Here is a 132,807-nt window from a genome sequence, read left to right as displayed (position 1 = left end):
TCGAAGCTGCTGCTTGATCCAATAGAACTCCTTCTGGCTCACTGGCGCAACTCCCATGCATTGGGTAAGATTTGATGAGAAATGCCGCCATTCTCTTATTTAAGTTCCCATGGCATTATTATTTTAACAACATTTTGCGGGTTTAAGAACAGCCAGGTCCACCAAAGAAGAAATGTGACCCCCACTGAGGATTATACTGAATGTTTCCAATACCATAGCAAGCTTGATTTGTGTTGATCAGTGTTGTCTGAAGCCTTGCATCATGGATAACGTGATTAGCATCCGAAACTCTTATGTTTCTATGGTATGCAGCAAATCCCTTCCCAGAACTTGGAAACTTTCCACTCCCCATTTGCAAGATGGCTTTACCATTCAATGTTGCAACCTCGCCTCCAGCTGCGACAAAGCTTGCACCTTGTTGGAGTGATTTTAGTAGCGATGAAGGCCAGTAACCAATGCGCTTGCCATCGACCAAGAGCCACCAATTCTGGGTTTTCTTGTCCTAGAAATTGAAAACTCCATTAAAAGCTAGAGATTTTTGTCCTTAATACCTGAGAGATGGCAAGTGATATTTCTCTCTGGGATATCACTCCTCCAAGAACAACTTTAGTGTCTACTTGCACAAAACCTTTACATTGGAGATTGAAACATCCGGTGCTTTGATATCGATCAGCCTGTTTCCAATAACATATTTATCAAAAAAATTAAAAAAGAGAATTGGATTACCGTCCAGTAGATAAACAGGCAATGTCCTGAGCTGACCATTGGATAAACCTGAAAACGTTTTTTAATATATTATAATTACTAAATGTAGAACATCACATACGTGCCAGCCAGCCTCAAGAATTCCTCTTTTGCTACTATCGCTAATCCATATTTGTGATATAGATTGTCCATCCCCTGTAACTTTGGGATTTTGTACACTAAGTGTAGAGGTCACTCCAGTAAAGTTTCCAACCAAACTTCCTAATGCATACTATGAATACATATTTAATAAACATGTGAAAGTTTTACTTTCTTATAGCTTTTACCTTGTGAATACCTTTTAATTGCTCTAAACCAAGTTTCTAGGCATAAATTATGCAATTTTTCAAGGATTTTATTTAAGCTACAAGACTTACCTCAATATTTGTTTTGGGGAGTTCATAATGTGATAGCTGTTTGTATCTTAGAGAAAGATTAACAGAAAGATCTAAATCTTACAGTGAAGTTATCCTTGAAAGAAGTTGTACCATTAGAAAACAACATCAATAGCATTAAGAGCAACATCTTAAGAAACCAGAACAAAAACAGTAAAATAAAAATAAGAAATAAATCATTTTAGGGTGAAGGTTCCAATGCTTTTTTGTCATACAATGAATTTGATGTGTTTTACAAAGTAAATAAACTTTAAGCTCGTTTAGGGTTTAGGGACAGCCATGATTTTGAATTTGATTTTCTTGCGGCTAAGAAGATTTTGGCACAGTGCAGCTGAGCTCAACTTGCTATTGGGCTATTCTATAAAAGACAGAAACACAACATGTGTCTGTGTCCAGGACCTAGGCGCTCCCCATTTGTGTGGATGATGATGACCAAGGGCAGCGTCTGCAACTAGGATGAATGGCCACCTTTATATGCTTCTGTAGAACTGTGGCTAGGTGCTATAACGCACTATAGGAGAGCACTTTTTACCCTAAATGACATGATATCTAGGGTAGAGGATCCTTGGGATTTGCGAGTGGTGGGATGAATGACTATGGCACTGGATCCCATCAGACCTCCAAAGTTGCTGTGCTGAAGCCCAATATATCCACTCTTCTGTTAACTTAGATGCAATTGAGTGGTCTTCCTTGGCTATGTCAACTTAGTCAAAACTTTTGATCAAGTGCCGTGACATTTGCTTATTCAAAGATTGCTTGAAATTCAAATGCCCACTCCACTTATTGCTGCTGTTATAGAATTGTGCAGCTACAAATCTTTGATAGGCCACCAGGTTGGATTCCAGCATGGCTGCCCCTTGTTGCCAAAGCTTTTCGCTATTTACATTGATGCAATGAATCCATGATCAAAGGAAGAACACTGATGCCATACCAACTTTTGGGAATGTGCCTATATTCACTAGATGACATACTTTGTTTGGCTCCCTCAGCCTACTAAATGCAAAACACACTTGGTGCATTAAGCAAGTTTTGTGATGCCACCGGCATGGAAGTTAATCTCACCAAGACACAGGTTATGGTGTTAGGACAAGTGCAAGATAGGATATGCTATTATTGTGGCACTACACTTTAGGAAGTGGAGAGTTACAAATATTTGGGGTATGTTTTTCACAAGAACAATCCTTGAAAGTCAGGGATTGCAAATTGTATTATAGCAGTATGAGGTGTTTACTTTTCACTTCATGCTCTTGTCACTAGCTAGAGTGTAAAGTGGAAATTCTTCATAGCCAAGGTCTCCATAGTTACTTTGTATGCAATGGAGGTCAGCTCTAAGAATGACTAACATTCTTTGAAATCAAATGGAGGAACTCCATACAAGTGTCACAAATGTGTCTGTGGGTATCGAAAGTTATCTATCAACTAGTCTTTTTGAATATTCTTTCCTTACTACCATGACAGCAAAAGGTTGGTATTGCTGGACCTTTTTCAATCTCCGCTTAAGCTAGTTGAGAAACTAGTCTTCGCATGTGCACTTGACCAAATGAGTATAAAAGTGGAATTTCTAAGTGCTATTAGTCAAGCATACTTGACGTGATTAGAGAAACTTATTTATTGACTTGCACTTGCTAGTGTTAGAAACCTTTACAATATTGAGTTTAGTCCCTTAATATTTGTCAGATGATAACTTATCATGTCTGCCAAACACCCTCACTATCATGGACTTTATGTTATTTCTATTCAGTCTCAAATGCTATTTATGGAAAGCATCTAGATTTGCTAATTTGGCATATTTATTGAATGTAGAGTTTGTTGTGAATATAATGGTGTTCATCCCATGTCCAAATTCACAATCTAACACCATTCCATATTTAATAAGTTTCGAGTTAATCCTATAAACTACCTTTTAGTACTAAGGGTGGCTAAACGTGAAAAACTAAAACATGTGTTCCTCAATTGGGGGTGTGGGGTTCCAAATATATAGTAAAGATAGCAGATAGGTTGGGTATAGCTAGCTAACCTAAGGTATAATTTAGTTCTTATTTGTGTGGCTGTCCTTATTTTACATTTGACTTGGGTTTAAACCCAAGTTCTATACCATGCTAGTTGGTAGAGTATTTCTAACATTGGGATGTTAAATGCTTTAGGACTATTCTAAGTCACTCTATCCTTCTGTCCCTTTGCTCTTTGGGCTGAAAACTCAGGAGTCACTCTGTGCTTCAGTTTCTTCGTTTCTTGGTTGCAAGCTTGGGAGTTTGGCTCTGTTCTTTCATTCAATGGCCCAAGCTTTGAAATTCGGGTTCCACTTCGTTGTCTTTGGGACACATGGCATTTGGCACATAACATCACATAAAGGGTTTAGGTTCCACTTTGTGGTTATTCTATACTAAATTAGCATAGGATAAAGGGTGAAAACTACGTGTGCTACAACAAAGGATGTGTTATACTTAATCATCTTGTTTGAGTCCAATCTATGGCCCTTGACAATTAACTATGTAAAAACCTAGTATTGGCTCAGCAATCTAAAAATGAAACTCTCTATACAACCTATCAGTCTTATGTTCAAACAGGATGGAGGTTGGTGGGTAGAACTCAAGAAATGGACTGCTAAACTTGGCCTTGTCCTTGAGTTGGTATTTCAAAAAATTGATGAATGTCAAAAGCTTTGGAGTATTGGCTAAGGTTGCAGCTTACAAATGCAGTAATCACCATCTCCATATTCAAATGGGGCTGGTGAGTTAGACCTCACATCCCTCACCACCTTCGTCTTTGTTAGATTGTAGTTTTACATAGATTGAGGATGTTTTCCATGTCTTATATAATTATGGGGTGTATGACCACCTCCACCAACAACTTCTAGCCATCACCTAGTGAAATAAATATCTTCCAACTCTCCTCTCCAACATTGACATTGTCACCAAACTTGCAAGTGTTTACAATTTTCTACTAGAAATTGCCTAGCAAACATTGGGTGGTTCACAAAGGCTTCTCTTCCATGCTAGAAATCCTTTTTTACACTTGTTAACACCAAAGTCAGTATGTAATTTAAAAGTTCTATCATTCTTGAAAGTAAAGTTGTACTTGCTTACCTACCATTGCTCCATAGTACTCCTTGAACTGGCACTATTGTAGGTTCCAAGAGTAGCTCTCTAGTCTCTTCAGATACCTAGATTCTTAATTTTGTGGTTTGCTTAAGCAAACCTATTGGTAGTGGATATACCTAGAATAAGCTTGGATATTCTAGGATTTTTTACCATCTAACAGTTGTTATTCATTTAAGTTAATTTTGTATTTATAATTATAAACATGATTATAATTTATAAACTTCCTTAAACCCTTTCTAGTATATTCTTTTTTATTTTATCATCTAATGGTTGATATGCAATAAGAATCTTGTGTTTATAAATTATAAACATGCTTATAATTATAACCTTTATTGGATCAATTGGATTAATAAGTAATTTAGGGAAAATCCAACCATAGAAAGCATGGGGTGGTAGATGCTGCAAGAAATAAACTACAAATGCAAAGGGGTGTCAACCAGCAAAGGGTGTGTAAAACACTGCATAAGGATCTGCAGGGGGAATATCTTTTGAGGTGGGAAAGTTGGTACTAAGAGTTGCAAGCACTACCATTAGAGATATGGGGACAACTTGTGTAGGCCATGTAGATTGGATTGGTGGGAGATAGCCTTCCCAACCTTTTTTAATTAAATTCTATGATGGAGCTTTTGTTGAAATGATGTCGACTTTCCCTATAACATTTGAAGCTTGGTCATTGTTTATTGGGAAGGCTGAAGCAAATGTAGCACCACAAGATCAATGCAGTAGTGGAGACATTGAAAGGCTACATTTTTTAACTGTGTTGAGAGACAGCCTCCAACCCTAGAGACCATTCATCTTCCTAAGTTTAAAGAGTGTAATATGCACACACAGTGTAAAGGGATTTGATTTATGCTTATAAAAAACTCTAATGTTTTCAATTTTTAATGATAGTCCTACTTTGCTAACACATTGCTATAGTCTTCTAAGTGATTATTAACTTGAACTTCAAGTTTGGAAGTATTGTATTATGCTTCAAAAATAAAATTGAGAATTTTAACTGTATCATAGTAGCTAATACCCTAAAAAACTCCATCGAAGTTTCAAAGCTTCAACAAGCGATAAATGTCATTAAAAATATATATATATTAATGCATCAAATCCAAAATAAAATGAACATTAACTTATTCTATTATTAGTAGGGATAAATTTGTAACTTCAAAATAAACTATAGATTTATAGATTTATAGATTTATAGATTTACATTTCACTATTTCCTTACCTTTCTAACAACGTTGTGATACAATAACAGAATGATTTGATGATGGTATCAATAAATGCAGGAATGCAAAAGATAGAGTAGCAATGAATCATAATAATAATTATCATAATTAGAAGCACCATTCTAGGGTTCACTTTCTAGGATATAGATGTGTTTATGGCGCCGATGGTAATGATTGTGCAAGCCAATGATGGCACAGAGGTGATCAAGGTGTGAATTCCTCTAGCAGGGCTGTTGGTAGAGAAGATTTACAAGCAGTTAGAGAGGTATGGGCTTCACAATGCCCTTGAAGTGGATAGGGTTTCTGTCATTGACAACAACACAGTGTTTGTTGAAGATCACCTCATCTACATTCCTCAACTGAGTGTAGCTCAAGCAGAAGGTATAAGCACATGGCATACCTTAGACACAATGAGTGTTGGTTTGCTTTCCCATAGTTCTCACCACTAGATGAATGGTTGATTTCATGTTTACCCTCTGTCTTTTGGTCTACTTATGTGGGTTCTATAATCTGGCTAGTGTGGTATATTCCTTTGACATGCTGTGGGTGTCTAGCATGGTCGTGCCTGGATCTGGCTCCCTATTTGAGGTGCTTGTTGTGGCTGTTGTCTTCTATTGGTACTGAACCAGTTGTCTTCCCATCCTTGGTAGCCTTGTGCCTTGGATCTCTATTTTGATTTGTGTTATGGGTATGGTGGTGCACAAGGTGACCTTGCAGCCATTGCTATCAGTGACCCTAAACGAGAGGCTTAAGGTTCAATGACAGATGAAGGGATTATCTATTGCCCATATTGCAAACCTCATTACAAGTGCTGCAAATGCGAAGAGGGGCATGCTGACACTCAGATGATTTCCATAGTCACAAGGTCCACTAGGAGAGGAATAAAATAGGAGCATAGTAAGAACATAGTTTTCTTTTATTACTAACTACTAATTCCTGAGGAGATCCAACTTGAGGGATTAGAAAGAAAAGGAATGGAATGAGTTGTGGGTTGGTTACCTTTATCCTCAAAATGCACAATGAGGGGATCTATTGTAGCACTAAAGAGTGACGTGGCTCATATTACATTACAAACTCTTTATAACATTCATTAAACCCCACCCTATATAGAAAAAAAGTTGATGCACTATCATGCAAGTGACTTATCTATTTTTATTTTTTCTTTTCAATGAACCTCTTCATGTGCAACAAGAGATCACAAAATGGTCACAAAACTACTATTAAGCAAACTAAGTATTGCTACATGCAATGCACAGCAATTTATCTAGAGTATTAATATAAATTAATATTACTAATCTTAGTTAAAAGAAATTTTAGCTAGATATCCTCTAAATCATGTGTTTAAAAGTTTTTATGAATTATAAACATATTTATAAATTATAATACAAGATTAATCTAAATAAATAATAATAGATGCAGAATATTCAAGAATATTCTAGGCATATTCACTGCCAACAGTTTGCTTTAGTTAAAATCAATTTAATTTTGTGATTAAAATAAGAACACATAAACTACTCATTTAATCCCTCTTATTATTTTTTTTCAATTAAACTTATGATTAGCAATGACAACTATGATGTTTTGGAGGATGAGTGATTTTAATTAATATATTAATTTTTCATCAAGATCATGTTTAAATATAAGTTCATGCTAATGTTGCCACAATATTAGTAAAATATATATGACTTTGTGTTATTTCTATTATCTTTATGAAATTTTATTAAATATTTAGGATAATTGACAACTCTTTTCCAAATAAGAATCTCAAATGGCTAGTCCTTGACTCAAGCAAAATGATATGGTAGAATACCCTAGAGTTCAATTCAATTTGAATGAAGTGAAATTGTAATCCTCATATGATGCTAAGAGCTGTGATCTCATAAGTAATAAAATATGACCATGATGACTTTTTGATGCTCCATGAAAACTATTTCATTTTTTTTAAAAAAAAGGAAGTGTTAATGACCTCATTAATATGGATAATAATAAAATCCTTCTACTTGAATGTCAAGTTTGATTACATAGGTTATTTTTTAAGTTGCAACTGAACATGTGAGACATAGAAATTAAATATTTTATTATATTATTAACATCTTTATCCGGTTTTCTTGTACATTCTGTTAAAAAAAAGTAAAAAAAGTATATGTTATAATATTCTTTAAAGTACACAAGCAAACCAAGCGTATGTAGCAAGTTCCTCTATTTATTCTCCTTGCTGAAAAATAGAGAAGTATATGCACTCAAAAGAAAATGATGCTTATCAGGAAATTAATGTTTTATTTATTACTTCTAGACTTCTAGTAAAGTATTGCCGTAGTGTTACAATTAAACAGTCCAAAAAAGATAAGTCCTACTATTGAGAATAATATTTGATTAACAATTTCTATTGAAATAGCAATAAAAGTTTGGAGCCAATGGAATTAATATCCTATAAGATGTGTTCCATATTCAGTTAAGTGAGCAGGAAGAACAAAAAAGTGAGACATCGCAATCTAAAGCATTCAAATCTGCCACTACTTCTAGAAGTTCGTGGGATGACAATTGTGCATGGGCATACATACATGCCCTGTGTCAAGAGGCGTGCCTACTTACAGAAGGCATTCCTGTCTTTAAAATGCACAATCACCAATTTGTGCGGAGTGACCACACTAGGCATATAAGATCTTTAAGAAACCATGACCAATTGTTAGCTGACAGCAAATGTGGAGAATACGATTCTAAACTTCACAGAGATTAAATCCCTCCAAGCTAATGGGGCAGTCCAAAATTTGTTCAGGTATGTGTAAAAGAGAAACTAGTGGATGTTGTAGTGTCCATCACCTTTGCAAATAAGCTTTTGCTAGAAGGACTATGCAAGAGTTTTGACTATAGAACTATGGTTTTGTATAGGTTTCAGCATGTAATATACAGATTGATTATTCAGCTTACCATACAAAATATTAACTACAAATGACAAAAATTCTCAAAATGATCTTTTGTACAATGACGCTAGAGAAACTGTTCCAGCTATTCCAAATGATTGTAATGTATATCATTCATCCATGACTAGCAGAGATATAAAGACACTTCAATCAGTTATAAATGAAGGGGGTCATTTAATTTCTTCAAATGGCCTTTACCAGCTAGTTCTGGAGTATAATTGCAATTTAGTGTTTGAGAAAGAAACACTCCAAAAAGATGGAAATTTAGTTCTATTGGGATGTGATGGATGGAGTAATTTTTCTGTAAATATATTGCTAACCACACCAATTTAATAGTAGAAAATAGTGGATTTCCACTCCTGGCTAATCCAATGCTTCTTTTATGGAGGAAGCCATAAGCCGGGCCATTGATTCTATAAATTCAAGCCAGGGATTCATTATAAACTTTTATTCTTTGCTCAAATCCTTTTTAGGTTTATAAACATTTTCTCGCTATTTCTTCCATTTATTTCTTGAGTGAAGATACCGTGTCAGCAGATGGTTGAGCTGTCAAAGACCGCTACAAAGCATGTTTTTGATGGTTTGCACCAACCAAAATGTCTTGCCCAATAATTAATTCCAATCTCTCATTGTCAGCTCTGAACCATCTAAACCATTGTTTATTCGTTAGTTCGTCACATGAAATCCCCCTACACACAGATACATGCTACGTAAGTTACCATCTTTCCACGATACATACCAATCTTCTAAAAAATCATCCGGTGTGTGTTCTTCGTCAAATCCTACATGACAATCTCGGGCTTGAGAATGCTGGTTTTGATCTCCTTGTGTGGCAACACCACCCCTCCATTGCTGTAGAGCTCGTCTTTCACCTGGACATCCTCGCCCAACACGGTCATGTTCTCAATCCTCGTCCACTGCCCGAGCTTCGAGTGCCACCCGATGATACTCCCGGACACGCACGAGTGCTTCCGGATCTGGGCGCCTCGCATCACCGTGCACCGAGACAATCTCACGCCCTCCTCGATCACGCAATCCGGTCCTACTGCTACGTCGGGCCCGATCAAGCACCCCGACCCAATCCGCGCCGAGGGGTCGATCATCACGTTTCCAACAACGTGAGCGCCGATAGAGAGCTTCTCGGGCGATTTGCGGCGGATAGACTCGAGGTACAAGCGCAACCCCGTGATGTAGTCCTTGGGCTGGCCAATGTCCATCCAGAATCCCGGGAGAACCATCGCGAAGAGCTGCTTCTCCGCGGCGATGGCAGGGAAGATCTCCTTCTCAATGGAAGTTGGCCGGAGCTCGATCCGGTCGACCGTTTGCGGGCTGAGGAGATAGATTCCAGCGTTGATCTTGTTGCCCACGAAGATTTGAGGCTTCTCCACGAATCTCTGTACGGCTCCCGTGGCATCGTCCATGACCACCACTCCATACTTGGATGGTTCTTCCACCTAAGAACACGAAAATCACGGAAGTTATAGGATAGGTTTTTCCAAGTTTCCTGGAGCAATCGAATCATACCTTTGTGACCATGATAGTGGCTTCCTTTCCGTGGCTCTTGTGGAAGGCAATCATCTGTTTGAGCGGATACTCGCTGATCACGTCGCTGTTGAGCACGAAGAATGGCTCGCCAGATCCATCCACCAATTTGTCTCGGGCCAGCGCCAGGGGGCCGGCGGTCCCCATGGGCTCTCGCTCTTGGGAGCAAGTGATCTTGATGCCCAGCTTGGCCTCGAAATCCTTGAGAAATCTCATCATCACCTGGAAGAAAGAGATTTGTGAGGTTTGTGGCTGTGAATCCAGAGCGAATGCTATACCTCTGGCTGGTAGTTGATGGCAAGAACAACTTCGTCCACTCCAGCCTCCTTGAGAGCTTCAATCTACGCATGCACGAATCCTTAGTTCTTGAGCCAAACTTTTGGGAGAGATTTGGTTGCTTACCTGGTGGAGGATCATTGGCTTGTTTGCGAAGTCCACGAGTGGCTTTGGGAGGCTGAGCGTGAGTGGACGGAGGCGAGTCCCAAATCCTCCCACAAGAATCAGTGCCTTCATCTTTGCGGGATTTCTAGCAAGAACCACACGAAGAGGACAAAGATATCCTTTGCTAGAATTGCAAAGGAAGAACAGAGATTTTGATCACTGGATGCTGCTCAAGTCGGTGGCATACACTCCATGGCTTTATAAATGGCCATGGCAGAAACAGGGAGAAGAAAAAGGTAATGATAAAAGGAAAAAAAAGGGGATTTTTAACTCTCCCCGTTTGAATGGTTTTCTTAGATTTGAGGTAAAAGTTTTCCTTTAGTTTCGGTTATGAGAATAGAGATTGGATCGAATCTCTGTGGAAAAAAATAAAAATTGTAAAAGATTTTGTAGCTTATTTTCTATAAAATGTTCTGGTGGAGGCCATATAATTTCTTCTTGCCAACCAAAAATGACAGCAACCCGGCACCCGAACTAAAAAACTCGCCCAACATCGAAAAGGCTCTTAGTCTGGAAACTGTGTTGGAAATGCTCATCAAATTCAATCGATGGGACCATGTTGACATGTTGCAAAGTTTGTTGCTCAGATCATGGTCTCCTCAGAAGAAGATTGAAAATCTGGCCCAGAAAATTTCTCAGTGAGTGTTCTGATTTTGTTTCTAGTTTATGATGGTACTGTAAATTATTTGACACTTTCATCTTCAACTAAAAGGTGGTGGGACAACCTTAACAGATCTGTGGGTCCTCTTTGTTTGTTTGGGGAGCAACCACCTACACACCTTCGACTTCTGGCCTGAATCCACCCTCCATGGAACTCCTCACACTGAAACCAACATTATATCTGAATGTTACCACTATTCTTGTTCAAACAAGTCACTGTTGTGTTGTGTGTCACCACCACCATTTTTACTCAAAAGAGCCAGAGCTGTTTGTGTGCATGCTCATAAATGTTTGGAGAAAGCCAAAAAAGAAACTGAAAAAAGAAAGAAAGCAAAAAAAAAAACTGTTAGTTACCGAGTGATGTTGATCTCGTAAGTTGCTGTTTTGTCTTGTCAAGTTAGCTGAAGTTTCAAACTCAACTCCTTAGATTTTCACTGCTGCTATTTCCGTACATAACGAAAATCTCTTCACACGCCCCGTGCCTACAAAACACAGCTCGCATACAGCGATGTCTAATCTGAAAATGGAGAAACCGCAAAGGAGCCACAATGTTTTACTAGTAAGAACCTTCCTTTGCTCTGTGCTTCACATCGCGTCACTCTGGTGGACAGTGATTCTAGATGTGGAGTACGCTGCCAGAGCCCCTCCAGAGCATTCAACCACACCGACACTGTTTGTTAAGATCCTGTTCGCCAAAGGAGAAGCAAAGATGATTTAAGAGAGATTGACTAAAACCGTACCTCGAGGGCCGAATGGACTGTTCTGTTTCTGCATTGCTGCAGCTCAAAGCACGTAGTGTAGTGCAGCATTGCTGACAAGAGGGAAGAATGCTCAGTGGCTGGATTTTAAAGATTTTCTAAAGTGCTTCCGTATGGACCGGGTAGGACCGGGCCAAAAGAACAAAGTTTTTGATCTTTGCCTTCGCTGAAAAATTCCGCTCTGTTCATGAACAGGCTGGTTAGCAAACACTTCACATGTTGAAAACGAAACACATTTACCTGTGTACAAGTCGCCGGAACAAACTGTGAGGAAGGCAATTACAATGTGTTATAGCGCCCCTGGGAAATATTGTGGTGAAAATCCTCGAGACCGTAGACCTCGCTAAAACCAGATGAGAAAATCAGGAAAAGCTTTCTAGTAACGTTTAAACTTACGCAAGGTGAAGCAAACTTTGACACTTGTGCACAGCTCTCCCTTCGGGAGACTCGAGGCTGGAATTGCGAATGATCATGTTGTTTACTGTGTACTTTGTGAACTTGATATCATTCTCCCACACGATGCACTGCCAGATAGAACCACTGTCAGAGTTGCCATCATACATTCATTTAGCCTGCCTGTCTCAAGTATTCCCTCTTCACTTCTTCCCAGTCCAGCTTCCCCTCGGGTCTGAAAATGGAGGCATTCCACAAAGCTCCTCGTGCCACCATAACAGATGAAGCACCTGTCGCAAAGCCAAAGGATGTAAACGTACAACACAGAAGAAAAAGAGTGTACCAGTGGCAGCTTTTATCCTTGGGATGTCCGGAGGCTCGAAAACATCCCCATTAGCTATGACAGGAATTGACAGCGCAGACACCACATCCGCGATTCCATCCCACTTGGCACGATCTTTTGGTCTATCGGGAATTCTCCTGGAAAAGAAAAACAAATTGTACGTGTTTGAGAAAACAAGTGAGAAGAAAACACATATTAGCGGTTAAAGGAAACATGCATTTCAATCCCGTAGCATCACCTTCCATGCACCGCAATGGCCGAAACTCCGGTTTTCTCGATCCTCCTGGCCAACTCGACAGTCTCCTGGGTGGATTTTAAGAGTCTAATCTTACAGGTTACTGGGATGTCCAAGTTTCGTCTCAGTGTTGTTAGAATCTGAACGGAGAGATTAACAAAAGACAACCACACTGGAAGAAGGTCATGTCATCATTCAAACAAGGAGTGTTTCGTGCGAACCTCACTGACAAGTTCCGGTTGAGAGAGCAATGCTGATCCCATTCCTCCAGTCACTGAGAAAGGTTTTGGACATCCCATGTTTATATCCACAGCTGCTATGTCCCTGCACCTAAAGAGATGAAGCTTGCTAAGTAGCTGAAAACACTATGGAGAGGAATTCTTACAAGAGTTGTGCGACAGTGAGAGCTCGATATGGATCCGAAGTTCCCATCTGGAACACGACATGATCTCTCTCCGCCTTGCAAGTTCTAAACACGACATCGTTCGTTCCATTCTCCACAAAATCGATAGAGCCAAGCACGTCTGGCACGAGCAAGGACGTGACACACGAAATCGATGGACGAAGTCTCACGTACCGTTCACGACGCGAGAGCATTTGAGCATCTTGTGATCCACTATCTCCTCGCCGTAAGTGAGATCGGCGCCATAGCCAGCGGCGAGCATCCGAAACGGCAGCGTTCCCTGCCTGGCCATCTCAATCCTCATCCGCTCCAGCTAAAACTAGATCGTCTTACCACGCGCACCATCGGAGCAAGGATGAGCTTATCGCGGTAGTCGATGCCGTGCGCCATCGCCATCGCGGCTCGAAATATTTGACCTAAGAACTAAGTTTCTGCTCTTCTAGGGTTCTTGGGTGAGTAAAAATGCGATTGGATTCACAAAAGAATGGAGGAAATCTCCTCAAAAGATGTTAAAGGGGAGAGGATGGGTGAGGTATGTGACCATCAAGGCGCCAAACAAGAGCAAATACGCCACCATTTGATCCAAAAGAGCCCCTGCCACAAGAGCACCCAAGATCAATCCATAGATTCTTCCTTTCTAGATCGCAGCACTCACCACTCGCAGCTTGGGTTGTCGCAATGCCCCTAGCCGCCGCCGCCGAGGGGAAAATCACGCAAATCACCAGCGCCCACAACGCGATTATGGCCTTGCCCGCGAATTCCATCGCCACTGACACTGCGCCGCCCAAAGCTTTGATGGATCGATCTCAAATTTGGGCGAGGGCAAGGAGGAGCGAGCGATTAAATAGCCTTGGGCGGTCCGAGAGGAAAGCTCGGTAGGATCGTTCGTGGCGCCGGCAGAGAACGCGCACACGCGTGGCGAAGAACCCGAGCGCCGTCCAACGGAGAAACGAGAAAACTACGTTGACGTGACAAGTCAGCCCTAACATCAAGTCCACGTCAGCCCTGCGATCAAGTCCACATCAGCCCTAGATATGGCGCACTGAGATCCTGGTATTGTGGAGTGAGGGATTTGCTCGCTGCCCAAGAAATGGGAGGGGAAGACAAACCCAGGGATTTCACGAGATCGCTAGTGGCAGCGCTGGGATTTGGGAATGGAGGAAATGGAGGAGGAGGAGGGAGTTGCGGAGTTCTATTCTTGCTGGCGACGATCGTTGTCACCAACATTCTCGCGCTCTACAGCCTCTCGATCTCGCGCGACGTCCAGCGGAGCTTGCAGCACGCCGCGGGGGACGAATCGATTCTCCGGGAGCTGGCGACGCTCAGGGATGAAATTCGCAGGCATGGCGCGCGAAACCCTCGCGAAGAACACGAAGAACACAAAGGGGATTTCGCGATGAGCAAGGAGCTCGTGGAGTTCACGGCAGAAAGGAAGCTCCCGCTGGGCAGGAATCCAAACTATGGCCTGGAGACGATGACCTCTCCAATTGGGCACCAGTGCTACGCGCAGAGGGAGCTCCTCGATCGATTCATGGGCTACACGCCAGGGGAGATCTGCCCAGACGACTGGTGGATCGGCCAATCGCTCATGCTCCGCGGCTGCGAGCCTCTTCCTCGCCGGCGATGCTTCGCCAGGACCCCAGCAGCGATCTCCCCGCCACACTCCCTCCCGGGATCGCTGTGGGAGATCCCCAGCGACAAATCTGTGCTGTGGAGCCACTACTCGTGCAAGAGCTTCGATTGCCTCAAGAACAGGGCCAAGAACAAGACCGTCTTCTATGATTGCGCTGATTGCTTCGATCTCTCCGGCCCGGAGCGATCGCGATGGGTGAGCTCCAAGGAGCTGGACGAGATCTTTTCGCTGGCCAAGGGTGGCATTCGAATTGGGCTGGATCTGGGCGGAGGGACTGGGAGCTTTGCGGCGAGAATGCTGGAGCGGGGAGTGACGATCATCACCACCACGCTCAATCTCAACGGGCCCTTCAACGAATTCATCGCGGCGCGTGGGCTAGTCCCGATCTTCGCCACGATCTCGCAGCGCCTGCCCTTCTTCGACAACACCCTAGATCTCGTCCACACCATGCATGTTCTTAGCAACTGGATCCCGCTGGAATCGCTGGAATTCGTGCTCTACGACATCGATCGCGTGCTGCGACCGGGTGGATTCTTCTGGCTGGATCACTTCTTTTGCACCGAGGATCAACTGGACACCCTCTATGTGCCGCTGATCGAGAGGCTGGGGTTCCGGAGGATCAAGTGGGCGGTCGGAAAGAAGCTCGATCGGGCCAATCGCGAGGTCTATCTCTCGGCGATTCTAGAGAAGCCCGTGAGACAAAGTTTTTAGGGTTCTTCCAAGATTAGGGTTTCCTAGGGCTTTGGTACCTTCGACGATGAGGGCGCTTGGGTGAAATCAGCGCGATCGATCGGGGAGCTAGAGAGAGCGAGAGGATTATGGGGCAGACGTTCCGGAAGCTGTTCGATAGCTTGTTTGGGAACAAGGAGATGAGGGTAATGGCTGTGGCTTTTGATTGCGCGCTTCTCGGTCTTCTATGGACTGATCCTTACGGGCAGGCTCTTGCAGGTAGTGATGCTGGGGTTGGATGCCGCCGGCAAGACAACGATCCTGTTCAAGTTACACATAGGGGAAATCCTCTCCACGGTTCCAACAATTGGTAATCCTTTTTTTCTGGTTTCTTGGCTTTCATCTTGGCCTTCTTGCTCGACTGATGTGAATCCTTGCTAGGATTTAACGTGGAGAAGGTCCAGTACAAGAATGTGGTGTTCACGGTGTGGGATGTGGGTGGCCAGGAGAAGCTAAGACCGCTCTGGAAGCACTACTTTAGCAGCACCGATGCTCTGGTACTGTTTTAGATTTCCTTCTTTGTTTTCGATTGTGATCTACAAGACGTGCTCCAGATCTATGTCGTGGACTCGTTCGACAAGGACCGAATCGACAAAGCCGCCTTGGAATTCCAAGTAAGTGGTTTCAAACAAGTTCTACTTAAGCTCTCCGGGAGCTCATCACATCCTTCGCGTCACTTCTTTCTCCAGGCGATTGTGAACGATCCACTGATGAGAAACAGCGCCATCCTGGTGTTCGCAAACAAGCAAGACATGGTAACTCTCTTCGATTTTCGTTTCTCTCCGGGAGAGTGAAGTTTTCGCTCGTCTCTTCGTTTTTGCAGAAGGGCGCCATGTCTCCCACGGAGATCTGCGCGGTGCTGGGGCTGGGAAAGATGCGAGACCGGCGGTGGCACGTCCAAGCAGCTTGCGCGATCAAAGGCGAGGGTCTGTACGAAGGATTGGACTGGCTGGCCGCGACGCTCAAACATATGCAAGCCGTGGGGGTTCCCACCTCGGTTGGAGGGCCAAGAACAGTGAGCTGACCCACACATCATACAACGCTAAAGTATTTTGAGTGATATTCCACCTCACAAAAGGTGGAATAGGCACAATGTAGCTATAGCTGAATAAGTCAAGGTTGATGATACCACTTTTTCTTTTCCTATGATCATAGCACCAGTGTGTATGGGAGATTCGTCGTTGGGAGCCACTCGTCCCCGTTGACCAGGCTCATTGCCGTGTACTTGCTCGCAAAGCTAGAGTCAAATATCTGAGTTGACCAGTCAACGCGCTTGACGGTCGAGCCGCCTGGCCCATAGCAGAAGTACTCGCCATAGAAGAGCGTCTGGAGCGCAAAATCGCCGCTCCACTCGAGCCATCCTGCCGGATCCACCACCGCGCTCTCGTAGCATTTGAGAAACACCGTGACCGCGTACTCCTTCCATGGCCTCCCCAGGAACGTCGGGAACTGGGTGATGTTTGCCTTGAGCTCCGGCGTTCCATCCACGGCGCAGTTCTGGAAGGAGAAGCCGGTGTTCTGATTTGGGTCTGTTCTTCCCTGCGCCGTGTAGGTGTTCTTCTGCTTGGGCATCGGGAGGCGAGCGTAGAGATTGCAGTTTTGGAAGATCGCGGCTGCGTTGCCAAAGATGTAGTCGACGGTGCCGTAGATCTCGCACTGGGTGTAGAACTGGCGGAGCGAGTGAGCGTAGAGGGTGTCCTGGAAGCCCTCGAACGAGCATCGGAAGAATGCCACCTTGTCTGCGGTCACTCGCACCGCCACCGCTTGATGGTTTATGGCTCCGGCCGTGTTTTGGAATGTGATGTCTTGAGCGATGAAATTGTTCGCTCTAATAGCTGAAAGATCGATCAATCGATTAGCGAGGTTTGTAAAGTTACGTTTGTGATCACTTACCCACTGTTGCGGACGTAAAAGTTGTGATGTTTGGATCCTGGACACTTTTGTTTCCAGTGATAATGGTCTTGCCAATCCCATCTCCCAAGAACATCAAGTTCAGGAGATTCCTCGGCACCTCGAAAGTCTCCAAGTATGTTCCCTGCTTTATGTAAATCACAAACCTGGAGCTGCTCTTCGTGGGAGCAGCGGCAAGAGCCGCAGTGATGTTCTCGAACTGGCCACTCCCGTCCTTGGCCACCGTGATGTTGGGAAGAATGGTGTAATTTCCCACCGACTTGGAGACCCAATGCGGGGTTTTGATGATCTGTGGCTCCTGTTCTTGATTTTTTCGCAAGGATGCTATGGCTGCCAGGCAAGTGCTGAGTGATTCTCGGGCTTTGTTTAGCAGTTTGTGTTCGTCAAAGCCAGCCTCGATCAATCCATCCAGGCAAGTGGTATGGTAAGTGAGAGCAGCACTCATCCAGGTGTGAGCATTCACCAGATCGCTCGCTTTCATTCTTCCAATGGCCACTTGTGAATCGGCAGCGAGGCGGGACGCGTCATGGAGGAGTTCCACGCAGTCGCGCATCACTGCCCTTTTCCTCATGGATCTGGATGGCTTGCTCGACGAGACGGCGCCATGATCGAGCTCTGCTGTGGATGCAAGCAGCGCCTCCAGGGAGTCACGAGCGGATCCTACCGCCGCTAGTGCAAAGCTTCCAGCGTTGCCGGGATCCAAATCCAGTGCTTCCATGCTGGCAATGCAAATCTCTGGATTTGCAGCTAGAGCACAGGCAGCATGATGATCATGATAAAAAGCTCTCGACAGTGGCAGTGGGATCATCACAAGGAGTGCCAGAATCAACGAACGAGAGAGCACGATCATGCTTGTACTTACAAACGATCCAACCGAGCGCAAGCTATGGTGTGTGTGCTTCTTCCCAGAGTGCGTGAAATGCGTGAGCTGGAGATAAAGGTATGGCGACCGCACTTTTAACAGGGCGTTTACTTTAAAGCGACTTTGAGCACTCAAAAGATCCTGGTTCTAGGATTAAAGAGCTGACGTGGAATTTTAGGGTTCTTCAATATCTATGTGGAAGTACGCGGCATCCCAGGTTCCTTTCTGGAGGGCGAGCACAAGCGATCAAGTGGTAAGAATCCACGCGTTTGTGGATAGATTCAAGCGCCTCCCGGACAAGCAGCAGCGCTGGGCGATGGAGATTCACGCAAAGGAAGCATTGGCGCAGTATCTTTTCCAGGTAAACAAGATCGAGCAAGAAGGATTCGACACCTACGCCGAGACCCGGGATGCCATCTTTTGCAATGGGGCGCTCGCGTTGGGAGACGCCGTTCAGTCGGATTCCAGGCTCGAGGCCGTGCGCTGCCTCCACAAGTCACTGCGAGCGATGTTTCCGCCGCTAGAAGGAGATGATGATCAAGCCCACCATGGGATCGTGATCCCAAAGCTGAGTGTTCCCAAGATCTTGGAGGCCCACGGCGAGCTCATGAGGAGCACCAAGCCCAAGATCGCAGCTCGCCTCCGCAAGGATCCCCACGAGATTGCCTACACAAGAATGGTGACTGGCGGCCTTCACGTCTTTACGTGGCCGACCCAAGTGGAGAGCTCGCTGGAGAAGCTGGTCGAGGACGCGAATCGCGAGCTCGAGGAGATGTTCCCGGCGAGCCAGGAAGAAAGCTTGATCAGTGTGGAGCAAACCGAGGATTTGCTCAAGTTTGGAGCCAGATTCTTCTTTGAGTTTGAGCGGATCCACCCGTTTCGCGATGGGAATGGGCGGATCGGGCGTGTTCTTCTCGCTGCGATCCTCCGGAGCGTGATGCCTTTCCCGAATGTTTTGTTCGTTACGGATAGGGAAGAGGAGCCTCCTTTCGTGGACAAGCGCGCGTACTACGAGTGCTTTGCTCGAGCGCAGGAGAAGCACGAATTCCCGCTCATGGAAGGATCGATTGACAAGTATTGCGTGACTGAAGAGGCCCTGGCCGAGTTTAAGGTCTATCCCCCCTCGGATTTGGCTGCATTGGTGATCGAGGGCGTGTATGTTGGCTGGAAGAGAATGTTTGCTTGGCTCCCCAAGATCACGCCAAGTTGAAAAACCCTAAACACAGGGCAGTACGAAACGTATATTCGTGGGTATAATCTTGGAATGGCTTAAATAGTACGAAACGTATATTCGTTACGAACGTTGTGACCCTCCCGCTCTTTTGTTCAAAGCACGGATCTTTCTCTTCTTTTGGCTCGAAATATTTTAATTCCAGAGCTATTCTAAAAACGGCCAGTAAGTGATGAAATATTTTAATATAATGTTTAGTTTACTCTGGATATATCAATTCGTGAGTGTTGTAGCCATGGATCTGAAGATGGCAATGCGAACAATGAATCTGCAAGGACCGGCACAAGATTTTGCATTTCACTCCTTTCTTTGTTCTTCATGATGGCTCGATCCACGACGATTTTTCAACGACATCCTTGCGCACAAACTATTTCAAGGTCAGCGAGCTGAATGCGCTGCTGCTACCGTTCGTCATGTCGCCATGAACCCGGAGGTATCGCTTGTAGTTGATCAGTCACTGGGAGCATGATGGATCATCAGGATCAGCTACAGAAAATCTGATCCCATGATAGCTGAGAATGAGATGCTCATGTATATAGAGAGAACAGGGTGGGGTGGCCACCGGACCTCTGGCTCCCGGAGGTTTCGGGAGCCCAGTGGGCATAGCCAGGACATTCATACAAATCATTCTGGCCAAAGTTATGATCGACAGAGCACAACAGGTCCATCCATCAGCAAAGGCTGAATTCCGGCAGCAACAAACACCGGTGTTTCTTAACTCTTTGGATTCTGCCATGTACGTCTCTATAGCTTCTCGTTTTGTGTCTTTGTGGACGTAACTCGTTGGCAGAACGAAAGAGATTTTGTCCGTGAAGCAGAGCAGCGAATCAGCCAAGCAGGCTCTCACTACTAGTTTTGTCTCCGGATTTTCTCCTCGTAGCAACAACTGCCATGTTACGCGGCGATACAGAAGGGTCGAACACCGGCAGCAGCATGGCGCTGAAAGACGGAACTTCACTTTCCTGTTCTTTGAGATAGAGCAGCCTGTCCATCAGTAGCAACGTCTCCAGCACCGGAGCTATGGCGCTTCTCAACGACCAGAAAGGAGCAACAAGTGCCTGCATTGAAACCGAGAGGTAAAGTACTACCACTGCCAAGAAAGCTCGCGTACCTGAAACGGCTCCACTTCTTTCCAGATCTCAGCCAAGTCCTCCCGCGAGACCTCGGGAAGGCCAAGTCGTTTGAGAGCCTCGGCGGAGTAGTGCTGGAACGCCACGAATTTTCCAGCGTCGTCGCCACCTTTCCCGTGGCATGCTTGGCACTCAGAGCTTGGCTTTCGCATTTGCTTGCGACGCTTTGCTTTGCCGATGCGACCGACCGAAGGACTGGTGACGGCAATGCCGGGGTAAAAGCGATGGAGGAGCTGCGCACGCCACCAGTTTGTAAACCAGGAGAAACGAGCGGATTAAGATCACTCACGATCTGAAAAGCAGCCCGGAATGCATGCACGTCGAAGTTTGCCACGGCCATCTCGCAACCAATATCTTTCCAGCGGTGAGCACTCTACAAGTATCCATTGTTAGCTTTTTACAGGGAAGTCAAGGGACTGATCACCTGGCATCCAAGATCACGTCCAGCTCCACCGAGACGCAAGTTCAATCTCTTCATGCCTCTGCTCAAAGGGAAGCCACACTTGTCGTCGTTCTCGGACAACAAATTGTAGCAACACCCAACAGAGATTACTGCCGTGACGTCCTGGCGATTCACAAAGGTCCTGCCAACACACCCAGAGTTTACAGAGTGACAAACTTACGGACGAGCACGAGCTCCTCACCTCAACATGTTCGCCGAGAGATCTCCACAGGCATGCAGTCCGGCCAAGACAATGGAGTGTTGTTCGTGGCTACGTTGCTCGTCTTCCTTGCGGATGCTGATGGACGACAGGAATGCATCCAGCGACACATTCTCGTTGCCCGATCCAAGGAGACAGGTTGCGGTCTTGGGGCCCGGGTTTGCAGCACGACCTGTGTGTAGCACGATGCTTTGAAACGGTTGACAAGAATGGCACCAACTCAAGCTTACCGGAGCGAGAAGCGTAGTATCTTTGGATGCGGTCGGCGCGTTTGTTTGTCACGGTTGTGTTGTGCGCCGAGCAATCTACTGCGACTACTGGAAGTTTGTGGTGGAACGCCAAGACTTGCGCAAGATACCCCTAGGAAGAAACAAAATGCCCGTGAATGATACACCGGAGAATGATGGATGTTTACCTGGCCAGCACCGACGTCCACGATTTCTGTAGCGTTGACAACGCGAGAGATGTTTACTATCAACGAAGAAAGTCTTTCAATCTGGAAAGAATCTAAACGCGGGTCTTCTCAAAGACGATCGATGGAGAGGAGTGACATACCTCGTGGAGTTTTTTGGCGTTCACGCCCTGCGTTATAACACTTGGAAGCGATTCGCCTGAGAGAAGCTAAGAAACGTTGTGAATGACAAGGTTTTGTGAAGGGAAATACCTTTGAGGTCTCCATCAGCTCTCGAGAAAGAGAGAGCGAGCGCGCGTCTGCAAGAAAATCCTGGAGCGTCTTGGGCCAGCAATCCTAAAGCCACAATTCCTTGCCATCCATTAATGCGCGAGAAACAAAGAATCGAGAGTTTCTCTCTCTCACCTTGGAAATATGCGATGGAAGGAGAAGAAGATCCTCCATCGACGCACTCCTCAGCGCCAGGAGCCATCGCGTGTCCAGAATCTCCCACAAACGCCCCTGCATTGGCATAAATTTCTAAGCTCGCAAATGGGAAAGTCGCGCAATGCGCCATACCTGGAAGAATTCCACGACGTGCGCTCTCCACAGGCGCTCGTGGCGACGCAGAAATGCGACGAGCACCTCCAGATGCGCCACTATCCTCTCTTCCTCCCACTCCATAAGCTCAAAAACCCTAAAATCAGGGCTTTAAAAAATTTGATATTGTTTTAGTATGTTTATTCTTCACTAGGTGTATCAGCATGTTTGTTTTGATGAATTGGCTGTCTCTTGAAGCAATGCCAAGATCAAACTTTACATGTTCTTTTACAGCAATTCGAATTCTCATATTTCTATGTGGACATTGTTGGGGCTCTATTTTCGTTGGTGTTTCACGCCGTATGTCAGGAGCTGAGTCTTCAATTAAATGAAAAAAATGTTTGTAGAAGAGCTATTTATGAGTCCGTGACTGACAGCTGAGGACCAGATCACATAAGACGGACACCGGAAAAAGGTGGCGGGCCGAAGACGTGGACGCCATTGAAGCAAGAAGGTCGACGGACATTATCCATGCAACTTTCCTAAACCGGTCGGATTCATGCTTCATTGGGGGGGCGGGCGCGCGTAGTACCTTGTAAACAGCATATGAATGAATGGATCAGGTCCACAATAATGCTGCGGAGCCAGCAAAGTCATCCAAGCTTGGGTATGAGTTGCAACGTCCACATTAGACACGAGAGCCATCGCAAGAGCGCCCCTTTAAAACCAAGTATCAACTCTTGTGTGTTGTATAGCTGCCTCCTTTGACAATGTATTCGCTACCGAGCACGCCTGGGATGGTGGTACTGTCGATCGATCGCCTCGAGCTCCAGCACCCGTCCCGCACGCGTCTGCTCAAGATCGCCGCCAACGCCAGGAAAGAAGCCAATGCATGTAACTCTAACTCCTCCCCTGTGACGCCCTCGATCGATCGCCGCGAGCTCCTGGCCGGGGCCATTGCCGGTGGCGCGTCTCTCGCCTCGTCAGTCGACAGCCCCGGCTGGCGGATCCGATAGGACTGCCCACATTCAAGCGCTGCCAGCCCGCCATCATCAGCGGCGACATCAGCGGGGCGTGCTGCCCGCCAAAGCCCAAGCGCGCCACCATCGATTTCAAGCCCGACTCGCGCCCGATGCGCGTCCGCCCCGCCGCCCACCTCGTCGACAAGGACTACATCGCCAAGTACAACGAGGCCTACGCCAAGATGCGCGCCCTCGGCCCGGACGACCCGCGCAGCTTCCGGCAGCAGGCCAACGTCCACTGCGTCTACTGCAACTATGGCTACCGCCAGGAGGGCGCCCCAAAAGTTGCCCATGTCCTCGAAATTCGGCTGGTCAGGGCTGCATTATGTGGCGCCCTCTCCACGCCCCCTGGGCCATTCTTGCTGCCGCTGCCTTTCCTGCAAGTATATATGGCTGCTAAAATGGAGCGCATGCATGGGAATGCACGTACCTGACGCCAAAGAATGCGTCCGGCTGCTTCACCTTTGCGACGTTGTTGTACATGACTGAGAGGTTGTCCTCGCGGATCTGCTTGTCGCTCTTGACATCAGAGCCGGGCGAGTAGATGAGGTCCACCCGTGTGGGCTCATAGTGACTCGTGTTGCGCTTTGCGTCGTAGAGGGCGGTCTCGCGGCGAAACATGTCTGGGATGTACCTCCCGCCCTCCTGGTCCCAGCTCCAGAATGGGAGCGCAAAACTAGGATCCCCGATCAGGCTCCCCAAGATCTTCTCGTGGAAGTAGAGATACCAGCGGTGACTCGGCCGGTAGAGACCCTCTCTTCTACAGCCACCACGGTAACGTCGATCGGATGTGGGACGTGTGGAGGTCCCTGAGAAACAAGGACTTCACAGACTCGGACTACCTCAACACCGAGTTCCTCTTCTTTGACGAGAACCAAGATCTCGTTCGCGTCAAGGTGAAAGATTCCCTCAACAACGAGAAGATGCTCAAGTACAAGTACCAGGCGATGCCTGACGACAAGAGCTGGACCGCCTACGAGCCCAAGCCACTGAAACAGACGCCCTGGAGTGGATCGTCATATGAGTACCGGCTGGTGAAAGCGTCAGCTGAGAACCCCGAGGCCTTGAAAGTTGAAGCGGAGCCGGTGACGATCACGGTGGATCAGCCCAAAGGCAGCGGTTCTGACGAGATCCTGGTGCTGGAGGACATGGAGATTGACATGCGATCCGCCATCAGCTTCAACGCGTTCATCAACCTGCCCGAGGCTAACAAGAACACGCGCGTCAGCTGTGCCGAGTACGTGGGCACTTATTCCAACGTTCCCCACTTCATGTCCGACATCGGTAAGGGGCACACCGAGATCGTGAACGCCACCTTCTCTATCAAGGCTAATGTGGAGATCCTGGGCCTAACAAGCTCGTTGTGACCGACTGGAGAGGGTGGCTTCACATTCAATGGGGCTTTCATTCAGTATGCTTCATTTCGACTTCTTTCTTGTGATTAATAAATAGCAAGTTGCTGCGTAGGTTCTTCTGAAAGTTCCTATAGTATTTTTAACGATTCCACAAAAACAAATCAAAACATGAATAAAAGGTTCTTTGAACCAAAATGTTTATATAGATTCTCTCGATAAAACTTGGATATTCAAACTTTGAGCTCTCGAGAAAAATGTGCATCTCCAAATCCTGGAGCGTCTTGGGCCAGCAATCCTAAAGCCTTCCATCCCAACCGTCAATGCACGAGAAACAAAGGATCTAAGGGACTCTCATATGCGATGGAAAGAGAAGAAGTCCTCCATTGACAAATTCCTCAGTGCCAGGAGCCATTATAAAATATCATTTTAAGTGACTAAGTGATGTTAATCAAGTTGGACACTTGTAGTGTCCCACTTGACTAACAATGATACTTAATAATTGGTTTATTAAATTCAATCGCTCGTGCATGCATGTGTCAAAAGCTCCAGTGTCAACTCCCCTAGCAGAAAAATCCGGAAGTGTTCACATTACACACGAGATCCATGCAAGAGCGCCCCTATAAAAGCAAGTATCAACTGCTATGTGTTGTATAGCTGCCTTCTTTGACAATGTATTCGCTACCGAGCATGTCTGGGATGGTGGCACTGTCGATCGATCGCCTCGAGCTCCAGCGCCCGTCCCGCACGCGTCCGCTCAAGATCGCCGCCAACGCCAGGAAAGAAGCCAATGCGTGTAACTCTAACTCCTCCCCTGTGACGCCCTCGATCGATCGCCGCGAGCTCCTGGCCGGGGCCATTGCCGGTGGTGCGTCTCTCGCCCCATCAGTCGACAGCCCCGCGCTGGCGGATCCGCTAGGACTGCCCTCGTTCAAGCACTGCCACCGCGCCACCATCAGCGACGACATCAACCGGCGGTGCTGCCCCCCACAGCCCAAGCGCGCCACCATCGACTTCAAGCCCGACTCAGGCCCGATGCGCGTCCGCCCCGCTGCCCACCTCGTCGACAAGGACTACATCGCCAAGTACAACGAGGCCTACGCCAAGATGCGCGCCCTCAGCCGGGGCGACCCGCGCAGCTTACGTCATCAGGCCAAAGTCCACTGCGCCTACTGCAACTATGGCTACCGCCAGGAGGGCGCCCCAAAGCAGACGCTCCAGATCCACTTCAACTGGCTCTTCCTGCCGTGGCACCGCTGGTATCTCTACTTCCACGAGAAGATCTTGGGGAGCCTGATCGGGGATCCTAGTTTTGCGCTCCCATTCTGGAGCTGGGACCAGGAGGGCGGGAGGTATATCCCAGACATGTTTCGCCGCGAGATCGCCCTCTACGACAAAAAGCGCGACACGAGTCACTATGACACACGGGTGGACCTCATCTACTCCGGCTCTGATGGGAAGAGCGACGAGCAGATCCGCGAGGACAACCTCTCAATCATGTACAACAACGTCGCAAAGGTGAAGCAGCCGGACGCGTTCTTTGGCTACCCCATCAGGTACGTGCATTCCCATGCGCTTCCATTTTAGCAGCCATATATACTTGCAGGAAAGGCAGCAGCAGCGTGAATGGCCCAGGGGGCGTGGAGAGGGCGCCACATAATGCTCTGCACATATTTTGCGGCAGCCCCAAGGAGCCGGGTTACGAGGACATGGGCAACTTCTACTCGGCCGGTAGAGACCCTCTCTTCTACTGCCACCACGGTAACGTCGATCGGATGTGGGACGTGTGGAGGTCTCTGGGAAACAAGGACTTCACAGACCCGGACTACCTCAACACCGAGTTCCTCTTCTTTGACGAGAACCAAGATCTCGTTCGCGTCAAGGTGAAAGATTCCCTCAACAACGAGAAGATGCTCAAGTACAAGTACCAGGCGATGCCTGACGACAAGAGCTGGATCGCCTACGAGCCCAAGCCACTGAAACAGACGCCCTGGAGTGGATCGTCGTATGAGTATCGGCTGGTGAAAGCATCAGCTGAGAACCCGGAGGCCTTGGAAGTTCGAACGGAGCCGGTGACAATCACGGTGGATCAGCCCAAAGGCAGCGCTTGTGACGAGATCCTGGTGCTGGAGGGCATGGAGATTGACATGCAATTACCCATGAGCTTCAACGCGTTCATCAACCTGCCCGAGGCCAACAAGAACACGCGCGTCAGCTGTGCCGAGTACGTGGGCTCTTATTCCAACGTCCCCCACTTCATTCTCAAGAGCGGTGAGCACACCGAGATCGTGAACATCACCTTCTCTATCAAGGCTAATGTCGAGATCCTGGGCCTAAAGTCAGCGGACAAGCTCGTTGTGACTCTGGTGCCGACCGGACAGACTGGCTTCACATTCAAGGGGGCTTCCATTCAGTATGCTTGATTTTGACTTCTTTCTTGTGATTAATAAATAGCAAGTCGCTGTGGCTCTATGTAGGTTCTTCTGAAAGTTCCTATAGTATTTTTAACGATTCCACAAAAACATGAATAAAAGGTCCTTTGAACCAAAATGTTTTGATTTATAGATCCTCTCGATTCAAACTGGGTTTGGAACACTAAATCCCGAGGGGTATTCTTGTTAATATAAAACTTCAGGAAGTAGAAGCTCCTTAATCTTCCCCAGATACACCATCGATTCCACGAGAAGTCACACAATTAGGAAGAGCAATAGGTTTTCTTCTTGACTTCGGAGCTGAAAAAGAATCAAAAGAAGCCAAGCATTTTTAAAAAATTCCACTTCCTCGGGGATCGGCACAAAGGAACGAAGGAACAAAATAACGGCATTGAGATTGTATCACAAGATCACGTCCAGCTCCACCGAGACGCAAGTTCAATCTCTTCATGCCTCTGCTCAAAGGGAAGCCACACTTGCTCGCACCGTCGTCGTTCTCGGATAACAAATTCTAGCAACACCAAACAGAGATCACCGCCGTGACGTCCTGGCGATTTACAGAGGTCCTGCCCCAGTGTTTCAAGAACTTACGCTCCTCACCTCAACATGTTCGCCAAGAGATCTCCACAGGCATGCAGTCATGGCTTACGTTGCTCGCGAATTCTAATGGACGACAAGAATGCATCCAGCTACACGTCCTCGTCGCCGAGAAAGGTTGCGGTTTTGTGTGGCACGATGCTTTGAAACGGTTGACAAGAATGGCTAGTATCGTTCGACGCGTTTACCACCAACGAAGAAAGTCCTTCAATCTGGAAAGAATCTAAACGCGAGTTTTCTCAAAAACGATCGATGGATTGAAGGAGATGCATACCTCATGGTTTCCTGGCGTTCACGCCATGCGTTAAAACACTTCCTGAGAGAAGCTAAGAAACATTGTCAATGACAAGGTTTTGCGAAAAGAATTACCTTTGAGGTCTCCTTCACCTCTCGAGAGAGCAAATCCTGGAGCGTCTTGGGCCAGCAATCCTAAGGCCTTCCATCCCCGCCGTCAATGCACGAGAAACAAAGGACCGAAGGGACTCTCATATGCGATGGAAGGAGAAGAAGATCCTCCATTGACAAATTCCTCAGTGCCAGGAGCCATTGCGTGTCCAAAATCTGCCACAAACGCCCCTGGATTGACATTTCCAAGCTCGCGAAAGAGAAAATCGCGCGATGCGCTGTACCCGGAAGAAGTCCAGCGCCTGTGAAGCATCGTCGCTCCATAGCTCAAGAACCCTAAAATCAGCGCTTTAAAAACTTTTCATCAAAAACTATATCTTACAATAAGAACGAAGAACCCACACCCCTGCAGCCGTCCAATCCCAGGCCCGGGGCAGCCTCGGAAGCCATGGTTCTCGGCAAGGGGAGGCCAGCCCAGGCTCGGGCCAGGGCCGGTGGCCATGGTTAGCGGGAATATCGGCTCAATGTTGTGGTGGCCAATGGGCGGGATGCACGTGTGGCCGGGAAGGGAAGAGGGCATGGTGACAAGTGTTATGCCATGCACTCCTAGGGCTCCATGGCTGCTCTGGTCAGACACGGTTGTGTGGGCATTTTTCGTGAGAGCCTGTGCCTGGTAAGTAGCAGGGGCGAGTAGAATGGTAGTCGGGCACACAATCCAGGCTCTTCTCAGGATCAACTCAGGACTGTGAGAGGCAAATTGGCTCATTTCCAAGTCAGCAAAGCTTTGATCCTTATTCGCCACTACCTCATGAGCTCTTTGGCCTACAGGAAAGCAATTATCAAGGACACTCCCTCTTCATCCCTGGATTCTCTCGAGGAATCCTTGCTGCTGGGCCTGTGAGGGATTTTTATTTCAGCACATGCTCGGGATCAACTCCGTTTGTAGGAACCAGGTGTTTCAAGTTGACGTAGGGCTGTTGAGTGGCTGCGCCAGCTAGCACTGCTCCTAAAGTTTTGGAAATCCTTTTCCTTGAAAGAGAAGGAGAAGTAGCAAGTGCCACCGCAAGCATCACCTGGTTTAGCTTCGTTTTTAGATCGAGGTAAGTTGTAAGTTTGAATATCTTTGTATTCTATGATGAGATTTTTTTTCTGTCCGATACTGCTTCTGTCGAATCTAAAATTTAGTTCCAGTTTCCAAGAGTTTGAGGGCCGGTCTCAACGATGCTGTGCTGGGATGCTGTGCCAGGTAACCTGATGCTGGCATAGGAGCAGCACTTGTGGCTGCAGCTCAAAATTGCAAAGCTGTGGGTTATGAGGTAGAGATTGGTAAACACAATATTGGAGTTATTTTGTTGTTCTTGAGTGTGCTTCGCAAAAGTCTAATATTTTCCTTTCAGATCATTACATAGTTGTGAAATTTATATATATCCAACTGTAGTCTGCATTTCTATTCTGCATAAACTTTTATACAAACTCAATTAAAAAAATATATATATAATCAAAAATATAATCAAAGTGACTGAAAATGCCTTGCCTCCACCATCTTTTGAGAACCATACGACATAGTAAACAATCTAATGGAGATTTAGATGCCTCTGAAACTATGATTGATTATGATACACATACTATAGTTGTTCAAAATAATCATGATAATGATTCTATACACCAAAATATTAATCATGATAATGATTATATATAGCAATCAGTTGGACACTCAGAAGCATCTGGAACCTATGTAATTATGACAATTACATATATCAAGCAATATTAAATCCACCACACCCACCTATGAATACCACACTAGCAAGCCATAGCATTTATAATGACTTTAACAATATTGGTAGTTTAACATTTGTTTGTACTTTTTTCTAATGCATTGTATTTTAAAGATGAAAACTCTTCAATGTGTTGCTAGAATAACCAAGTTATATTACCTCCAATTTCACCTTTACCATTTGATTTACTTTCACTTTACAAGCAAAATAAGAACTCTAATTTTAAAACAAATATTAAACACTACAATAGTGCTCTTGCTTTTGTATCTATGTCTTCTAATATTGATATTGTAAAAGGTCATGGTCCTTATTGCTTTAAAATCCATGGTCAAATATATCATAATATTGTTTCAGCACATCCTTCTGAAGGTCAATATCGAACTTATGGACAACTTTATATGCTTGATACTCTAGAAGCTACAAATATCAGAAAGCAAAACCCTTTTAATTCAAGCTGTGAGATAAACTTATTTAAACATTGTGATGCTCTCCTTCGTCATGTTAACCCATATGCTCAAGCTTTCAAAATGATGTATAAAATGGAACAAGAAAAAATTTGTTCTGCTACACTTTCAGGTTATCCTATACGTGGTATTTATATGTTATTAAAAACTAAAGAAACTGATCCACGACACTATAATGCTCCAGAGACAAATGATGTTGCTGTTGTGTTTGTTAGTGATGATGGAAAACTGCCACATAGTGTAGCGCATGTGGTTTTGACCCTTTATCCTATGGTGATTTACCATAGGATAACACCACGAAGCGGAACCTAAACCCTCTTTGTGCCACGTGACAGATGCCACGTGTCACATGCCACGTGTCCATAGGAACCCGAGGTTCAGGGCCTTGGGCCACTGAATGATAGAACGGTGCCAAACTCCCAAGCATGGAGCCAAGGAGTGTCGGAACCAAACCACGGAGCAACTCCCGAGCATAAAGCCCAAGGAGCGAAGGGACAGGAGCCCGGAGCGACTTGGAACAGTCTTGGAGCAACCAGCATCCCAATGCCAGGACCAGCACGCAAAACGGAGCCAAATGGAGTCTGGCGCTATTTCGGCATACCGGTGGCCTAACGTGAGGATATGGGTACTCCACCAACTAGCATGGAATGGAACTTGGGCTTAGACCCAAGCCGGACGCAGAACAAGGATAGGCACGCAAGCGGGAGCTAGACTATGCCTTAGGTTGGTCGGCCATACCCGACCTACCCACTATCCCTACTATACATTTGGAACCCCCCACATCCCCCCCCTCCCCTTGAGGAACACAAGTTTTGGGCTTTCACCCCAAGCCTCCCTTAGTATCAGGAGTTAGTCTTTGGGACAAATTTGAAACTTACTAAATATGGAATGTCCTTAGATTGCAAATTTGGACACGGGACGAACACCATTGTGTTCAGGACAATCTCTACATTCCGTAGATATGCCAAATGAGCAAATCTGGACACTTTCCATAAATAGCATTTGGGACTGAATTGAGATTAACACAAAGGGCATGATAGCGAGGGTGTTTGGCAAACATGGTAAGCTATCATCCGGCGATATTGAGGGACCAATCTCAATACGCGAGGGTTCTTGTCAAGCCAGTGCAAGACAGAGCAAAAGAGAACTAAGAGCTAGGCCGAGTATGCTCAGCTAGAAACACATAGGAGTTCCTACCTTATGTCCATCTGGCTAAGTACAGGTGCTAAGCCCAGTAAACTAACACTTGAACAAGAGGGGCTGATAAAAGGAACCAGCAATACCGACCTCCTGCCATCGTGGCAGTAAGGTAAAAGTGTCTGCAAGGACTGGTTGACAAGTAATTTTCGATACCCGAAGTCACATGCGTGACACTCTCCCCCCCTAGGGAAGATCGACGTCCTCGTCGATGCATACTCAACTCTAGAATACCGCCAAGGAAACAACTCAAGAAAAAGTTCACAGTACTCACACTATGTGAGAAATGCACCAACTTAAATGAGTTAGGGGTAACCTCTTTGTCTAACGCGGATGCGCTACCAACTCAGACACCTTCCGGCCGTCGCCGACAAAGAAATGACTAACGGAGTCAGCCACCCTTGGTGCTCTGGGAGTCACCCAGCTTACAAAAGTGTGATATGCCCTGCCCGCAGAGACATAGAGAGAGAAGCCAGAGGCCCCAACCCTCATGAGCAAAGAAACCAAACCCGTCGGTAAGGTTTAGATAGACTACTGTAAACAGGCAGTTAGAGTTGTTTACACGGTCACGCCCTTTTAACGGAATAAGGAACATCGACAGAGAGGCGGGTTATGTGACCAGTCGATAGTAGCTACCCCATGACTAGAGATTTCACCATGCACACGAAGTGCCGAAGCCAGTCTGCCTATATTGGCCCAAACTCAAAGATCAATAGATGGACAATATCAAAGTCATAAACAATGATATCTTAGAGACTTAACTATCAGTGAATATATCTTAGATTAGAACACAAAAGTATTCCAAGAAAGTTATCATTTGATAAATCAGTATAATAGTGCAGGAACCACCAAGATCATCATAATTTGGCAAACACAGGAATGACCATCCATAGCTAGTATATCATCAAGGAAACTCAATGATGAAACTTAACTACCGAAGATAGTAGACAGTAAGTTAACAACTTACTAGAGAGAACTCAAAGAACACAAAGTATCATTGACTAACAAGCACAATGCTCGCGAATGTATCACCCAAAGGAAATAACATCCAAATCTATCAAAACTAACTCGAGCAACAATCAACAGAAGAGAATAAATGTGGTAAGACCAACAACATTCATTCCTGCCAACTATCACAAAAGCCAATCTGAATAGATCCCAGCCAACAATACAAAGGAACTCAAGTTGCCTAAGCAAGTGTTAGTAATATCCTACTGATGTCTCAAACCCAAAAGACCAATCCAGAGCAAATCACAAAGAACATGTGATATTGCGAAAAGCCATAAGCCATCAAAGAGAACAAATAACCACCATGAAAGATCATCAATCATTTTATCAATAAGGAGATGCATTATCATTGTCGAAGAAACAATTTACCATCCCGAAGAACGGTAAATCATTCTATACCAATAATAATCAAGTAAAACCTTTGACAATGACAATGAACTATTCTAAATGATAGTCAATTATAACCAATGATTGCTAAATGCAAAAGCCAACTTCAACATCGAAGCTAATGAGACAAAAATGCTTTCCCCAACAACTTCTAACAAATGGACCACAAGCATAAAACCTCAAGGAACCAAAAGCTCGAAGAAACTTATAGCCAAGTCTTGCCTAATAATGATCACAAGTTTTGCATGAACTAACTTCAATGTTATTGAAGAAATCATAGTGCAATCCACAATATCTTCCTCAACACATCCATAAGCTAAACTTCATAATGCCAAAGCTAATGAAGAGCATATCTGCATCAATCCAAAAGCTAAGCACAACGAAGCTATGCTCAACAAGTGATCACCAAACGATCCTCCATGAATCCATCTATAGCAAGACGTAACTCACTTCATAACAAACACAAGAAGAATTATCAATGATCAATATATTTCAACTAAAATCCCATAAGGATTCAAATATTCCAATATCAATCACTAACTCTTCCACTTGTAGAGTTAGCATAGTCCTTGACTGAACCACTTTTCAAGGAAAAGCCAAAGCTTAACCCTTACTAAACAATCTCATCTAGAACACAACTAACTCAAACTTGCCACTCAGTTCATGTGAACATCATGACAGTTGCTAACTAGCAAATGCACGAATGCCAATAACACAAAGTCATAGCCAAATCATGAACACTATTTCCATCAAAACTAATGAAACTCGATATCAATCTTGTGGAGAGACATCCCATTTCACTAAAATCTCAACCTCAATAATGTCAACGATAAGGCATCACTTCAATGCCATCAACAACAGAACAAAGCTAGTAGAAAGCAAGAGTGAATCACCACTCAAAACTTTCTAGCAACCAAGCTAACCAAAGTCGGAGATACTTTACTTAGTATCCGAGACCAATCTCTCAACAATACTCAGGTACAGATAACACTTCCTCAAGGAATGAATCACCACGTCCAAGACTCCATGAAATCCAACACTATGAACTAAACGCAACCAAATGATATCAACAGAGGTAGAGTCGACATGCCAACATGGAATACCCATGGAAGTTTAACGACACGTTCCTCCGCAACACCATTCGGTAAAGCAAGCCTATCACTGCTAAATTATCATCGAGCGAAGAAAGTGTCAACAGTCCTTGACAAAGTCTACAAGCAATCATTAGTTGCAAAGCAACTAACCATCACTTTTTCAACTTGCTTTCACGAGACCCAAACACTAAACTCACGTCATCGAGTCATACACTTGTCCAACATAAACGTGTTACCTCCGGTATGAGATAAAAGTTCATAGACAAGCACAAACCAAATGACCACTCAAATCCAACTCAACCACAATAAGCTCACCAATACATTTAGCCAACGGCTCTGAGCATGCCTTGAAGAGGCTAACTATGCGTAATCAACACTTAGTCGAAACTAAAGTGAAGACTACGAGATGGACTCATATCGGTACACAACCTCCACTTAAACAAAGCTATAGTATAGGTACCAACATCTCAACTACAAACAACTAAGTTGGACATCACTATCCTCAGCCAAGTTGCAGAGCCACCAAGTTGTAAGAGACTAAATTTTCCATTCTACTTTAGTCACTTAACCACACCTCTGACCACTTGGAGGAGTCTCATTCACAACCTCCATAAGTCCAATCCAGGACTTGGGACTTGCTAGCCCCGAGAATAGCATCCATGCCACTCAACATTTGCACTTGGTCCAAGTGCTCCACGTGTCCGATCCCATGACCGACACTCAAAGGTACCACCGACATAGCAGCCCGTTACGCTAAGGCCATGCCCAATCACCTTTGCCACACTGGTAGTCCAATACCACTTGCATCACCGTCTTGGCTCTCCAAGACTAGGCAAACCATCCGTGAGTGGTCATCTCAGATCCACTCCTTAGCATCCTTAGGATGCCCACCGACAAGGGGAATAGCCTTCCCCAATATCCCTCTGTCAGTCCCCACTAAGTCCCTTTCTGCCCCTGGAAGTGTTTGCCAACACTGCCACTGGATCGAGACCCACAAGCCCGACCACTAAGTCCCACGGTCCTCTGGGACTTCCTCACCACATGACTGTGTCCTTGGTCACTACCCCAGAGGACTGCTCCTCTTCCTTTCCACAGTCTGGGCCTTTGGGACAACATTTCGGAACACCGTGGCCTTACGCGAGCCACCTGGGTACTCTCCTCGCCTTCTGCCCTTGGGTGCTCTAGCCATGGGCTTAGAGCGGGTTCCGTTGAGCCACACCAGGTATCCAAGTAGGTAGTGCCACCCACACTTGGACTGGGAGCATCGGCCAGTCGATCTCCCGGGGGAACTAGAGCCGGTTCTTGAACACTTCACCAAGCTACCCCGCTTGTCGGTCCGTGTTCACTCTAGTCTTGGACTTCCCAGTGGGCAGCTCATCACCCAACACTGGGTCCGGCCTTCCTGGGCCAAACTGGCCTTTCCTGGCCAAACTGGCTCCACTGCAGTCCTCCCCCTACTATACTTTTGGAGCTCACCAAACCCCCCAGGGTCTGGGAGACGAACGCTTTGGGCTTTCACCCTCTCAGGCTCTGGACTCGGACTCGGACTCGGACTCAGACTCGGACTCGGATTCGGACTCGGACTCGGGCTCGGGCTCGGTCTCGGCCTCGGCCTCGGTCCCGATCGCGGTCTCGGTCTCGGTCTCGGTCTCGGTCTCGGTCTCGGTCCCGGTCTCGGTCCCGGTCTCGGTCTCGACTTCAGACTCCATCTCGGACTCCATCTCGGACTCCATCTCGGACTCCATCTCAGACTCCATCTCGGACTCCATCTCGGGTCCATCTCGGACTCCATCTCGGACTCCATTTCGGGTCCATCTCGGGTCCACCTCGGACTCCATCTCGGGTCCATCTCGGACTCCACTTCGGACTCCAACTCGGGTCCATCTTAGACTCCACTTCGGACTCCAACTCGGGTCCATCTCGGACTCCACTTTGGACTCCAACTCGGGTCCATCTCGGACACTCCCACGTGTCATGTGTTGGTCCTTTTGGGTCCCTTTTTGGAGCCTCGCCTTTTGCTCGCTTCGTGCTTGTTCCTCGAGCACTTCGTTGGGAGTTCCACTCCCGCTCTTGACTTTTCAAGTCGGAGCTTTTGGTCCAAACGCGTTACACTCATTTGGCTCTCACTTCGGCCACTACCATGTGGCGCCCTTCTGGCTCCACTTTGGGGCCTAGGGATTTTGTGTCTCACACAAGTCCAAGTCAAGATCAATGAGAGCTCACTACTCTCATAGAGTCTAACAAACTGCAAGGTGCAACTTGCCACCAAGCATAACGCTACAAAAGAAAGGCACAAGGGTCACCCTTCTTAGAAAAGTGCAATGGCCACTTTTTTACACCAACTCCAGACTCTATTCAACTCAATTGCCTTAGCCCCAAAAGTTAGCATCCCTTTCGGTCTGCATCATACAAACTACATATTAAGGTCTAAGCTAACCGAAGTCAACTCCAACCCCTTCACTAGTTTGTATTAGCTTTCGAAAACGGAATGGTTTTCGAGCAAAGTGATAACAAATCAGCCATTGGAAAAGTCTAAGAAAATTTGTGGAAAATCTTTCCATCCCAGAGAAAGAATGACTCCTAGTCTAGGAATACAAACTTTCAAAACTCAACCAACTTCCTCCTACTAACAACTTCACATAGGTTCACCTCAACATAAATTCTCATGACCCATAGTATGCTTAAGCCTTGAACATCTTTTTGCCCATTCTTTTGTCATCCAACACCGATATCCGTAAAAATGCAAATGGAATATCCAATGCTTGATCACGAAGACCACATCTTCAGATATCCACATTGCACCAACACTTTTTTTCAACCACCTTCAAGATCTAATGTGAAACTAAAACACTAATAAGAAAAATGACATGGAAAATCAAGCTTTAAGGAAACTTCCTCATCACTTAAAATAACAATGCCACTTCCACTAACACAAGTGTTAGTAATGTCATTGCCTCAACCTTACACCTTCTCTATCCAACAATCTATTCCAAGTGTTAACGGATCAACTAATGAGCTATAGCAAATGGATGCTAGAACCCTTTCCAACACCTCAATGGGCAAACTCAAGGAACTAAGGAACCAACTTAAGCTTAGCATAATGGACCACTATCGAGAATCCAATCAAAGCTACTACAATGCTACTCCGTGCAAGTAGATTAGCTTCACCATCAACCACTTTGGGGTTGATCATCATTTAACCAAGCAACTTCGTAAACACATTGCTCATTATCACATGGATATGATACAAAATTACAATGATTTGATCATCAATTAAGCAACACCATGAGCAACACCCATGTCATTACTTCAAAGGTTTATGTGAGCATCAAGTGCCAACTCAATTCGACAAAATGCAACATAAATGCCACACTCCACCAATAGAGATTTACAACACTGAACACCACCAATTTTTGTTCACAACACGGACAAGCTCATGCTACTCGCTTTTCGACCAAACTCAAAACTTAACCCAACACCAAGCTACTCAAGGAGCAATAGCAAGGTTCCCTGGAAAAGAATTGAGCATTGCAACCCAAATCTTCCAATAGCAAGCCTAGACAAAATGGTATAGCGCTTCACTGCTATCCATCCCATAACTCACCATTTGTAAGATTATCATCTCCAAGATGCATTAAGGTAATGACTCTTGATTGCATAATGTGAACACGAGCAATGAGTTAACACCTCATTACGAATCATTTCCTCAAAAAAAGAAAATGATTTACGTGTTTGATCCTTCGTCCCCGACGACTCTCTTTTCGGTCTCATCTTTGACTAAACCTCAAGCTTGCTTTCGCACTGCTTTCAGTCCAATCCAAGAAAAGTTTATGAGAGAGCACGACAATGATTACTTGAACCAATAGACTTCCCTACAATCTTGGTTGATTCACTTGTAATCATGCCTAGGAAAGATCTATTAGTGCCGTGCTAAATAGCTACGGACTAGCCTATTTGCCATTCATAGCAAACTCAAGGAGGTTTGCTTTCACCCACGGTACATGGAACAACTCATAGAACCACTGGAACAACTCATGGAACCACCGATAGGCTAACATTAATCCTGCCAACTCAAAGTATAACCTTGAGTTGCTAATGTGCCTCACTCACGAGCCCAAGCATAAACTCGTGCTAACGGAGCATCTCAAATCCATCCTATGAGCCCAAGAGCAAGCTCACATTATTAGGTATAAAAGGTAACCAAAACCATACCCAAGGAACGAATGTGAACCCCTTACACCAAACGTGTACCCACTCGGATCATCGTTTTCATCTCTGTGTATGCAACGAGACTAGTTGCCCAATCTCATTGAATAGTACTCGTTGAGACTCATCCTCTAATGCCAAATGTAGTGCACGTGGTTTTGACCCTTTATCCTATGGTGATTTACCTTGCGGAACCTAAACCCTCTTTGTGCCATGTGACAGATGCCACATGTCACATACCACGTGTCCATGCCACGTGTCCATAGGAACCCGAGGTTCAGGGCCTTGGGCCACTGAACGATAGAACGGTGCCAAACTCCCAAGCATGGAGCCAAGGAGTGTCGGAACCGAACCACGGAGCAACTCCCGAGCATAAAGCCCAAGGAGTGAAGGGACAGGAGCCCAGAGCGACTTGGAACAGTCCTGGAGCAACCAGCATCCCAATGCCAGGACCAGCACGCAAAACGGAGCCAAATGGAGTCTGGCGCTATTTCGGCATACCGGTGGCCTAACGTGAGGATATGGGTATTCCACCAACTAGCATGGAATGGAACTTGGGCTTAGACCCAAGCCGGACGCAGAACAAGGACAAGCACGCAAGCGGGAGCTAGACTATGCCTCAAGTTGGTCGGCCATGCCCGACCTACCCACTATCCCTACTATACATTTGGACATTTGGAACCCCCTACAGCCCCCCCCCCTTGAGGAACACACGCTTTGGGCTTTCACCCCAAGCCTCCCTTAGTATCAGGAGTTAGTCTTTGGGACAAATTTGAAACTTACTAAATATGGAATGTCCTTAGATTGCAAATTTGGACACGGGACGAACACAATTGTGTTCAAGACAATCTCTACATTCCGTAGATATGCCAAATAAGTAAATCTGGACACTTTCCATAAATAGCATTTGGGACCGAATTGAGACTAACACAAAGGGCATGATAGTGAGGGTGTTTGGCAGACACGGTAAGCTATCATCCGGCAATATTGAGGGACCAATCTCAATACACGAGGGTTCTTGTCAAGCCAGTGCAAGACAGAGCAAAAGAGAACTAAGACCCAGGCCGAGTATGCTCAGCTAGAAACACATAGGAGTTCCTACCTTATGTCCATCTAGTTAAGTACAGGTGCTAAGCCCAGTAAACTAACACTTGAACAAGAGGGGCTGATAAAAGGAACCAGCAATACCGACCTCCTGCCATCGTGGCAGTAAGGTAAGAGTGTCCGTAAGGACTGGTCGACAGGTAATTTTCGATACCCAAAGTCACATGCGCGACACATAGTCATGAAATTTGTATATATCCAACTGTAAGCAATTCTAAATGTATCTCAACACTTGATTATAATTGTGATCCAATGGTTTACCCATTAATATTTCCTTTTGGTGACAGAAGTTGGCACAAAAATATTTTTAATTCCAGACGTCGAATTACATTACTCCAATATTATGCATACCGCTTATCTATAAGAGACACAATACACTTTGGTTTTGATCAAATTTTACATGTAGGAAAACTCACATAACAATATATTGTCGATGCTTATATAAAAGTTGAAAGCAATAATTTGAATTACTATCGCACTCATCAGAAACAATTGCGAGTTGAAATGTATACTAGTTTTATGGATTATGTTGCAAACCGTGTTACTAATGAAAATATAAATCCAAGCAAAATTGTTATTTTACCTTCAAGTTTTGGGGGTGGCCCTAGAGCAATGCAATAAAATTATCAAGATGCAATGGCTATAGTTACTCATTTTTCAAAGCCAGATCTTTTCATTACTTTTACATGTAATCCCAAATGGCCAGAAATTTCTAAGAACTTACATCCAAATGAAAGCCCTAAGGATCGTCCAGACTTGGTTTCTAGAGTATTTTATATCAAACTTAAAGAATTTTTGAATGATATTACTAAAAAACATATTTTTGGAAATTGTATTGCTTTTATATATGTAATTGAATTTCAAAAAAGAGGCCTTCCACATTTTATCTCATGAAAACAAGATTAAAGACCGTTATGCTATTAACCAATACATAACGGCACAATTGTTTGATCCTCAAAATGAACTTGAAATTTCTAAAATAATTACATCTCATATGATATATAGTCCATGTGAGCGTCTTTACCCTAATAGTCTTTGCATGGAAAATGGCACTTGCTCAAAAGGTTATCCAAAAAAATTTAATTATGAAACTACTTTTAGTGTTGATGGATATTCAGATTATTATAGACCTAATAATGGCCGTACATTTCTAAAAAATGGGTGTTATATTGATAATCATTGGGTAGTGCCTTATAATAAATACCTTTGTAAAAAATATAATGCTCATATTAATATTGAAACTTGTGCTACTATAAAAAGTATTAAATATTTATTTCAATATGTTTATAAAGATTATAATTATGCTACAATTGAAATCCATTCAACAACGCAACAACCTGATAATATTTTAAATTGATGAAATCTCAACATTTTTAAATACACGTTATGTATCTACTCTAGAGGCAATATGGAGACTTTTTAAATTTAAAATGCATGGTCGTTTGACCCCTATAATCCTTCTTCCTATCCATCTTCCAAATTTTCAAAACATCTATTTTATAGAAGATTCTGAACAAATAGCACTTCAAAGAGCTACTCAAAATAGTACGATGTTAACAAAATGGTTTGAATTAAATATAAATGACCCAAATGCTAGACAATATACATATCCTGAAATCCCTTTATATTATACATTTAACCCTCATACTCATAACTGGAAAATTCGACATACAAGAAATGTCATTCCCCGAATGTATTCTATGTCGCCATCTAATGTTGAATTATATCATTTATGTTTTATTTTACTCCATAAAAAAGGTGCTATGTCTTTTAAAGATCTCAAGACAGTTAACAATATTTATTATGACACATTTCAACAAGTTGCAGATGCAATGGGGTTTATAATTGATGATACTAAATGGGAAAAATGTTTAGAAGATGCTTGCTTTTTTAAAATGCTATAACAATTAAGACAATTATTTGTATTACTTTGTATCTTTTGCACTCCAAAAGATCTTTACTTCTTATGGGATAAATTTAAAAACTTCCTCTCTAAGGATTTCATGCAAACAAATCCAATTTTTCATTATAAACATGCTTTACATGATATAATAATTAAAATGAAATGCATGGCAAAACTAATCGAAACTATCATCTACCTTTGCCATCTCAAAATCTTGATGATGAAAATATTGTCAACTCAACACAAATATATCAAAATGTTGAACAAAATATTCCTCGATTTAATCAAGAACAGTTAAATATTTTTAATGATATTCTTAATGTTATTGATCACCCAACTGAGCATAATCGATACATTTGCCCTGGTGGTACTGGTAAAACATTTCATGTTTTACTCTTATAAATATTTTACAACTGAAAAAAAAAATGTTGTTAGCATGGTTTGGATAGGAATTGCAAGTACTTTACTTTATAATGGCCGAACTTCACATATTACTTTTAAACTTTTTGTTCCAATAAATGAAACATTAACTTTCGCTATAACTGCTAATAGTGAAGTAAGTATAAAAATCAAAACTACTAACATATTGTTATGGGATGAAATAAGTATGGTTCACACTCATGCATTCACTACTATTGATTGAGTGTTGCGAGACCTAAAAAATACATCATTACCTTTTGGTGGCATAATTGTTGTCACTAACGAGGACTTTAAACAAACACTTCCAATCATTCCATATGAACATAGGGCATAAATTGTTTTAAGTTCTGTAAGAATGAATAAATTATGGAGATTATTTAGAAAATTATCTTTGAAAACAAATATACGGCTTGCTAAAAGTGATAAATCATGGTCTGAATGGCTTCTCAAAGTTGGAAATAATAAAAATTTTAAAAATTTACCATCTTTACCTTCTAACTCCATTTTATTACCTCATACACAACTAATTTATTCATCAATTATTGATTTTGTCTACCCTTCAGTACTTCATATTTCAAACCGTTATATTGCAGCCAATTGAGTCATACTTACCCCACTTAATGATGATACATTTGCAATCAACAACACTATTGTCTCTAGATTACAAGGTGATACATACATCTACAAAAGCATTGATTTTGTTGACATTGAACATCCTGAAAATTTTCCGACAGAATTTTTAAATTCTATCACACCTTCTAGTCTCCCACCACATAAACTCTCTCTCAAACAAGGTGTTATTTTTATCTAAGAAATATGTTTCCATCAATAGGACTATGCAACGGCACACATCTCATCCTGAAAAATGCACTACCAAATGTTTTAGGTTGTGAAATTGTGATGGGGCAATTTAAAGGGACACGAGTTTTTATCCCACATATCACACTAATACTATCAAATACAAAATGTCCAAACAACAATTTCTAATTTGCTTGGGTTACTGCTTAACAATTTCCAAATGCCAAGGACAGACATTTGACCGAGTTAAAGTTTACTTGCCCCACTCAGTTTTCACTCATGGGCAACTTTATGTGGCTTTATCAAAATGCACATCACCACATGGACTTGGAATTAAAATTCAAAACACCACATGCCAAAGCCACCTCCTTCCTCAAAATCCTTCTGTTTTTACAATTAACACTATCTATAAAAAGGTTTTATATTGAACCTCTTTGTAAACCACCCAGCATTTGCTGGGCAAGTACTCATGTCTAGATAAGAAAAACCGGTTGACAAGAATGGCACCAACTCAAGCTTACCGGAGCGAGAAGCGTAGTATCTTTGGATCCAGTCAGCGCGTTTGTTTGTCACGGTTGTGTTTGTGCACCGAGCAATCTACTGCGACTACTGGAAGTTTGTGGTGGAACGCCAAGACTTGCGCAAGATACCCCTAGGAAGAAACAAAATGCCCGTGAATGATACACCGGAGAATGATGGATGTTTACCTGGTCAGCACCGACGTCCACGATTTCTGTAGCGTTGACAACGCGAGAGATGTTTACTATCAACGAAGAAAGTCTTTCAATCTGGAAAGAATCTAAACGCGAGTCTTCTCAAAGACGATCGATGGAGAGGAGTGACATACCTCGTGGAGTTTTTTGGCGTTCACGCCCTGCGTTATAACACTTGGAAGCGATCCGCCTGAGAGAAGCTAAGAAACGTTGTGAATGACAAGGTTTTGTGAAGGGAAATACCTTTGAGGTCTCCATCAGCTCTCGAGAAAGAGAGAGCGAGCGCACGTCTGCAAGAAAATCCTGGAGCGTCTTGGGCCAGCAATCCTAAAGCCACAATTCCTTGCCATCCATTAATGCGCGAGAAACAAAGAATCGAGAGTCTCTCTCTCTCACCTTGGAAATATGCGATGGAAGGAGAAGAAGATCCTCCATCGACGCACTCCTCAGCGCCAGGAGCCATTGCGTGTCCAGAATCTCCCACAAACGCCCCTGCATTGGCATAAATTTCTAAGCTCGCAAATGGGAAAGTCGCGCAATGCGCCATACCTGGAAGAATTCCACGACGTGCGCTCTCCACAGGCGCTCGTGGCGACGCAGAAATGCACTATCCTCTCTTCCTCCCACTCCATAAGCTCAAAAACCCTAAAATCAGGCTTTAAAAAATTTCATATTGTTTTAGTATAAGCAAGGGGGATTGTTTGTTTTGTCTCTTGAAGCAATGCCTAAAAGATCAAACTTTACATGTTCTTTTGCAGCAATTCGAATTCTCATATTTCTCATAAACGTTGGCGTTTCATGCTTCCAATGCCGTACGTGTGACTGACAACTGAGAACCAGATCACATAAGATGGACACCGGAAGAAGGTGGCGGGCCGAAGACGTGCACGCCATTGAAGCAAGAAGGTTCCATGCAACTTTCCTAAACCGGATGAATGAATCGATCAGGTCCATAGTAATGCTGCGGAGCCAGCAAAGTCATCCAAGCTTGGGTATGAGTTGCAACGTCCACATTAGACACGAGAGCCATGCAAGAGCGCCCCTTTAAAAGCAAGTATCAACTGCTGTGTGTTGTATAGCTGCCCCCTTTGACAATGTATTCGCTACCGAGCATGTCTGGGATGGTGGCACTGTCTATCGATCGCCTCGAGCTCCAGCGCCCGTCCCGCACGCGTCTGCTCAAGATCGCCGCCAACGCCAGGAAAGAAGCCAATGCATGTAACTCTAACTCCTCCCCTGTGACGCCCTCGATCGATCGCCGCGAGCTCCTGGCCGGGGCCATTGCCGGTGGTGCGTCTCTCGCCTCATCAGTGGACAGCCACGCGCTGGCGGATCCGATCGGACTGCCCTCGTTCAAGCACTGCCACCGCGCCACCATCAGCGACGACATCAACCGGCGGTGCTGCCCCCCACAGCCCAAGCGCGCCACCATCGACTTCAAGCCCGACTCAGGCCCGATGCGCGTCCGCCCCGCTGCCCACCTCGTCGACAAGGACTACATCGCCAAGTACAACGAGGCCTACGCCAAGATGCGCGCCCTCAGCCGGGGCGACCCGCGCAGCTTACGTCATCAGGCCAAAGTCCACTGCGCCTACTGCAACTATGGCTACCGCCAGGAGGGCGCCCCAAAGCAGACGCTCCAGATCCACTTCAACTGGCTCTTCCTGCCGTGGCACCGCTGGTATCTCTACTTCGGGGATCCTGGTTTTGCGCTCCCATTCTGGAGCTGGGACCAGGAGGGCGGGAGGTACATCCCAGACATGTTTCGCCGCGAGACCGCCCTCTACGACGCAAAGCGCAACACGAGTCACTATGAGCCCACACGGGTGGATCTCATCTACTCGCTCGGCTCTGATAAGAAGAGCGACGAGCAGATCCGCGAGGACAAACTCTCAGTCATGTACAACAACGTCGCAAAGGTGAAGCAGCCGGACGCGTTCTTTGGCTACCCCCTCAGGTACGTGCATTCCCATGCATGCGCTCCATTTTAGCAGCCATATATACTTTGCAGGAAAGGCAGCAGCAGCATAAATGGCCCAGGGGGCGTGGAGAGGGCGCCACATAATGCTGTGCACATATTTTGCGGCAGCCCCGACGAGCACAATAACGAGGACATGGGCAACTTCTACTCGGCCGGTAGAGACCCTCTCTTCTACTGCCACCACGGTAACGTCGATCGGATGTGGGACGTGTGGAGGTCTCTGGGAAACAAGGACTTCACAGACCCGGACTACCTCAACACCAAGTTCCTCTTCTTTGACGAGAACCAAGATCTCGTTCGCGTCAAGGTGAAAGATTCCCTCAACAACGAGAAGATGCTCAAGTACAAGTACCAGGCGATGCCTGACGACAAGAGCTGGACCGCCTACGAGCCCAAGCCACTGAAACAGACGCCCTGGAGTGGATCGTCGTATGAGTATCGGCTGGTGAAAGCATCAGCTGAGAACCCTGAGGCCTTGAAAGTTGAAGCGGAGCCGGTGACGATCACGGTGGATCAGCCCAAAGGCAGCGCTTGTGACGAGATCCTGGTGCTGGAGGACATGGAGATTGACATGCGATCCGCCATCAGCTTCAACGCGTTCATCAACCTGCCCGAGGCCAACAAGAACACGCGCGTCAGCTGTGCCGAGTACGTGGGCACTTATTCCAACGTTCCCCACTTCATGTCCGACATCGGTAAGGGGCACACCGAGATCGTGAACGCCACCTTCTCTATCAAGGCTAATGTCGAGATCTTGGGCCTAAAGTCAGCGGACAAGCTCGTTGTGACGCTGGTGCCGAGGGGAGACGGTAGCTTGACATTCAGGGGGGCTTCCATTCAGTATGCTTGATTTCGACTTCTTTCTTGTGATTAATAAATAGCAAGTTGCTGCGTAGGTTCTTCTGAAAGTTCCTATAGTATTTTTAACGGTTCCACAAAAACAAATCAAAAGATGAACAAAAGGTTCTTTGAACCAAAATGTTTATATTGATTTATAGATTCTCTCGATAAAACTTAGATATTGGACTTTGAGGTCTCCTCCAGCTCTCGAGAAAAACGTGCATCTCCAAATTCTGGAGCGTCTTGGGCCAGCAATCCTAAAGCCTTCCATCCCAACCGTCAATGCACAAGAAACAAAGGATCGAAGGGACCCTCATATGTGATAGAAGAAATCCTCCATTGACAAATTCCTCAGTGCCAGCAGCCATTATCAAATATCATTTTAAGTGACTAAGTGATGTTAATCAAGTTGGACACTTGTAGTGTCCCACTTGACTAACAATGATACTTAATAATTGGTTTATTAAATTCAATCAGCATAAAAATCCGGAAGTGTTCACATTAGACACGAGAGCCATGCAATAGCGCCCCTATAAACGCCAGTATCAACTGCTATGTGTTGTATAGCTGCCTCCTTTGACAATGTATTCGCTACCGAGCATGTCTGGGATGGTGGCACTGTCGATCGATCGCCTCGAGCTCCAGCGCCCGTCCCGCACGCGTCCGCTCAAGATCGCCGCCAACGCCAGGAAAGAAGCCAATGCGTGTAACTCTAACTCCTCCCCTGTGACGCCCTCGATCGATCGCCGCGAGCTCCTGGCCGGGGCCATTGCCGGTGGTGCGTCTCTCGCCTCATCAGTGGACAGCCACGCGCTGGCGGATCCGATAGGACTGCCCTCGTTCAAGCACTGCCACTTCCCCAGCGTCGGCGACGACATCATCCGGGTGTGCTGCCCCCCAAAGCCCAAGCGCGCCACCATCGATTTCAAGCCCGACTCAGGCCAGATGCGCGTCCGCCCCGCCGCCCACCTCGTCGACAAGGACTACATCGCCAAGTACAACGAGGCCTACGCCAAGATGCGCGCCCTCGCCCCGGACGACCCGCGCAGCTTACGTCAGCAGGCCAACGTCCACTGCGCCTACTGCAGCTATGGCTACCGCCAGGAGGGCGCCCCAAAGCAGACGCTCCAGATCCACTTCAACTGGCTCTTCCTGCCGTGGCATCGCTGGTATCTCTACTTCCACGAGAAGATCTTGGGGAGCCTGATCGGGGATCCTAGTTTTGCTCTCCCATTCTGGAGCTGGGACCAGGAAGGCGGGAGGTACATCCCAGACATGTTTCGCCGCGAGACCGCCCTCTGCGACGCAAAGCGCAACACGAGTCACTATGAGCCCACACGGGTGGACCTCATCTACTCGCCCGGCTCTGATGACAAGAGCGACGAGCAGATCCGCGAGGACAACCTCTCAATCATGTACAACAACGTCGCAAAGGTGAAGCAGCCGGACGCGTTCTTTGGCCACCCCATCAGGTACGTCCATTCCCATGCGCTTCCATATATACTTGCAGCCATATATACTTGCAGGAAAGGCAGCGGCAGCAAGAATGGCCCAGGGGGCGTGGAGAGGGCGCCACATAATGCTGTGCACATATTTGGCGGCAGCCCCTACCAGCCGAATTTCGAGGACATGGGCAACTTCTACTCGGCCGGTAGAGACCCTCTCTTCTACAGCCACCACGGTAACGTCGATCGGATGTGGGACGTGTGGAGGTCTCTGGGAAACAAGGACTTCACAGACTCGGACTACCTCAACACCGAGTTCCTCTTCTTTGACGAGAACCAAGATCTCGTTCGCGTCAAGGTGAAAGATTCCCTCAACAGCGAGAAGATGCTCAAGTACAAGTACCAGGCGATGCCTGACGACAAGAGCTGGACCGCCTACGAGCCCAAGCCACTGAAACAGACGCCCTGGAGTGGATCGTCGTATGAGTATCGGCTGGTGAAAGCATCAGCTGAGAACCCCAAGGCCTTGGAAGTTGGGGTGGAGCCGGTGACGATCACGGTGGATCAGCCCAAAGGCAGCGCTTGTGACGAGATCCTGGTGCTGGAGGGCATGGAGATTAACATGCAATCCCCCATCAGCTTCAACGCGTTCATCAACCTGCCCGAGGCCAACAAGAACACGCGCGTCAGCTGTGCCGAGTACGTGGGCACTTATTCCAACGTCCCCCACTTCATGCTCGGGATCGGTGAGCACACCGAGACCGTGAACACCACCTTCTCTATCAAGGCTAATGTCGAGATCCTGGGCCTAAAGTCAGCGGACAAGCTCGTTGTGACGCTGGTGCCGAGGGGACAGGGTACCTTCACATTGAAGGGGGCTTCCATTCAGTATGCTTGATTTCGACTTCTTTCTTGTGATTAATAAATAGCAAGTAAGTAGGTTCTTATCCCTATAGTATTTTTAAGGATTCGACAAAAACAAATCAAAAGATGAATAAAAGGTTCTTTAAACCAAAATGTTTATATTGATGTATAGAATCTCTCGATAAAACTTAGATATTCAAACTGGGTTTGGAACACTAAATCCCGAGCGGTATTTTTGCTAATATAAAACTTCAGGAAGTAGAAGCTCCTTAATCTTCCCCAGATACACCATCGAGTCCACGAGAAGTCACACAATCATATAGATAGGAAGAGCAATAGGTTTTCTTCTTGACTTCGGAGCTGAAAAAGAATAAAAAAAGGCCAAGCATTTTTAAAAAATTCCACTTCCAACGAAGGAACAAAATAACGGCATTGAGATTGTATCACAAGATCACGTCCAGCTCCACCGAGACGCAAGTTCAATCTCTTCATGCCTCTGCTCAAAGGGAAGCCACACTTGCTCGCACCGTCGTCGTTCTCGGATAACAAATTGTAGCAACACCAAACAGAGATCACCGCCGTGACGTCCTGGCGATTTACAGAGGTCCTGCCCCAGTGTTTCAAGAACTTACGCTCCTCACCTCAACATGTTCGCCGAGAGATCTCCACAGGCATGCAGTTCGAGTGCTGTCCATGGCTACGTTGCTCGCGAATTCTAATGGACGACAAGAATGCGTCCAGCTACACGTCCTCGTCGCCGAGAAAGGTTGCGGTTTTGTGTGGCACGATGCTTTGAAACGGTTGACAAGAATGGCTAGTATCATTTACTACCAACGAAGAAAGTCCTTCAATCTGGAAAGAATCTAACGCGAGTCTTCTCAAAAACGATCGATGGATCGAAGGAGATGCATACCTCATGGTTTCCTGGCGTTCACGCCCTGCGTTATAACACTTGGAAGCGATCCACCTGAGAGAAGCTAAGAAACATTGTCAATGACAAGGTTTTGCGAAAAGAATTACCTTTGAGCTCTCCTTCACCTCTCGAGAAAAAGAGAGCGAGCAAATCCTGGAGCGTCTTGGGCCAGCAATCCTAAGGCCTTCCATCCCAACCGTCAATGCACGAGAAACAAAGGATCGAAGGGACTCTCATATGCGATGGAAGGAGAAGAAGATCCTTCATTGACAAATTCCTCAGTGCCAGGAGCCATTGCGTGTCCAAAACCTCCCACAAACGTCCCTGCATTGACATTTCCAAGCTCGCGAAAGAGAAAATCGCGCAATGCGCCATACCCGGAAGAAGTCCAGGATCGCCACTAGCGCCATCGCTCCATAGCTCAAGAACCCTAAAATCAGCGCTTTAAAAACTTTTCATCAAAACCAGGCCTTTATCTTACAATGTCTAGATAAGAAAAACTATGTAAAGGCAATGATCATCCGATACGATAGATCGAGCGAGCATCAAAACAATCTATCAACTTCCATCACGACAAGACAAATGGGTTGCTCCAACCTTTTGGGAAGAACTCGAAAAAACAAAAAAAACCTCATAGCTAGGAGGAAGAAACTCGCGATATCGATGGTAGATCATCCAGGGGCCTGGCGGTGTCATTCCTCGTCCTCTTCACCCTCGCGCTCTCCAGCCGCCGGTGCTGGAATCCATAGCCACCCAAGATCTGATTATCCCCGAAGTTAAACGCCCTCTCCATCTCCCGCAAGCACTGCTCCACCGGGTAATCGCCATAGCTCCCGCACGGCTTGCACCCCACGAAGTGCGTCACCAGCGGCCAGCGATCGTCCCCAAGCCCCGGATGATTCTTCGCGATCATCTCCTCGTACTTGTCCACCAGGATCGCCCAGTAGCCATGGAGGTAGTACGAGCTCTCCAAGAACACGCCATCGCCCCACTTGGATCGCTGCGTCGCTAGGAGGTAGACGAGCGCGGACTGATCGTCAGCTTCGAATTCCGGGCGCCCCACGAGCTCGCGCGTGAGGATCTTGCCGGCGTCCTCGCGGATCTTTCCCTTTGGTCCCATCGGCGCCCACGCATCGAGAAGATCCAGCGACCACTGGCAATTGCGGAGGAGGAAGCTCCCGGTGTTGAGCCCGATCCAGTTCTTCTTCGCGTAGACGAGCTCGTCCCATCCGTGGAGGATCATGTTGTGATTCGCGTACTTGTCCAGCGGGATCGCGAAGCTCATGTCCGTGAACATGGCGTCGCTGTCCATCCACCATAGCCACTCCACGTCCGGGTGGGAGAGGAGGAGATTCCGGAGAAGTGGGAGCTTGGCCCAGTAGCCCGCCATCTCGGAATCGAGGTGCGCCATGTTGTAGAAGATCTCGATGCCGTGGATCCGGCAGTAGTCGATCTTGTTCTTGAGAGATTTGAGGAGGTAGTGATCGCCCACTGGGTTGTCGCAGGGATTGGGCTGGGAGCCAGTGACGAGGAGGATCTTGCTAGTGGCGGCGGCGCCGCCAGCCCTGTTCTTGAGGAGCCACTGGGATCGCTGCTCGTTCCAGTCGGAGATCTTGGGACCCAGAGAGTAGGGCGATGATCCTGCGCTTCTCTCCTCCTCCTCCTCCCTCTCCTCGCGATCGCCTGGGGCTTTCTTTCGCGATTCGTGCGCCTCTGCCAGGACTCTGCTCGCGGCCTCCTTGTGGCGCCGCGGCAGATGCTCGCGGATCTCTCGCAAATCCTGGGCGGGCGTCCCGAATTTGCCCGCGCCGATCGTCCCTCGCAGCACCAGGATCGTGATCATGCCACACATGACCATGAGCTTGACGTTGTGGAACGTTCGCTGGAGGCGCCGGATCTTGGTGGGCGAGAGAATCGGCGGAGAAGAGAAGGAGCGCGATATAGATCTCATCCTTCCGCCTGGATTCTTCCTCTCCTTTCAATGTGCTTCCAATGCGCGCGATCCTTCCAATCCTACACCCACACAACAATGTAGCTTCCTCTTCTCCTTGTTCTACCCGGATCCATCGCGGCCTCGCCCTTCCACCGATCGATCCCTAAAAAGAGAAGAGCTTTCTCCTCGCGGAGGAGCTCTTCGCTGCCAAATCCATGAATGCGCGGTTGAGCGCCAGCATTCTAACACGAGATTCCAAACAAATGCAGTCGGTGGAATCGATTGATTGCGAGCTGAGCTTCCTCTTCTTACAGATTCCTTGCCAGGATCTTAACGAAAGGAAGAAAGAGAAATTTTTTCTCTTCTTCTTGCCGTGTCTCCTCTCTCTCACCTCTCGCTTCTTAAACACCCTAAAAAACCAGCGTCCAACGTGGCACTAGTCTTTGCTGGCAGTGCATGCCAGGTGCGCTTTTCTCACTGGCCCTGTGGCGCGCGACGTTGCCACGTTGTTGCGTCTCGGACGTTTCTACCCGTTGATTTAAGCAGCCGTTTCATCCGCGGTGAAAAGTGAAAAGAAAATGTGGAAAGTTACCGCGGCACCGACAGCTTTGCACTGTACGGCATTGGTACGTTTGAGTGTTAAGTACGGAACGATGATTTTTTTTTCTTTGGAAGATTCATAACCGGATCCAATTCTTTGCAGCGTTTTGGAAGTGGGAAATTTTTGCAGCGGTGCCTCAAGTCTGTGACGCGTCGATCCAAAGTCTTCACATGGAATGCACGCACCAGATCCGTTTCTTAGGCCAGTTTTCTTTGACTGCCAAGTAAAAAAGGAGAAAAAAGACTAAAGGAAGAAAGAAACAACAATCTTCGCTTTAATGCCCTCCACTCCACCACCAGCATTGAAGCAGCAGCAAAATACTGGCGCTCCCTTTGGATTGTTTTTCTTAGAACCTAGAGACTCTAACTTGAGAAAAGTCTTGAGTTTTTCGGTGTTATCACCAATCTTACATGAGACATGAGACTTGTCAAAGACGCGCTGGAGACGGAAGCAAAGCTCACCGCCGCGATTGTGGCCACGATTTCTCGGAATTTCGAATGACAGCTTCAACTTCACGGCTGTAATGCATAAGATGAGAAAAACGATTCGCTTTCGTCGTTTACATACGTAGAGCTACGTAGAGTTCGAAAGAATCAAGAAGAAGTAAACCGCAAGCGTCGGCAAAGACACGGGCTATACGCGCAAAATGCCTCACAGCTTTGTGCACCAAACGCTAAAAAAAAAAAAGCAGCAGCTTTTGTCTTTTCACAAACTTACCATGCAACCACCGCTGGTTTTCAGGAACTTTGAACTCAAGGAACACCTTCGAAACAGACTAGAGAGACATTTGAAGACAGAAAAGGCGGCCTGAGAAATCTACAGCCTTTTTGCTGTCTCCTCCGAACATGTTTGCAAGAAACCTGATGAAAGCAAATGGAGAGCACAAGGCCAAAGCGAGTTGTTGCCAAAGAAAGAGGCCTCAGAGAAAAGCTAGACACAGTCAACCACCGCAAATTGCATTGAACTCCCTCCTCCATTCTAATAAAAAAGCGACACTTTCTGTGTCACGCATGTATGGGCCTAAATATTCTGTCTCTAGATCTTGAATTTCCATGCATGTGGCATTCAACAGCAAGCCTCTTTACAAGTTTTCTCCAGCAATCCAAAAGTGACAAACAGCATGGAATATTAGGATAAGATAGTGAAGTTCAGAACCGGATCATACAAACTATAGGCAACAGATCACTGCAGGTTTGTAGTTTTTGGAAAACGTACCAAAGATTCAATCCTCCTGGTTCTCACATGTTCCTGTTCTTTGTTTAAACGACCTTTGATCACATGAAAACGAAAGATTTGGTATCAGATGTATCAGATATCACAATTGCAAGAACATTGGTGGGCGCTTCCACCTTCCAGCATTTTGCTATTCCATGAAAATTTCACACCCGCCTGAAATGGAATAGCCTTTTTCTTGCCTGTATATTTGTAGCTCAGGTAACCATGACCTGTTGCACTCTTACACAAGCCACAAGTTAGAACCACAAGTTAGATTCAAAGCCTCCTCACCTCAATCGCCACTCGCATTCACAAGTAGCCGCTTTCGAAACGCACAAATTCATTCAGAGATTCGCCTCCAGGAACGCACCGTGTTCTTGCTGTTTTAGCGTGTCTGCCACATGAGAAACAACGCCCGCTCCCTCGTAATGCAACCATTCCTGCTTAACCTGTCCAAGATCACATCATAAGGCATAAACTACGCACAGACTTGGCTGCTTACATGGATGTTGTTGTGCGCGAAAAACGGCCATATCGCAGAATGGAAGCTCACGTCAACCTTCTGCCAGCTGACTTGTTGCAAGCCTCTTACCATCTCCTCTGTTCTTTCCGATTACCAAAACAGAGTCAGTAGATAAAAAAGACAGAGAAGTCGGGATCACCTTCAAGTATGTCGTGGTATTCCTTAGCTTCTTTGCTGCTCGGCTGTTTCTGTGCCGCTTCTTTCGCTCCGGCGGTGTTGTCCTCGAAAGAAGGCCCGTCACTCTGAATTGCTGGACAATACCTGACGTTCACCACGTGTTTGTATCCTTCGAGCGATTTGCGAGGAGGCTGATAAAAAAGAAAAACATCAAGTTAAAGTCGTAGATGCGCCCTTGAGCCCTGACGCTTGTCTATAGATTAGTTCTTAAGCTCAAAACCACTGACCCGATTAGCATCACCTTCGAGAGCTCCGACTCCCTTCGAATGGAGGAGGTACGCCAGCCAACCATGTCTATAGCGTCATTGTCAAGGCTTTGATTGTCATATCACCGTCACGAACGACGAAAGGATACGGTCGTAGCTGACATTGGCATAAACAGCTCGTAGCTTGAAGGCTCTCAATGCAGATCTGAGAGAAGCAAAAGAGGAAAAGTTAGGACAGACAGACGTGCTCCAGCACGTAGACAATATCTCACATAAATTGTCCTTGTTCACAGTCCGTTGCCATTCGCAGGAGCAAAGGCGGATCACTGGCCTTGCCATCAGTTAAGAAAAGCTGACGTCCTGTCCTACCTACAATAAAAGGAGCGATTGGAGCGGCAATCTTCTCCAATACAGGAACACCCATAAGAAATGGCAGCTGCAAAATCACAAGGTTTGAGAAACAAAGTAAAGAACGAAGCTCAAGGCGACGAACCTGTTGCCGTCCTCGTACACCCAAATGTGGTGTGGCGAGCGTGATGAAACTAACCGGATCAAGTCCTGTGATTGACGGGTTCATCAACTTCTTCGAAGGCTGCGACGGCAAGTAAAGAATCCCAATTGCATAGCGAGCGAAAAGTCCCCCAAGTGAATGCGCTACAAACGATATTCTTTGGAGTTGAGGATGTTTTTGGACAACCTCCGAGACCTGCGTCGTCAATGTGAAGTTAATGTCCGAGAGATGGTGTGAGTGATAAACAATCAGACCTCATCGGCCAATCGCTTCCCGGCCATATCGATTCCAGTCAGAGTTTGAAGGTATGAATTTACCGAGCTCGCTGGAAAACGATGGTCTTCAGGGACAAAAGAAAACTAAAACTTTACCATGAATATAGAACTTGCTTCCAAGCCGAGCTTTCAACTCTTGCTTGAAGTACTTCCAATCGCTTGGGCTGCGGTGAACAGAAAAAGAAAAGTGATAAGAACAAGCACGGTAGAATTCATAAGAAAGTGGCTAGTACCTCGAAAGAATTCCGTGTACAAGCACCAGCAGATGGTCTGGACACTCCCGAGCTTGATTCGTTTCTTTGCTGGTGCTTGCGCTTCCGATCGCGCAGCTCTTCATTTTCCAGCGCGATCGAGAGGTGTGAGAGCTGTGGAAGAAATAACACGAAAGCGATCATTGATTAAAGCGAAAATTCCAAGAATGGAATGAATCCAAGGTGGAGAAAACAATGAATGCGTGCAGCATTAAAAAACCGTGGCAAGATCGCGATAAGAACATCCTTTACAACCCTAGATCTCTAGCAAGAAGAATACCTAGAGATCGAACAAAGGCTGAAGCGCCAGCAGGCGGCGCGCGATCCGGGAGCGCAAGCGGCGACGATCCGATTGGCCGGCGGCGGCGCCAATGCGTAGACGCTGGAAGCGGGAGAAATTTCCAAACCGAGCCCATACATTGTGACGTGGCACTAGCCGAATGGACCACGCAACCAGTGACGTGGCATGCCATGTCCGCAAGTAAATGCACTCACAAACACAATATTATAATTTATTATAATTTTAAGAAAACTTAATAATATAAAAAAATTTTCTTCAACTAAGTGATGTTAATCAAGTTGAACACTTCTAGTGTCCCACTTGGCTAACATCACTCAAAATGATACTTAATAATTGATTTATTAAATTCGTAACATTGTGGATGATGTAGCTATTAATATTATTTATCTAAATGACTAAAAATAATGTTGTAATTATTTAATTTTTTTTGCTAACAATTTGATCAGATTTTACTTCTAGAATTTAATTATGACAAATTTCATATTACTAGTTTTATATGGAAATTTAAAGCTCAAAAGTTGTGTATATTAAACATTATGTATTCAAAAATAGCTTGAAATTCTTTATGTATAAAGTAGAATCATAAATTATTAGATTATATCAAATTCCAAAATTATTTTATATTTATTAAATTTAACTTAGCTTCTATTTTCATGTTCATTGAATATAAATCCTATGCATTAGGCTTCTATAGCTTTATTTTCATATTCATATATTCAAAATAATTAAATTAAATAAGTGAAATAAAGGGGTTTTATGCAAAAAAGTCAATAAATTACTTAATAACTCTATAAATTACATTAAAAGAGAATTTCCTAGATTTTCTAAAACTAAAAAATATTAATTTTTTAATTTAACACTAATATCAAGTAATCAATAACTAAATGGAAATAAATATAATATTTAAATTAGATATTGTGAGTGCATATACCATATGCTCAACTAGGAAAATAATTTGTTATAATACAAACTAAGCAAACCAAACTTTTCTATAATGCAATGTGTATAGAAAAAGAATGCAAAAAATGTTTATATCAATTAGCCCAAAAATCTAGTTTATATATTGAAGCGAGCAATCTAGATTGAAACCAATTTGACAACTACCAAAACCCTATTACACTAATATTAATATACAATATTATAGTTATACACTTGGACCTCATATTATCCCCTCCTTTTGGAATAATGGAAGATTATTAAGGTTCCTTCGTAAATGGGCCAAGATCTAACTTTGTACAAAACATTTCAATTGTTGCACATGCACAATTTCTAAAGGATCAACTTACTAGACGTCATGCCAAACCTCATAAACTTGCAGTTTAACTTGCCGCAACACCCAAAACGATCCTTTCCACTAAGCAAGAAGCCCTTTAAATAAATTACATATTGTAAGATGGGGAAAATGAATTAATACTAAGTCATCCATTTTGTACTCCATAAGTGGACGATGATGGGAATTGTAGTGCTATATCTATACCACTTATATATGGCCTAAGTGTTTGGTAGACTTTGCTTGGATAAGTGGAAGAATGCTTGTCAAATACTAATTCCACAATCTAGTATTGGTAGCTCATAGCAATCACGAAAGTAAACCTAACTTCATTGGTAATCTTGGATCATGACTATATAGGAGTTTATATGATGAAACACTAACAGAACTCTACACCTTTGTGACATATGTATACCATAGAGTGGCAAATAACCATCTCAATCCGAATGCTGAAAGTTCACATACTTGGCGATCATTCTTTTGAATGTCCAAACGAGTCATTCCACCAAACTGTATAACTGTGGATGATAAGCACTCATGAAAGTGTGGCGTATCCCCAATTGAAATGTCAAAACATGAAATGCCTCAGCCATAAATGTGGGACCATTATCCGAAAGAATCTGCTTTAGACAAAAATGCTAAAACACCACTTAATTGAGGAGGAAGTATCCAACAGTAGTTGCAGAGGCATTATTTAAGAACATGAACTTCAACCCAACGAGTCAAGTATTCAAAAGCAATAATAACATATTCATTGCCAATGGTCAATTGTGAAAAAGGTCCCATAAGATCAAACACCACTAGCTCAAACAAACGGGAAACTGCAATTAACTCTAACCATCCTTTTGCAACATGAGAGAAAATATTACGAGCTTGGCACCAAACGCAATTATGCACATACTAGATAACATTATGTCACATCTTCGGCTAATAGAAAGACTTGTGCAACTTCTCGGTCATATGATGATGTCCTATATACCTTTAGTGGTTATTTTATCTCTATTTATCCCCCAAGGTTCCAAAGATCCATAGTGACAGTATATCCAAATTTCATCCCATGATCACATGCGTTACACTCACGAACCTCATCAAGAGAAGGTAAATCTTGCTTTGCACTTTGTGAACACTAAATGTCAAATACAGTAACCACCAACGGCATAGAATCCTCATCTAGAAAATCCACAAATGCTAAAACACCAGGCTTATTAGAAACATGAAAAGAGAGTAAAGAAGGAAAATGAGCTCGAGAAAGGGCATCAGCATTAGCCATAGAACTCCCTATGCGATGAACAACATCAAAATTATATATCTGAAGTTTCAAACCCCATTAAGCAGTACGACCAACTAAGTTCTTCTACTTCAATAATGAAGTAACAGTAGCATGATCACTTTCTAATAACATCTAATGTAAATATACATGAAGTTTCTCGAAACCCTAGACTACTGCTAAACACTACTTTTTTTTATCATGGAGTAATTCGCCTTCGCTGGTTGTAATGTACAACTTATACATGCAATGGGATAGTGTTGACTAGGCACACTTGGGTTCTTTTTCATTAACACACCTCCAAGATCAATATCAAAAGCATCCACGTGCAAAATAAAAAGTCGAGCGTAGTCAAGATATGCCAAAACCAGAGGAGTTGTCAATAGCTTTTTGAGATCCATGAATGTTTGCTCATAGTCTGTAAACTAGATAAAAGATGACTTCAGTAATGCTCACAATGGTGCAATGCGATCAAAAAGATAATCCACAAAATGACCGAGATACTACACCTTGCCTCAAAAGTGCTCCATATCTATGAGACATAAATCCTTAGGCCCCAAAGTGGAGCCAAAAAGGTGCCACGTGGTAGTGGCCAAAGTAGAAGCCAAATGAGTGTTAGCTCAACTATCCAAGTGAGTCTTTATAAAAGGGACACAAGAGGACTAACACATGACACGTAGAGGTGTCAAGATGGAGTTCGAGAAGGAGTCTGAGATAGACTCAAAAAGGAGTCTGAGATAGAGTCTGAGATGGACAGAGAAGGAGTCTAAGATGGAGTCCGAAATAGACCTGAGATGGAGTCTGAGATAGAGTTTAAGATGGAGTCCAAAATGGAGTTCGAGATGGACCCAAGATGGAGTCCAAGATGGACCTGAGATGGAGTTCGAAATGGAGTCTGAGATGGAGTCCAAGGTCAAGACCGAGACTGAGACCGAGACCGAGACTGGGACCAAGTCCGAGCCCAAGCTCGAGCCTGAGTCCGAGTCCGAGTCCGAGCCCAAGTCCGAGCCCGAGCACAAGCCCGAGTCCGAGTTTGAGTTTGAGTCCGAGTTTGAGTCCGAGCCCAAGTCTGAGCCTGAGCCCAAGCCCAAGTTTGAGTTTGAGTCCAAGTCCGAGTCTGAGCCCGAGGGTGAAAGCCCAAAACATTTGTCTCTCAAACCCTAGAGGGTTTGGTGAGCTCCAAAAGTATAACAAGGGGAGGACTCCAGTGGAGCCAGTTTGGCCAGGAAAGGCTAATGTGACCAAGGAAGGCTATATCCATGGTGGATGATAATAAAACCATTGAGGAGTTCAAGACTAGAGTAAATATGGACAGACAAGCGGGGTAGCTTAATGAAGTGTTTAAAACCCGATTCTAGCTCTCCCGGGAGATTGATTAGTCGATGCTCCCAAGTGTGGGTGGCACTACCTACTTGGATACCTGGCAAACTTGATGTTTTTGTGGATCTTTCAAGCTCCTAGAAGCGTCGTCCACGATATAGAAGTTGGAAGGAATGACACTACAAGGCTTGTGTAGGGCCATGGTGTTTCAAAATGCTATCCCAAAGTCCCAGACTATGGAATGGAAGAGGAGCAGTCCTCTAGTGTAGCGACCAAGGACACGGTTATATGGTGAAGAAGTCCTAGAAAACAATGAAACTTAGTGGTCAGGCCTGTGGGCCTTGACTCAATGGCAATGTTGGCGAACACGAATATGGATAGAAAGGGACTTTGTGGGGACCGAAAAAGGGATATTGGAGATGGCTATTCCCTATGTCTATGGGCATGATAAGGAAGCTAAATAGTGGATCTAGGATGATCACTCGTGGATGGATGGCCTAGTCTTTAAGAGACTAGACTATGATGTAAGTGGTGTTGGATCATTGGTGTGACAAAGATGAATGGGCATGGCCTTAGTGTAACAGGCTGATATGTTGGTGGTACCTTTAGGTGTTGATCATGGGATTAGACACATGGAGCACTTGGACCAAGTGCAATAGTTGAATGGCATGGATGTCATTCTTGGGGCTAGCAAGTCCCCAAGTTCGGAATAGGACTTATGGAGGTTGTGAGTGAGACTCCTCCAAGTGGTTAGAGACGTGGTTATGTGATTAAAGTAGAATGGAAAATTTAGTCGCTTACAATATTATTCACACATTTCGAAGTAGGGAAATTTAGAACAACCACAAGTTTGTCAGGATCAATTTGCAAACCTCATGAGAAGTACAGTACCCAAGATAAGTCATGTCCTTGGACCCAAACATGCACTTCGACCACTTTAGCCTTAAACCAACTTCCCATATCTGATCCAACACTTTACAAACTGTAAGGAACCAACTCGCCGAGGTGTCGTAGGCTAAGGGAACCCCGAAAGCATGACCAAAATGACAAAGAGTTCATCGGATGGGACCAAGTCAAAGATCGAGTCCAAGACCGACTCTAGGACCGAGTTCGAGATAGAGTCCGGAATCGAGTCCAAGACCGACTCGGGGACCGAGTTCGAGTCCGAGTTCGAGACCGAGTTCGAGACGGAGTCCGAGATCCGAAATCGGGTCCGAGACCGAGTCCGAAGTCGAGTCCGAGGTCGGGCCCGAGATCGGGTCCGAGATCGAGTCCGCGATCGAGTCCGAGACCGAATCCGAAGTCGGATCCGAAATCGAATCCGAGATCGAGCCAGAGACTAAGTCCAAATACTAATACGGGTCAAGGGGTGAAAGCCCAAAGCGTGCGTCCCCCAGGGGGGGGGGGCTGCAGGGGGTTCCAAAAGTATAGTAGGGATAGTGAGGTCTAGGAACCAGTTTAGAAGGGACTCTCCAGTGGGGCTCCCAAACTGACTTGAGGTTGGGACTGGGACCGAGGGGCCTTGGGTGGGAGTGAGCATGGACTTGGTTGGTGCCGGAGGGGCCATCCAAGGAAGTGCTCAAGAGCAGCTCCCACTCCCGAAAGGGAAACCGATTGCGGTGCTCCCGGCTCATGTGGAGTGGTGCCCCACTTGAGTACCATGTGGCTCATTGGTCCTCGCCCTTCCTAGGGGCTTGGGCCTTCCTTCGGGACGGAAGTGGGGGGCGAGAGGTACCCATGCCGGGCCGTTAGGCCACGGTGTTTCGCCCCGGCGTCCCGAAGCAAGTGTTGCACTCAAGACTTGGGATTTAGAGGGTCCCATGATCAAGTCTTGTGGTACCAAGGGATGTTAGGAACCTGGAAGCTTGGTGTGCTTGGCTGCTTGTGCTTGCGGGGAGTGTAGCCGAACCTTAAGTCCAGTCTAACCCGGGGAGGGGGATTGGGAGTGATTTGGGAATCCGTGGAAGGATGGCTAACGCTCCATTGCTCGTGCAGTGAGTAGCTGAAACCAAGTAGGAGCTGGTACCATAGGCGAGAACCTTGGCAAGGGAACTTAGCAAAAGCCAAGGCAGTGTTGGACGGATAGACGAGGTAAGCTGGCAAATTGGAAAGGAAAAATTTGTGGCTTACACAAACATCATAAATGTGTTCCTCGTAGGTCCCCTCCGAGTGGATCAAGACATCATCAATGAAGTCAATAATCACCTTTGGCATATTGCAAAGAACTTCGTCGATCATCTATTGGAAAGTCACTAGAACATTGTTTAAACTAAACGGCATCACCAAAAACTCATACAAACCAAATGATGTACAAAAAGCAGTCTTAGGAATATTTTCTTTGGCCATTAGTACTTGCCAGTACCCAAAAGCAAGATTTAGCTTGGTGAACTAATAAGATGATCCAAGAGATCAGCAGTGTGAGGAAGAGGGTACACATTCAGGATTGTCACTTCGTTTAATGGACGATAGTTGATGCAGAAAAAAGTATTCCCATCAAGCTTCATCACAATATGAGGTTCACATGTCAAAGGATTCTATGACTTTCGAATAACACTTTTTTACAACATCTTCTTAATATTTATAAATAAAATTTTGATCTCTCTAGGTGACTGACAATGAATAGGAGCTTTAATTGGACGAGAATCCCTAGTTGTAATCAAATGATGTGTAGCAATCTTGGTCCTAGATGATAAATCAAATTCAAAGAGATCAACATACTCATTCATGAGCCAGTCAACCATTACAACACAAAGATCGTCAGAGGGATTGGAAAAGGGAAGAGTGGAACAAGATGGAAACATAGAAGGAAGTAATGGGGAGATAAAAGTAATGGAAGTAGAGGTAAAAACAAAAGAATGAAAAGGTACGGAAGTAAAAGGAATGAATGAAATATAAAGAAATATGAGACAAGAGGGAGAAGCCTGAAAGTCACATTTGGCATGATTGCGTTGCAACCAATCTATATCAAGGATGGAGTCAAAAGCTTGATTTGACACCACCAACAATGACTGCAACCCAAGCTTAAAATTGCCCACACTCATAACTAGGTTCGCCTCATCCCGTGCACATGCATGTGTATGGCCGTTGTTATAAAGAATGAAAACTAGCTCTGCTATATAATGCAAATATAGATGGCAATATGCAGCAATAAGTCGAGCAATAGAAAATAAACTCGAACTTGTATCAACCAATAGAGAGAGAATAATAAGAGACCTTTTGTTATAAAAATGAACTTGGAAAGTAAATATTGAATGAATTGGTGCCAAGTGAACTCCTAGATGATACTCCTAAAAGAAAGATGGAGGGGTCATTAACTTATTCGCACAAGGTCCCTCTGTTACTCGTGTGATTCCTTATTTCCTAGATGCATTTCGGTATTTAAACCTTCCATTGCAGTAGCACCAATATGACATTGTTGACACCAAGGTCTCCACCCAGGAAATGAAGGCTACTAATCTGAAAAATGCCGACAACACCAATAAGTGTGACCAATTTCATCACATGCCCAACAACGAATATCACGGCCATAACCACATCCTCACCCTTGTCTTTGAACTTGAGCAGCAACAACATCAACTTCCATTGGAATAAGACCATCTCCTACAAAAAGTAGAGTTGAAGGACATGTAGCGAGAAATGGAAGAGATGATGTCTTATAATGTTGTGCCAAGCAAAGGGTATCATTAAGAGTGGCGGGAGTAAGTGCATACACAAGTCCTATAAGATCTTGATGAAATGCTAGCCACAACATTTCCAACTTGATCCGCTCTGACATATTTGGCTTTGCACGAAGCAAAAGGCTTCGGAAACGAATGCTAAATTGCATCACCAACTCAGATGTGTAAGCGACATAATTTTTCCATTTTACTTTAGTCACTTAACCACACCTCCGACCACTTGGAGGAGTCTCATTCACCACCTCCATAAGTCCAATTCAGGACTTGGGACTTGCTAGCCCCGAGAATGGCATCTATGCCACTCAACACATGCACCTGGTCCAAGTGCTCCACGTGTTCGATCCCATGACCGACACACAAAGGTACCACCGTCAGGGCAGCCTGTTACGCTAGAGCCATGCCCAATCACCTTTGCCACACTGGTAGTCCAATACCACTTGCATCACAGTCTTGGCTCTCCAAGACTAGGCAAACCATCCGTGAGTGGTCATCTCAAATCCACTCTTTAGCATCCTTAGGATGCCCACCGACAAGGGGAATAACCTTCCCCAATATCCCTCTGTCAGTCTCCACTAAGTCCCTTTCTGCCCCTGACCATGTTTGCCAACACTGCCACTGGATCGAGGCCCACAGGCCCGACCACTAAGTCCCACGGTCCTTTGGGACTTCCTCACCACACGACTGTGTCCTTGGTCACTACCCCAGAGGACTGCTCCTCTTCCTTTCCATAGTTTGGGCCTTTGGGACAACATTTCGAAACACCATGGCCTTACGCGAGCCACCTGGGTACTCTCCCCGCCTTCCGCCCTTGGGTGCCCTAGCCATGGGCTTAGAGCGAGGTTCCGTTGAGCCACACCTAGTATCCAAGTAGGTAGTGCCACCCACACTTGGACTGGGAGCATCGGCCAGTCGATCTCCCGGGGGAACTAGAGCCGGCTCTTGAACACTTCACCAAGCTACCCCACTTGTCAGTCCGTGTTCACTCTAGTCTTGGACTTCCCAGTGGTCAGCTCATCACCCAACACTGGGTCTGGCCTTCCTGGCCCAAACTGGCCTTTCCTGGCCAAACTGGCTCCACTGGGCTCCAACCCCCACACTCTCCCTACTATACTTTTGGAACCCCCCGCAAGCCCCCCACCCCTGGGGGACGATCGCTTTGGGCTTTCACCCAACTGCCTGTATTAGTATTTGGACTCGGACTCGGGCTCGAACTCGGACTCGGACTCGGTCTCGGTCCCGGTTTCGGACTCGGACTCGGTCTCGGTCTCGGTTTCGGCCTCGGTCTCGGTCTCGGTCTCGGGTCCATCTCGGACTCCATCTCAGACTCCATCTCGGGTCCATCTCGAACTCCATCTCGGATCCATCTCGGACTCCATCTCGGGTCCATCTCGGACTCCATCTCGGACTCCATCTCGGACTCCATCTCGGGTCCATCTCGGGTCCATCTCGGACTCCATCTCGGATCCATCTCGAGTCCATCTCGGACTCCATCTCGGACTCCATCTCGGGTCCATGTCGGACTCCATCTCGGGTCCATCTCGGACTCCATCTCAGACTCCATCTTGGGTCCATCTCGGACTCCACTTCGGACTCCAACTCGGACTCCATCTCGGGTCCATCTCGGACTCCACTTCAGACTCCAACTCGGACTCCACTTCGGACTCCAACTCGGATCCATCTCGAGTCCATCTCGGACACTTCCACGTGTCATATGTTGGTCCTTTTGGGTCCCTTTTTGGAGCCTCACTTATTGCTTGCTTCGTGCTCATTCCTCGAGCACTTTGTTAGGAGTTCCACTCCCGCTCTCGACCTTTCAAGTCGGAGCTTTTGGCCCAAACGTGTTACACTCGTTTGGCTTTCGCTTCGGCCACTACCACGTGGCACCCTTCCGGCTCCACTTTGGGGCCCAGGGGTTTTGTGTCTCACAACTCCACCACCCATAAACGAAGTTCGATGTCCTCATCGAACGGTAAACCATTTTAGAAAGTAACACCCGCATGTGTTACCATTTCCATCCTTGGCACCTAGCCAATATTTGTCAATGGTTTGACATTGAAGGCTCACCATGCCTTCTCCATATTCGTCAATGGTTTGACATTGAAGGCTCACCATGCCTTGCCCATCCTTTAAAGAGGGTAGTCTCTCCAACGTAGAGACTGATTGGACCACATGTAATGGTTCTCTCCTTTTATAGGTTTAGTTCTCGCTAAACCTCTTAGAGACCCTTCTCTAAGTCAATCCCACTACTCCTTCTTGGGTAGTCTCAATTTCCATTGATTGAACGTTTGCGCCTTGGAACTTTTACTCTTTGACTTTTGGAAGTCAATTCCCTAGGTGTCTCCAACACCTTGCATTGCACATATTGTGCAACTCCACTCCCTCCTCCTAGGAAGTTCTCTACTTGAGGGCACCATCATCCTCTTTTCTATTTCGTGCCACCTTGGGCACTAAGTTCCAGTTATCATACTTTGTGCTAGGGCTGTCCATGGCCCTATCATTTGGCTACCTTACCGCTCCCTCCCTCAGAGCTTCCCCTTTCGCCAAATCGGAGCAATTCAGAATCCATTCTTGGAAACTCGCTTCCTTTCCCGCAATTTGTTAGCATCCAACACATTAGTGTTCCTCGCCTAACTTTGCCACTTGGATTCCTTCCAAGGGATTCCACGGCCCTATCTTGGCCACTCATCTTTTGCTCCTATCCGTTAATTGTTGCACCAAGCAACACCGAATCTCTACCTCCCTCCTTGAGGTATTCTTTTGATTCCATAGCAAAGGCTCGGCTTTGCCAAGACTAGGGTGTTCACCCCTAGTAAGTCTCTTTAGCATTTTCTGCTGTGGGCTCTATCCACGGCCCAACTTTATGACCCTCCCATGGGTCTCTTATAGAGACTACTTTCCTTGGACACACTATGCCATCACCATGACATAGCTCATTTCCCTAATGTGCTTTTCCCCACTTGGTCACCTTGACCAAGCCACACCATCCTCAATAGTTCAAATCAACACTTTGAACTAAAGACCTTATTCCTTACCCCAAACAAGGACCTTGTCCTTATTTAGCCACAAGATCACCTAGTGATCTCACTTCGGCACCTTAACAGGATTGCCAATAGGTACTAGGTCTTCCAGACCTTTAACTTGTTAACTACGACCCCGGGGGCATCCCCCACACTTGGCGGTGCGCCCAAGCCAGCCCTTCCGGCCAAGGGTTCATAGCAACTGAGACTGGGTGTCCCCATCTCATTCACCACGTCCTTGGTGCCACTTGCACCAAAGTGTTCAAGTTAGATATGCTGAGCCACATTAAGCAATCTAACCGTGCATCACGACTCCGAGGCATCCCTCGCTTGGCGGTGTGCCCAAACCAGTCTCCACACTGAGAGTCCATGACCACCGAAAAATGAGTGTCCTCATATTCCAAACCATCACCACGCTCTAGTGAGTTGGGACTCGAACCCAAGCACTAGAGGGTCGGGACTCGAACCCAACCTCCGTATACGGACGGCATCACCCAGGATGCCTGGCGTGACTCCCCACGCCGGTGCACCAACTTTTATTCAAAGCGCGCTATAGATCACAGCTTAGGAACCTAGTTCCTCCACACTGTCAAGTCCTCTCACTTGACAAGTCTGTGATCATGCATGGACTCCTCCACGCTTGGCCCCATGGCCCACCCTTTTTGAAGTTGTCACCTTCAACTAGGGTATTTGTTCCCCTGACTTGCCAATCTCGCTTGGCAAGTCCTCTGACCACTGTAACATGGTTCTTGCACAAGTGTGAAAGTCCTTGACCATCGACTTTCGTCCAAAGCCCTCTCTTTGAACACTCGGGAACTACTTCCCTAACCTTGATAGCCTTGCCTCATGGCAAGCTTCAAGACCACGCTTTTGCTGCGCCACTCTGATTTCGCGCGTTCTATGAACCATTTACGCTTGGCCTTTTTAGATACTAAGCTACCTAGAATCGTCTTTGGGAACCTTGAAGGGACTCTATCCCTTAGCTTGCTAAGGCCTCCCTTTTTGCAAGCTTTCCAATTGCCACATAGTCTAACACGGACAATTCCATATTTTAGACTTTCCATGGCATCACCGTTGCTAGCGGCAACAACCCTCGAGCCCCCACTTGACTCTCCATTCCCAGCTAGCATAACCAACCTTGGTTATGCCTTTCGATTCCTATGGTTCGGTTCTATCCCCTTACTTCTTGCTTTTGGCTTCACACCTTTCCTTCGATCATTCTCCTCCAGACTAGGAGGATAGCTTTGCACTTTCTATCATGCCTTAGCAAGTATTCTTAGGGATGAACCTACTCAATAGCCCAGGGAGTGGTTCCTCAATCCAGGTATGCTCACCTTATAATCCCACACACTGGGATTACATTGTTGCTTATGGGCCTTTACATGCCCGTCACTAGCCTTGCCAAAGTTCCATTTTTGGCTTTGTCCAACTCGGGTAGACAGTCTTCTCTTGTCTCCACAACCTTGGACATTTGGATAGCACCTTCTATCCATCATTCGCTAAGGACTTAGTCCCTTGGGCCTTATCCATTGCCCTCGCGACATCAAACACCACCTTCTGGTGTTTTAGAGTGTTCGGGTGTCCCAATGATGGCTTTCTTGACAATGAGTATTTCCTTTTATGACATTGACTTACTATATCGCAACACAAGCAACTTATCCCCCGTAAGGGTATATCCAACTTCCCTATGCTATTAAGAAGTCTTGGGTAGCTACCTTCTACCCGTTTAACCAATTATTTTGCACCTCTTGTTTAGTTGCCTCATAGTTGTCAAGTCCTACAACTCATTGCTTGGTGCTTCCACACCTCCATCATTATCTGGGTCACCACACTCCAACTGCATGCTCTGCAGCTTAAGCTATGTCATTCCCATTTCCATTGGGATCCCTTTGGCAAGGGGTTCTCATGAACCCACGAACATAGCCTCAAGGTATCACACTTTGGCACATTTGGTGTCTCCACACCATCGGCTCCACGAGCCTACCTCTATGACACTTCCCCTTTGTGTCTAAGTCTTTGCCAAGACCAACACCGCTCTTTCTCATGCCAACCATCCGTTAGCACTACACCATAGAGGTCACACACAACTTTGTGTCAAAGTTGTTTTCTTCTGGGAACACCTTTCCCATAACTTTAGCATGGCACATTTTGCCATCGATGAGATACCCTCTGTTCTCATCCTTGGATCCTATGATCCCCCCCCCCATCCTTCGTGGGGTACAACACACCTCAATCCAAATGCTTCCATCAGTCTTTTTAGGACCATTCCTTGACTCTACTTGAGTCATCCAGTAATTTTGGACTTGGTTAATCCACAGACCCGTAAGGTCCCACTTGTGAGGCACTAGTTCACTGGAATACACTTCTTGCATTCCTGTCCTACTCAAAAGGACTATTTTCACAAGTGTTACTCTGACACTTGATTTTGTTCTCTGGGGCAACCTTTGCCCCTTAGGACTACTTGTCCATGTGATGAGAATACCACTCATCTCTAAATACACCCCCCAACTCCTTGGGTTGTTCCAGCATTTATTAAAGGTAGCCCCGGCTACCATTTCAAGGACTTGAGTCCTCTTCTGTATTTGACCTCCCACGGTCATTACTTCTGGTCTCACATTCATGAGCACCAACCTCAACTATATGAGGATAATCTTGTGACTCCTTTATTGCTTTGGAGTCTTTATCTTTCCCGTGATCCCAACTGTAGTTGTTTACCACAACTACATTAGCCAGTTTGCTAAGTCAAACGCTCATCTGGGTCACATCCTCAACTCTTTGAGGAAAACCATATACTGTTCCCAAGATCCCAAAGTCGTTCCCTTACTGGCCCCTTTTCTATCCACCACATCGCGCCCAAGTTCATGCATGAACTCGAGTGGAGAGCCATGTCCTCTCGACGTGCTACTCCTCAAGGATAGGACCACTCCTAGGACCTTCCGATGCCAATATCAATGGTGATATACTTGAGCACCAATAAAAGTCGGACTAAGGAACAGCTCCGATACCAAATTGTAAGCGACATAATTTTTCCATTTTACTTTAGTCACTTAACCACACCTCCGACCACTTGGAGGAGTCTCATTCACCACCTCCATAAGTCCAATTCAGGACTTAGGACTTGCTAGCCCCGAGAATGGCATCTATGCCACTCAACACTTGCACCTGGTCCAAGTGCTCCACGTGTCCGATCCCATGACCGACACACAAAGGTACCACCGTCAGGGCAGCCTGTTACGCTAGGGCCATGCCCAATCACCTTTGCCACACTGGTAGTCTAATACCACTTGCATCACAGTCTTGGCTCTCCAAGACTAGGCAAACCATCCGTGAGTGGTCATCTCAGATCCACTCTTTAGCATCCTTAGGATGCCCACCGACAAGGGGAATAGCCTTCCCCAATATCCCTCTGTCAGTCTCCACTAAGTCCCTTTCTGCCCCTGACCGTGTTTGCCAACACTGCCACTGGATCGAGGCCCACAGGCCCGACCACTAAGTCCCACGGTCCTCTGGGACTTCCTCACCACACAACTGTGTCCTTGGTCACTACCCCAGAGGACTGCTCCTCTTCCTTTCCACAGTCTGGGCTTTTGGGACAACATTTTGGAACACCGTGGCCTTACGTGAGCCACCTGGGTACTCTCCCCGCCTTCCGCCCTTGGGTGCTTTAGCCATGGGCTTAGAGCGAGGTTCCGTTGAGCCACGCCTGGTATCCAAGTAGGTAGTGCCACCCACACTTGGACTGGGAGCATCGGCCAGTCGATCTCCCGGGGGAATTAGAGCCGGCTCTTGAACACTTCACCAAGCTACCCCACTTGTCGGTCCGTGTTCACTCTAGTCTTGGATTTCCCAGTGGTCAGCTCATCACCCAACACTGGGTCTGGCCTTCCTGGCCCAAACTGGCCTTTCCTAGCCAAACTGGCTCCACTGGGCTCCAACCCCCACACTCTCCCTACTATACTTTTGGAACCCCCCGCAGCCCCCCCCCCCCGGGGGACGATTGCTTTGGGCTTTCACCCAACTGCCTGTATTAGTATTCGGACTCGGACTCAGGCTCGAACTCGGACTCGGACTCGGTCTCGGTCCCGGTTTCGGACTCGGACTCGGTCTCGGTCTCGGCTTCGGCCTCGGTCTCGGTCTTGGTCTCGAGTCCATCTCGGACTCCATCTCGGACTCCATCTCGGGTCCATCTCGGACTCCATCTCGGATCCATCTCGGACTCCATCTCGGGTCCATCTCGGACTCCATCTCGGACTCCATCTCGGGTCCATCTCGGGTCCATCTCGGACTCCATCTCGGGTCCATCTCGGACTCCATCTCGGATCCATCTCGAGTCCATCTCAGACTCCATCTCGGGTCCATCTCGGACTCCATCTCGGACTCCATCTCGGGTCCATGTCGGACTCCATCTCGGGTCCATCTCGGACTCCATCTCGGACTCCATCTCGGGTCCATCTCGGACTCCACTTCGGACTCCAACTCGGACTCCATCTCGGGTCCATCTCAGACTCCACTTCGGACTCCAACTCGGATCCATCTCGAGTCCATCTCGGACACTTCCACGTGTCATGTGTTGGTCCTTTTGGGTCCCTTTTTGGAGCCTCGCTTATTGCTCGCTTCGTGCTCATTCCTCGAGCACTTCGTTAGGAGTTTCACTCCCGCTCTCAACCTTTCAAGTCGGAGCTTTTGGCCCAAACGTGTTACACTCGTTTGGCTTTCGCTTCGGCCACTACCACGTGGCACCCTTCCGGCTCAACTTTGGGGCCCAGGGGTTTTGTGTCTCACAAGATGCCCCTTCATGAAGATGATGCAATTATTGAAAGGCATTATCATAATTGTCGGTATGTCCAAATGCATAATTGAAAATGTCTGAGAGAATACTTTAATCTCTACGAGTGCCTACCCTCAAACCATTGTACCACTACAGTGTCGTCCCTTGGAGACACGTGGGAAACTCAAACAAATGTTGAGCATCATCCTAAGAATGATATACGGCAATCACCATGAAGTGATCAAACCAATAGTACACATCATCCCTAGAATTCCCATGAAAGAATTTTAGCTGAATGCGGGGATTAACACTAAGAACATGAAGAGTTATACCACATGTTGTGAATGCCACCATTAATTGAGTTTGGTTGTTCAACTGCAATTGCATAATATTGAACAATTGCACCAATTGTTGCTCTAGAGTCAAAAGAAAAAGAAATTATTACTTTGCTATAAAGATGAATAAAAAGGAAAGAGTAAAAGAAAAAGAAATGAAAAAAGCTAGAAAGAAAGGGAAATTTAGACATTGCAAAAGCTAGATATAAACCAAAATCTCGAAAGGAAATAACAAAAGAAAGGAAATAGAAAAAACTAGATTTAGATGATGCAAAAGCTCAAATCTAAACACTCCTAAAAGACAGCTTCGATACCAAATTGTAAGCCACAAATTTTTCCTTTCCAATTTGCCAGCTTACCTCGTCTATCCGTCTAACACCACCTTGGCTTTTGCTAAGTTCCCTTGCCAAGGTTCTCGCCTATGGTACCAGCTCCTACTTGGTCTCAGCTACTCACTGCACGAGCAACGGAGTGTTAGCCATCCATCCACGGATTCCCAAATCACTCCCAATCCCCCTCCCCGGGTTAGACTAAACTTAAGGTTCGGCTACACTCCCCACAAGCACAAGTAGCCAAGCACACCAAACTTCTAAGTTCCTAACATCCTTTGGTACCACAAGACTTGATCATGGGACCCTCTAAATCCCAAGTCTTGAGTGCAACACTTGCTTCGGGACGCCGGGGCGAAACACCGTGGCCTAGCGGCCCGGTATGGGTACCTCTCGCCCCCCACTTCCATCCCGAAGGAAGGCCCAAGCCCCTAGGAAGGGCGAGGACCAATGAGCCGCATGGTACTCAAGTGGGGCACCACTCCACATGAGCCGGGAGCACCGCAATCGGTTTCCCTTTCGGGAGTGGGAGCTACTCTTGAGCACTTCCTTGGATGGCCCCTCCGGCACCAACCAAGTCCATGCTCACTCCCACCCAAGGCCCCTCGGTCCCAGTCCAAACCTAAAGTCATTTGGGGACCCCCACGGGAGAGTCCCTTCTAAACTGGTTCCTGGACCTCACTATCCCTAAAAAATTTTGGGAACCCCGGGAAGCCCCCCCCCCCCCCCCCCTGGGAGACGCACGCTTTGGGCTTTCACCCCTTGACCCGTATTAGTATTTGGACTTAGTCTCTGGCTCGATCTCGGACCCGATTTCGGATCCGACTTCGGATTCGGTCTCGGACTCGATCTCGGACCCGATCTCGGACCCGATCTCGGACCCAACCTCGGACTCGACCTCGGACTCGATTTCGGATCTCGGACTCCGTCTCGAACTCGGTCTCGAACTCGGACTCGAACTCGGTCCCCGAGTCGGTCTCGGACTCGATTCCGGACTCTATCTCGAACTCGGTCCTAGAGTCGGTCTTGGACTCGATCTTCGACTTGGTCCCATCCGATGAACTCTTTGTCATTTTGGTCATGCTTTCGGGGTTCCTTTATCCTACGACACCTTGGCGAGTTGGTTCCTTACAACTCCACCACCCATAGAAGAAGTTCGATGCCCACATCGAATGTCTCGTTGTATCCTACGACTTGTTGACCATGTCTCCGATACCAAAAGTGTCAAAAATGCCTTTATTTCCATATGCATGAAATACGGAAAGGGAATATAAAAAATGTGCATATCAATTAGCCCAAAAACCCTCATTTATATACAAGAGTAAAAGGTTTAAATTGAAACTAATTCAACAGCTACCAAAATCCCACTACATTAATATTAATATACAACATCGTAGACATATAATTGAACCTTACAATATATGTTTATATTTATGATTTTTGAGATTAATATTATTTGAATAGAATGGAAAAGCAAAAGCATAAAATAAAATGCTTGATACAATGAAAGATAAGCAAAAGTGCAATACATTACTAGTAAAATTTCAGAGTGTTAACATTCATCTTAGTACCATTTGACCGAATTTTTTTTATCCAAATGCACAAAAACTGGAATTAATTACACTGTCTTTAAGTAGTATGATCAATTGATATTATCAGAAGCCATGAGTTACGCCACTCCAAAAGCTTGCTTTAGACTTGATCCGTGGAATCTGGAAGGGCGAACGGTCCATCTGGTAGGTCTCACATGACATTACAAAAATGGTGGGATTCGATGTTTGTACAAGCAAGGGTCATTCCTCGTTCTCAGTAGAGACATACATGTTGGAAACCACTAAATACGCTGCGCAGTTCCCCGGATCGAGATCAAGCAGCATCCTTGCCGCTCGTTCCCCTCTCACGAAATCCCCCAAAACTTTGGAGGCCGAGAGATAGCTCATCCAAACCACAGCCCCCGGATGGAAGGGCATGAACTCCAGCATCTCCTCCACGGATCCTATCCTCCCGGCTCGCCCGAGGCTATCGACGAGACAATCGTAGTGATCGCTCAGCGGATGGATCCCAAAATCGTCTTCCATCGACACGAACTTCTCGCGGGCTGTCTTGAGCAGGCCAGAGTGGCTGCAAGCCGAAAGAATGCTGAGGAGCGTGACCGAATTGGGAAGAACACCGTCGAGGATCATGGCGTGGAAGATCTCGAGCGCTTCCTCGCCCCAGCCATGGTGAGCAAATGCCGACACCATCGCTGTCCAGGAGATCACGTCTCTCCTCGCAGCCATGGAGAAAGCTTGCTTCGCCTCTTTGAGATTTCCACAGCGGCCATAGAAGCTGACGAGCGCGGAGCCTACGACGCTGGACGATCGATCGAAGCCCATCGCCATAGCTCGAGAATGGATCGCTCTTCCTCGCTTCCACTCCGATACCATTGCGCATGATTCCAGTGCCGCCGCGATCGCCATCTCGTTGATTCGTTGGCCTTCTTTCTCCTCCACGGAGAGCTCGTCAAACAGATCGATGGATTCTCTGGGAAACCCGTGCTGGGCATACGCTTGGATCATCGTCGACCACGACACATCCGTCCTCTTGCCCCTCTCGATCGAATCGAAAACCTCTCTCGCCCGATCCAGATCGCCACTCTCGCTATACAGCCTCACGATCGCGGTGGCCACCACAACGTGGTGCTGGAAACCTCGCTCAAAAACGAGCTCGATCACTTCCCGGCCCCGATCGAGGTCTCTCTCTCTCGCACACGCGTCAAGAACACTAATGCAAGTGATCTCATCCGGCGCGATTCCCTCGAGATCCATCTCGCCAAACAGCCGGATGCTCGACCGTCCATGCCCCCAATGGGCATTTGCAGTGATCATCGCGGTCCACGACACCACAGTCCCAGGAAGAAACTTTTGGAACAAGCGCAAGGCTTGATCGAATCTGCCGCACTTCGCGTACATGTTTACAAGGCTATTGGCGATCGTCTCCTCGGATTCTAGCCCCGACTCGATGATCCTGAAGTGGATCTCTCGTCCCAGGTTGCTGGATTGCTCGGTCTCGATCGAGCAAGCGTCCAGCGCTGCGAGAAAAGTCACCCTGTTGGGCTTGACGCCCTCGGGATCCATCGCGAAAAAAATCCCAAGCGCCTCCTTGGAATGCCCATTCTGGGCATATGCAGTGATGATCGAGTTCCACGAGATCACGCTCTTGTTTTCGATCCGATCGAATGCCTGCCGCGCGTGGATCACGCTCCGGCACCGCCCATACATGCCCACGATCGTATTCCCCACGATCGTCTGTGCCGCAAACTCGGTGGCGGCGATCCGGGCGTGGAGGGCCTTGGCGCGCCAGAGATCCCCCAGCTCGGAGCACGCGCCCGCGAGCGTCACAAACGTCACGTTGGACGCCTCGATCGAGTGGCGATCCATCTCCTGGAAGAGATCCAGCGCCTGCGCGCCGCGCCGGTTGTGGACGAGCGCGCCCAGCATGATGTTCCAGGAGAAGAGGTTCTTGCGCTGGATGCCATTGAACGCGAGGAGTGCGTCATCCACGCTACCGCATTTGCCATACATCTCCACCAAGAGGTTCCCATGATACCTCTCGCCGCCATAGCCACAGCTGTGAGCTTTGATCTGGGCGTGGATCCGGCGCCCCTCGTCAAGATCCCCGGCGGCAGCGCAGCGGCGGATGAGATTCGCGATGCCCTCGTTGTCGATTCGCGGCGATCCAATCTTGTCCAAGGCCAAGCTGGAAGATCTTCTGTGCATCAAACGCGTTTTATCTTCTTTAGATATTATGGTGGGTGGTGGTCAATCCAAAAATCCATACTATCTCCTACTAAGATAGAATTAAAGTCTCCTTCTAGTGACTTGCAAAGCTATCCACAAATCTCCATAGCTTGTAGCTATGGTGTTCTTGCTGCTTACTTACAAGCCCAATCTTCTCTTTCGTAGTCTCTCGGCGATGATGAAGGCCAGCTCCAGAGACTGCGAGGCGTTGAGCCGGGGGTCGCAGTGAGTGTGGTAGCGATCGGACAGGTTCTCCAGCAGCACAGATTTGCTCCCACCGATGCACTCGGTCACGTTCTGCCCGGTCATCTCCAGGTGCACGCCGCCGGGATGGCTTCCTTCCTGGTCGTGAACGTCGAAGAAAGCTTTCAGCTCGGCCTGGATGGACAAGAACAAAACGTTTTTAGTTCTCTGGAAACAAATGCTGGGAGCTGCGATCGATGTCAAGAGACTTACCCGGATCGAGTCGAAAGGACGGGTTTTCAATCCGCTCGGAGTTTTGATGGTGTTCCCGTGCATGGGATCGCTCACCCAAGTCACGATCTGGCCGGCCGTGCGAACAGCGCGAATGAGGTGCGGAAGTTTCATCCTCAGCTTCTCGGCTCCCATGCGGACAACGACAGTCAGCCTACCGGGCTTGTTTTGAGGATTCAGGATGTCGATGAGCTTGACCAGCTCGTTGGGGTCCATCTTGTCACTTACCTGCGAGTCAAAGAAGTCAGGTATTGGATACAAGGAAGAGATAGATAACGCGTACCTTAACACCAATGGGATTTGCTACTCCTCGGAGGAACTCAATGTGTGCTCCGTCGAGTTGTCGCGTGCGCTCTCCAATCCACAACATATGTGCCGAGCAGTCGTACCAGAGGCCGCTCGTCGAGTCCTGGCGAGTCAAGGCTTCCTCGTACGGTAGCAGTAAGCACTCGTGAGAGGTCCAAAACTCAGTCGACGTCATGATCGGGTGATCGATCGTAAGCCCGCAAGCTGACATGAATCCCAAAGCCTCGTCGACACGATTCGCAAGCTCCTTGTATCTGTTACATGCAGAAAGCACTCGTTCAACTTGTGCTGGAATTGACGAAAAAATATCAAACAGGACGACTTTTAAAGGCTACGAAACGGCAAGAGACTGCCAAGTGAGTCCAAGCTTCGCGACTGGACGTTCCAGCCACCTGCAACACGGATCTTCACTTTTTCGACCCCTCACAATAAATTTACAATCAAGCCAGACAAAAACAAAAGCCTGAGAACTGGAAATGACCACGAAAGCAAGCAAACGAGCACTCGACAAATCAACCAAAGGTAAAAAGTCCAAAATGGACGCAAGGATGTTTTCCCGTACCTTCCACCTTGTTCACTGTCGGAGGTGAAATCCAGGTTCCACTGAGTGACTCTTTGCATGGCGGCATAACCTCCCGTGGCAAAAGATCGCAGCAAGTTGAGAGTAGCAGCAGCTTGGCAGTAGGCTCGAGTCATCCTCTCCGGATTGGGGGTCCTCGACTTCGTATCAAACGCGTCACCGTTGATGTTGTCTCCACGGTAGCATGGGAGCCGGATACCATCTTTCTCTTCAAAGTCGCTAGATCGCGGCTTTGCGAACTGGCCGGCCATTCTTCCCACCTGAAATGAAAGTCGTTTCAGAGATCTATCTTCCAGGAAGAGAAAAAGAGAGAAACTCGAGAGCAACGTACCTTGATAACAGGCATTTGTCCACCAAACATAAGAACGGCTCCCATCTGGAGGATCACCCGGAAAGTATCCCTGATGTTGTTGGCATTGAATTCCTTGAAGCTCTCAGCGCAGTCACCGCCCTGGAGCAAGAACGCTCTTCCAAGAGCCGCCTCACCGAGCTTCTCCTCGAGGGACCTCGCCTCTCCAGCAAAGACCAGGGGTGGGAAATTCTCGAGCGTCTTGATCACCACCTCCAGCTCCTCCTGGCTGGGATAAGTCGGCAGCTGCAAGGCCTTCTTGGTCTTCCAGCTATCCTTGCTCCACCCCTTGGGGATCGGGGCTGCCACCGCCGGCGCCTCGGTAATCGGCTCCACGGCGTGCACAGCCTGGATTTTCAATCCAGCTCGCCTAGATCTGCCGGCATAGCTGATGCCAGAGGACGATCCAACCAGGAGCTGCGTCTTCTTGTTCTCCAATTGCGGGAGAACGGCGGATGGGAGAACGGCCTTGGAGATAATCGCCATGCCTGCACAGAATCCCAAACTTTTCAGGACCGCCTCGAGCTAGAGAATCAATGCAGGATCCAGCGCCAAAGCTGAGATCGATCGAATCGAAATGTGTGCCAGAATGTGCGCAGTCACTCACCGGTCGATTGATTGCTTGCTCGCGCCTGTGAATCTGCCTCGCGCTTCCCTAGCTATGTCTTCTTCTAGCGATCGCTCTCCCAAGCCCTATCTACCGCTCCGCCCCAGTGATGGAGCGATGGGAAATATTTATAGGGTTCTTGGAATTCCCAGTCGTCACAGCAAGGGCATGTATAACGTGGACGCCATGGCCCATTTCGCCCGCTCTCTCTTGCGCAGTCTTTCAGGGCCAAAGGCGACGGCTCCGTTTCGTTGACGGAGACCCCCCGACGGAGCTCCGTTTTCTTGACCGACTCTGTACGGTCAACTTTAGTTTGCTGGTTTCACCGGCGCGTCAGAGGAGAATTTTTAAATTGTGCGCACGTTTTTCATGACGTAAGTGGCAGAGACCCTCGTTTGATCCGTTTTTACCGTGATTATCTTGGGTTTTGATTCACAGGTCATCGTCACCAACCTGTCCTTGTGATGTAATAGAAAAGGTTTACAAAGAGACGTCCGTCCGTACGGCACCACTGGAATGGTAGGTGAGTTGTTGCGCTAGAGGATCTTCGAATATGGCCCGAATCTTTTAGCATCCAGCCAGCTCTGTTGCGTACGAACTTGCCTTTTCAGTGACATTAGAAAAATGGTGGCGTTTGCGTTTGATTCCAAGCATTGCAAACAAATGTGGAATTGCAGCACTGAGGCCGCCGCCCAGTTGATTCGATCATGCGAAACTATCACAATGGCCAGGAAGCTACACGCGTGGCTTCGGGACACGTGTCATGAATCCGACGGCCCCTACATCTGGAACCTCGTCGTGCAGATGTACGGCTCTTGTGGCGGCCCCGTCGATGCCAGGATCGCGTTTGACGGCATCCGGCACAAGAACATCTTTTCGTGGGTGATGATGCTCACAGCATATGCCCGAAATGGGCATTTGCGGGAATCGAAAGGAATCTTTGATGCGATGCCAGCATGGAATTTTGTAGCATTTACAACAATGCTCTCTGCTTTTTCCAGAAACGGGAATCTAGACGACGCCAAACGCTTGTTTGATTCTTTAGAGGAAACCAATCTTGTAGTGTGGAATGTGATTCTCACCGCACATTGCCGTGACGGGAATCTGGAGGATGCAGTGGGGATATTCCGACGAATGCCGGCGCTAGATATTCTGTCGTGGACGTCGTTGCTGGCGGCATTTGCCCAGAGAGGGCAATCGCAGGAGTGTCACCGTTTGTTTCACTCGATGCCCGAGTGGGATCTTGTCGCTTGGACGGCTGTAATTAGTGCTTGCTCTAATGTCAATGAGTCTAAAAGAATGCTTAATAGCATGCCAGTCACAAATCTTTCCTCTTTAAATGCAATGCTCGCAGCATATGCCTTACATGGGAATATAGAACAGGCAAAGAATCTCTTCGACAAAATGCCCGAACATAACGCTCTCTCTTGGAATATCGTACTAGCCATGTATGCGCAGCATGGGTATTTTAGAAAATCAAAGAAAGTTTTTGATGAGCTAAAAGATGCTGACCTGATCTCGTTCAATACCATGCTCTTGGCATACACCCAAGCAGGGGATATTCAGAAGGCAAAGAAGTTTTACGACTCAATGCAGTATCACAGCATGGTATCCGTGAACACTTTGCTTTCCGCATATGCCCAACATGGTTTCATAGACGAGGCCCAAGTGTTGTTTGATTCGGCGCCTGAAAAAAGTTCTGTGTCATGGAACTCTATTTTGCTAGCATATGCCCTGGCTGGGCAGCACGAAAGAGTCGAACGAATCTTCGAATCAATGCCAGAAACCAACATTGTCTTGTGTAATGTTTTCCTTGCGGCTTATGCACGCGTCGGAAAAATCGAGAAATGTCGCCAAGTTTTTGATGGAATGAACTACACGAATCTATTCGCGTGGAACACACTGCTCGCAGCATATACCCAACTTGGGCACAACGATGAATCTAAGCAAATTTTTTATGCCATGCCCGAGCACAACCTGGTATCACTAAATGCCTTCCTTTTGGGCCGGTCTGTGTGGGAGACACAAAGAATGTTCTCCTGGATGCCACAGAGAGACATGGTGGCGTGGAACACCATGCTGCAGGCATATACCCAGCACGGGCATATGCGGCCGGCCCGGAAATTATTCTCCGTGATGCCCGACCGGAATCTGGTCTCGTGGAACGCCATGCTGGCCGGATATTCCCAGAACAAGCTCTCGCGCGAGATTAAAAGCGTCTTCCACGCCATGGTGATGGGCGACATTTTCCCGAACGAGATCTCCATGCTGTCCATGATTTGTGCTACGAGCCACTCGGGCGAGGTGAGCTCCGGCCTGGGATGCTTCCGCTCGATGATCGTGGATTTTGGGCTGGAACCATCCAAGCGGCACTTTTGCTGCGTTGTTGATATGCTTGGACGAGCTGGACACTTGGAAGGCGCTCACAGTCTCGTTCAATCCATGCCTTTTGCTCCCGATTCTTTCGAGTGGACGAGCCTGCTTGGAGCTTACCACAGCTCCACCACTCGAGAAAGGATTACTGCCCAGGAAGTTCTCGATTTGGAGCAACTGGATGGAGCTGGCTATGTGTTGCTCGCAAACACTGGTCTTAACGTAGGAGCTCATTGACAGTAGGAATCTTTTTTTTGTCTGCTTGAACAAAAAAACGATACGAATTAATTGGAAAGAACAAATAAAACAATAGATAGAACCGTCTTTCTCTCGGCTTATTGTGATCATCATCATCATCTCGTCATCATCATCGACTGCACCTCAACTTTCTTCTACGTTGCCTAAACCGCATGATGATACACATCCGTCTCTGCTCGCCTGAGACAGTTTTATCTTAGAGCGAAGGAAAAAAAAAATCAAAATGGAGTAGCATACCTCTCTCAATTTATGGACGCGGGCTCGCGAGTAGTTGTATCTACATCACTCCCTCCCGATTCCGGCGAAGGCGAACCGTTTTCGATCGTAGCTTCCACTGGTTCATCTTTAGCTGGAGGTGCTGGCTTGGTCTCGCTAGTCGGTGGCGTCGCAGGGGTCACGGGAACATAGCGTCCTTCAATAAAACCTTTGTCGTTGAGCCCACTCACAAACCGGTACGTCACCTGAAGAGCAAAAAAGTCTTCTCAGAAAACAAAAAAAAAAAAAAGGAAAATAAAAGAGGACAACAAATCCACTAGCATGCCTAGCTGACTGCCGACTCGTTTGGAAAACTCTTGCTAACTTGTCTTAAGACTCTTGGACGACGATGACGTGACTTGTTCATCCTGTCCACTCTAAAACCGAAAAATGCAGCCGTGAACTCTCATGCAACTCTTTTACCGCTCGTTTTAAGACTTGGTTTTAAGTTACGTTGCATGTAGCTCGGAAGAAGGCTTACCTCGCGAGTGCCAACCTTGGAAGTTTCAGATAAAGCCGCAGTCATAGCCGAGAGTTTTCCTTCCAGTAGCTTGCCCTTCAAATCCTCTTGGACCATTGGAGTGAATTGCTTGTCGAGTGATCGAGCAGCACCCAGCCAGGCTAACACAATAACCAAGAGGATGGCGCCAAGGTACGGAGTTGAACTGGCAAGGGACCCGAACGACAAGATCAGAACCTGCTGAATGAGAGCACCTCCTGATTTTCCTAACGGATTGCATACAACGTCAATAGCGGCCTTTCCTTTCACCTGAAGTACAACAAACAAAAATAAACGACAGAGCAGCATACATTCATAGATTTACCTTTGTATCTTCGTCCAAGGGAATGTAAGCCATTTCCTTGCACGGGTCGAACAAGCTGTACTTGGCACTTTTACTGAATATGTTTTGCAAAGCTCCAACGTAAACAGCTGCCATCAGTGGAGTCAACCCAATACCTCCGAGGAATGGAGTTAGTGGATCGCTGAAGAGAACCAGCGAGAAGAATGCCACTCCAGTTACAAGAAGAACACTTGGTGTAATGGCAGCTGCAACTCCCCATCCATATTTACGGAAAATTACCCTGCTCAGCAACATCATACTGAATGTGACAACTCCGGTCCACGTCGAAAAGTCTCCCATGAACGACGAGTAGTCGTTGGGACTTGGAAACTGCGTTAACAAACACAGGCGTTGTTGCAGCCAGTATCACCGAAAGAAGACTATCGTTACCTGAGCTTTGAGCTTCGACTTCCATGTAACTTCGACGAGGTTAATACTGATTCCATAAGCAACCACCAGGGTTGCAAGGTCCCGGATGTATCTCGAGTTCAACAAGAACTTCGCACTTTCGCCCATGCTCATCTTAGGCTTGCTCTTCTGGAGATGCTCAAAAGAGTTAGTAAATGGTTTTAAGAAAAACTTAAAAGATGACTGACCTTTTTCTTCTTCTCAATCTTGGGAAGGTTGGGATCGTTGACAACAAAAGCATTAACCCACCAATATATGCCACAGATGGCAAAACCAAGCATTACAACAATGCTCATCATTCCTTTCAGAGACATTCCCCAGCCATCAACGCCAGGTCCCAGCCGTCCTCTTAATTCGGAGAAGTACTTAACAGTTCGTCCCGAGAAAACAAGCGCTACGTTGGCTCCCAAGCCAAACAAGGGATAGAACTGCTTTGCTTCATCCACAGTGGTGATCTGAAAGAGAAGACACAAGTTTAAGAACAAACAACACAACGTAAGCAAGTAAGTACCTGGTTCGCAAATCCCCAGAAGAGAACCGATACGACGACACTCCCCCATAACTCGGCCATGACGTAGAACAGCACAAACGTCCAGTTGCGAAAGATGGCAATCGGGCCCAGGAACCGGGGGCCGAGAACCGAGAGAAGATGGTCCGCTAGAGCAGTCGGGTGGAGGATGTCACGCAAAGGATATAGCAAGAACGCAAAACTCCCGAAAAACCCAATGAAGGGGAGAATGCAAGCGTAGAAGAGAGCCTCCCTGGACAGTACGTTGGAAAGCTTGGTGTAGATGACCATGAAGCCGATAGCCATGGGGAGATTCACCCAAGTCTTGAGGAAAGGAATAATCTCAGCACTGCTTCCTTTGGCCGTCACCACCAAAACGTCCTTGGTGTCTCGCAGGATCGTGTAGTTGAAGAGAATACAGAAGAACATGAGACCCAGAGGTATCACCTTCTTGAGCGTCACAGTGTCGACCCCAAAGAACTTCTTCTTGGCTGGAATTCCGTCGCCGAGAGGCGAAGAAACGCCCACCGATGCCGCCTCGGCACGCACGACCGGACGAATCCTCCTCCGGACTACAGATTTCTCGATGGGAGCGAGCCTTTCTGCTACGAACGTGCTGTGGAGCAAAGATTTGCCGCTCGACGACGACGAGATTGCTGCCCCGGCCGGGTTGAAAGAACACCGGACTGTGGCGGATTTCGATGGAGCGACCTTGTTCTTGGAGCAATCCAGCGCAGAGCCGCCCCATGGCGCCGATGTCGCCGCCATGCCACTGCTGGCCAGCATTGCGGAGTGTCGAGATTTCGGCCTGGATCGAGAAACCAAGAACAATCCGGGGTCAGATTCGAGCCATGCAATTCCAATGCATCCCAGCAACAACCATTCCAAGGGAGAAACAATCCATCCAAGAACAAGACAAGCGCCAGTGCCATCGCGCATTACCTCGAGACAATCCTCCGGGGAATCGGAATTTCTACGTCCTCGCACACGCCGCCAAGGCGCCGAGCGCTCCTCCGCCTCTCATGAATCAATCCACTGGACAGAGAAAACTGGCATAACCTAATGCAACCCTTTCTCCACAGGCAAAATAAAAAAAAATCTTTTTCCCCTTGTTTCTACCACGAGCTAAGCATTTACCTTTAAGTTACTGTGTGTAGCATGCATTCACGGGTTGTTAGAAGCTCTTCTCTCGGCCATAGCCTCGCAAGGATGGAGGGGAATATTACTCTCCTTATTTGTCACTCTCTTGCTCACTGAGTGATGGACGAAAATAATGCAATGGTGGGTAGATTGGCCACTGTAGTGAAATTTTTTTTATTGGACTGACTATATTGGGCTTGAAACCTTAGGTGAAATTTCACATTGTTATGCCACTGTACAAATCGAGAGGGTGATAGTTTTGGCAAGGGTTTGTAAACAATATCCTTATTCCATGGGTTTTGGATGCGTTCTCTTAACACATGTCTATCTCGCAGATGCGTCCACGTATGTGAGATGGACCTTTTCCCGTGATATTTCTTTGGCCCCGCGGGGGAATATGCCCGCAAAGTGGACAGATATTTAATTGCGAGCATGGAAAGCATGGGGAAGGAGAATATGCTACCATTCGCGGGAGGAGTCAAATCGTTTTAGTTCCAAGAGAGAGTTCCAGGAGAGTCAAGCTCGTTGACCGGATCAACGCCGGACAACTTTTATCCCTTTTATATCAAGGGGACGGATACGTACAATTCCCGAAACCTGAAAATACAAAGTTTTCCCAATCGGTTTTAATAGAATCTCGTTTCCCCTCACTTACTTGGATCTGCGGTGGTGAGGATTCCAATCCCGGAGAAATTACAGTTCCACGAGTTCTTGCCATATCCCTGGTAGTACAGGTTCATCGCAAAGGATGAGTGAGAGTGGAGATTGACTGGCGAGTAGCAGCCATTGCCCGGCTGGATTTGGAGGCAGTTGACCATGGGCTGACCACATGCGTAGTCCAAGGCCTTTTGAAGAGCCTCGTCCGGAGAGTCAGGCTTGGCAATACACCAAGTTCTCTCGTCCAATGCCACAGCTAAAAACACATAGCCACAAGGACACAAAATCTTAAGCCATGATGCTTTCGCTTGTGACAAACAACCTAAGAAGGTAAGAATTGCGAACAAAAGTATGAGAAGAACTTGCCCCTTGTTTGCCTCCATTTTCCTAGGAATGTGTTGCTAAATGCGGTTGTAGCTTTAGTTGAGAAAAGGTCTTCTCTTATCCAGGATGCTCCAAGCACGCGGAGCTACAGTTCGGAGGGTCAAACGGTCAACTCTGAAAGTTCAAATGTTTTCTTCTGTATGGATTAGAAATTTAACCACCAGTAAAGTTGAGCAAGCATGACAGCAGTGGGAATGAGTAAAATTTTGTACCAATTAGACTCGGTTGTCCTACCTCAAACATAATCATAATTTTGAAACAAATTGCAAGACATAATGATATCAATATTTTTATTTCATTATCATTTAGAGAAAAATGAATACAGTCATTTCCATGTATGAAAATAGCAGACTTAGATTGTACTCATTCCAATTACCAGACCAGCATTCTAATAATAGCATGCTTATATTTAAAACAATATTGTCCTCATTGATTTTCAGGACTTGAGCAACAACTAGCTATGAACAAGGAATTTAAATTAGTTCAGAATTTACCAAGTGTGAGGATAAAATGAATTATCAATATTTGTACTGTTATTCTTATGTATGCAACCTTAATATCTCTGTATCATAGACTTTTTGGTTTGTTTAAGCAAACTAGTGGATATACTTAAAATATATTTGAATATTTGAGAATATTCTACTATCTAACTGCTGTTATTAATTTAAATTATTCTTATATTTTAAAAATATAAATATGCTTATAATTTATAAATTTTTGTAAAAACTTTCTAGTATATTCTAGTATATTCTTTAATCTTGTGTTTTAAAATTATAAACATTGATGAATTTGATTAGTAAGTAAAAAGAACTACTGTTAAGCAAACCAAGTGCAATGCACAGGGAATTATTTTCTAATTACGTTTTATTAATTTTGATAAATACAAAGTAATTATTTAAAAATTTAAATACTGAATAAGATTTTTTAAACTTTTATACTGAATAAAAGATTAAATCTAAGTATTTTAAAATCATATGTGTCAAGATGGGAGCATGATTAGTTTGTCCAGCAGAGCATCAATTAGTGTTGTTGAGTGTTATCTGTGTAAGTGACTAATTTTTCCATTTTACTTTAGTCACTTAACCGCACCTTCGACCACTTGGAAGAGTCTCACTCACAATCTCCATAAGTCTTATTTTGGACTTGGGCTTACTAGCCCCGAAAATAGCATCCTTGCCACTCAACCTATGCACTTGGTCCAAGTGCTTCACGTGTTTGATCCCATGACCGACACCCCAAGGTACCACCAATATATCAGCCCGTTATGCTAAGGCCATGCCCCTTTACCTTGGTCACACCGATGGTCTGACACCACCTACATCCTAGTCCCGTCACTCAAAGACTGGGCCATCCATCCATGAGTGATCAACCCAGATCCACTCCTTAGCATCCTTAGGATGCCCGCAGACATGGGGATTAGCCTTCCCCAACATCTCCGTTCCAGTCCCCACCAAGTCCCTTTCCGTCCTTGGCCGTGTTCGCCGACACTGCCACTGGATCAAGGCCCACAGGCCCGACCACTAAGTCCCACTATCCTCTAGGACTTCCTCCTTGTGTGATTGTGTCCTTGGTCACCACACCTGAGGGCTACTCCTCTTCCTTTCCACAGTCTGGGACTTTGGGACGACATTTCGGAACACCGTGGCTCTACGTGGGCCTCGTGGGTACTCTCCCTGCCTTTCGCCTTTAGGTGCTCTAGCCATGGGCTTAGAGCAAGGTTCCATTGAGCCACACCAGATATCCAAGTAGGTAGTGCCACCCACACTTGGACTGGGAGCATCGGCCAGACGATCTCCCGGGGGAACTAAAGCCGGCTCTTGAGCACTTCACCAAGCTACCCCGCTTGTCAGTCCGTATTCACTCTAGTCTTGGACTTCCCAGTGGTCAGTTCATCACCCAACACTGGGTTTGGCTTTCCTGGGCCAACTTGGCCTTTCCTGGCCAAACTGGCTCCACTGCAGTCCTCCCCCTACTATACTTTTGGAGCTCACCAAACCCCCCAGGGTCTAGGAGACGAACGCTTTGGGCTTTCACCCTCTCAGACTCGAACTCGAACTCGGACTCGGACCCAGACTCGGCCTCGGTCTTGGTCTCGGTCCCGATCTCAGTCTCGGTCTCAGTCTCGGTCTCGGTCTCGACCTCGGACTCCATCTCGGGTCCTTCTCGGACTCCATCTCGGATTCCATCTCGGGTCCATCTCAGACTCCATCTCGGACTCTATCTCGAACTCCGTCTCGGTCCATCTCGGACTCCGTCTCGGTCCATCTTGGACTCCATCTCGGACTCCATCTCGGACTCCGTCTCGGTCCATCTCGGACTCCATCTCGGACTCTGTCTCGGTCCACCTCAGACTCCATCTCGGACTCCGTCTCGGTCCACCTCGGACTCCATCTCGGACTCCGTCTCGGTCCACCTCGGACTCCATCTCGGACTCCGTCTCGGTCCACCTCGGACTCCTCCCACATGTCATGTGTTGGTCCTTTTTGGGTCCCTTTTTGGAGCCTTGCTTATTGCTCGCTTCATGCTCATTCCTTGAGCACTCCGTTGGGAGTTCCACTCCCGCTCTCAACCTCTCAAGTCGGAGCCTTTTAGTCCAAACGTGTTATGCTCATTTGGCTTTTGCTTCGGCCACTACCACGTGGCACCCTTTCGGCTCCACTCTGGGGCCTAGGGATTTTGTGTCTCACAACTCTACCACCCATAGACGAAGTTCGATGTCCTCATTGAATAGTAAACCCTCTTATAAAGTAACCCCCACATGTATTACTAGTTCCATCCTTGGCACCCAGCCAACATTTGTCTATGGTTTGACACCAAAGGCACACCATGCCTTGTCCATCCTCTAACGAGCATCGTCTCTCAAATATAGAGACTCATTCGACCACCTGGGGTGGTTTGCTCCCTTTTATTGATTTAGTTCTTGCTAAACCCATTAGAGACTCCTTCTTTAACTCAATTCCACTACTCATTCTTGAGTAGTCTTAAATTCCATTGACATAATCTTGCACTTTGGAACTTTTAGTTTTGACTTCTCAGAGTCAATTTCCTAGGTGTCTCCGACACCTTACATTGCACATGGTGCAACTCCACTTCCCTATCCTAGGAAGTTCTTTACTTGAGGATACCATCATCCTCTCTCCAATATCGTGCCACCTTTGACACTAAGTTTTAGTTATCATAATTGGTGCTAAGGCTGCCCACGGCCCTATTATTTGGCTACCTTACCGCTCCCCCTTTTGGAGCATCCACTTCGCCAAATCGGAGCAGTTGGGAATCCACCCTTAGGGAAACTTTGCCTTTCCCACAATCCGTTAGCACCCAACACATTAGTGTTCTTGGCCTAACTTTGCCATTTGGATTCTTTCCTAGGATTCCCATGGCTCTTTTCTTAGCCACTAATCTTTTGCTCCTATCCTTGATTGTTGCACCCAGCAACATAGGATCGCTACCTCCATTTTCGAGGTTTCCTTTCAGTTCCATAGCAAACACTTTGCTTTGCCAAATCCAGAGGGTGTTCACCCCTAGTACATCTCTTTAACATTTTCTACTGTGGGCTCTATCCACGGCCCAACTTTTGAGACCCTTTCTTGGATCCCTTATAGAGACTACATTCCTCGGACTTACTATGCCACAGCATTGACATAGCTCATTTCCCTTTAGGTGTTCTTCCCACTTTGTCACCTTAACCAAGCCACACCATTATCAATAGTTCAAATCAACACTTTGAACTAGGAATCATATTCCTTAACCCAAACAAAGACCTTGTCCTTGTTTAGCCACAAGATCACCTGGTGATCTCATCTTGACCCCTTAATAGGTCTACCAATAGGAACTAGGTCTTCCAGACCCCTCTATATTGTTGACTATGACCCCGGGGGCATCCCCCACACTTGGCGGTGCGCCCAAGCCAGCCCTTCCAGCCAAGGATCTATAGCAAATGAGACTGGGTGTCCCCATCTCATTCACCACGTCCTTGGTGCCTTTTGCACCAAAGTGTTCAAGTTAGATATGTCGAGCTCTCACTCTAAGCAATCTAACCGTGCATCACGACTCCGAGGCATCCCTTGCTTGGCGGTGTTCCCAAACCAATCTCCTCACTGAGAGTCCATGACCACCGAAATATGAGTGTCCTCATATTCCAAACCATCACCATGCCCTAGTGATCTAGGACTCGAACCCAAGCACTAGAGGGTCGGGACTCGAACCCAACCTCCGTATATGCATCTACGGACGGCATCACACTGGATGCCTGGCGTGACTCCCCACGCCGGTGCACCAACTTATATTTAAAGCGCGCTACAGATCACAGCTTAGGAACCTAGTCCCTCCTTACTGCCAAGTCTTCTCGCTTGACAAGTCTGTGATCATGCATGGACTCCTCCATGCTCAGCCCCATGGCCCACCCTTTTGAAATTATCACCTTCAACTAGGGCATTTGTTCCCCCGACTTGCCAATCTCGCTTGGCAAGTCCTCCGACCACTGTAACATGGTTCTTGCATAAGCGTGAAAGTTCTTGGCCATCGACTTTCGTTCAAAGCCCTCTCTTTGAACACTCGGGAACTACTTCCCCAACCTTGATAGCTTTGCCTCATGGCAAGCTTCAAGACCACGCTTCTACTGTGCCACTCTGATTTCACGCATTTCATGAACCATTTACATTTGGCCTTTCTAGGTACTAAGCTACCTAGAATCGTCTTTGGGAACCTTGAAGGAACTCTGTCCCTTAGCTTGCTAAGGCCTCCTTTTTCGCAAACTTTATAGTTGCCATATAGTCTAACATGGACAATTCCATATTTTAGACTCTCCATGGCATCATGGTTGCTAGCAACAACATCCTCGAGCACCCTCTTGATTCTCCACTCCCAACTTGCATAACCACCGTTGGATATGCCCTTCGATTTCTATGGTTCAGTTCCATCCCAATACTACTTGCCTTTTGGCCCCATATGTTTCCTTTGGTTATTCTCCTCCAGACTAGGAGGATAGCTTTGCACATTTTACTATGCTTTAGTAAGTATTCTTAGGGATGAACCTACCCGATAGCCTAAGGAGTGGTTCCTCAATCTTGGGCATGCTCACCTTATAATCCCACACATCGGGATTAACGTTGCTGCTTATGGGCCTTTACATGCCCATCACTAGCCTTGCCAAAATTCCATTTTTGGCTTTGTCCAATTCGGGTAGACAGTCTTCTCCTGTCTCCACAACCTTGGACATTTAAATAGCACCTACTATTCATCATTCGCTAGGGACTTAGTCCCTTGGGCCTTATCTATTGCTCTTGCGACACGAAACACCACCTCTTGGTGTTCTAGAGTGTTTGGGTGTCCCAATGATGGCTTCATGACAATGAGCATTCCCGTTTACGACATTGATTTACTATATCGCAACATAAGCAATTTATCCCCCCGTAAGGGTATATCTAACTTCCTTATGCCATTAAGAAGTCTTGGGTAGCTACCTTCTATCCATTTAACCAATTTTCTTGCACCTCTTGCTTAGTTACCTTATAGTTGTCAAGTCCTACAACTCATTGCTTGGTGCTTCCACACCTCCATCATTATCTGGGTCACCACACTCCAACCGCATGCCTTCCAGCTTAGGCCATGTCATTCCCACTTCCATTAGGATTCCCTTAGCAAGGGGTTCTTATGAACCCACCATCATAACCTCCAGGTATCATACCTTGGTACATTTGGTGTCTCCACACCATCGGCCCTACGAGCTTACCCTTATGACACTACTTATTAGTGTTTAGGTCTTTGCCAAGACCAATATAGTTGTTCCTCATACTAACTATCCGTTAGCACCGCACTATAGTGTTTGCACCCAACTCTGGGCCAAAGTTGGTTTCTTCTGGGAACATCTTTCCCACAACTTTAATATGGCACATTCTGCCATCAATGAGATACCTACTGTTCTCATACTTGGATCTTATGATCCTCCCCATACCTCATGGGGCACCATACACCTCGGTCCAAATGCTCCAACCAATCCCTTAGGACCATTCCCTGACTCCGCTTGAGTCATCCAGCATTTGGACTTTGCTAATCCAACAACTTATGAGGTCTCAGTCTTAGAGGTGCCAACTCACTGGAATACAACTTCTTGTATTCATGTCCTATTCACAAGGACAATCTTTGCAAGTGTTACTCTGACACTTGATGATTTTCTTGGGCTAACCTTTGCCCCTTAAGACTACTTGTCCATGTGATGAGAATAGCAACTCATCTTTAAGTACACCCCCAACTCTTTGGGTTGTTCCAGCATTTATTAGAGGTAGCCCCGGCTACCATTTCAAGGACTGGTGTCCTCTTCTGTATTTGACCTCCCACGGTCAACAATTCTGGTCTCAAATTTATGAGTACCAGCCTCAACCATATAAGGGTAATCTTGTGACTCCTTTATTGTTTTGGAATTCGCATCTTTCCCGTGATCCCAACTATAGTTGTTTACTACAACTACATTAGCTCGTTTGCTGCGTCAAAAGCTCATCTGGATCACATCCTCAGCTCTCTGAGGAAACCCTTATACTGTTCCCAAGATCCCAAAGTCGTTCCCTTATTGGCCCTCTTTCATACACCATATCGTGTACAAGTTCACGCATGAACTTGAGTGGAGAGCCATGTTCTTTCGACATGCTACTCCTCGAGGATAGGTCCATATCTAGGACCTTTCAACTCCAATACAAGTGGTGATATGCTTGGCAACCAATAAGAGTCGGACTAAGGAACAGCTCCGATACCAAGTTATAAGCGACTAATTTTTCCATTTTACTTTAGTCACTTAACCGCACCTTCGACCACTTAGAGGAGTCTCACTCACAACCTCCGTAAGTCCTATTTTGGACTTGGGCTTACTAGCCCCGAGAATGGCATCCCCGCCACTCAACCTATGCACTTGGTCCAAGTGCTCCACGTGTCCAATCCCATGACTAACACCCCAAGGTACCACCAATATATCAGCCCGTTACGCTAAGGCCATGCCCCTTTACCTTGGTCACACCGATGGTCTGACACCACCTACATCCTAGTCCCGTCACTCAAAGACTGGGCCATCCATCCACTAGTGATCATCCCAGATCCACTCCTTAGCATCCTTAGGATGCCCGCAGACATGGGGATTAGCCTTCCCCAACATCTCCATTCCAGTCCCCATTAAGTCCCTTTCCGTCCTTGGCCGTGTTCGCCGACACTGCCACTGGATCAAGGCCCACGGGCCCGACCACTAAGTCCCACTGTCCTCTAGGACTTCCTCCCTGTGTGACTGTGTCCTTGGTCACCACACCCAAGGGCTACTCCTCTTCCTTTCCACAGTCTGGGACTTTGGGACGACATTTCGGAACACCGTGGCTCTATGCGGGCCTCGTGGGTACTCTCCCTGCCTTTCGCCTTTAGGTGCTCTAGCCATGGGCTTAGAGCGAGGTTCCATTGAGCCACACCAGGTATCCAAGTAGGTAGTGCCACCCACACTTGGACTGGGAGCATCGACCAGACGATCTCTCGGGGGAACTAAAGCCGGCTCTTGAACACTTCACCAAGCTACCCCGCTTGTCAGTCCGTATTCACTCTAGTTTTGGACTTCCCAATGGTTAGTTCATCACCCAACACTGGGTCTGGCCTTCTTGGGCCAAACTAGCCTTTCCTGGCCAAACTGGCTCCACTGCAGTCCTCCCCCTACTATACTTTTGGAGCTCACCAAACCCCCCAGGGTCTGGGAGATGAACGCTTTGGGCTTTCACCCTCTCAGACTCGAACTCAGACTCGGACTCAGACTCGGACTCGGACTCGGACCCAAACTCGGCCTCGGTCTTGGTCTCGGTCCTGATCTCAGTCTCAGTCTCGGTCTCGGTCTCAGTCTTGACCTCGGACTCCATCTCAGGTCCTTCTCGGACTCCATCTCGGATTCCATCTCGGGTCCATCTCGGACTCCATCTCGGACTCCATCTCAAACTCCGTCTCGGTCTATCTCGGACTCCATCTCGGACTCTGTCTTGGTCCATCTCGGACTCCATCTCGGACTCCATCTCGGACTCCGTCTCGGTCCATCTCGGACTCCATCTCGGTCCATCTCGGACTCCATCTCGGACTCCGTCTCGGTCCATCTCAGACTCCATCTCGGACTCCGTCTCGGTCCATCTCGGACTCCATCTCGGACTCCGTCTCGGTGCACCTTGGACTCCATCTCGGACTCCATCTCGGTCCACCTCGGACTCCATCTCGGACTCCATCTCGGACTCCGTCTCGGTCCACCTCGGACTCCATCTCGGACTCCGTCTCGGTCCACCTCGGACTCCTCCCACGTGTCATGTGTTAGTCCTTTTTGGGTCCTTTTTTGGAGCCTTGCTTATTGCTCGCTTCATGCTCATTCTTTGAGCACTCCGTTGGGAGTTCCACTCCCGCTCTCAACCTCTCAAGTCAAAGCCTTTTAGTCCAAATGTGTTACGCTCGTTTGGCTTTTGCTTCGGCCACTACCACGTGGCACCCTTTCGGCTCCACTCTGGGGCCTAGGGATTTTGTGTCTCACAATCTGATTAGGCCCACTATTTTGCTATGTGCTGCCCAATTAGTGAGCATTGCTGTGGAGCAGAGTAGAGCAAGGGATCAACCTTGCTGAAGAATTTATTTGAATTGGAATTAATCATTTACTAAAGGCAATTGATATTATTATGGGTTCAAATTATAAAATTTCATAGAAATTTTATACATTATCAAGCCATAAAATTTTATGTATATTGTATATTTGTTATAAATGTTAATTTCAGGATTTAAATAATTTGAACTCATGCCCCTCTTAATTATTCTTGGAAAAAGTTTATCTAAAAAACAAATTGGTATACTAATTTCTATAGTTTGATACTCATTTAAAAAGTGATAATGCAAGAAAATAAAGAATTATTTTTTTTGGTATATTATTATTTTAATTTTTTTTATCTTTTCATTAGTAGGAAAAAAAATGGAGGCATAGAAGCAAGTTCTTCTCATAGTTTTGTTCATGATTATTTTTTTCAGATGTTAGAATCTATATTTCTCTATTTGTCATAACTTAATACTTGTGTCCTTGTGCCATGACCTAAGATTCATAGTAACATGATACATTTGATCTTTTAACAGATATAGACTATGAATTTACAGTCTTGATCTAGATCACAGTAATAAAATAAATACTTAAAAACTCTGAGAATTTATGAAATATAATTCACTATTAATTTATAGCTGAACATGTTTATATTTAAAATTCCAGATTTTTCCATTATTATAGCTACTTTAATAACTTTTAAAATAATTACTGACTCTACAAATTATTTATCTAAAACAGTTAAAAAATCAAGAACTATAACCCTGTGACTTATGTACATGACACATTATGTTATCCTAGCTTCACTCTTTTCACTCTGACTTGGCATGAGGTTCCAGTTTTCTATTTAGAAAGAACATCATGACAAGTTTTTTATTAAAATAAGCATTGTCTTTATTGAAATATTACAAATATCATGCAAATCAAATGGTACACTTTCAAATTTTTAACTATCTATTATTTTAGAGAAATTTTCCGATAACAGCTACACGAAATAAACAAAATTAAACCCCCAAAAGACACTAACACTTAAAATTTTCCATTTTTGCCTAACTTTTATATATATACCTCTGTATTTGCTCAATTGTAAAATCAAACGTTCCAACTTTGTAGCCACAAGGCGACGCAATCCAGGGCGCGCAGTGTCCGTGGAACGAGCTTTCCATCGCGTCACTGTATGTCTCGAAACCATTGCTCGATGCGGCTCTTGAGACTGGTGAAGCTATCCGAAAAGAGTCCCTCTGGAATCCAGTTTCGCGAGCTAATGCACAGAAGCATCACAACGTATACACTACTCCAGTCACGCGAGTTTATGTCTTGCAATTCGATCCCTGGATAAGTGCATCACAATGGTCAAATTGTGTCCATCACTTTTTTTCATGGTGTGGTGAATCTTGCTTTTCAATGTACATTGTATACCCAAAAAATTGCAGACCAAGTATATTTATGCTTTTAAGGTGTTCAAATCTTAAAACTTTAGCTACCTCATTCTTTGAAGCCGCAAATCAAGCACCCCTGTTTAAAACAAGAGTCAGAAAAAACAGCTGCAGGGCGCTTGGCGGCATTATGTGCATCAGAGCCAATAACGTTGTATTCGCATTGCAAAATGTGAGTTTGACATCTTGGATAAACTCCGGAATCTCTCCATACAAACCACTGTCCAGCTTTCTTTGCACCATACCAAGGTCCATAGGCTTTTGGATGTGCTCAGCGTAGTTCGGGACTTGCCACAGGGTTGGAACTGGCTTGGCGAACAAATACGAGTCTTCGTCCTCCTAGAGCTTGTCCTGCATTGTGCGGCAGGAATTGAGAAACTTGGGTCGATGCAACGTATATGTACATTTTTCAGTATCCTTTAGAGACTATTACAAAAAAGGTTCTCTCATGGTACAAGGCAGGATTCGGCTAACGTAGTTGTCAGCAAGCAGCATCCTTTTTCTCCTTTGGATTCTTGCTTGCTTGTGAGGATAGATTGTCTTCGTTCTTACTTGGATCCATCGCATTTCCATCATCAATAAGGATGTAAACCGTTTTGTATGGAAAATCCTATATCCGTGAGCGTCGGATTGTGCAGAAGATCCATAATGGCTGGATCTTCATCCTTCACCAGGTCGTAGTATGAGACGACTATTTCTTCCACGAACGCCTGACAAGGATCGACGACATCCGAGTCTCCTTTGAGATATAGGATCCTTTGCCGCTTCGTCTCTCCTGCCTCCGTTGACTGCAGCTTTGCTTCCATTTCAAAAGTGTGTCCAAATGCAGTAGACAAAGATGTAGTCTAGGCTCCGAGCTGCTGAGATCGTCTATCCCAAGGGTTGCGTACTTGCTCATGATGAGCTCCCTAACTCGTCCAGCGCATGCAACGAGATCATCATCTAGCCTGGGCCGCTTCATCGCGATTACCCATCGGGTATATTACTTGTAAATATTTGATAACGAAACACATGAGTTGGAATCCAGATCCAACCATTCTGCTGATGCTCTGAACAACTGTTTCTGAATCCTGCATGCATTCAATAAAGCACGGAGTGTTTCAGGCTGTGGAAAAAATGGCATCATATCAATAAGTTCTTGTGCTTCTGTAACAAGCCCCACCCGGCTGTAAATATCAACCATGGAAGAATAGTGTTCCACGTGAGGTGTCACTTGATGTTCTCCGCTTAGCAGCACAAAGAGTTTAGTCCCATTCTTGAGCAGACCTCCATGGCTGCAAGCTGCTAATACGCTTGAAAATGTGAATGAGTCTGGAAAGACTCCTATCAAAATCATCTCATAAAACAGAATGATAGCATCATTTCCATATCCAGCCTTTGCAAAACCGTTGATCATCGAGTTATAAGTATCAACATTTGCTCTTGGAAGCAGCGCAAACATGGATCTTGCCTTCTGTATATACCCATTTTGGGCATATGCCGCCACCATTGTGTTCCATGACAGGGTTGTGCGTACAGGCATTGCGTCTAAAACGTTCATAGCTTTCGCAAAATGCATATGCTGTGCGTAAGATGCCATGAGCGCATGCAGTGTTTCCAAGTTATTCCCGGGCATAGAAAAGAATAACCTTTCCCCTTCCAGAAGATACCCATTCTCGGCATATCCCACAAGCATGGCATTGTACGCTACCATGTCGTGCTCGGGCATGGAATCAAACACAAGCTTTGCTTCCTCCACACAACCTCTCCTAGAATACACCATGATCATTGTTGTAAATGAGACCACATCCCATTCGGGCAACTTGTAAAACAAGATGGCTGCGCTCTTCGTCTCCCCAGCAAGCCCAAAGGCACGCAGTAATCCATTCATTGACACCATATTTCTCTGCGGCATGGCGTCGTACGCGAACATGGCATTTTTCGTACGCCCGACCTCGGCATAAGCGGAAATCATCGTGTTCCATGTCACAACGTTTGGTTCTGGTATTCTCAAGAACAAACTCTCGGCTTCCTCAAAATGCCCCAATTGGGCATATGCTGCGGTAAGAGTAGACCACGATACAATGTCTCTCTGTGGCATGGCCTCGAAAACTTCCTTTGCAGCCTCGACATATCCAGCTTGAGAAAGCGCTTGAATGATTCCATTCCACGACCCAACATCCTTTCTCGGAGTTTGATCGAAGATCTCTTTTGCTCGATCGAGGTTCCCGTTTTGAGCATATGCCGCGGCCATGGAATTGTAGGACACCGCGTTTGGATTTGGCATTCGATCGAAGGTGTTCTTGGCTTCCTGGAGATGCCCGTTCTGGGAGTAGACTCCAAGCATGATGTTCCACGAGAAATCATTGGGATAAGAGATGGAGTCGAAGACTTCCTGGGCATTTTTCACGCTTCCACACCTTCCATACATGAGAACGAGGAGATTTGAGAGGTATAGATGAGAGCCTAGCGACGGGATTTCATGTATACGAGCGTGGATTTGCCTGCCCAGATGGAGATCATTGCAAGAGTGGAGAAGATGGGCAAAGTAAGTGACGTCGCCCATTCCATGACCATGGATCACTGAGCATTCTTCCTACGTAATGGAGCTCAAGCTAATCGGAGCACCAGCGTCTCCCATCCAATCTCCTCAGCAGTCGCTCTACTCCGACGACGAGATTCGCGAGCAAAACCATTACGCGGCGCTGCTGCGATCGTGCACGGATGCCACCAATCTCTCGCAGGGGCGGCGGATTCACGCGCAGATCTCGCAAACTCCTCACGCAGCCACCAACACATTTCTCGCCAATCTCCTCGTTCTCATGTATGGACGCTGCGGCAGCCTGGTGGAAGCCCAGCAAGTCTTTGATTCCATCCACACTCCCAACAGTTTCTCGTGGAACATCATCCTTGGAATCTATGCCAGCAGCGGAACTTTGCTGCAAACCAAGACCATCTTCGATCACATCCCCCGACCGGACGTGGTGGCGTACAACACCATGGTTGTGGCATATGCCCAGAATGGGCATCTGGAGAGCTCCAAGTTGCTGTTCGATCGAACGCCTCAAAAGAACACTGCTTCGTGGAACGGAATCATGAACGCGTACGTGCAAGCGGGGAAATTGGATCTGGCGAGAAAGATCTTTAATATCATTCCTTGCAAGGATGTCGTCTCGTGGTCTAGTATGGTGTCGGCTTATGCCCAGGTTGGGCATATTGAAGAAGCCGATGCTTTGTTTGCAAGCATGCCGAATCCCAATGTGGTGACTTACAACACAATGATCATGGCATATTCGCAGAATGGTCGCTTGGATCGAGCAAAGAAAACATTCGACGAGATGCCGGAGAGGGATCTTATCACTTGGAACGCAATGGTTTCAGCTTATGCTCAAAACGGACGTCCAGACAATGCCAAGCTTGTGTTTGACAAGATGCCACAGAGGAATCTGGTGTCGATGAACGGGCTCATGAGCGCTTTCGGGCTGAATGGGGAGACGTGCAAAGCCATTGACTTCTTCGACTCCATGGAACAAAAGGATCTTATTTCGTGGAGCTCCGCTCTTGCAGCCTACTCTCAAGATGGAAACTTAGACGGCGCTCGGAAACTCTTTGACAAGATGCCCGAGTGGAATGTGGTTTCGTTCACAACCATGATCACAGCGTATTCCGGTAAAGGTCGTGTGGAGGAGGCGAAGCTCGTCTTTGATTCCATGCCCGAGCACGACTTGATAGCATATAATGCTCTCTTGGTGGGATATGCCCAGAACGGGTATCTCTCAGATGCCGAAGGGATATTCTTCTCCATGCCTGCAAAGAACTTGGAAACTTTGCACGCGATCATGGCAGCCTACGCGCAACACATGCACCTTTCCGAAGCAAAGACTGTGCTGAACACGATGCCTGTGCGGACAACTTTGTCCTGGAACACTCTGATTGCAGCGTATGCCTTGAATGGGCATATGCAGGAGGCTAGAGTCCTGTTTGAAATTCTTCCGAAAGCTGATGTTGGTACGTGGAATTCAATGATCTCTGGCTTTGCAAAGGCTGGGCACGGCAAGAGCGCGATTGATTTGTTTCTGGAGATGGCGGTGGAGGGCTTTGTTCCGGACGAGATCACATTTTCGAGCGTCTTGGCAGCCTGCAGCCACGGAGGCCTGCTCAAGAGTGGGACGAAATACTTCGTGCTTGTGAGCGTGGAGCATCAGGTGAGGCCCCTGGTGGGGCACTACTCGGCCATGGTTGACATTTACAGCCGCGTGGGACTGCTCAAACAAGCCGAGGAGCTGATTGAAACCATGCCATTTTTTCCACAGCCGGAAACTCGCCGAGCCTTGCTCGCGGCTTGCAAGATCCAGCAACAAACTCTTGCTCTTGCGGAGAAATCTGGCCACCATTCAAAGTGGCTGCCGGATCTTACAGACTCCACCTCGTACGTTTTGCTCTCGAATATCTACAAGTCCAATCTCGAGGCTGGATGATCAAGAAAAAACAAAGAAAAAAATTATCGGAAAACTAAAAATCAGATCGCCGTTGCCGGGGATCGAACCCGGGTCGTCCGCGTGACAGGCGGAAATACTTACCACTATACTACAACGACTTCTTGATGTCCATCTTGTCAAACTTGTCTTAGATAAACTTGTCAAAAATTATTCTATTTTGCACGTTATTTGACTTTTAGTTTGGCAAGAAGGAATCGTCCAAGTGATGAAGTTTAGAACTTTGCTGTTTACTTAATAGATTTTACACGAACTGTTCTTCCGCGAATGGAACTTTGGACGTAAACTAAACGATCTATGAAGAAAGAGAAGTTGAAAATGGTGGTGGCCACGCCTGGGCTAGCGCATGGGAAAGAGCGGCAGGAGCTCCAATTTGCTGCTGGGCCGCGGCGATTCCAGCTGCAAAAACATCCGATTCATGGCCGCCGGGAGCTCGCGCTGATGCCGCGAGGAGCTGGAGGAAGAAGAGGCACTGCTACTGGGAGAGGAATTTAGCGCCAGAGAGAGCGGCGATTTGGGACTGAGGAGATCGGTCATGGCATTCTTGAGGAAGAGATTCTTCTTGGAAGGAAGAGCCTTGATCACCATATGCTTGGGCGGATGCTGGAGCTGGCCCTGCTGGAAGAATTTCATGGCGGCTTGCGAGCGCTTGGAGGAGAGGTTTGGGCGGCCCTGGCCCGAGGCCTTGGTGATGGGCATCTTGATCGAATCATCGCTCGCGCCAGTCAGCCGCTGGACGAGATCCCGGAAGCTGGAGGCATCGGCCTGGACGAAAGTGGTGGCGGTGCAATGGAAATCACTCGACGCCACTGCAGTGGGCGCGGAATTCTCGGCTCCCCTGTTCTTGCCGGACGAAGAAGAAGGAGAATTCGCCTTCCTCGACCTCTTGCTGGTGGTGTGATCGTCAATCGCGATCGCCTGCTTGGAATTCCCCCTCTTCGTCCTCCTCACCTTACTCTCCTCGTGACCGTTGCTGGTGCTGCTGCCCATCTCCCACGACGAGCTCCCGCAGTCGTCTAGCTCCAAATTCTCGCGCGAATTGGGAGCGGGTGTGGGTCTCTCCATTCTTTCGCGATTAGAACTTCGATGGAAGAATTGAGCGCTGGAAGAATTTATAGGGAGCGAGGTAGTGACCAAGCAGAGTGGAACGAAGCAGCAACCCTTTTTACTAAGTCGCGAGGAGAGTCAGTCATGTTTAAGCGCATCCATCTATTCACCAATGACTTCAACACCACGCGACAAATCGACAAAAACACCAAAAAATGCGCGTTTCTTCCTCTTTTAGTTGTTTCTTTTTATTTTAAATTTTTATATCTTCGTGAATTGTCTCTCAAGTCGCCAGTCTCAGTCGTCTCGTCCACCATTCGCAAACTTTCAACGCGCGGACCACAAGTTCTTTGCTTCTCTTCTTTCTTTCTCCTCGTTTAATGGCAGCTTCCTTCCCTTTTCAACGACGAAGAGGACCGTGTCGTGTTGTCCCACCGCCGCTCGCCACGAAGCAAATCCAACTGGAGCTGGGAAACCACGCCGCCATTAGAAAATTCTCTCCGCCCAAGCAACACCACTGGTGTTATGCCGGACGCGTTTTCTTCGTTGTTCATACGCCCCCTGGCCCCTGAAAACGAAACGTGGTTGACCCTTGGATCCATTCCAAAGGCCAGCTGAAGCAGCGCTTTTATCTACAGTCGCGGGACTGTATACCTGTAGTAGTCTTTGAATTGAGCTCTCCGCTCACGAAACTTCTGGGGCGAGGTTCCTGGAGACGACTCTGGCAGTGGTTCTACGTGAAACAGCGGAGTGTCGGCAGCCTACGTTCTTCCTGGAATTCCGGAACATAAAATCAGACTTGATGGTGGAGGAATGAACGAACATACCCCACTTTTCTCGCGGCTCGCGTCCAATCCAATCTTTCTCCACCAACGAAGCTGCGCCGCGAGAATAGTATACGCGTTGAATACCGAAAAGAAGTATCGATCGTGACGAAGATAAGCGGGTGGGACTTTGTGGCTCGTTGACAATGGCGGTGCTAACGCATTTGCATGCGCCACTTAGCTGGAGCGGACTTGAGGATATGCACGAAGCGGCAGAAAGTAAAACAACAGCGGATTAAACAAATCAGAGTGTGCCTACCAGAAGCGGATGTAGCCAAGACCAGGAAAAAAGGGGAAAATAATCAAAGCACGCCGACTCTGAAAGCTGAAGAAGAACAAAATGTTAGACAAACTCAAGCTTCACATACAAACGAACAAACGAGCCTTTAGAGATGAACAACAGCTCTGTTCCTTCGTGCGTTGTTTCGGGGCAAAAGAAAAGTTTTTTTTTTCTCTGCGCAGCAAGTTGTCTGCATATAGAAAAGAAATCAAGAACAACAGAAAAAGTCTCGACCAATTAAAGTACGAACCTTTTAAGCACGAAGAGGATGCGGGAAAAACTCCAGTTGCAAGACTTTCAAGTTCCTGTAAATAAAAATGTCAGGAGACAATGACAAAAACAAGAAGTTTTCACCTGGAGAGCTTGGCCTTGCCGTGATGTAATGTAAATGTCATGCCGTGCAACTCAAACGCATTCCGGAGGAAAATCAAAAACATCTCTTCGTTGGCCGTGCCGTGCAACTCCAACGCCTTTCCGGAGGAAAAACAAAAACGTCTGGCTTGACGAGTCTCAGCAACTAGTTCGAAGCTACGAAGAGACTTGCCATCAAATCGTAGGCTGCTGTTGGTGCTCCTGAAGATGTTCTCTCGCAATCCAGCCTCGTCAATTTCTCAAACGCCACCTTTCCCACCGCAACGTTCCCCCACTTTCGGCAGGCATCCAGTAGCATCGTCCATGCCACAGAGTTCCCCTCCCACGAGCGAGGCATCGCTTCCACCATAGCTTCCACTCCACCAGCACGTCCCAACAAGTCTGCCATGCAACTGTAATGTTGAATCCCTGGCTCAATACCACCCTTTGCTACAGCTGCCTCCAAACACTGCTTCCCTTCGTCAACCAGGCCCGAGCGACTACACGCAGCTAGAACGCAGAGGAGAGCCACCGCATTTGGTCGACAAGAATCGTCCTGCATGGCCTGGAGAAACTCAAACACGAGGCGAGCGTCGCCATGGAGGCTGTAGCCAGCGAGCAGTGATGTCCAAGTCACCGAATCTCTCGTTGGAACCGCATCAAAGACGAGCTGAGCATCGACTGTGCTGCCGCATTTGCCATAAACGTCGACCAGGCAGTTTCCCAGAAGCAAATCTCTCTCAAGCATTCCCGATCTTAAGATCCCAGCGTGGAGTCTCTTCACCGCTTCCAGGCAGCCACAGCCTGCTTTGAGCGCAGCAACGTAAGTTCGGCAGTTTGGAGTAAGTCCATGGTTGACCATCTGATAGAAAAGCTCCAGAGCTACGCCTGCTTCGCCATTCTCTACGAGTCCCATCTCAAGTGAAGTCCAAGGCACCACTAGATCGATGGCAGAGTTTCTGCCCCCGCCGCGGCCGCAAACTATCTCATTGAAAACTCGCTGAGCGTCTTCCATGCTTCCACACTTGGCATACATGTCCACCATCGTGCCTGCCAGAAGAGCTTCCGAAGAGCAGCCGGACAAGCAAGCTTGCGAGTGGAAGGCCATGCCTTTCTCTAAAGCCTTCACCTTGACAAGCTTACCGTTATCTTGGAGCTGACCATCTTCTCTCTCGGCCAAGCCAATGCAAGCCTTGCAAACAGCCACGAAACTGAGATGGTTGAAACTTCCAAAACCTTGGCCGTCTTCAATCCATCGGGTGATCGCCTCTAGAGCCTGCTCGAGCTCTCCATTCTCTACGTGCCCGAGAACCAAGGAGTTCCAGGACACCACGTCGCGCTCCTTCATGCTGTCGAAAACTCTGGCCGCATCCACCATGCTCCCACACTTGGCATAAAAGTTGACGAGCGAGTTTGCTACGAAAGTGTTGCTCAGCTCATCACCCAGCACTCTAGAGTGAATCCCCATTCCTTTCTCCAAAGAATCCGCCTTCAAGATTTTTTCCCCGACCTGGACACCTCGTTCTTTCGCTGCCAGGCTCGAGCAGGCCTTGAGAAGAGCTACCAGAGTCCATGAATTCGGCGAGAACCCATCGCGGATCATCTTGGAGAAGAGATCCAAGGCAAGAAACCCCTCCCCATTCTCAGCATAGCAAATAATCATGGCTGTCCAGACCACTACATCCCTCTCCCTGTCCTGGATTCGATCGAAAACCCGTCGAGCCTCCATCGCGCTGCCGCATTTTCCATACATGTTGATCAAGCTACTCGCCACACGAGGATTGGAATCGTACCCTGTGTGGATCGCATCGGCGTGGATCCTCCTCCCTCTCTCCAAATCCCTGGCGCCGGTGCAAGATTTCAATGCCGCGACACTTGCCTTGATCGAGAATAGCTGCCGAGCGATGGCGCCATCGCCAAATCTCCTCACCTCCATCGCTCATCTCTAGAGCCCTAGAAATATTTTCTCTGTTATATTTCAAACAGGATAGGAGCGCGCATCCAAGCGCGGCACTGCCAGGAGCTCGAGAGGGATCGCGCGAGGAATCGTGAGGCCGCTCTCCTCGCTCATATCCAGCCGCGATAGCCCTGGCGGTAAGCTCCAGTGGAATCCGTGCAGCATGTTCGCGAGGACGAGCATCACCATCGTGAATCCCAGCTGAATCCCGGGGCATCCACGCCGGCCGGATCCAAACGGGAGCACCTCAAAGTCGCGGCCGCGGACATCGATCGCGCCGCTGCCCAGGAATCTCTCGGGTTTGAAAGCCAGGGGATCGCTCCACGACGCCTCGCTCCTGGCGATCCCATAGATGTTGATGAAGACGCGAGTTTTTGGAGGAATGGTGTAGCGCTCGAGTTGGCACTCGTGCGTTGTCTCGTAGATGAGGATGGGCGCCGGTGGATGCAAGCGCAGTGTTTCCTTCACCACCGCGGTTAGAAACTCGAGCTCCTCCAGTCGATCTTCCTCCACGAGCGAATTTTTGCCGAAAGTTTGGAGGAGCTCGTCTTGTGCTCGCTCCAGCGATCGAGGATTGTTGATGAGCTCCGCCATCGCCCACTCCACCGTCAAAGCGCTGGTGTCAGTGCCGCCTCCTATCACATCCTGGTTCAAGTGGACGATCGATCGAAACAACAACAAAGGGATCAAGAGATTCTTACACTGATGAGTCCCTTGCGATCGCGATCCGTGCGGCAAATCTCGTCGTTTCGAAGGGTGGCAGTGATGAAATCGTCACTGCCACTGCTATTGCCGCGGTGTTCGTCGATCTCTTTCTGGATGATATCGTCTATCTCGCCGTGAACTCTTTTCATGCGCGCCACCTTTGCGAGATCCAGCCACCAGAGCCAGGGTACGTAGTCCCCGACGTGAACTTCCCCGCCAGCAACGAAGGATTCTTTCATCGCTCGCTTGTAAACCCCGGCCGAGGATCGGGAGCTCTCCGACGATCCCGTGACACACACTCGCATGATATCGAAAGTGAGATCCGCGAGCAAGCTCGTCAAGTTCACGCAAATCCCCGCCTTGGAAATCTCCTTTGCTCTCGCCATCGCTGCCGCAACCTCGGCCGCTCGCACCGGCCGCGATTCCTCGATTCGTCTCGAGGTCAGGAGCTCCAGCGAGCAAAGCTTGCGCAAGTTTCTCCACTGCTGGCCGTAGGGAGCCCATAGAATCCCCGCCGCGTTGTCTCCCAGGATCCTGGAGGCCGCCAAGCTGGGCCGCGATGAGAAGGCGATGTCGTTCACCTTGAGAGCCTCTCGAGCAAACTCGGGCGACGAGATAAGCAGGCATGGATATGATCCAAGCTTGAGCATTAGACACGGGCCATAGCGCTCGGCCAGTTCGATGAAGGAGACGTGTGGCAATTTGCCAAGTAAGTGAAGGTGGCCGATTATCGGGAGAGCAAATCCTGGCGAGGGAGGCAAATTACCTCGGTAGATCCTTGTTCTTGGCGCGAAGAACAAACTCCAGGCAATCCATGATAGAAAAATTGCTGCCGTCCCGATTTGAAGCAAGCCCTCCATAGCCAAGTAAAAAACGGAGTTCTTGGAAATGGTCGTCCAGAAGTTTATTGTCACGAGACAAGGTGGCACTGTTGAAAGATTTGGAGTTTAGTTTCGAGTCGGGCATCTCTAATTTGAAACTCTGTAGCGATTTTGTTACACCCCCGGACCCTTGCATGATCTTCTATAAGATCACTATCACAAAGGCTGCATTAGTCAAGATCTCCAGCGATTGATTGATTGATCGATCAATCGTTCTCCATCCACTCCATGTGATCGCAAATCACTAATTAAGTAGGGGGATATCGATCCAGGAAGACGTGCTCGATCGTCTCGAGCCCGACTTGATTGATGTTTCATTTCCCTCTCGATCCCAACACTTGGCTCGAGTTGACTGTCCAAATTCACTGGTCGGATAGATGCGATCAAATCAATCACGCGAGGGAGAGCTTTACAACATGGGGCGAATTAAAAGTATTCCAGGGCAGAGAGATCCCTTCAACAAGACCACGTTAACGAACTTAAAACCCTTTCTGTCACTTCCAAGGCCAGCAAACCCTCACATGCCAGCCATCCAAAAGCTTGCATTTCTTCCAGCAAACACTTGCCAGGCAAAAGGAAAGAGAAGATGCCGCCCTAACACGTGTCACAGTGACGTGGCGGCACGAATGACACGTCGTGCCCACGTCCGCACGTTTTTTCTCACATTCAAGCCACGCCACGTCTATAGTACGTTTTTTTCGTTGTCGAATCAATGTGAGTGAGTGCCACCACCAAATTTGCGAGCTCCCTTTCGTTGTTCCACCAACTTTCTTGCGGGGAGATGCTAGGTCTGGACAATTCTTCCACAGCCTTTGTGGGAATTGAATGGCGCGATATGGAAACATTGTCGCTCATGGGCGCGATTTAATCGCGAGCACGCCAAGCCAAAGCAATTTGGTTGGAGCAACCAGCACAAGAGATTGAATGCGTTATACTTTAATGGTGGCCAAGGATCTTGGACAGCATATTCCATACACACCCCTCCAATCATTGGACGAGAAGCTTATACCAAGTCTTATCATTCGTAGATTTTGTCGTCCTTGGAAGTGATCCACGATCAACGTTAACAAGAGCTCGCGATCAATCACAATCTCCGCCCACTCTTTCGGCTTTCGTAAACAAATCCCCTGAGGAGGCTTCGATACATTGCAAAATCAACAAGGTTTAGCTTGGCGGCCAAGATTTGCATCCAAATCTTTCGGCTTTCTAGAAGAAGCTCGGCTGGCTGTTTGATAATTCACGGCTGGCCCTGGGACGAAAAGATTGCCTGGCGTTTCCTCATCACACTCCATATACAGGGTATGTAGTTGCGGGTGTAGAAATACTATATTGTTTCTACAACTATGACATTGTGTGGGTGTGTCTATGTGTTGTTGTTGTTGTAAGTCCAGACTTGCATTTGGCATGTGATGTCCACTTCTCGCACTGCCAAGGGCTTTACTAGTGATTGATTGATTGATAGATTTCTTCGACCTCCCTCCTTTTTTTAATTTCCCTGCTTTCGCGGCGGCGGGCGGGCGCGCCGGTTATACGCCATGTCTTGCCAGCCTTTCCAAGACCTAAAACCCAGTCTTTGAAAACATGGAAAATATGAACAAGACGATGGAAAAGCGAAAACGCCTCGCAAGAAGTCCATGAAAACAAAAGCCCTGACCTCCACCACATTGATCTCGTGGTAGCGGGAAATTTTTCTTTTGCCCTTTCACGGGGCATATTCTGTGGAATCGACGGGAGATTGCATGCGAATGACGTGGCTCGTGGATACCTAACACATAGCTGGATCTTTCGCACACGCAATTGTTTTGGAGGGAGGGGATATTCCCATCGCCCATAATCCCGTACCATTGATTGATCAAGCAAAGCCTACTGCCCGTAGAGGCAGCTCACGCAGCGCTGGCAAACATGGCCAGCTGCCCTCTTGGTGGCCGTCGGATGGTGGAATCGGAGGGCGGAGCACGTGGTGGCGCTTTCACACGGCTGCGCATATCTAGCGGTTAGTGCAACGGCCACGTGGTGCGAGTCGCGGATCCGACGGCCCATGTCTCGCCACCACGGCGCGGCATTACGGATCCGGGGCCTCGCGGCGGATCCGACGGCTGGCGTTGCCGAGGGCTCTTTGGGGCGGCTTTTAGCGATGGCCTATTTGTGCGTGTGTAGGTAGCTTAGAGTTCTTGCATTGGCGCACTGGCGCATTCTAGTAGCGGTAGATATAGCAGCATTGGAGGCTTCGATCGATCGATCGATTTACGGAGGCGCCGGTGCCGCGCTGCTCGAAATTCTTTGATCCGCGGCGTGTGGATCTGCATTGGCGCTAGGAATCGCCTAGGTCGCGCTCGCTGTGCTAGATCGACCCGGCTAATCGATATTTCGGGCGCTCAAGCTCGCTTGACGGCCACTCCAGCTCCAGCGGGGGATGACTGTGAGGCATTGCTTCACTACCCTAGCAGCGCTGGAGGACGAGGAGGCGTCCTTCGTGAATGCAGGCGGCGGCACATCCCCTGCATTCTCTCGCTCGTTTATGGTACCAGATGTGCGTAGATCTGACACATTTCCAGTGAAGCCGGGCTTGATCGCAATCCCCTGATTCGCAGCATTGCGATTTTCTTTCCAGCATTGGTTTGGGAAGCAACGCAGAAGATCGTCTGAAATTTCGAGGTAAATTTCTATCAACCATCCACTGAGTCGTGGATATGGCGCAGTGCTATGCGGAAAGCAAGCCCATCGGCACTTTCGACATGCATGGCGGGAGGCTGTATTGCTCTGGCTATGGTGGCGACCATCTCAAGCCATTTAGAAGCTACTCCAAGTACGCGGCGGCATCGGCGGCTAACAGCGCGGAGATGATCGTGCCAATGTTTTTCAAGCAGCAGAAGCACAATCAAACCAGCCGAGCATCGCTTGAGACCGTTTCCACGAGCACCACTCTGGAGGCGGCGAATCCTCCAGAGGCCGATCGCATCGCAGATGCCACTGTCAAGCTGGGATTGCCGAGCGACGAGATTCCAAAGCCACCTGTGATGAGGAAACTGTCTGGGGAGCTTACAGCGCCCACCAAGAAGGCCGATTCCAAGACCGAGATCGGGAGTTACAGATCCGATGTAGACGGTGCGGCCGCAGCTCCCAAGCCATCCAGTAGACACAGCTCGGGAGAAATCACTTCGGAAGTGGGAGAGGCTCCATCGACAAGCCAACCTTCGAAGCTAATTGGCGGTGTGGTGGCCAATGGCAGTGGAGGAACTCTTGGTGGTACGAGGACGAGGATTTCTAAAGCCGCAGCATCGTCTCACCAAAGCTGGCCTAGCAGCCCAGCTAACTTTCGACCGGCTCCAAGGACTCGTAATCTCAGCGAAGGAAGCTTTAGTATGATCTTCCCGGAGGAGGGACACAGCAGATTATATTTCACCAGTCCAACGAGAGCGAGATCGAAGGAACCAACCAAAGTGTCTGACGTTCAAGACAGCAAGGCCGGCTTCGCGACGAACTCTTCGTTTCCTGACAGGAAGCAGGATGGAGTTGTGAGAGTAACTCCAAAACGAGGAGAGTTGACGGAAGGTGGCGGCAAGGCAAGGAGTTATACCGGGAGTCCTCCTCGAACGTTGAACAAGGAGGTTCCATCCATTCGACATTCCAGAAACGTGAGTGATGGAAACTGGGGAGTGTTCAACAGTGGCGCGAGGGGAGGCAACCTTTTCCGCTCAAACCTTTCAGCCTCTAAGCCTCAGGTTCCTGCTGCTGAGAAAGCTACGCCTCCATCGATCAAGCCAACCGGAGCAGCAGCAAAAGTTCAAAGTGAAGGGATGAATTGCGGGTTTGTTTCTGGCGGTAGCTTTGCCAGAGGCGGTGTCCCTGGCGGTGAGAAGACCTCCGTGGCGCAGGAGTCGACGGCACCGTCTTACGGCAGCGTAAGTAAAGGTGGTGCACCCGCTAGTAGCAATGATCCTCAAAAACCAAACGGTAAAAAGGTCACGGCTGAGTCTTATGGAACTGGAAATGTGTTCCTCATGGGCGAAAGTATGTTGCTGAAGAAGGCTCTCACCAGCAAGGACGCAGAAGAAGTTAAGAACATCGGAAACGACCAGTATAAGAAAGGCCACTTCCTGGAGGCCTTGTCTCTGTACGATCGAGCGATATCTTTGTCACCTGGTCAAGCGCCTTACCACAGCAACAGAGCAGCCGTTTTGGCAGCACTGGGACGCTTGGTTGAGGCTGTACAGGAATGCCAACAAGCCATCGTCCTTGATCCAAGCTATTCTCGTGCACACTTGCGGCTAGGAACACTGTTTCTCAGGTACAGTCCAGTTTTCCAACTTCTTGCTGCATCATCTTATGGTTGGTGTCTTGTTCCAGACTAGGATGGACAGACGAGGCGAAAAGACATTTGCAAGGAAATGAAGGCGGGGACTTGCAGCGATTGGAAAGTGTTGCTCTTCATCTAGCCAAGTGTCACGACGCGAGAAGGCTGAGAGATTGGCAAATGGTTATAAGAGAGAGTGATGCGGCTGTCGTTGCGGGTGCGGATTCCTCGGTCCAGGTACGTAGTTCCCGGTGTAGGTATATACTCAAGGTTTTTCTTCAAATGCAGGCATACGCTCTCAAGGCAGAAGCTCTACTAAACCTTTGTAAGGTGAACGAAGCTGATAGGGCCATTTTGTGCGCCCAGCGGAATTTGAAACAAAAGCATGTAGTGGACGAACGCGTGTACTTCATCGCTCAAGCGAAGATAGACCTGGCTCAAGGACGGTAATGTTTCAAATGCTTATTTTCAATATCTGATTCAAGTTACAGGTTTGAAGAAGCGCTTCAAGCAGCAGAGAAAGCTAGCGCGAACGAACCGTTCAATGCGGAAGTTTCTGGATTCGACAAGAAAGTCCGTAGGTTAGTGAAGGCAAGAGCAACCGGCAATGACCTTTTCAAGGCTGGCAAATTCCTCGAAGCTTCAACCGCTTACGGCGAGGGATTGGAGCTCGATCCAGAAAATGCCATCCTATACTGCAACAGAGCAGCATGCAGGTCGAAGCTCCGGCTTTGGGAGAAGGCTATTGAGGACTGTAACGCTGCCCTCAACGTACAGCCCAGTTACACAAAGGCTCTTCTCCGACGTGCACAGTGTTACACCCAGGTACTTCAATCTCTATTACTTGCTGATTGATAGGCCTGTCGTTTAATATGATGCAGCTTGAGCGATGGGACAGTGCACTCGAAGACTACATGGTTCTGAAAAGTAAGCTTCCTGGGGACGTGGAAGTTGCCAGGGCACTGTTCGAAGTGCAGATCGCTCAGAAGAAAGCAAGAGGAGAAGAAGTTTACAAAGTCAGTTTTGGAGGAGGCGGAGTCGAGGAGGTCTATAGCCCCGACCAATTCAAGGAAGCCATCACATCTCCAGGTATTACACAGCCAAGTGCTGCATGGCGGTGAGAAACCCACTCTAAGCTTGTGCTGTGCTTTCAGGTCTAGCTGTCGTTCATTTCATAACCAGATGGAGCGAGCGGTGCAAGCAGATCACGCCGTTTATCAATTTATTGTCAAAAAGATATCCTTCTGTCAACTTTGTCAAGGTAGTCGCTCCTCTTTTTTTTTTGGTTTGCTTTTCTTAGCATCTAATTCGCTGCAGGTTGATATCGAGGACCACCCATTTCTGGCCAAGACTGAGGGTGTAGGTACCGTCCCAACTTTCAAGCTGTACAAGAACGGGCTTAAAGTAACCGAGATGCTGGGTCCTAGCCAACAAAAGCTCGAAGATGCGGTGCAGCACTATATTTTATAGCCCGAGGTGCATGACTTAGTGGAGGGAATAAGGAGGAAGCACCAGTAGCAGGCGAGAAACAATTTTTTTGCAGGCAAATGAAATAACTTCTTGGCTCGAGAAGTTTGCCTGGTGACTTAGAGAGCTACATTACAAGCGCAGGCAGCCCAAGTGTAAAAAGAAAGGGTGTTAGAGACGGAGAGCATGGTGGGCTGGCTGCTGCGACCTGAAAGCTTTGCTTTATCTGTAGTAAGTGCTCGAACTCTTTTGTATACGGAAGCAGCTGGTTTTTTCGTTTCTTTACCTGTCTCTTCGCTTTCCCGGTAGAAGGCATTTGAGTAAGCAAGCCTGGATGCTTGCTTGGTATTGGAAGCACAGGTTCGAGGCAGTTGCTTTTGCAGACGTTACTGATTATTTGATGAGTTGCTGATGATCCAGGAAGAACTTTTGGGGAATTGTTTTGTGGATAACTTGAGTATCTTCCAAGTGTTCTCAGGTCTGGGCTCTATACTTAATAATTTCGGAAAGGCAAGCTCCATTTACTCACTTACATTCCTTCGTTGCAGGATAAAGACTCGCTCCTCTGTGACTTGCAGCAGTCATTGGTTTTAATGAAATACAAGACATGTTAGTTTTCAATCCGGGCCGAGTTGGAGAGGTACCTCTCAACTCACAATCTCTTTCACTTTGGAGGCGATTAAATGTTCGCAGTCGTCACTCAACAAGTCCGTGCTCTCTGGTGCTGCATCTTTTTCTTGCTAAATCACCACTCACTCGTGTGTTCTTGTTGCTTTTCGCAATTTTTATATTTCACAAGGAGCCTCGTCTTCCTGAATCCTGGCTGGCTGCCACTATACGCCAAGCCCATGCCTGTACTGAGCAGCGATGCCACTGGAGGCATCATGGCTTTGTGTTTGGAACGGCATTCTCTCTTCTTGCTTCAATCAATCAGCCAACGTGCTCGCTGCAGCAGAGAGAGGTATTCTTTGCTGCTTTGGCTTTCCTTCTCTGGTTTTGTTTTAATGTGTTTTCTTTTCTCTTTTGCTTCCAGCATATCCTTGCGGCAGTCTTTCTTTATTCCTGTGGACATGATGGTGATGATGAGTTGAAGAGGGGCTCTCCTGCTCCTTGTGCAGCTGCGCACTGAAAGGCTCTGGCGATGCTCCCTGGCGTCTTATCTACTCATCTGTCGTTCTATCTATCTACCATACAAGGCAGGCAGACTTTGGCGTGGCACTGACTGGCTTTACTTGCTTCTGCCAAGTTTTCTTTGCATTTACATCTACGGTGTTTCACGAGTCCTTCGCATTCACGGCCGCTTCTTTCTCTAAACGCTTTACTGATCCGACTGTGACTGTTGTTAGGTGGGCAGCCAAAGACAGCGAAGAAGCCCAGGCGAGACGGGAATTCATTCGACTGTGAGTATGAGTTGTTCTCTTCTTCTTTTATTTCTAATCTTTATCTTGCGTCTGAACAAAGGCATGGGAACTGTTGTTATTTTCTGATTGGACTTTCTGATACGCGCATTCATGCAGCCAGCCAGCCAGCCAGAGCCTGAACCAATCTCTTCGAAACAAAGCATTAGGAAAAGGACTCGCCGGACGTCCCCCTTTTTTCTACAGTAAACAAGTATATTGTATCAGCAGCCAAGTAAAGTCGAGTTCGTGCGGAACCTGGCCCAGGTAAGAGCTAAGCAGCCGTTGTTAAAATGAAAGTACTCACCGGAGGATCTTTCACGTCACAGTCAACCGGGAGGAATCATTTTCTTGCTTCGGCTGTACTCTCTGCGACAGAGGAGCAGCACAAGCGTTGGCAAGCAATACGTAAGTAATTGCAACACTGGAGTCAATCTCCATGACACGCATTGCCGCGGTGCTTCCAACGTGCTGATCGTTTGAATTGCAGGTGCTGAGCAGTGACGCCCACTCCACCACGTCTGGCACGTAAGGCATGGCCGCGACAAGCTCCTCTGCCTCCTTCACGTAGCCGGCACGTCCAAACAGCCGGACCATGCAACAGTAGTGCTGCTTCGTTGGTCGAATTCCAAAGTCCATCACCATGGAGATGAAACACGACTTGCCAGTCTCCAGCTCCCCGTCATGACAACACGAGATGAGAAGCAGCACAAAGCAGACGTCACTGGCCGCGTCCAGAGCGCTCATGCCCATGAAGAGGTCCTGCGCGTCTTTGGCATGCCCAGCGTGGGAGTACCCAGCCAGCATGGTGCTCCAGGAAATCGAATCCTTGCTGGGCATGGCGTCAAACGTTCGTCTTGCAAGAAGGACACGACCGCTTTGGAAATAGGCAGACATGATGGTGTTCCAAGAGACTACGTCTCGCTCTGGCATTTCATTGAAGGTACGCATCGCTTCTGTGACATGACCAGCTTGGGCATAGGCTGACAGGATTGTGTTCCAGGTGATCAGATCTTTGAGCGGAGTTTCGAGAAACAGTGCCCTTGCGGCTTCCAGATGACCGCCACGCGTGTACGACGCCACCATCGCGTTCCACGACGTGGTATCCCTCTCTGGCATCGTATCAAAGATATATCGTGCGAAATCTACATGCCCGGATTGGGCATAGGCAGCCAGCAGTGCAGTCCACGACACAAGATCTTTCTGTGGCATCTTGGCAAAAAAATCTCTGATCGGTTCAACGTCTGGATCCTGAGCAAGGTAAGCAAGGAAAACATTGCATGATATTACGTTGACCACAGCGATCTGGGAAAACAGTTCTTTTGCAGCACCATAGTTCTTACTGCGACAATACAATGTGAGAAGTATGTTGTACGACACGAGATCGCGCTCTGGCATCTCACGAAATAGAAGCTCCACCTCTTTTAAGCGCTCCGCCTTGCAGCACGAAGCTAGAAACGCATTCCAGGACATTAAATCCCGCGCAGGCATTTCCCTGAACAGGTTTCTCGCTTGCTCGATATGCCCGTGGTGGGCATATCCAGTTAGCATAGTGTTCCAGGTGACGAGGTTGTGCTCCGGCATCTTATCAAACGTGAGCTTAGCATCTTCGAGATTCCCGGTTCTGGAATATGCGGCTAGCATCGTGTTCCAGGATACTAAGTCATGCTCGCCCATTAATGAAAAGAACTTCTTTGCATCTACGATGAGTGAGTGGCTTGAGTATGCTCCCAGCATTGCGTTCCAAGCAACTAAGTCCCACTCTGGCATGTTCTCAAATACTTGTACTGATCCTGCTAGATGCCCACATTGGGTATATGCTGTCACCATTGCCGTGCAAGCTATAAGGTTCCACAATGGCATCTCTTGAAACATTTCCCTAGACTGCTTAAAATATCCAGCCTGTACGTAACCTACTAACATTGTAGAATATGAGATCATGTCAGGTTCTGGCATAGTATCAAAGATCAACTTCGCGTGGTGTATTTCACCCATTTGGGCATATCTGTCTAGCATTGCCGTAGAAGAAACTTTCGTCCTATAAGGCATTTCCTGGTCAATGAATTTTTTGGCGTTTGCAATATCCCCATTTCTTGTGTAGGCAATGAGCATGAAATCCCATGAGAATGAGTCTTTCACACAAATGTTATCAAATACTTGTCTAGCATGCTTTAGGCTCCCACATTTTCCATACATTTCAACCAGCTTATTTAGTATATATGTATCTGTGGGGTAGATAAGTTGTTGGATTTGAGCATGAATTCTCCTTCCTCTAGATAAATTTGCAGTGTTGCCAATTACACGAAGGCATTCATTTCTATCCATATTTATACTTGTCCATGCAACAAAATATATGTATTAATGCTCCAAAATCTAATGTCCATTCATTCATTTATATACTATTGAAACAAGACTATATAACCCAATTAACCTAATACAATCTCTCTCTCTCTCTCTCTTATATAATTATATAATCAATGTTTGTATCCATACAATTTCCCAGAAGAGTGGGAGTGAACATTTTTCTCTACATCAGTCAGATGAGTATATTCTTAGGATATGTGCAATTGTACATATTATATTGGAGACAATAAAATTTTGTTTGGTGCATTAAACCAAAAGTGTAATATTACTTTTAAAATGGATATACTTTTATATATAATACAATTATATTTATATTATAGAGATAAAAATGGCAATATTGATATTATTTGTTATTTTTCTAAGTTTTTATGAATGCCAAGCATATGTATCTAATAGATCTATTCAACAATGTGTTATTAATTCTACTCATCATAATATGCCTTCACCTCAAGACTACTCTAACTTCTTAAACATTACCTATAGCTATATACTTTTAAGAAATAATATAGAAAATAAAATATATAAATTTTCCTATAATAACATAAATTTTACACTTACATTAAGCTTAAAAATTGTAAGCTTTGAAGAAAAACAACATGATTTTGAGCAAGCTCTAAAATTTATTTTCAGTAACTGTTTTATAAAAAGGAAAAACAAAGTTGGCTATGTCATATTATATGATGGAAGTCTTGCAATTACGGTTCAAATTACAGATTTACATATATCTAAAAACGAAAGTATATCTCTATTAAAAAGAAAATTTTATTATAATTCTAATTGTTATTTAGAAGTCAATTCTATAAGTAATCCTTCAACACTTTATACAGATCAATTTTTAATTTCTCCAAATGGTAAAGTTGTTTTTATTCTTGAATCACATTGCAACCTTGTTTTGTACTTTGAAAGAAATAAAATTTGGGAATCAAGTACAACACAATATGGTTATAATTGTATGTTGAAATTTCAAAACAATGGTAATCTTATTTTAAATCTAATAGAGAAAACAGTATGGGAAATTAATCAATTTTGTAAATTCCTTGGTTGCACTTTATTTTTTACTATTCAAAATGATTGTAATGTAGTTATATACTCTGAAAAACGTCCTAACAATGTTTGGTGGGCATTAGGTAGTGACAAGTTATGTTCTCATTGACATGTCTAAAATAAATTATCATATAACATCTCTTTAAAACAAAAGAGTTACTAAAAATCCAGATTTTGACCAATTAAATTTGCAAGCAAAGGATAAGCTTGAGGAGCTTCACCCCTAGGACAAAGGTCGAACACATTCTTTGCTGCATTAGTTCCAAATGTAACATGGCTGTGACTCTTGCAAGCTCCAAGAAAACACGTCCACTCTAAAATATCCGGCTCGAAGGGCATATTAGTAATTAAATCCTCTGCATCAACCAAATAGCTAGCACGTCCCAAAAGATCAACCATACAACAAAAGTGCCGCTGGTTGGGTTTGACGTTAAAGTCAGCTTGCATCGACAAAAACCAGTGGTGACCTGTGTGGGTTTTTCCAACATGGCTACAAGCGAGAAGAGCAGATAAAAAACATATGTCATTGGGTATAGACATGAGTTTCATGGCATCAAAAAGATCAATGGCCTCTTTAGAGTGACCATTATGGGCATATGCAGACAGCATTGCACTCCACACTAAATCTTGCTCTGGGGCTCTCTCAAATAGCAACTTACAGTATAAAAGGTGCCCGTTTTGGGCATGTGCTGAAAGAAAGGCGCTCCATGCAACAAAGTCCTTCTTTGGCATTTGGTAGAACACACTAGTAGCCTCCTGAATAAAGCCATTTTGTGAGAAACCAGAGAGAAGAGCAGTCCAGGAAAATAGGTCCCTTTGTGGCATTCTATCAAACATGAATTTGGCAAGCTCTAGATTCCGGTTTTGGGCATATCCAGAAAGCATAGTGTTGCAAGAAATAAGATCCTCCTCCGGCATCGTCTCAAACATATCCTTTGCTTTTTCCATAAGGCCATAGTGTGTGTATGCAGCCAAAACAATATTCCAAGTATAAAAGCTATGCTGAGGCATGTTATTATACAATGAATTTACGGAATCAAGATTGCGGCTTGCAATAGCCGTTGAAAGCATTGCATTCCAAGAGACAAAGTTACGCTCTGGCATCTTCTCAAACATTCTCTTTGTTTTCCCATAAGAGTCGTTTTGAGAAGAGGCTGTCAGCCGGGCATTGAAGGCAACCAAATCCCATACGGGCATGGCCTTAAAAGTCAGCTCAGCCTTTTCAAAATGCCGGTCAATTGAATATGCGGTCAGCACCGAAGTCCAAGACACTAGATTCCACAGTGGCATTTGATTGAACACAATTTGCAGGCCAGTAATGTGTCGAGCTTGTGCCAAAGCCGAAAGCAAAGCATTCCAAGTCACCAAATTTTTTTCCGGCATTTGATTAAAAAGGTGGTATGCGTTTTCAAGATGCCCGTTTGCGGCATATGCCGTAAGCATGGCATTCCATGTGACCAGATTAACTTGCGGCATTTGGCCAAAGAGTATCTCAGCGCTGCTTAAGTGTCCGTGTTGAGCAAGCCCACTTATCATGGCATTCCATGCTACTATGTCTTTAAAAGGCATACTTTCAAACAGCCATTTTGCTTCAACAAGATGCCCTTTTTGGGTATGTGCCACGAGTATTGCAGTCCAGGCAATGAGGCTCTGTTCCGGCATTAGATCAAAAAAGAAAACCCTTGCTTGGGTGAGGCAAGAGTTTTTCGTATACGCCAGGAGCATTGCATCCCACGAGAAGGGGTCCCTCTTGTCCATCGCATAGAAGACGCTCTCGGCATCTTGCACTCCACCACACCTGCCAAACATCTCAATGAGCTTGTTGGAGATAAACACAGTGCCGGCACAGTCAAGACGAGCTCGAATCTGCCGAGCAAAAGAAAGTGTCTTGCAAGAATCGATAAGCCTGAGGCAATCATCCATGCAAAAAGGAGGTCTTGGGCTCGAATGATCATGCAATTTCTTGAGAAGCTTTCTAAAGCAGCAAAGTTTAAGATTGCATCAAGAGTGGAGATGGTTTGTGATGGTAGCTTTCCTTGCATTCCAAGGAATGGAGTATCATTGCGCTAGAGGATAATGCAGCATCATCGAAACCAGACAAGGGGTTTCTCTCCTTATTTTTCTCTTTTTAGAATCTTTTATTTACATCCTTGCTTGTTCTTAAGCTTGATCTTTCCATGATCTTCTTGTTTCTTTTCCAGGAAGTCTAGAAGGCGAACGATGATCCCTTTCTCGCTCCTGGTACTCACTTTGCTGCCACTCCTCTGCCCGCTTGGCCATGGAAAGATGTGCACCAACACTGGGGTTTCACACACCTTGCGGGCTCAGCTCCTCGCCGCATTCGATTCCGGCCTGGAGCTCACGTCCACCGCCAGCAGCTGGAACACCACCACCGCCACAGGTTCGCTAGAATTCTCCAGGAGGAGAGTCCTCCAGCAGCAGCGAAACAATTCCTTGCTTGGGGCTGTTTCACTGCACGACGTGAGGCTTTTGCCGGATTCGTGGCAGGCAATTGCGCAGCAAACCAATCTCGACTACTTAAAATGTAAGAAAGAAAACAGAAGAAAACAGAAGAATTACCCGAACAGCCAACAATCCTAGGAAACATGGTTTATCAAACAAGTGTCAACTTTAAGTGTTTCGCATCTCCCTGAGAATGGTTTTTTCGTCAGGATCAACCAAGCCAAGCTGTGAAGAGCTTACCGTAATTTGATAGACACGATACAAGACATCGTTCATCCCGCCAGTCTCCTCGTTTAGTGATTGCCAGTGTCTCTCGATGCTATACTTCTCAATGACCCTCTCAACGCGGCTCCCAAAGTAATCAGTCATGCCTAACAGCATCTCGAATGCAAAACTGTTCGCGGCATACGTATACTGATCCAAAAGTCCTGCCATAATCTTTCAAGGGAAAGAAAAAAACAGGACTACGTTGGAAGTTCAAGAAAAAAAAAACACAAGAAAGCTCTATACCTTGTGAATTGTGTAGTATGGTGCCCAAACAGACTCCAGAGCTTCGAAACGATCAAACAAGCTGGTTGGAAAAGCAGACAAGTATCCAGTTCCAATCTTTGCCTGGCACTCGGCCAAAGCCGCTACGACAGCGTTCATGTTTTCGTAGATGGTGAGGTTGTGAGTGGAGGCCCAAGTCATTGCACTCGCACTGAGATAATGCCCTGCAGGTGGAAACTTAAGATCATCGAGGAAAGAATCGTTTCTTGCCTTCTTTTTTTCTGTCCCATACATATGCTACGGGGGGGACGTCTTCCGGCGAATTCTGGTAAGGATTTATCAAGTAAGCTCAATCTGAGATCTGGGCCTGGTTATAATTCAGGTCCGATCCAAATAGACTTGGAGATACTCTGGGAACCGAAAACGAGGAATCTTGTACAACTGACAACATGCTCAAGGTTTCTATAGGAAGTCTTTTCTCTTTTTTACTTTTATCCTTACATGCTGTTTGCTGCTTTAGGTGGCACGAAATCTCTTCCGCTGGACAAAGCAAATGCATTACGCTGATTTCTACGAGAGAGCGTTAATCAATGGAGTTCTCACAATTCAACGAGGAAAAGAGCCTGGAGTTATGATCTACATGCTTCCTCTCGCCCCTGGAAGCTCCAAAGCGAAGTCCTATCATGATCTAGATGAGCGCTCAAAGTACTCATCGCTCTACGCAATATACTACGGTCCTTACCTCCTGACTGGGATGAGCGATGGCAATTATAAACTTGGATCCGTCAACGTATCGACTCCTTCGAGATGGATAAAACTATATAAAAGTGCCAGAAAAGTGGCAAAAGTTAGATTTGTTCCTAGTAGCAAAGAGAACAAGTATACCATAATTGCTACTGATTATGTCACAAAGTGGGTTGAGGTTGAGGCATTACCCTTGAAGCAGGAAAATGCAACTAACACAGTAAAGTTGCTTATCATTAGATTTAGGTTGCCCAAGGAAGTTAATGACTCAGGCAACGTACATCAAGTTATCCAATCTGTCTAGTAACACCTCAATCAAGAGAGATCTTCTACATGCTAGGAGTTGGTGATCAGGATAAGTTCCCAATGTGCATTTAGCTCAATCACAACAATATCATTAGAATTTAAATTTATTGTGTTTGAAGTCCACTTCAACACTTGCCTATCTATGCTTAAATAAGATCTTAAATAGATGAAGGAATTTATTTTAACAAATAAATTAGCTCAGTCAATGGTATTATATGCACCTCTTGGTATATGGACCAAGAGGTGCACTGATGTAGTATTTTAATATGGTTTGATTTTACCATATGTTGTATATTTTAGTTTTAGTTTTAATTAACAGCTAGGTTTTCATTTTTCATTTATATTTAATTAAACCAAATAAGTGACTGGATCATGAGCTAGTCTCTTTCAATTCTAACATTTTCTTGTGGCAATGATAAAAAGAAATATGGATTGACATACCCTAAGAGCCAGCTCCATGCTTTCATAAAATAAAGCTACTCATACTTTACAAATGCAATCTTGATCTTGGTTTCCAAGCACAGTTTTTGTCAGTGACAATTGTTTTATATTGGTCAACCTCGAGTTCACTGATAGTAAGCCTTACTTTGCTTGCCTGGTGAGTTCTTCCTGTTAGAGGTTTGTATTCAATGATGCTGGACACTCCAGATGCATAAACCTTGTACAAGCTTCTTTTCCTTTGCTATCCTGTTCTTTGTAAACTTGGAAAACTTGAGAGCTGCAATAAAAAACTCCCTACAAACATGATGTTTACCTTTATAATGCTGCTCCCTTCCCATGCATCATAATGAAATGTAGCATTCACTTAAGAAAAATCTTATGTGTAAATTAACAAAATGAGTTTCTAATCACTATGTCAAGTATATTTGATTTAATGACAATTTAGGATTTCCTTCCTTAATGCCTTTCCGGTTTAAATGCACACGTGCTAACCAGTTTCTTAACAAACTTAGGCAAAGACAAACAAAAATAACTAGTATTACCAACCTCCTACTATCATGGGAGTAAAGAGAGACAAGAGAGTGATCAAGAGTGGTTTTTAACCTCTTCTTCTGGAAACATGCCAATAACTTTAACAATATATACTTTGAAAACTCTACCATTCTTGATCTTCAAGCATCACACAGAGACAGCAAAATTTAAATAGCAAGGAAAGCTTGAACTGCTGATAGAAGATAAAAGAGTTAAAAGAAAAAATGCATTAAAAGAGCTAACTTATAGAATAAATGCCAAGCACAGTGTTCTTGCAATACTGGTTAAGTATGGACCTAAAGTACAATTGCTCCAAGTTTTCTTCCTTGCAAGCAATAGAAGTTTTTGGCACTCACTAGTATAGATGCTGCCTTGGATATTGTGAGAACTTCGTGTCTCTTGTGGAGATTTACAATACCCTCAGCTAGAACCAGTGGCTCATGTTTGGCTATCAAAAAGACTAGAGATCAATGAAAGGACTTTAGAAGTGATGTGAAGCACTTGTGAATGAAGTGGATTAGTTTTTGTATCATTTGATCTCTATATTCGCTATCACATTTTCTATCCTCTACCAAAATCCAGCCTGATCAAACAGCATCAACCTACAAGAAAAATGGCTAGTTTGATCTTTTCTTTCCAAGGAAAAACTCACATAGTACTCATACAGCTTTTGCCTAAATACGTCGGCAAACATATCTATGATTGTTTTTCCAGACCATCATTGTTTCATTTGAGCAACACAAAAAAGAGAGTTCAAAATCAAGTTTTTCTTTCAAAATCGGAGAAACAAAAGAGAGAGAGATAATTTCTTTAAAACCATGTACATGAGCAATGAACTTGAAATAATATAATGTGAGTTTATGGAATATGGGAAGATAATATATAAATATGCATATAAATTAGCCCAAAAACCCTAGCTTATATGTAAAAACGAGTGGTTTGGATTGAAACCAATCTGATGACTATCAAAATCCCACTACACTAATATTAATATACGGTATTGTACACTTGAACCTCACATCATCCCCTCCTCTCAGAATAATAAAAGACAATGGACAAACCAAGATCTAGAGGAGCATCAGGAGAAAGCATTGATGGATTTATAGGTGGCACTAGTTTTCTTGATCTCTTTGTATGAAGTGTTTCAGCTGTTGTATATGTATAATTTTTGGAGGATCAGCCTATTGGACATTATGTTGAACCTCATAAGCTTGCAGTCTAACTTGCCATAACACTTGATACATTCCCTTCCACTGAGCAAACAGCCCCTTAGACAAACCATATACTGTAAGATTAGGAAAACGGAGTAACACTAAATCATCCACTTTGTATTTGGCAAGTGGATGATGATGGGAGTTGTAGCGCTGTTGTTGTCCCACTTGTACATAGCCCAAGTGTTTGGTAGACTTTGCTCAGACAAGTGGGAGAATGCTCGTCAAATACTAATCCTAATATTTAGCATTAATAGCTCGTGGCAATCGCAAAGGTAAACTCAACTCCATTGGTAGTATTAGATCATGACCATATAAAAGTTTATATGGTGAAGCACCAATAAAACTCTACACCCCTATGACATATGCATACTAAAGAAACAGTAAATAATCATTTTAATCTAAATATTGAAAGTTCATATACTTTGCAACCATCCCTTTGAAGGTTCGAGCTATTCCACCAAACCATTTAATTGTGTATGATAAGCACTTGTGAAAGTGTGGCATATCCCTAACCAAAACATCAAAATGTGAAATGCCTCAGCCGTAAATGTAGGATCATTATCCAAAAGAATTCGTTCTAGAAAGAAATGCTGAAACACCACTTGATTAAGGAGGAAGTATCCAATAGCAATTGCAAATGCACTAGCAAGAGCACCGACTTCCACCTAATGAGTTAAGTAGTCAAAAGCAATAATGACATACTTATTATCAATAGTCGATCGTGAAAAAGGCCCTATTAGATCAAATGCTATCAACTCAAATGAATGGGAATTACAATTGACTTTAACTGTCCTTCCACAATACGAGAGGGAGTATTACAAGCTTGGCACCAAACATAGCTACGCACATACTAGATAACATCACATCCTATCCAATAGAAAGACCTACGCAGCTTCTTAGTCATATGACAATGTCCCATATACCTGCCTAGAATAGGAGAATCATGGTAGGAGTGGAGAAAGTATGGAATAAAGATCAAAGGCACCACCAGCCATAAATGATCATTAGGATCCGTTTTCATAAAATAAAGAAGACTGCTCTCAAGGTGATATTGAGAATGTAAATGTTGAAATGGCAAGTCATTTGCAAATGATGTAGGATTCTCAAACCCATCACGAATCCTTCGAATCCATGGCTCAATCTTTTGAGCTTCACGAACCTCGTCAAGAAAAGGTAAATCTTGCTTCACACTTTGTTGACATTGAACATTAAGTACAACAATCACCAACAGTATGGAATCCTCATCCAAAAAATCTATAGATGCTGGAATGACAAACTCTTCAAAAACATGAGAAAAGAGTAAAGAAGGAAGAGCTCAAGTTTGTCAGGATTAACTTGCAAACCTTTATGAGAAATATGGTACCCAAGATACATTGTATCCTTGGATCTAAACACACATTTCTATAAGTCACAAATTTTTCCTTTTCAATTTGCCAGCTTACCTCGTCTATCCGACCAACACTGCCTTGGCTTTAGCTAAGTTCCCTTGCAAATGTTCCTCACCTATTGTACCAGCTCCTACTTGGTCTTACTTGGTTTCAGCTACTCACTGCACGAGCAATGGAGTGTTAGCCACCCATTCACGGATTCCCAAATCTCTCCCAATCCCCCTCCCTGGGTTAGACTGGACTTAAGGTTCGGCTACACTCCCTGCAAGCACAAGCAGCCAAGCACACCAAGCCTCCAGGTTCTTAACATCCCTTGGTACAACAAAATTTGATCATGGGACCCTTTAAATCCCAAGCCTTGAGTGCAACACTTACTTCGGGATACTGGGGCGAAACACCGTGGCCTAACGGCCCGGTATGGGTACCTCTACCCCCCCACTTCCATCCCAAAGGGAAGGCCCAAGCCCTTAGGTAGGGTGAAGACCAATGAGCTGCAAGGTACTCAAATGGGGCACCACTTTACATGAGCCGGGAGCACCGTAGTTTCCCTTCCGAGAGTGGGAGCTGCTCTTGAGCACTTCCTTGGGTGGCCCCTCCAGCACCACCCGAGTCCATACTCACTCCCACCCAAGGCCCCTTAGCCCCAGTCTCAACCTCAAGTCAGTTTGGAAGCACCACTGGAGAGTTTCTTCAAGATTGGTTCCTAAACCTCATTATCCCTACTATACTTTTGGAACCCCCTGCAGCCCCCCCCCCCTGGGAGACACACGCTTTGGGCTTTCACCCCATGACCTGTATTAGTAATCAGACTCGGTCTCGGACTCGATTTCGGACTCGACTTTGGACTTGACTTTGGACTTGGTCTCGGACTCAGTCTCGGACTCGATCTCGGACTCAGTCTCAGACCCAATATCGGATCTCGGACTCGGTCTCAAACTCGGTCTCGGACTCAATCTCGCACTCGGTCTCGGAGTCGGTCGCGGACTTGATCTCGAACTTAGTCTCAAACTCGGTCTTAGAGTCGGTCTCGGACTCAGTCTCATTCGATGAACTCTTTATCATTTTTATCGTGCCTTCGGGGATCCTTTAGCCTTCAACACCTCGGGGAGTCGGTTTTTTACAACTCCACCCCCTATAAAAGAAGTTCAATACCCATATCAAACACCTCTTTTTAATCCTACGACTTGTTGACCATGTCTCCGAGGGCATCCCCCCACTTAGCAGTGTGCATAAGTTAACCTCCCCGGCCAAGAGCCCATGACAACAGAGTATAGGTGTCCCTACACCCCTTCCCTCACCATGCTTTAGTATGGGGTTGAGACTTGAACCCAACCTTGTTTTACTAGAGGGTTGGGACTTGAACCCAACCTCCATAGAATATGTTTATGGATTTGACATCCCCACGGGGAGTTAGGGGTAGTTTTCTATGCCTGGTCAACCTAGCTAACCCATGCTAATTAGCTTACCTTCGGCGTGCCTTCGGGTCCCAACATATGCAATTGCTCAACTTCACAAATTGATACTTTTAATTGAACTTTGCATAAATATATAGTGTTCTGCCTTGCAGAAATTCCTCCATTAGATCTCACGCATTCGCTAGATTCTCCTCCGGTTCCCATGTTGCTTCACAATGTGGAAATCCTTTCCACTTCATATGGAACTCTCTCACCTCGTGTCCTTGTCACTTGCTCTTGCACACATTGAGGGTGGCCTCAACTTTGTATTCCTCTTCCCTTTGGATAACCTCAGGTAAAGGTTGTAAGGAACCAACTCCTCGAGGTGTTGTAAGCTAAAGGATCCCCGAAAGCATGACCAAAATGACAAAGAGTTCATCGGATGGGACCAAGTCTGAGACCGAGTCCAAGATCGACTCTAAGAATAGAGTCCGAGGCTGACTCGAAGACCGAGTTCGAGACAAAGTCCGAGATCCGAGAATCGGGTCCGAGATCGAGTCCAAAGTCAAGTCCGAAGTCGAGTCCAAGACCGAATCTGAAGTCGGGTCTGAGATCAAGTCCAAGATCGAGCCCAAGACTGAGTCCAAGTACTAATACGGGTCAAGGGGTGACAGCCCAAAGCGTGCGTCTCCCGGGGGGGGGGGGGGGGCTGCAGGGGGTTCCAAAAGTATAGTAGGGATAGTGAGGTCCAGGAACCAATTTTGAAGGAACTCTTCAGTAGGGCTTCCAAATTGACTTGAGGTTGGGACTGGGACTGAGGGGCCTTGGGTGGGAGTGAGCATCGATTTGGTTGGTGCCGGAGGGGCCATCCAAGGAAGTGCTCAAGAGCAGCTCCCACTCCCGAAAGGGAAACCGATTGCGGTGTTCCCGGCTCATGTGAAATGGTGCCTCACTTGAGTACCTTGTGGCTCATTGGTCTTCGCCCTTCCTAGGGGCTTGGGTCTTCCCTTCGGGATGGATGTGGGGGGGTAAAGGTACCTATACCAAGCCGTTAGGCCATGATGTTTCGCCCCAGCATCCCGAAGCAAGTGTTGCACCCAAGACTTGGGATTTAGAGGGTCCCATGATCAAGTTTTGTGGTACTAAAGGATGTTAGGAACCTGGAAGATTGGTGTGTTTGGCTGCTTGTGCTTGCGGGGAGTGTAGCTAAACCTTAAGTCCAGTCTAACCCGGGGAGGGGGATTGGGAGAGATTTGGGAATCCGTGGATGGATGGTTAACACTTCGTTGCTCGTGCAGTGAGTAGCTGAAACCAAGTAGGACCAAGTAGGAATTGGTACCATAGGCGGGAACCTCGGCGAGGGAACTTAGCAAAAGCCAAGGCAGTGTTAGACGGATAGACGAGGTAAGTTGGCAAATTGGAAAGGAAAAATTTGTAGCTTACAATTTGGTATTGGAGCCTTTTCCTTAGTTCTAGCGAAGGATAGAGGCGGATTGCTGGGAGATGGCAAAGGCAGGGCAGAAACGAACCAAGGCGGAGATGGAACCTCCTCTAGAGCTGGAGCCTCCGGTCGAACAAGATGCTATGGATGAGGAATCCTTGCATGAGGAGGACTCTAGTGAAGAAACTTCTAAACAAGAGTCCGGTGGCGAGGTTCGGTCGTCCAATGCTTGATTGGATGTTCTAGAAGGACAGTTGGCATAGACCAATGCCCTGCTGGAGACTCTCGTACGCAAACTAAAGCGTGACGAGAAGCGGAAGAAAAAGCGAAAGACTGCGGATGCTGGCAGCGCAGAAGGTGCAGACCCTTCGGTAGGGACTGAGGCAGAACCAAACAAGGTCGAACAGACCGAAGTGGAATCAGTCCCTCAGGCTGTTCCCAAGTACAAACCAAAGCCCCCACCGATATTCAAGGGAGTGAACATCTATAAGGTGGTGGAGGATTGGTTTTACAATATGGAGGACTACTTCCGAGCGTTGCGGTTACCGAGCTCGGAGAAGGTCCCATGTGCAAAACCATACTTGGCAGATAATGCCAAGTCTTGGTGGAGAATGACAAAGGCTAACAAAGGACCGGTGGCCACTTGGGAAATGATGAAGGCGAGAATCCGTGCAACTTACGTTCCTCCAAATGCTACTCTGCACCTAAGGGATGAACTGAGTAGGCTGCAGACTGGAACCATTCAAGAGTATGTGAATTTGTTTATGGCAAAGGGGATACTTGTCACGGATATGGGTGATATGGATGTATTCTATGTCTTCGTATCAGGCTTGCAAACCTGGGCTCGTGGCGGGGTGATGCATTTGAACCCGACCAATTACAAGGAAGCGTTGGATGTGCCTATCAATGTGCATTTCAATGATAACCTGTGAAAGGGGAACATGACGGGGTCGGGGTCCATGTTTAGCAAAGGGGCCAAACCAAGGGGAACATACAACAAAGGGAAATTTAAGAAGAGTTTCTTTAAGAATGAGTCCTTGGGGTTCCGAAAAGGCAGATTTGGTGGCCAGCGAGCAAGTATTTGGGGGAGTCAACCAAAAAGAGATAAACCCATGGATAAAAGTTCAAGTCTACTAGCAGCATGAGAAACAACGTATGCTACAACTGCGGCAAAGCGGGACACTTCTCGAGAGAATGTCCCTACCCGAAGAAGGCCAGAGCCAATATGGCCATTAAGTCGGGTGAAATCTAAACTAAGGTACGTGATCCAGTCCCTAACTCAAAGTTACTCATTACACGAGTAACTTTGGTAGAGAATCATTCGCAACATCTACTAACCCTCCAAAGGAAGTTCGGAGGTAGCTTTGTTAAGATCCTTATTAACATGGGTGCTTCGGATAATTTTGTGGCTGCAGACATAGTTTGGCAAGCTGGACTAACGGTGCAGCAGTTGGGTGAACCAAGGACGATAGAATTTGTTCAAGGTAGTCAAAGCACCAATGAGATACTTCGACAAGCAAGAGTCGAAGTAGGGACATGGAAAGTAGACATGGTTTTACTGTGTTGGACATGGTGGGATTTGACATATGGGCCTACTTAAGAGGAAGTATCACTGGCCAGATATAGCTAAGGACGTCCAAGACTATGTAAGACATGTCCAACATGTCAGTAGGTCAAAGTCGTGACTAAGGTTAGTGGGGGCTTGTTATAAAGCATCCCAATTCCAGATCGTCCGTGGAAATGCCTTACGATGGACTTCATCACGGGACTTCCCCCAAGTGAGGGGTTTGATGCGATATTCGTGGTGGTGGACCAATTTTTTAAGATGGCACATTTCATACCCACCACAATGGAAGTGGATGCGGAAGGTGTAGCGAAACTGTTCTTCGAACAAGTGGTTCGAGTGTGGGGAAGACCAGAGGAGATCATCTCAGATTGAGATAAGATCTTCACCAATAGGTTCTGAAGAACTCTCCTGAAATAGTATCGCACCAAGTTGAAATTCAACACAGCCTATCACCCACAGATAGGTATTAGGTATTAAGTCAAGTTGGATGGCACTAACACTTCTTGACAGATGGACAAATGGAAAGGGTGAATAGGCAGCTAGAGGATTATTTACGATGTTATATCTCCGAAGACTAGACTGATTGGATAAGTCATTTGGGACTTGGGGAAATGTGCTATAACAACTCACCACACTCAAGTATCGGGGTGAGTCTATGGGAAGTCATCAATGGGTGAGCTATTGAAGGTCATGTGGAACTCGACATGGCCGAGTATCATAGAGAGTTACCCGCAGTGGAGGCATTCACAGCAGAAAGACCCAATATTTGGAATCTAGTGAGGGATTCCTTAAAACGGGCTCAATAAAGACAAACCAAGTATGTGAACCAGAGGCACTAGGACATAGAGTTCCAACATGGGGAGAAGGTGTGGTTGAACACCAAGAACCTAAGGCTACCAAGTGGGATCAATCGGAAGTTGACCCAAAGGTAAAATGCATGTATTTCTGGAAATGAACTTATCTTGAGTTCTTTGAGCAAGTTCGCGGGGCCTTATGAGATTGAGGCACGAATCGGTAAAGTGGCTTACCATCTTTGACTTCCTCGAGAGATGGGGAAGATGCACCCAGTGTTCCATGTGAACTTACTCAAGCCGTACTTTGAGGATCAGCTTCACAAGGACCAAGTGAGACCTTTGTAAGCCACAAATTTTTCTTTTCCAATTTGCCAGCTTACCTCGTCTATTCGTCCAACACTGCCTTGGCTTTTGTTAAGTTCCCTCACCAAGGTTCCTGCCTATGGTACTAGCTCCTACTTGGTCCTACTTGGTTTCAGCTACTCACTACACGAGCAACGGAGTATTAGCCATCCATCCATAGATTCCCAAATCTCTCCCAATCCCCCTCCCCGGGTTAGACTGGACTTAAGGTTCGGCTACACTCCCCGCAAACACAAGCAGCCAAGCACACCAATCTTCCAAGTTCTTAACATCCCTTGGTACCACAAGACTTGATCATGGGACTATTTAAATCCCAAGTCTTGGGTGCAACACTTGCTTCGGGACACTAGGGCGAAACACCGTGGCCTAATGGCCTGGTATGGGTACCTCTGCCCCCCCACTTCCATCCCAAAGGGAAGGCCCAAGCCCCTAGGAAGGGCGAGGACCAATGAGCCACAAGGTACTCAAGTGGGGCACCACTCCACATGAACCGGGAGCACCGCAATCGGTTTCCCTTTCGGGAGTGGGAGTTGCTTTTGAGCACTTCCTTGGATGGCCCCTCTGGCACCAACCAAGTCCATGCTCACTCCCACCCAAGGCCCCTCGGTCCCAATCCCAACCTCAAGTCAGTTTGGAAGCCCCACTGGAGAGTTCCTTCAAAACTAGTTCCTGGACCTCACTATCCCTACTATACTTTTGGAACCCCCTGCAGCCCCCCCCCTCGGGAGACACACGCTTTGGGCTTTCACCCCTTGACCTGATTAGTACTCGGACTCAGTCTCGGGCTCGATCTTGGACTCGATCTCAGACCCGACTTCGGATTCGGTCTCGTTGGTTTGACTTGTTGACCTCGAATGTCTCTTTTTTATCCTACGACTTGTTGACCATGTCTCCGGGGGCATCCCCCCACTTAGCGGTGTGCCTAAGTTAGCCTCCCCGGCCAAGAGCCCATGACATAGAATATAGGTGCCCCTATACTCCTTATGGTTCCTTACAACTCCACCACCCATAGAAGAAGTTTGATGCCCACATTGAACGTCTCTTTTTTATCCTACGACTTGTTGACCATGTCTCCGGGGGCATCTCCCCACTTAGCGATGTGCCTAAGTTAGCCTCCCCGGCCACGGTGTGCCTAAGTTAGCCTCCCCGGCCAAGAGCCCATGACAACAGAATATAGGTGTCTCTATACTCCTCACCCCACCACGCCTTAGTATGGGGTTGGGACTTGAACCCAACCTTGCTTTACTAGGGGGTTGGTGTAAGCTCCTAAATTTGGACTTCCTGGGAGGTCACCCAGCCCAGTACTATTTAAACTTAATGACGCTTAACTCCAATTATCCCAAGAGCCTTAACCGATTGGAAAAGGGGGTGCACTCTTGTTCATGGGCCCTTTCCCTCTATATTTGAACCCCATGGATCGTCTCTCAAGTCGTTCTCTTTGGTTGCTTACAATCCACCACGCTTCCTTGCAAGTTCACGCCCTCGTGAACGGAAGCTGAGAGCCACAGCTCTCTCGAGAGCCTCGCTCTCTTGACACCCTACCCCTCGGGTCGAGCCCAGCAGGAGCAAACTGGACCAGCTAGATGTCAATCAGCCAGATGTCAATCAACATGTGGTGCGATTCCCCTAGCCAACCAACAGAGTCGGACCCAAGACCCCTCTGATACCAAATGTAAGCTCCTGAATTTGGACTTCCCGGGAGGTCACCTAGCCTAGTACTATTCAAACCCAAGGACGCTTAACTCCAACTATCCCAAGACCCTTAATCGATTGGAAAAAGGGGTGCACTCTTGTTCATGGGCCCTTTCCCTCTATATTTGAACCCCATGGATTGTCTCTCAAGTCATGGGACTCGAACCCAACCTTCGTAGAATACGTCTACGGATTTTACATCCCCACGGGGAGTCGGGTGTAGTTCCCTACGTCTGGTCGACCTAGCTAACCCATGCTAATTAGCTTACCTTCGGCGTGCCTTTGCGTCCCAACATATGCCATTGCTCAACTTCACAAATTGATACTTTAATTGAACTTTGCATAAGTATATAAAGTTCTGCTATGTAGAAATTCCTCCACTAGATTTTGCGCATTACCTAGGTTCTCCTCCGATTCCTATGTTGCTTCGCAGTGTGGAAATCCTTTCCACTTCACATGGAACTCTCTCACCTCGCGTCCTTGTCGCTTGCTCTTGCGCGCATTGAGGATGGCCTCGACTTCGTATTCCTCTTCCCTTTGGATAACCTCAGGTAAGGGTCTTACTTGGTCCTTGCGAAGCGGATCCTTAAAGTACGGCTTGAGTAAGTTCACGTGGAACACTGGGTGCATCTTCCCCATCTCTCGAGGAAGTCAAAGACGGTAAGCCACTTTACCGATTCGTGCCTCAATCTCGTAAGGCCCCGCGAACCTGCTTAAGGAACTCAAGATCAATTCATTTTACATGAATACATGCATTTTACCTTTGGGTCAACTTCTGGCTGATCCCACTTGGTAGCCTTAGGTTCTTGGTGTTCAGACACACCTTCTCCCCAACTTGGAACTCTACATCCCGACGCTTCTAGTTTGCATACTTGGTTTGCCTTTGTTGAGCCCGTTCCAAGGAATCCGTCACTAGATTCCAAATGTTGAGTTTTTCTGCCGTGAATGCCTCTACTACGAGTAACTCTCCATGACACTCGGCCACGCCGAGCTCCACAGGGCCTTCAATAACTCGCCCATTGATGACTTCCTATGGACTCACCTCGATACTCGAATGTGGTGAGTTGTTATAACACATTTCCGCAAGTCCCAAATGACTTACCCAATCGGTTTGGTCTCCCAAGACATAGTATTGCAAATAATCGTCCAACTGCCTATTCACCCTTTCCGTTTGTCCGTCTATCAAGAAGTGTTAGTGCCATCAAACTTGACTTAATACCCCATACCTGTCTGTGGGTGATAGGATATGCTGAATTTCAACTTGGTGCAATACTGTTTTAGGAGAGTTCTCCAGAACCTATTGGTGAAGATCTTATCTCGATCTGAGATAATCTCTTCTGGCCTTCCCCGCACTCGAACCACTTGTTCGAAGAACAACTTCGCCACACCTTCCGCATCCACCCGTTGTGTTGGGTATGAAATGTGCCATCTTTGAAAATCAGTCCACCACCACGAATATCGCATCGAACCCCTTGCTTGGGGGGAGTCCCGTGATAAAGTCCATCGTAAGACATTTCCACAGACGATCTGGAATTGGGATGCTTTGCAACAAGCCCCCACTAGCCTTAGTCACGGCTTTGACTTGCTGACATGTTGGACATGTCTTTACATAGTCTTGGACGTCCTTAGCCATATTTGGCCAGTGATACTTCCTCTTGAGTAAACCCATCTTCTTGGGCACTTTGCCGTGTCCCGGAAGAAGTCCATTATGACACTCCTCTAAGACTACCTTTCTTAGTTCCCCTTCTGGGACATACACCCTCGTTTGCTTGTAATAGATGAGTCCATTGCGTTCCGCATAGCCTGTTTTCTCTTCCGTTGGTAGCTCACCTCTTTGGTGAGCTTCCCATGCCTCCAGATTCCACAGCAACACTTCTTTTGCTAGACCATTGTTCTCATATGCTGTCCGCACATCATCCCAAAATGTTGCTGTTGTGCTGGATATCGCCAACTTCAAGCTCGCTTTTCGACTTAGTGCATCCGCCATGATATTGCTCTTCCCAGGCTTGTACAGAATCTTGCAATCAAACTTGGCTAAAGCATTGGCCCACTGACCTTGTTTCCCCCTTAGGTCGGGCTGTGACAAGAAGTGTTTCGTTGCCACATTGTCCGTGTAAACCTTGAAGTGTCTCCCAAGGTAGTGTCGCCACTCCTTGAGCGCCTTGACCACCACAAATAATTCCTTCTCGTGAGCAAGCTACTTCCGTTGAGCCTTGTCCAACTTTTTCGAGAAGAACGCTATTGGATGGTTGTCTTGCTTCAAAACTGCGCCCAACGCAAAGTCTGAAGCATCCGTTTCTACCTCAAAGTCCTTACCAAAGTCTGGTAACGCTAATACGGGAGCCTTCCTCAACTTCCCTTTGTGGTGGACAAATGCCACCTCACATTCCGCTGTCCATATCATCTTCCCTTTTCCCGTTTGGTCTGTTAAGGGCAAGGCTACTCTCGAATAGTGTCTGATAAACTTTCGGTAGTAGTTGCATAGCCCCAAGAATGCCCTTAACTCGTGTACATTCGATGGTCACTCCCAATCCTGGATTGCTTGGACCTTCTCAGGGTCCACTTTGAGCCCATCTTTGCCCACCACATGCCCGAGAAACTTTACCTCTTGTTGAGCAAAGTCACATTTGCTCTCTTTAGCATACAACTGATGTTCCCTTAGTTTCTCAAACACCTTCGTCATGTGTTCGACATATTCCTTTAGTGTTTCGCTATAGATCAGGATGTCGTCAATATAGACGACCACAAAGTGATCCAAATAGGGTACAAAGATGTGGTTCATCAATGCTAAAAACGTTACCGGTGCATTGCATAGCCCAAAGAGCATCACCAGAAACTCAAAGCTCCCAGACCTTGTTTGACAGGTTGTCTTCTCGACA

General features: G+C 46.6%; 26 protein-coding genes, 3 long non-coding RNA genes and 1 other non-coding gene across 39 annotated transcripts; 9 read left to right on the top strand and 21 right to left on the bottom strand.

The window, feature by feature from the left end:
• Positions 1–9,010: 9,010 nt before the first annotated feature.
• Positions 9,011–10,587, bottom strand: LOC9659134 (mannose-1-phosphate guanylyltransferase 1). Of its 2 annotated transcripts, XM_024664655.1 has the most exons (5): positions 10,326–10,587; positions 10,202–10,264; positions 9,906–10,145; positions 9,121–9,835; positions 9,021–9,070 (listed from the first exon to the last, which is right to left on the bottom strand). In XM_024664655.1, the coding sequence occupies exons 1-4, from the start codon at positions 10,434–10,436 to the stop codon at positions 9,164–9,166; spliced, it is 1,086 nt and encodes a 361-aa protein (XP_024520423.1). In that variant the 5' UTR covers positions 10,437–10,587; the 3' UTR covers positions 9,021–9,070; positions 9,121–9,163. The 2 variants fall into 2 exon arrangements, with proteins under 2 accessions (XP_002990832.1, XP_024520423.1); XM_002990786.2 differs by having other exon boundaries at positions 9,011–9,835.
• Positions 10,588–11,387: 800 nt separating this feature from the next.
• Positions 11,388–13,928, bottom strand: LOC9659459 (tRNA-dihydrouridine(20) synthase [NAD(P)+]-like). Of its 3 annotated transcripts, XM_024664575.1 has the most exons (12): positions 13,812–13,928; positions 13,490–13,750; positions 13,331–13,436; positions 13,139–13,277; positions 12,975–13,083; positions 12,757–12,893; positions 12,519–12,655; positions 12,359–12,465; positions 12,179–12,306; positions 12,023–12,125; positions 11,765–11,963; positions 11,388–11,709 (listed from the first exon to the last, which is right to left on the bottom strand). In XM_024664575.1, exons 2-10 carry the CDS (start codon positions 13,550–13,552, stop codon positions 12,062–12,064), a joined length of 990 nt encoding a protein of 329 aa, XP_024520343.1. In that variant the 5' UTR covers positions 13,553–13,750; positions 13,812–13,928; the 3' UTR covers positions 11,388–11,709; positions 11,765–11,963; positions 12,023–12,061. The 3 variants fall into 3 exon arrangements, with proteins under 3 accessions (XP_024520343.1, XP_024520342.1, XP_024520344.1); XM_024664574.1 differs by having other exon boundaries at positions 13,139–13,440; XM_024664576.1 differs by lacking the exons at positions 11,388–11,709; positions 11,765–11,963; positions 12,023–12,125 and having other exon boundaries at positions 12,175–12,306; positions 13,139–13,440.
• Positions 13,929–14,219: 291 nt separating this feature from the next.
• LOC9659458 lies at positions 14,220–15,693 on the top strand. The gene has a single exon (XM_002990836.2). The coding sequence runs from the start codon at positions 14,247–14,249 to the stop codon at positions 15,498–15,500; it is 1,254 nt and encodes a 417-aa protein (XP_002990882.2). The 5' UTR covers positions 14,220–14,246; the 3' UTR covers positions 15,501–15,693.
• On the top strand, positions 15,516–16,649 carry LOC9659133 (ADP-ribosylation factor). 2 transcript variants are annotated; one of them, XM_002990835.2, is made up of 6 exons: positions 15,516–15,664; positions 15,738–15,828; positions 15,900–16,015; positions 16,073–16,132; positions 16,208–16,273; positions 16,342–16,649. In XM_002990835.2, exons 1-6 carry the CDS (start codon positions 15,608–15,610, stop codon positions 16,540–16,542), a joined length of 591 nt encoding a protein of 196 aa, XP_002990881.1. In that variant the 5' UTR covers positions 15,516–15,607; the 3' UTR covers positions 16,543–16,649. The 2 variants fall into 2 exon arrangements, with proteins under 2 accessions (XP_002990881.1, XP_024520345.1); XM_024664577.1 differs by having other exon boundaries at positions 15,524–15,664; positions 15,728–15,828.
• Positions 16,643–18,374, bottom strand: LOC9659457 (pectinesterase). Its single transcript, XM_002990784.2, has 2 exons — positions 17,412–18,374; positions 16,643–17,353 (listed from the first exon to the last, which is right to left on the bottom strand). The coding sequence occupies exons 1-2, from the start codon at positions 18,277–18,279 to the stop codon at positions 16,668–16,670; spliced, it is 1,554 nt and encodes a 517-aa protein (XP_002990830.2). The 5' UTR covers positions 18,280–18,374; the 3' UTR covers positions 16,643–16,667.
• A 1,762-nt stretch (positions 18,375–20,136) lies between these two features.
• On the bottom strand, positions 20,137–23,203 carry LOC9659131 (methyltransferase-like protein 25). The gene is made up of 12 exons (XM_024664623.1): positions 23,029–23,203; positions 22,285–22,371; positions 22,132–22,227; positions 21,979–22,062; positions 21,870–21,925; positions 21,730–21,810; positions 21,545–21,674; positions 21,297–21,486; positions 21,077–21,236; positions 20,942–21,025; positions 20,634–20,885; positions 20,137–20,580 (listed from the first exon to the last, which is right to left on the bottom strand). The coding sequence occupies exons 1-12, from the start codon at positions 23,201–23,203 to the stop codon at positions 20,350–20,352; spliced, it is 1,626 nt and encodes a 541-aa protein (XP_024520391.1). The 3' UTR covers positions 20,137–20,349.
• Positions 23,204–25,309: 2,106 nt separating this feature from the next.
• Positions 25,310–27,042, top strand: LOC9659130 ((+)-larreatricin hydroxylase, chloroplastic). The gene is made up of 2 exons (XM_002990833.2): positions 25,310–26,175; positions 26,226–27,042. The coding sequence occupies exons 1-2, from the start codon at positions 25,310–25,312 to the stop codon at positions 27,040–27,042; spliced, it is 1,683 nt and encodes a 560-aa protein (XP_002990879.2).
• A 316-nt stretch (positions 27,043–27,358) lies between these two features.
• Positions 27,359–28,339, bottom strand: LOC112342555. The gene is made up of 4 exons (XR_002991006.1): positions 28,278–28,339; positions 28,018–28,209; positions 27,923–27,964; positions 27,359–27,871 (listed from the first exon to the last, which is right to left on the bottom strand). It is a non-coding gene; the product is annotated as an uncharacterized LOC112342555 (long non-coding RNA).
• Positions 28,340–28,633: 294 nt separating this feature from the next.
• LOC112342556 lies at positions 28,634–29,450 on the top strand. The gene is made up of 2 exons (XR_002991007.1): positions 28,634–29,093; positions 29,185–29,450. It is a non-coding gene; the product is annotated as an uncharacterized LOC112342556 (long non-coding RNA).
• Positions 29,451–42,752: 13,302 nt separating this feature from the next.
• On the bottom strand, positions 42,753–43,698 carry LOC9659455 (protein RRNAD1). The gene is made up of 6 exons (XM_024664585.1): positions 43,612–43,698; positions 43,459–43,554; positions 43,306–43,389; positions 43,197–43,262; positions 43,057–43,137; positions 42,753–43,001 (listed from the first exon to the last, which is right to left on the bottom strand). Exons 2-6 carry the CDS (start codon positions 43,495–43,497, stop codon positions 42,903–42,905), a joined length of 369 nt encoding a protein of 122 aa, XP_024520353.1. The 5' UTR covers positions 43,498–43,554; positions 43,612–43,698; the 3' UTR covers positions 42,753–42,902.
• Positions 43,699–44,174: 476 nt separating this feature from the next.
• Positions 44,175–45,893, top strand: LOC9659454 ((+)-larreatricin hydroxylase, chloroplastic). The gene is made up of 2 exons (XM_002990832.2): positions 44,175–45,019; positions 45,074–45,893. Exons 1-2 carry the CDS (start codon positions 44,175–44,177, stop codon positions 45,891–45,893), a joined length of 1,665 nt encoding a protein of 554 aa, XP_002990878.2.
• A 935-nt stretch (positions 45,894–46,828) lies between these two features.
• LOC9659129 ((+)-larreatricin hydroxylase, chloroplastic) lies at positions 46,829–48,226 on the top strand. The gene has a single exon (XM_024664621.1). The coding sequence runs from the start codon at positions 46,829–46,831 to the stop codon at positions 48,224–48,226; it is 1,398 nt and encodes a 465-aa protein (XP_024520389.1).
• Positions 48,227–48,563: 337 nt separating this feature from the next.
• On the bottom strand, positions 48,564–51,454 carry LOC9659128 (xyloglucan 6-xylosyltransferase 2). Of its 2 annotated transcripts, none has more exons than XM_024664584.1 (4): positions 49,483–51,454; positions 49,213–49,429; positions 49,106–49,159; positions 48,564–49,055 (listed from the first exon to the last, which is right to left on the bottom strand). In XM_024664584.1, the coding sequence occupies exon 1, from the start codon at positions 51,054–51,056 to the stop codon at positions 49,743–49,745; it is 1,314 nt and encodes a 437-aa protein (XP_024520352.1). In that variant the 5' UTR covers positions 51,057–51,454; the 3' UTR covers positions 48,564–49,055; positions 49,106–49,159; positions 49,213–49,429; positions 49,483–49,742. The 2 variants fall into 2 exon arrangements, with proteins under 2 accessions (XP_024520352.1, XP_002990826.1); XM_002990780.2 differs by having other exon boundaries at positions 48,564–49,044.
• A 1,459-nt stretch (positions 51,455–52,913) lies between these two features.
• LOC9659127 lies at positions 52,914–55,217 on the bottom strand. Its single transcript, XM_002990779.2, has 12 exons — positions 55,078–55,217; positions 54,780–54,911; positions 54,643–54,710; positions 54,526–54,596; positions 54,254–54,466; positions 54,033–54,196; positions 53,910–53,965; positions 53,796–53,848; positions 53,517–53,685; positions 53,357–53,454; positions 53,146–53,303; positions 52,914–53,084 (listed from the first exon to the last, which is right to left on the bottom strand). Exons 1-11 carry the CDS (start codon positions 55,215–55,217, stop codon positions 53,199–53,201), a joined length of 1,269 nt encoding a protein of 422 aa, XP_002990825.2. The 3' UTR covers positions 52,914–53,084; positions 53,146–53,198.
• A 17,657-nt stretch (positions 55,218–72,874) lies between these two features.
• On the bottom strand, positions 72,875–74,839 carry LOC9659126 (pentatricopeptide repeat-containing protein At2g33680). Its single transcript, XM_024664620.1, has 2 exons — positions 74,321–74,839; positions 72,875–74,236 (listed from the first exon to the last, which is right to left on the bottom strand). The coding sequence occupies exons 1-2, from the start codon at positions 74,837–74,839 to the stop codon at positions 72,875–72,877; spliced, it is 1,881 nt and encodes a 626-aa protein (XP_024520388.1).
• LOC9659125 (phospho-2-dehydro-3-deoxyheptonate aldolase 1, chloroplastic) lies at positions 74,835–77,380 on the bottom strand. Its single transcript, XM_002990777.2, has 6 exons — positions 77,177–77,380; positions 76,552–77,057; positions 76,203–76,480; positions 75,618–75,894; positions 75,317–75,562; positions 74,835–75,238 (listed from the first exon to the last, which is right to left on the bottom strand). Exons 2-6 carry the CDS (start codon positions 77,053–77,055, stop codon positions 74,999–75,001), a joined length of 1,545 nt encoding a protein of 514 aa, XP_002990823.1. The 5' UTR covers positions 77,056–77,057; positions 77,177–77,380; the 3' UTR covers positions 74,835–74,998.
• LOC112342580 (pentatricopeptide repeat-containing protein At4g02750-like) lies at positions 77,159–79,786 on the top strand. The gene is made up of 3 exons (XM_024664619.1): positions 77,159–77,421; positions 77,615–77,695; positions 77,854–79,786. The coding sequence occupies exons 1-3, from the start codon at positions 77,159–77,161 to the stop codon at positions 79,784–79,786; spliced, it is 2,277 nt and encodes a 758-aa protein (XP_024520387.1).
• On the bottom strand, positions 79,784–83,018 carry LOC9659124 (ADP,ATP carrier protein 2, chloroplastic). Its single transcript, XM_002990776.2, has 9 exons — positions 82,958–83,018; positions 82,763–82,890; positions 81,824–82,628; positions 81,501–81,767; positions 81,295–81,441; positions 80,887–81,234; positions 80,544–80,831; positions 80,045–80,268; positions 79,784–79,987 (listed from the first exon to the last, which is right to left on the bottom strand). Exons 1-8 carry the CDS (start codon positions 82,982–82,984, stop codon positions 80,050–80,052), a joined length of 2,229 nt encoding a protein of 742 aa, XP_002990822.2. The 5' UTR covers positions 82,985–83,018; the 3' UTR covers positions 79,784–79,987; positions 80,045–80,049.
• A 589-nt stretch (positions 83,019–83,607) lies between these two features.
• LOC9659123 (major pollen allergen Ole e 10) lies at positions 83,608–84,000 on the bottom strand. The gene has a single exon (XM_002990775.3). The coding sequence runs from the start codon at positions 83,998–84,000 to the stop codon at positions 83,608–83,610; it is 393 nt and encodes a 130-aa protein (XP_002990821.2).
• A 10,997-nt stretch (positions 84,001–94,997) lies between these two features.
• LOC9659122 (pentatricopeptide repeat-containing protein At4g02750) lies at positions 94,998–96,425 on the bottom strand. Its single transcript, XM_024664618.1, has one exon. It carries the CDS (start codon positions 96,423–96,425, stop codon positions 94,998–95,000), a length of 1,428 nt encoding a protein of 475 aa, XP_024520386.1.
• Positions 96,426–96,597: 172 nt separating this feature from the next.
• Positions 96,598–98,472, top strand: LOC112342579 (pentatricopeptide repeat-containing protein At4g02750-like). The gene has a single exon (XM_024664617.1). The coding sequence runs from the start codon at positions 96,598–96,600 to the stop codon at positions 98,470–98,472; it is 1,875 nt and encodes a 624-aa protein (XP_024520385.1).
• A 47-nt stretch (positions 98,473–98,519) lies between these two features.
• On the bottom strand, positions 98,520–98,591 carry TRNAD-GUC. Its single transcript has one exon. It is a non-coding gene; the product is annotated as a tRNA-Asp (tRNA).
• Positions 98,592–98,696: 105 nt separating this feature from the next.
• Positions 98,697–99,664, bottom strand: LOC9659121 (VQ motif-containing protein 11). Its single transcript, XM_002990773.2, has one exon. The coding sequence runs from the start codon at positions 99,553–99,555 to the stop codon at positions 98,830–98,832; it is 726 nt and encodes a 241-aa protein (XP_002990819.1). The 5' UTR covers positions 99,556–99,664; the 3' UTR covers positions 98,697–98,829.
• Positions 99,665–99,759: 95 nt separating this feature from the next.
• On the bottom strand, positions 99,760–100,765 carry LOC112342596. The gene is made up of 3 exons (XR_002991023.1): positions 100,621–100,765; positions 100,365–100,552; positions 99,760–100,309 (listed from the first exon to the last, which is right to left on the bottom strand). It is a non-coding gene; the product is annotated as an uncharacterized LOC112342596 (long non-coding RNA).
• A 393-nt stretch (positions 100,766–101,158) lies between these two features.
• LOC112342578 (pentatricopeptide repeat-containing protein At1g11290, chloroplastic-like) lies at positions 101,159–102,928 on the bottom strand. The gene has a single exon (XM_024664616.1). The coding sequence runs from the start codon at positions 102,926–102,928 to the stop codon at positions 101,159–101,161; it is 1,770 nt and encodes a 589-aa protein (XP_024520384.1).
• A 42-nt stretch (positions 102,929–102,970) lies between these two features.
• On the bottom strand, positions 102,971–104,514 carry LOC112342577 (cytochrome P450 71A1-like). The gene is made up of 2 exons (XM_024664615.1): positions 103,651–104,514; positions 102,971–103,594 (listed from the first exon to the last, which is right to left on the bottom strand). The coding sequence occupies exons 1-2, from the start codon at positions 104,512–104,514 to the stop codon at positions 102,971–102,973; spliced, it is 1,488 nt and encodes a 495-aa protein (XP_024520383.1).
• A 2,133-nt stretch (positions 104,515–106,647) lies between these two features.
• LOC112342553 (TPR repeat-containing thioredoxin TTL1-like) lies at positions 106,648–113,124 on the top strand. 5 transcript variants are annotated; one of them, XM_024664579.1, is made up of 11 exons: positions 106,648–108,823; positions 108,883–109,066; positions 109,118–109,275; positions 109,321–109,654; positions 109,711–109,918; positions 109,984–110,090; positions 110,147–110,774; positions 110,845–111,257; positions 111,330–112,101; positions 112,184–112,636; positions 112,697–113,124. In XM_024664579.1, exons 1-7 carry the CDS (start codon positions 107,226–107,228, stop codon positions 110,297–110,299), a joined length of 2,742 nt encoding a protein of 913 aa, XP_024520347.1. In that variant the 5' UTR covers positions 106,648–107,225; the 3' UTR covers positions 110,300–110,774; positions 110,845–111,257; positions 111,330–112,101; positions 112,184–112,636; positions 112,697–113,124. The 5 variants fall into 5 exon arrangements, with proteins under 5 accessions (XP_024520347.1, XP_024520349.1, XP_024520348.1 ...); XM_024664581.1 differs by having other exon boundaries at positions 110,147–111,257; positions 111,330–111,696; positions 111,814–112,101; XM_024664580.1 differs by having other exon boundaries at positions 110,147–111,257; positions 111,330–111,960; positions 112,023–112,101.
• LOC112342576 (pentatricopeptide repeat-containing protein At4g02750-like) lies at positions 112,012–113,889 on the bottom strand. Its single transcript, XM_024664614.1, has one exon. The coding sequence runs from the start codon at positions 113,887–113,889 to the stop codon at positions 112,012–112,014; it is 1,878 nt and encodes a 625-aa protein (XP_024520382.1).
• A 1,371-nt stretch (positions 113,890–115,260) lies between these two features.
• Positions 115,261–117,024, bottom strand: LOC112342574 (pentatricopeptide repeat-containing protein At4g02750-like). The gene has a single exon (XM_024664613.1). The coding sequence runs from the start codon at positions 117,022–117,024 to the stop codon at positions 115,261–115,263; it is 1,764 nt and encodes a 587-aa protein (XP_024520381.1).
• Positions 117,025–117,715: 691 nt separating this feature from the next.
• Positions 117,716–118,272, bottom strand: LOC9659453. The gene is made up of 3 exons (XM_024664612.1): positions 118,075–118,272; positions 117,805–118,002; positions 117,716–117,751 (listed from the first exon to the last, which is right to left on the bottom strand). Exons 1-3 carry the CDS (start codon positions 118,252–118,254, stop codon positions 117,716–117,718), a joined length of 414 nt encoding a protein of 137 aa, XP_024520380.1. The 5' UTR covers positions 118,255–118,272.
• Between the last annotated feature and the right edge of the window lie 14,535 nt (positions 118,273–132,807).

Source organism: Selaginella moellendorffii, unplaced genomic scaffold, assembly GCF_000143415.4.
Source record: "Selaginella moellendorffii unplaced genomic scaffold, v1.0 SELMOscaffold_112, whole genome shotgun sequence".
NCBI lineage: Eukaryota > Viridiplantae > Streptophyta > Lycopodiopsida > Selaginellales > Selaginellaceae > Selaginella > Selaginella moellendorffii.
This window is presented reverse-complemented; position numbering and strand designations above follow the sequence as displayed.

Coding starts and splice junctions, on each gene's coding strand:
- LOC9659134 (XM_002990786.2), bottom strand. CDS start 10,436: ATGAAGGCACTGATTCTTGTGGGAGGATTTGGGACTCGCCTCCGTCCA. Junction 10,265..10,325: donor AGCCAATGATCCTCCACCAG/GTAAGCAACCAA, acceptor GTGCATGCGTAG/ATTGAAGCTCTCAAGGAGGC. Junction 10,146..10,201: donor CCATCAACTACCAGCCAGAG/GTATAGCATTCG, acceptor TCTTTCTTCCAG/GTGATGATGAGATTTCTCAA.
- LOC9659459 (XM_024664574.1), bottom strand. CDS start 13,552: ATGGCGATGGCGCACGGCATCGACTACCGCGATAAGCTCATCCTTGCT. Junction 13,084..13,138: donor CTCACTGTCGCACAACTCTT/GTAAGAATTCCT, acceptor TCATCTCTTTAG/GTGCAGGGACATAGCAGCTG. Junction 12,894..12,974: donor AACCGGAACTTGTCAGTGAG/GTTCGCACGAAA, acceptor CTCTCCGTTCAG/ATTCTAACAACACTGAGACG.
- LOC9659458 (XM_002990836.2), top strand. CDS start 14,247: ATGGGAGGGGAAGACAAACCCAGGGATTTCACGAGATCGCTAGTGGCA.
- LOC9659133 (XM_002990835.2), top strand. CDS start 15,608: ATGGGGCAGACGTTCCGGAAGCTGTTCGATAGCTTGTTTGGGAACAAG. Junction 16,133..16,207: donor AAGCCGCCTTGGAATTCCAA/GTAAGTGGTTTC, acceptor TTCTTTCTCCAG/GCGATTGTGAACGATCCACT. Junction 16,274..16,341: donor TCGCAAACAAGCAAGACATG/GTAACTCTCTTC, acceptor TCGTTTTTGCAG/AAGGGCGCCATGTCTCCCAC.
- LOC9659457 (XM_002990784.2), bottom strand. CDS start 18,279: ATGATCGTGCTCTCTCGTTCGTTGATTCTGGCACTCCTTGTGATGATC. Junction 17,354..17,411: donor TTTTACGTCCGCAACAGTGG/GTAAGTGATCAC, acceptor TCGATCTTTCAG/CTATTAGAGCGAACAATTTC.
- LOC9659131 (XM_024664623.1), bottom strand. CDS start 23,203: ATGGCCCCGGCCAGGAGCTCGCGGCGATCGATCGAGGGCGTCACAGGG. Junction 22,228..22,284: donor ACGTCGTGGAATTCTTCCAG/GTATGGCGCATT, acceptor ATGCCAATGCAG/GGGCGTTTGTGGGAGATTCT. Junction 21,026..21,076: donor GACGTGATCTTGGATGCCAG/GTGATCAGTCCC, acceptor GGATACTTGTAG/AGTGCTCACCGCTGGAAAGA.
- LOC9659130 (XM_002990833.2), top strand. CDS start 25,310: ATGTCTGGGATGGTGGCACTGTCGATCGATCGCCTCGAGCTCCAGCGC. Junction 26,176..26,225: donor TTCTTTGGCTACCCCATCAG/GTACGTGCATTC, acceptor ATATACTTGCAG/GAAAGGCAGCAGCAGCGTGA.
- LOC9659455 (XM_024664585.1), bottom strand. CDS start 43,497: ATGGAGGATCTTCTTCTCCTTCCATCGCATATTTCCAAG. Junction 43,390..43,458: donor TTCCATCGCATATTTCCAAG/GTGAGAGAGAGA, acceptor TTGTGGCTTTAG/GATTGCTGGCCCAAGACGCT. Junction 43,263..43,305: donor AGCTGATGGAGACCTCAAAG/GTATTTCCCTTC, acceptor AACGTTTCTTAG/CTTCTCTCAGGCGGATCGCT.
- LOC9659454 (XM_002990832.2), top strand. CDS start 44,175: ATGTCTGGGATGGTGGCACTGTCTATCGATCGCCTCGAGCTCCAGCGC. Junction 45,020..45,073: donor TTCTTTGGCTACCCCCTCAG/GTACGTGCATTC, acceptor TATACTTTGCAG/GAAAGGCAGCAGCAGCATAA.
- LOC9659129 (XM_024664621.1), top strand. CDS start 46,829: ATGCGCGTCCGCCCCGCCGCCCACCTCGTCGACAAGGACTACATCGCC.
- LOC9659128 (XM_024664584.1), bottom strand. CDS start 51,056: ATGAGATCTATATCGCGCTCCTTCTCTTCTCCGCCGATTCTCTCGCCC.
- LOC9659127 (XM_002990779.2), bottom strand. CDS start 55,217: ATGTATGGGCTCGGTTTGGAAATTTCTCCCGCTTCCAGCGTCTACGCA. Junction 54,197..54,253: donor GTGTACGAGGACGGCAACAG/GTTCGTCGCCTT, acceptor GTGATTTTGCAG/CTGCCATTTCTTATGGGTGT. Junction 53,304..53,356: donor TCGCGCACAACAACATCCAT/GTAAGCAGCCAA, acceptor GATCTTGGACAG/GTTAAGCAGGAATGGTTGCA.
- LOC9659126 (XM_024664620.1), bottom strand. CDS start 74,839: ATGCACAGAAGATCTTCCAGCTTGGCCTTGGACAAGATTGGATCGCCG. Junction 74,237..74,320: donor TGTATGGGCGGTGCCGGAGC/GTGATCCACGCG, acceptor GCATATGCCCAG/AATGGGCATTCCAAGGAGGC.
- LOC9659125 (XM_002990777.2), bottom strand. CDS start 77,055: ATGGCGATTATCTCCAAGGCCGTTCTCCCATCCGCCGTTCTCCCGCAA. Junction 75,563..75,617: donor CAAATCCCATTGGTGTTAAG/GTACGCGTTATC, acceptor TTTGACTCGCAG/GTAAGTGACAAGATGGACCC. Junction 75,239..75,316: donor GTCCTTTCGACTCGATCCGG/GTAAGTCTCTTG, acceptor TTGTCCATCCAG/GCCGAGCTGAAAGCTTTCTT.
- LOC112342580 (XM_024664619.1), top strand. CDS start 77,159: ATGTGCGCAGTCACTCACCGGTCGATTGATTGCTTGCTCGCGCCTGTG. Junction 77,422..77,614: donor GGGCCAAAGGCGACGGCTCC/GTTTCGTTGACG, acceptor TTTGATTCACAG/GTCATCGTCACCAACCTGTC. Junction 77,696..77,853: donor CGTACGGCACCACTGGAATG/GTAGGTGAGTTG, acceptor GTGGAATTGCAG/CACTGAGGCCGCCGCCCAGT.
- LOC9659124 (XM_002990776.2), bottom strand. CDS start 82,984: ATGCATGCTACACACAGTAACTTAAAG. Junction 82,629..82,762: donor CCCCGGAGGATTGTCTCGAG/GTAATGCGCGAT, acceptor TTCTCGATCCAG/GCCGAAATCTCGACACTCCG. Junction 81,442..81,500: donor AGATTGAGAAGAAGAAAAAG/GTCAGTCATCTT, acceptor GAGCATCTCCAG/AAGAGCAAGCCTAAGATGAG.
- LOC9659123 (XM_002990775.3), bottom strand. CDS start 84,000: ATGGAGGCAAACAAGGGGCAAGTTCTTCTCATACTTTTGTTCGCAATT.
- LOC9659122 (XM_024664618.1), bottom strand. CDS start 96,425: ATGTATGGAAGGTGTGGAAGCGTGAAAAATGCCCAGGAAGTCTTCGAC.
- LOC112342579 (XM_024664617.1), top strand. CDS start 96,598: ATGGAGCTCAAGCTAATCGGAGCACCAGCGTCTCCCATCCAATCTCCT.
- LOC9659121 (XM_002990773.2), bottom strand. CDS start 99,555: ATGGAGAGACCCACACCCGCTCCCAATTCGCGCGAGAATTTGGAGCTA.
- LOC112342578 (XM_024664616.1), bottom strand. CDS start 102,928: ATGGAGGTGAGGAGATTTGGCGATGGCGCCATCGCTCGGCAGCTATTC.
- LOC112342577 (XM_024664615.1), bottom strand. CDS start 104,514: ATGGAGGGCTTGCTTCAAATCGGGACGGCAGCAATTTTTCTATCATGG. Junction 103,595..103,650: donor ATCGCAAGGGACTCATCAGT/GTAAGAATCTCT, acceptor CACTTGAACCAG/GATGTGATAGGAGGCGGCAC.
- LOC112342553 (XM_024664579.1), top strand. CDS start 107,226: ATGGCGCAGTGCTATGCGGAAAGCAAGCCCATCGGCACTTTCGACATG. Junction 109,276..109,320: donor ATAGACCTGGCTCAAGGACG/GTAATGTTTCAA, acceptor TTCAAGTTACAG/GTTTGAAGAAGCGCTTCAAG. Junction 109,655..109,710: donor GTGCACAGTGTTACACCCAG/GTACTTCAATCT, acceptor AATATGATGCAG/CTTGAGCGATGGGACAGTGC.
- LOC112342576 (XM_024664614.1), bottom strand. CDS start 113,889: ATGTATGGAAAATGTGGGAGCCTAAAGCATGCTAGACAAGTATTTGAT.
- LOC112342574 (XM_024664613.1), bottom strand. CDS start 117,024: ATGGATGATTGCCTCAGGCTTATCGATTCTTGCAAGACACTTTCTTTT.
- LOC9659453 (XM_024664612.1), bottom strand. CDS start 118,254: ATGACTTGGGCCTCCACTCACAACCTCACCATCTACGAAAACATGAAC. Junction 118,003..118,074: donor CATACTACACAATTCACAAG/GTATAGAGCTTT, acceptor TTCCCTTGAAAG/ATTATGGCAGGACTTTTGGA. Junction 117,752..117,804: donor ATCGTGTCTATCAAATTACG/GTAAGCTCTTCA, acceptor AACCATTCTCAG/GGAGATGCGAAACACTTAAA.